The sequence below is a fragment of the Amphiura filiformis genome, chromosome 3, assembly GCF_039555335.1.
Source record: "Amphiura filiformis chromosome 3, Afil_fr2py, whole genome shotgun sequence".
Classification (NCBI taxonomy): domain Eukaryota; kingdom Metazoa; phylum Echinodermata; class Ophiuroidea; order Amphilepidida; family Amphiuridae; genus Amphiura; species Amphiura filiformis.
This window is the reverse complement of record NC_092630.1, coordinates 10,629,554-10,751,862: the sequence shown is the minus strand read 5'-3', so window position 1 is coordinate 10,751,862 and position 122,309 is coordinate 10,629,554. Positions and strand designations below refer to the sequence as shown.

Genomic DNA, 122,309 nt, shown 5'->3' with positions numbered 1-122,309 from the left:
AATAACTCTTCATGTGCCATAGGCCAGGGTGGCTAGTTAGGAGATCCTTATAATATAAGATATATTTAAGATATAAGTTCTTCAGCCCCTTTCTCAACTCTTTTCATCAGGTAATCACTTTATATGTGAATAAAAGCACAACTATAGATTTTAGTGCAATACAAGGATTGACTCGATTTTCAAAATTGCCGATATCGGACTGAATGGATCATATCATGTCACAAATGCATATTTGCCTATGCCAAAAAATTTGCCTACAACCTATGTGTGTAATCTTGGGCTGCATAGTCCAGCAGCTCATTAATGAAAACATACTTAATTGGAAACAAGAACCCCAGACCCAAATGTTTAGGCTCATATAGGGTATGTGCCTTGAGGTCAAAGGTCACAATGTGGTCACTAGAGGTCAATTTGTTGACAGCATACAAAGTGCTTGTTCTGTATGAAATAACAAGTAATGACCATCAAACTTAGTCATCAGAAATTTTAATTATTCACATCATAAGTTCATGTGACATGATCAAGAGGAATGAGTCGGATGTCGCTAATATTGTTTCTGAGATATTGGCAAAAACAGTGTTCAAATTCTTTTGTTTTATATTGTTTTCAGCCAGTGATAAATTGCTCATAACTCGGTAACCAGATATCCGTTAACTGCCAGAAAATGATGTAAAAAAATGAAAATAGCAGACATGCGACTCATTCCTCTTGATCATGTCACATATTGACAAATTCAATTTCACGCATTCCTACACCTCAATGGCAGCCAAAGCTGGGTTCCGTCGGGTATATCCCACCTAAAATATGAAATGATGCGTCCTTGGCAGGGATTTTAAACTGCATTTCATCACCAGTGTTACACATAGACAATAGAATGATGCAAGTTTACAACACATTAAACAATATAACATAAGATTGATTTTTAAGCGGCCAATTGGGCAGTCACAACACTAGTTTGGTATGCCGGGTACCCAGTCATGGCCGACTAAAATCTGACCATTGCTTGGCTCGTTGGATTCGTCTATAGCATACATGCATATTGAAGTCGGAAGGTAATTATTGGGGTATTTGAGGTCATATTATATTCAAATGCATATTAAAATGTGACAAATACTTTTTTGGTCAATTGAATAATTTATGTCAGCATATTTTTTTCCATTCACAAATGTAGAATGAAATATATCACACACCTGGGATCACACAGCACATAGTTTACTAACATAAATTATTCCAAATTTATAATATATTTGTTAAACATATTTAACATCATTCAAAGTGAGTATAGAATTACATCTCACACAAAATTGTGTAATTTGATTTCATTTTAGTCAATTTGCATAGTTACACTATACCATACAGTTCCCAAAGAGTTTAACTAAATCAACCATTTCAAAATTCAAATCCAAACATCCGCCATCGATATTACTTCCGCATTTCGGTGCGTCTATATAATAGTTTGTTTACACTGCAATGGTGTCCTACATTTCAATTTAAGATAATTTTACCAAGTAGTCACTTGGTGCTACTGTGCTTAAACTTGCAATTTGTGACTGGAATCGGACGCAGCGATTATGGAAATTAAATCAGCAGTAGTGATCCATATGTTGTCCTATCTCTGCAATCAATACACCACCCCGGCTATGATACTCCAAGGGCTTGCATGCCGGTCACACATCCTCCGTACATCATGGAGCCAACTTGGCACCTGATATCGAAATTCTGATTGGATTTTGTACAACTTATTCATTTTTTAAAAGAAGGTTATACCGAAATGTAATTCAATATTCACCGACATAAGCTTATATAAATAAAATATTGCCTGACCATTTCAAGTTATCTCCCTAAACTTAGAATCTATTGGTATATTCTTTCTCTATTTACATGATTTACATACCATATATTTTGTGAATTTAATAAGTGTGTGCTCTTTATTTGTTTTTGTATATTTAGTTTACTAAAAATGAGTCAATTGTCTTACAGTAGTTGGTATTTCTTCTTCTTTTGTGCATGTCAGATTTGCTTACTACTGAAGATAATACTTTTAATGCATGTTAAGGAGTTGCTTCCTACTGAAGATAACACTTTTAATGCACATCAAAGAGTTGCTTACTACTGAAGATAATACTTTTAATGCATGTCAAGGAGTTGCTTACTACTGAAGATAACACTTTTAATGCATGTCAAATAGTTGCTTTCTACTGAAGATAACACTTTTAATGCATGTCAAATAGTTGCTTACTACTGAAGATAATACTTTTAATGCATGTCAAATAGTTGCTTACTACTGAAGATAATACTTTTAATGCATGTTAAAGAGTTGCTTTCTACTGAAGATAACACTTTTAATGCATGTCAAAGAGTTGCTTACTACTGAAGATAATACTTTTAATGCATGTCAAATAGTTGCTTACTACTGAAGATAATACTTTTAATGCATGTCAAATAGTTGCTTACTACTGAAGATAATACTTTTAATGCATGTCAAAGAGTTGCTTTCAACTGAAGATAACACTTTTAATGCATGTCAAAGAGTTGCTTACTACTGAAGATAATACTTTTAATGCATGTCAAGGAGTTGCTTTCTACTGAAGATAATACTTTTAATGCATGTCAAGGAGTTGCTTTCTACTGAAGATAACACTTATTATGCATGTCAAAGAGTTGCTTACTACTGAAGATAATACTTTTAATGCATGTCAAAGAGTTGCTTACTACTGAAGATAATACTTTTAATGCACGTCAAAGAGTTGCTTTCTACTGAAGATTTAACACTTTTAATGCATGTCAAGGAGTTGCTTTCTACTGAAGATAACACATTTAATGCATGTCAAAGAGTTGCTTACTACTGAAGATAATACTTTTAATGCATGTCAAAGAGTTGCTTTCTACTGAAGATAACACTTTTAATACATGTCAAATAGTTGCTTTTTACTGAGAACAACACTTTTAATGCTGTCAAAGAGTTGCTTACTACTGAAGATAACACTTTTAATGCATGTCAAGGAGTTGCTTACTACTGAAGATAATACTTTTAATGCATGTCAAAGAGTTGCTTTCTACTGAAGATTTAACACTTTTAATGCATGTCAAGGAGTTGCTTTCTACTGAAGATAACACTTTTAATGCACATCAAAGAGTTGCCTTCTACTGAAGATAACACTTTTAATGCATGTCAAAGAGTTGCTTTCTACTGAAGATTTAACACTTTTAATGCATGTCAAGGAGTTGCTTTCTACTGAAGATAACACTTTTAATGCACATCAAAGAGTTGCCTTCTACTGAAGATAACACTTTTAATGCATGTCAAAGAGTTGCTTTCTACTGAAGATAACACTTTCAATGCATGTCAAAGAGTTGCCTTCTACTGAAGATAACACTTTAAGTGCATGTCAAAGATTTGCTTTCTACTGAAGATAACACTTTAAGTGCACATCAAAGAGTTGCCTTCTACTGAAGATAATACTTTTAATGCATGTCAAAGAGTTGCTTTCTACTGAAGATAACACTTTCAATGCATGTCAAAGAGTTGCCTTCTACTGAAGATAATACTTTTAATGCACATCAAAGAGTTGCTTTCTACTGAAGATTTAACAATTTTAATGCATGTCAAATAGTTGCTTACTACTGAAGATAACACGTTTAATGCATGTCAAAGAGTTGCTTTCTACTGAAGATAACACTTTTAATGCATGTCAAAAAAAAGAGTTGCTTTCTACTGAAGATAACACTTTCAATGCATGTCAAATAGTTGCTTACTACTGAAGATAACACTTTTAATGCATGTCAAGGAGTTGCTTTCTACTGAAGATAATACTTTTAATGTATGTCAAAGAGTTGCTTTCTACTGAAGATAACACTTTTAATGCATGTCAAAGAGTTGCTTTCTACTGAAGACAATACTTTTAATGCATGTCAAAGAGTTGCTTTCTACTGAAGATTTAACACTTTTAATGCAAGTCAAAGAGTTGCTTTCTACTGAAGATAATACTTTTAATGCATGTCAAGGAGTTGCTTTCTACAGAAGATAATACTTTTAATGCATGTCAAAGAGTTGCTTTCTACTGAAGATTTAACACTTTTAATGCATGTCAAAGAGTTGCTTTCTACTGAAGATAACACTTTTAATGCATGTCAAAGAGTTGCTTTCTACTGAAGATAATACTTTTAATGCATGTCAAGGAGTTGCTTTCTACTGAAGATAACACTTTTAATGCATGTCAAGGAGTTGCTTACTACTGAAGATAATACTTTTAATGCATGTCAAAGAGTTGCTTTTTACTGAAGATTTAACACTTTTAATGCATGTCAAGGAGTTGCTTTCTACTGAAGATAACACTTTTAATGCATGTCAAAGAGTTGCCTTCTACTGAAGATAACACTTTTAATGCATGTCAAAGAGTTGCTTTCTACTGAAGATAACACTTTTAATGCATGTCAAATAGTTGCTTTCTACTGAAGATAACACTTTTAATGCATGTCAAAGAGTTGCTTACTACTGAAGATAATACATTTAATGCATGTCAAAGAGTTGCTTTCTACTGAAGATAATACTTTTAATGCATGTCAAAGAGTTGCTTTCTACTGAAGATAACACTTTAAGTGCATGTCAAATAGTTGCTTTCAACTGAAGATAACACTTTTATTGCATGTCAAATAGTTGCTTTCAACTGAAGATAACACTTTTATTGCATGTAAGAGTTGCTTTCTACTGAAGACAACACTTTTAATGCATTTTAATGCTTTCAACTGAAGATAACACCATTATTGCATGTAACACTTTTAATGCATGTCAAAGAGTTGCTTTCTACTGAAGATAACACTTTTAATGCATGTTAAAGAGTTGCTTTCTATTGAAGAGAACACTTTTAATGCATGTTAAAGAGTTGCTTTCTACTGAAGATAACACTTTAAGTGCATGTCAAATAGCTGCTTTCTACTGAAGATAATACTTTTAATGCATGTCAAAGAGTTGCTTACTACTGAAGATAATACTTTTAATACATGTCAAAGAGTTGCTTTCAACTGAAGATAACACTTTTATTGCATGTAAGAGTTGCTTTCTACTGAAGATAACACTTTTAATGCATGTCAAAGAGTTGCTTTCTACTGAAGATAACACTTTAAGTGCACGTCAAAGAGTCGCTTTCTACTGAAGATAACACTTTAAGTGCATGTCAAAGAGTCACTTTCTACTGAAGATAACACTTTAAGTGCATGTCAAATAGTTGGTTTCTACTGAAGATAACACTTTTAATGCATGTCAAGGAGTTGATTTCTACTGAAGATAACACTTTTAATGCATGTCAAATAGTTGGTTTCTACTGAAGATAACACTTTTAATGCATGTCAAATAGTTGCTTTCTACTGACGATAACACTTTTAATGCATGTCAAAGAGTTGCTTTCTACTGAAGATAACACTTTAAGTGCATGTCAAATAGTTGCTTTCTACTGAAGATAACACTTTTAATGCATGTCAAAGAGTTGCTTACTACTGAAGATAACACTTTCAATGCATGTCAAAGAGTTGCTTTCTACTGAAGATAACACTTTTAATACATGTCAAAGAGTTGCTTTCAACTGAAGATAACACTTTTATTGCATGTAAGAGTTGCTTTCTACTGAAGATAACACTTTTAATGCATGTCAAAGAGTTGCTTTCTACTGAAGATAACACTTTAAGTGCACGTCAAAGAGTCCCTTTCTACTGAAGATAACATTTTAAGTGCATGTCAAAGAGTCACTTTCTACTGAAGATAACACTAAGTGCATGTCAAATAGTTGGTTTCTACTGAAGATAACACTTTTAATGCATGTCAAGGAGTTGCTTTCTACTGAAGATAACACTTTTAATGCATGTCAAATAGTTGGTTTCTACTGAAGATAACACTTTTAATGCATGTCAAATAGTTGCTTTCTACTGAAGATAACACTTTTAATGCATGTCAAAGAGTTGCTTACTACTGAAGATAATACATTTAATGCATGTCAAAGAGTTGCTTTCTACTGAAGATAATACTTTTAATGCATGTCAAAGAGTTGCTTTCTACTGAAGATAACACTTTAAGTGCATGTCAAATAGTTGCTTTCAACTGAAGATAACACTTTTATTGCATGTCAAATAGTTGCTTTCAACTGAAGATAACACTTTTATTGCATGTAAGAGTTGCTTTCTACTGAAGACAACACTTTTAATGCATTTTAATGCTTTCAACTGAAGATAACACCATTATTGCATGTAACACTTTTAATGCATGTCAAAGAGTTGCTTTCTACTGAAGATAACACTTTTAATGCATGTTAAAGAGTTGCTTTCTATTGAAGAGAACACTTTTAATGCATGTTAAAGAGTTGCTTTCTACTGAAGATAACACTTTAAGTGCATGTCAAATAGCTGCTTTCTACTGAAGATAATACTTTTAATGCATGTCAAAGAGTTGCTTACTACTGAAGATAATACTTTTAATACATGTCAAAGAGTTGCTTTCAACTGAAGATAACACTTTTATTGCATGTAAGAGTTGCTTTCTACTGAAGATAACACTTTTAATGCATGTCAAAGAGTTGCTTTCTACTGAAGACGTCAAAGAGTCGCTTTCTACTGAAGATAACACTTTAAGTGCATGTCAAAGAGTCACTTTCTACTGAAGATAACACTTTAAGTGCATGTCAAATAGTTGGTTTCTACTGAAGATAACACTTTTAATGCATGTCAAATAGTTGGTTTCTACTGAAGATAACACTTTTAATGCATGTCAAATAGTTGCTTTCTACTGAAGATAACACTTTTAATGCATGTCAAAGAGTTGCTTTCTACTGAAGATAACACTTTAAGTGCATGTCAAATAGTTGCTTTCTACTGAAGATAACACTTTTAATGCATGTCAAAGAGTTGCTTACTACTGAAGATAACACTTTCAATGCATGTCAAAGAGTTGCTTTCTACTGAAGATAACACTTTTAATACATGTCAAAGAGTTGCTTTCAACTGAAGATAACACTTTTATTGCATGTAAGAGTTGCTTTCTACTGAAGATAACACTTTTAATGCATGTCAAAGAGTTGCTTTCTACTGAAGATAACACTTTAAGTGCACGTCAAAGAGTCCCTTTCTACTGAAGATAACATTTTAAGTGCATGTCAAAGAGTCACTTTCTACTGAAGATAACACTAAGTGCATGTCAAATAGTTGGTTTCTACTGAAGATAACACTTTTAATGCATGTCAAGGAGTTGCTTTCTACTGAAGATAACACTTTTAATGCATGTCAAATAGTTGGTTTCTACTGAAGATAACACTTTTAATGCATGTCAAATAGTTGCTTTCTACTGAAGATAACACTTTTAATGCATGTCAAATAGTTGCTTTCTACTGAAGATAACACTTTTAATGCATGTCAAAGAGTTGCTTTCTACTGAAGATAACACTTTTAATGCATGTCAAATAGTTGGTTTCTTCTGAAGATAACACTTTTCTATCTATCTATCTTGCGGACGCATCCGAGAAAGAGTTTACAATTCTTTTCCAGGAATCTCTATCAGCCATCAGATTTGGGAGGTCATTAATTTCTTGATTGACGTCCCTTGCCACACAGTCGATGTAGTTGAATGGTCTTCTTCCTCTACATGTTCGTGGAAGCCTCATACAGATGACATCTGAAATTATTTGGTCTTTCGCACGGTAGCAGTGGCCTGCAAATCTGGTTCGCCGTTGAGCAACGATGGAGGACACCTGTGGAACACCATCATAGATCTCTGCTTTGGTTTTATGTTCACGCCAGGATATATTTGAACCCTCATCAACAGCCGGGTGTAGGTACCAGCAAGACGGTCCTGAAGATCTTTCTTCATTGTCCAGGTCTCACTTCCATATAAGAGGATACTCTCTATGCAGGCTCTAAAGAAGGCAAGCTTGGTATTTCTTGATATGTTGGACTGCCAGATGGTGTGCAGTTTGTTGCAAGCTTTCCATGCTTGAGCTTTGCGAGTCAGAAAGTCTTTCTTGCTGTCGGCAACAAATGAACCAAGATATTTAAAGTCCGACACCTCCTTGAGTTGTGTGCCATCCCGAGAAAGGATTGGAGTTGGGTTCTTATCTCCATTAATACACATATATTCTGTCTTCTTGGAATTGAGAAAGAGGCCAACTTTGGCGGAAGCATCTTCTAAAGATGACAGAAGATCTTGGGCATCTTGTGATAACGTAGCTGTTAAAGCGATGTCGCTCATGTAGTCAAGATCGGTTAAATACTTGTTCTTCTCTCTGCTCGTCTTATTGGGCATGATGTCAATCCCTTTGGACTTGTCAGTGTCTATCGACTGTCTGAGGAGATAGTCTACCACTATCACAAAAAGGTAAGGGGCCAAGGTGTCGCCCTGCAGGATTCCAGCAGTAGAGAGAAACTCTTCAGTTGGTCCATCACCTGTTTGTACAAAACTTGAAGGATTATCATACATTATTGCAATAGCATTCACAATCTCCTGAGGGATCCCATAATTACGAAGAATATGCAGCATGGCCTTCCGGTTAACACTGTCGAAAGCTTTTGAGAAGTCAACAAACACAATATATGCCTGCTTCTTTGAGATTTTAAGCTCTTCTATTATCCTTCTAAGGGCTAGAATCTGTGGTGTGGTTGATCTACCCTTGCGAAAACCATTTTGGTTACGTCTGAGAATAGGATCTAGATGAGGAGAAATCCTGTTGAGCAGCATAGTGTTATACAGCTTGGCAGCAAGTGCTGACAGTGTGATACCTCTATAATTTGATGGTTGTGAAAGATCCCTTTCTTCGGGAGAGGTATAATTGTGGATCTTGACAAGGCTTTTGGCTTATTTCCTTCATGGTTTCATTACAGAAATCAAGCAGTTGCTGATGGAAGAGTGGGTTTTTCCAAACAATGGCTGGTATGTTGTCAGGACCAGGTGTTTTTGACTTGTTGAGCTTGCTCAGACCTTTTTGCAGTTTTTCCATAGTAAATGGACCAGTGTGTATTGGGAGATCGTCAGAGACATTGCTGTTAAAGAACGTATCTTCAAGGTTTACGTCTTGCTCTGGTTTCCCTAGTAAGTTGGAAAAGTGTAGAAACCAGTTGTCACGACGCTCTTCAGATGTATTGCCTTTCACTCTAACCACAGGAGCAGATTTGGTGTCAGTTATCTCCCGGAGGAGTTCCCAAGAAGCTGCATGTTTATATTCATGATGGAGTTTGTCAAGTTCCTCTGTCTTCTTTTGAATAGAGGACTCCAGAGTTTCTGTGTAGGCTTTATCAAGAGTAACTTTGGCCGATTCGAGGAGCTTTTGTGATGCTCGGGTGGATCTAGCATTGTGTTTCATAGATGCACTCTTTAAGACATCTCTTGCCTCAGTGACTTTGTCTGATGCAGCAATGTTGTAGGACTGCTTTGATTTTTTAGGGAGCATCTCCAGTGCAACTTCTTCATTAGCCGCAACTAAGGTATCATAAGTGGTGCTAATATTGGGTTCTTGTAGCTCATCGTGTAGAGAACTGAAGCGGTTATAGACTGCTACCACAAACTGCTCACCCAGGATGGTGTCTCTGGTAACCTTCTTCCAGTCAATACGTTTCATTGGGTCTTTCATGGAAGTTCTGCATTTCCGGTAGCTGATTTGACATTTGCATGAAACAATCCTATGGTCCGAGTTCACACCCTCGAAGGAGCTGTATGCACGTGAATTCTTGATTGAGTTGATCCACTTCTTTCTTACCAGGACAAAGTCTAGTTGAACTAGTTGGCCATTAGGACACCTATGTGTCCATAATCTGTTGATGCGGTTTTGAAACCTTGTGTTTGTGGCTATGAGGTTATGTTCCTGCAGGAAGTCTTTCATGTGGTTGCCATTTCTATTGGTTTCTTTAGCAGGTGTGAAGAGAGCATCCAATGGCCCAAGCTGAGCATTAAAGTCTCCTCCAATTATAAGTAAGTTATGAGCTGGGATGGCATTAACTGTAGAAGAGAGTTCTTGGTAGAAGGAGATAACAGCTTCTTCAGGTTGTTCGTTATGTGGACTGTAGCAGCAGAGAACTGTGGATGTTGGATTGCCCAGCAGAGAAATTTCCATAATCCGTTCATTATGACTAATAATGGACATGCAGGAATTGATGGCTCTTGGTGAGATTAAGAAGCCTACTCCACCAGTGGCAGCATTCCTTTGGTTCTTCCATGCTGAAGAGGTGACTAATCTGTATCCATTCAGATCTTCCTGCAAGAGGGAGTCATTGTGACAAATCCGGTGTTCCTGCAGACATATGATGTCAATGCCATAATGTGCGGCTTCATGAGCAAGTTCTTCTTTTTTGGCTTGTGTGTTGAGAGTTCTGATGTTGAAAGTGCTGATGGTAAATGGTTTTTCCTTTGTACAAATTTGTCTTGACCATCCTTATCTGCATCAGGTTTGGTCCGTCCAGGATGGTATCAACTGGCTTTGAGATCAAACCGTCATTGATGTTAGCATAGTCTAACGGTGACTTAGATGGTCCAGACTTCATAGCAGGGGCTTTAACCCTGGTGCTTAAATGTAAACTCATATTTCTTGTCAATGCCTGAATAAGACAGAGGTCGCCACTCCTTCTGTCATAGAGGATATAAAGGAAAGGTTTCAGCATTTAGTCCAGTTGCCACCCATACTAAATCATATGGGGATACACCTGGTCGCCTGCCGAGGAGATCTGTGTGTATGTACCCCTCAGCTGCATCGGTGAAGTCTCGATTTTCCCAGACTCAGGTGTCTCTACCCTACAGAAGTACCTGAAACAGGTATTCTGTCCTACCATGCAAACGAAGCTGAAGACTAATAACACTTTTAATGCATGTCAAATAGTTGCTTTCTACTGAAGATAACACTTTTAATGCATGTCAAATAGTTGCTTTCTACTGAAGATAACACTTTTAATGCATGTCAAAGAGTTGCTTTCTACTGAAGATAACACTTTTAATACATGTCAAAGAGTTGCTTTCAACTGAAGATAACACTTTTATTGCATGTAAGAGTTGCTTTCTACTGAAGATAACACTTTTAATGCATGTCAAGGAGTTGCTTTCTACTGAAGATAACACTTTTAATGCATGTCAAATAGTTGGTTTCTACTGAAGATAACACTTTTAATGCATGTCAAATAGCTGGTTTCTACTGAAGATAACACTTTTCATGCATGTCAAATAGTTGGTTTCTACTGAAGATAACACTTTTAATGCATGTCAAATAGCTGGTTTCTACTGAAGATAACACTTTTCATGCATGTCAAATAGTTGGTTTCTACTGAAGATAACACTTTTATTGCATGTCAAGGAGTTGCTTTCTACTGAAGATAACACTTTTAATGCATGTCAAAGAGTTGCTTACTACTGAAGATAATACTTTTAATGCACATCAAAGAGTTGCTTTCTACTGAAGATAACACTTTTAATACACATCAAAGAGTTGCCTTCTTTTCTACTGAAGATAACACTTTTAATACACATCAAAGAGTTGCCTTCTTTTCTACTGAAGATAACACTTTTGCATGCATATAAGAATTGCTTTCTACTGAAGATAACACTTTTAATACATGTCAAAGAGTTGATTTCTACTGAAGACAACACTTTTAATGCATTTTTAATTCATGTCAAAGAGTTGCTTTCTACTGAAGATAGCATTTTTTATGCATGTCAAAAGCTGGTTTTCTACTGAGGATAACACTTTTAATGTATGCCTATAATTGATTCTGAAGATAACTTTGTTTTTATGTATGCTAATAAGAATTGCTTTCTACTGATGATAATACTTTTAATACATGCTTATAAGAATTACTTTCTACTGAAGATAACACATTACATTAGATTTTCCATATTCTTTCTTCCTTTTGGTACAAATAAGGTGATTTTTAACAGCAAAATTAAACCGTGGATGTGAAAAAAATGTTTGTACAAAGCTTGCACCATTTTCAACACAAGTACATGCCATATTATCTCATGTGGCCATTTTTGTTTTACACAGAAGCAAAATTCCTCCAACTACTCATTTTATGCTCTAGCCACATATTCCTATTTTAAATGTTGCCTATCACATTGCTTGTAAATCAAACTAGATAACGATCTAGTTTGGATCAATTCGGACATTTATTGATCTAATCAGTACCATCACAAGTGTTATAAATCACATTTCATGATCATATAAATCCTGCACATACTTACACATACTTATAGAAATTAGATTGGGGAGGCTAACATTATTGCATCAGTATAATGTGCAGAGACCACATTACCTCGTAAAATGATTTTCAGAATTATGTTATGAAAACATTTATGAATTAGGTCAGTGACATGGAGAGAATGTGTTAACATTTCTCACACATTTATTGTCGTCTGCTTCACATACTGTCGTATCTCAAAAGGCTGCCTTTTGTGATTTTTTATTATTGTCATTTATTTGTGTCAAAATACACTGTAAAATTCACTTTATGTATTAATTTTGCGGTATTATCAAAATATTACAACTTCATATCCATTCATGGAAGAAAGAAGCATGCTGAAATATAAAATAACAATTTGAAATAAAACAATGATAATAAAAATCACACAAGGCAGCCTGTATGTGATGCAGACGACGATATATTCTGAATAGTTTGACAGAGGCACAAGATGGCTTCCAGATTTGTCTAGTTCTACACATTTTTATCAAAATTTACTCTAATTGATTGAATCACAATTTTTGTCCATGTACACATGATATCAATTTGGTGTCATTCATGTGTGGCAAATGGTTACATACATGTAAATGGCAGCACACTGACATCACACTTTCAAGTATCACAAATTTAATCCTCCCAACTATATTGGGGGAACCTTCAAACAGAGCTAAACAGCACAGAGTTCTTTGAATGTGGGAAAAATAAACCTTGGGTTTATAAAGCCATAATGTGTGATTTGCTCCACAGTGACACCCTCAATTTGTCTTGAATTTCTATTTTTTGTATGATTGCAAATCCCAATGGTGTGCTAAAATACCATGTGAAAGATTAAGCCTGAAGAGCATTAATTACAATAAAATTAATAGTTTTGCCAATTCCCCATTGAGCTTCACAGTTAAGTGGTTTCCTTAAATTCACCACATTTTTCAGCTTAAAATGATCAGAAAACCTCTAATATTGTTGCTAATGTTATGTAATAATTTTTAGCAAAGAATAACTTAATTAAAATTTGACTGGAATCATACATTATGGCTCCTTAATGAGACACTCAGCATGAGCCAACAATAAAGGTTATCCATGTTCTATCTGCTTATCCTATCAGCGACTACCTTGTTAAGGCTTTTCAAAAGAAGTAACTGCATGTGCAACCATGACTGTTTCAAAATAGCCCGCCAAAGTCATGCAAGTAACTCCGAGGTCGTGCATTGAATTGGTTTGAACGAGGAATACTACGGGAGCCAACACCTTTTGTTAGGAGTCACACATGAGTAACATGGATAACCTCTATTCAAATAAATACATTTGTAAGGCACATTCTAGGGGGTGTAAATACAAGTTAGGCCTTCAGTGGATGCTTCACGGACCTGACCATTAGTAAAAATACTTGCATTGAGCAATTCTTCAAAAAGATATTGTAACTATCATAGTCAATATTGCAGGTGAATGAAATGCATTTTGTATAAAAAGCCTCTATCTTTTAATATGAAAATGTTGCATATTGGTCCATTTTGCTATTTGATTTGATTTGATTTGTTCGGGTTTGACAACCCTGGATAACCCAAGAAAGCCTCTATTTGAGGATGGGTTGGGAACAGTCAGGGGTTAACACCCTGCTCTTTTCGAAACTGGCTGCAAAATACATGTACAGGTATGGCTCTCTGCACATGGGATCTTTCCTGTTGGTTGTTGAGTTATGACTATGAGCATTCAAAACAGTAGCACTTTTGGGACACCCAGTGCATTACTAGTAACATGAAAATGGTCCTATCCATGAGGTCACTTCTGACAAGGTTATCAGCATTTTTATACCTTTCTCCCCTTTTTCTTCCCCCTGAAACTGTGTGCCTCTTTCTCCTTATCCCTTCTCTGCATCTCTGTATCTCATCTCTTCTCCCATCTCCCTTAGCCTCCATCCTTGTTCTTTCCTTACCCTTCTAGACCCTTCAGTATAGTCATGAAAAACAAGCCTCTACAGTGTTTTTCTTACCTGGTAAGGCTAGCCGGGGGGATTTATTGATTACCCGCTATTGCCATAAATTCACACAGTCTTATCGCCAATCTCTTAAAAAACAACCACCTTTAGTCTAATCACATTATCCTTGCAGCATTATTAGACTGTGATAAAGACTAAGTATAATAATCAATTGGGGAAAGTGCTTGAGATGTGAACTCAACTCTACCAAATTTTGAATGAACTGGTTGATGAGGTGTGTTGAGGATGGCGAGGCCCTGAGAGGCAGGTTTTCTTGGTTTTTGAAGCATCTCTTGTGTCATCGGTAGATTTGCCCGTTGATGACATTGCTGATCCCCGTCACTTACCAGATCGTTTGGGGACTATAAAAGGTATGCTATACAAAGGCGATGTACCGGATCATTTGGGGACTATAAAAGGTATTCTGCTTATGTGATGCAAGCTGATGTGCTTAAAGGGGCTCGAAAGATTTCACGCAAAGTGAAAAAATATTGCTTTATTTATGAATCAGAGGGCATACCGAGCAGTAATTTGGAAATACATTATGAGTGCAGTGTTAAACTTTTATGTTGGGGAATAAAAGCTTTTGATCACCCATCTTTGCACAGTATTTTTTGTGGGGCCTGAAAGCACATCAGACACACCACATTGCATTCTGAACATGGGGAATGTCCTTCTGATACTACTACTTAAAGGGCATATCTATTGCAATTAAGCAAGTTTAACTCCTTTCGAAGAGAATAATTATTACATTACAAGTTGACACTCATTGCAATTTTTTTATTCGTATTTCTCCTGAAAAAAAGAGAAAGTGTGTTTGTAAAATGCTGCGTCGTACACAAATCTACGGTCCTTCCCTGTTCGAAGCAAAATTGATTTCCATGGCAGGAGACTTGTGACGTCACAGTAAATGACGAGTCATGTTACATACACATGAGCCCTGGATATAAGCTCTTTTGACATTCAGTCATGTGTATAATATATGCGACCTTGTACACGAGAAATCGGGAAGGTTCGAAAAAAAGGCCATTGAAATTGTTTATTTGCATAATAAATACAATATTGATCACTGATACTAGTATACCTGAATAATACTAGTCTCACGCTCAAATTCTAAGCTCAAAATATTTTTTTACTTTTTAGTCCAAATATTTCTCATGATTTTGATATGTACTTCAAGTGTATATATAGCTAAGAGAAAATCATTTGAAAATGTTGACCCTTCGTACTGAAGATATACATGAATTTCCCTGTAGGTCTTTTATGAAAATTCATGTATATCTTCAATACGAAAGGTTAACATTTTCAAATAATGGACGGCTTTTTCTCTTAGCAACATACACTTAAAAAGCACATACAATTAGATTTATAAAGTTTACTGCGAGAAATGTTAAATATAAAAAATATCATCTTTTAACAATTTGCCATAAAATTTGCATTATATCGCAAATTTCAAAATATCAAAATGACTTGATATCAGAAGGCCATACCTCGTATTCAGAATGCAATTTGGTTTGTCTGATGTTCTCTCAGGTCCCACAAAAATACTGTGAAAACATCGCTATCCAAGTCCTTAAGGGGTACTACACCCCTGGCCAATTTTGTGCCTATTTTTGCATTTTTCTTAAAAATGATAGCGCATTGGTGACAAGTAAGATATGTATATTATAGGGGCAAGGACTACAACTACTACACTGAAAATTCAGCAACTCAAGGCAAGTAGTTATTGATTTATTGATCAAATATTGGTTTTCCCTCATTTTTGACTGTAACTCCACAACTGTTGTGTGTGTTGAAATAAAATTTCCAGTGCAGTAGTTGTAGTCCTTGCCCCTATAATATACATATCTTACTAGTCACCAATGCGCTATCATTTTTGAGAAAAATGCAAAAATAGGAACAAAATTGGCCAGGGGTGTAGTACCCCCTTAAGTTAATTACAAAATCAATTTGTACACAAAAGTCACTGAATTAAGCTTAACTATTTCAGATGCTGATAGTATATGTACAAACATGTTATAAACCAGACTTTGACCAAAATTGAGGGCTTTAAGTTTTATGAAATCACACAGAGCTCCTTTAAAGCAATATTATAAGATTTCTGACATAACAAATCGCATGTGCGCTTTTCACTATGAGCCAACCTAATGAGGTAAAATGAGAGAAAATTGCTATTTCATTCCAGCGCTTAGATCGTAAATGTTAATGTGTGTATCAGTAAATCTGATAGCTGATTTAATCTCGGGATACTGTGATTTGATTAAGAATTTCCGATGTTGTCTCAAATACAGCACCTTGGGCCACATTTCTTGCAGAATATATTTTAGTTCATTCAAGTACATTACAATCTTTTAAAAATCAGAATTTTGAAGAAAGTAACAATGAAGGTGTCTTCTTCAGCAAATTTTACAGTATTGCTTAAAAGACAAAATGGGCTATTCCAATTGAAATCCATACACCCCCTGTGGAAGACACAACCTTAATCTTCCATACAGGGAGTGTGAATTTCAAATGGAGTCACCCATTAACGTAATCCTATCTGAAATTCACCCCCCCTGTGCGGAAGATTATGGACATGTCTTCCATAGGGGGTGTGTGTATTTACTTGAATAGCCCAATTCCACTTCACATTTTTTCAGCTTCCGAGATGTAATAATTTTAAGCACATGCTCTGGGCTGAACTCTGATACCTATGATGATATTCCACCACTATGCTTGCTATTCGAGGGGTAGCACTTTTTGTGATCCAGAAAATGCCAGAATTTCACAAATAAAATTGAAGTAATTGAAAAAAAAGTGAATAAAATACAAATACGCAAAAAAAAAAAAAAAAAAGTATCTGTTGTTGTTTTTAATAACTAAATATGTAAAAAGTGAGTTTATTTTGTAATATATCTTTAATAACTTTCTCGGACAAAACATGGTAAAACGGACAAAACACGGAAAGCCTCAAGAAAAAGGAAAAAAACATGGAAAGTGACATATTGACAAAACATAATTTCAAAAGTAGAACATGGAAAACTTATGGCTTTAGGCATCGCGGTTTGCTGAACAGGGTTAGTTCTAGTCAATGCATGAAAATAACATACACAATAAAAGGAGCATTCCTTCTTATCTTATCTCAAAATCAATTTTACCCACAAATGTCTCATGTTGTTAGATTTCATTACTTGAATCACATCACTATGTTCAGTAGCATAGCCAGGGGGGCAAGGAGGCAGGGTGTCCCTGCCTGACAAAAATGAAAGAAAAAAGTGCCCAGGCAGACAATGAAAGAGAAAATTAGGAAGGCAAGGAAAAAGAAAAGGGGCAAATAGCCTGTTTTCCACCAAAATTTGCTCCGCTCATGGGCCAAAATAGTGTAAAATACCAAATTTTTGCACACTAAGTGTGCACATTGACACAATAAAGCCATTTTCACCCCAATCATGGGTCAAAATTGTGTAAAATACAAAATTTTGGTGCACTATGTGCCCACATTGTCCTGATGAAGCCTTTTTCGGAAACTCAAAGACTTTGCATGTACAGTTTCCACTGATAATTCCAGGTCAAAATAATGCAACCCAGAATTCTTTTTCCGTCAGTGCCCCTAATGGTTTTTAGTTTGCCCCCCCCACCCCCAAGGTACATTTTTCTGGTCATTTTAAGCCAAACTAAAGAGGGAAAATTAAGGTAAAGTCACTTACTATCTACTCTCTTAGCCACTTGACTGTGGTGTCCTATGGGGGATTTAAAGTCATAATTATTATCAGGGCCGTTCCTAGGGATTTTGCCGCCCTAGGCAAAGCCTCCCTGCCGCCCCACCAGAGAGCATACCAAAAAGTGTTAACATGGTTAAGGGGTTACCCCTTGAAAACTCATCAGTTTTTCCAGTGACAGAGCTAGGGTTTGAGGCGCCCAGTGCTAAGGATACATAATTCTTGACACAATTGCGAGGAGTGAGCAAAAATGTGTACAAATAGGGCTTACCACTAATTAATTTGGGTTATAATGATTTTTGTCTGCGAAATGCTTGTGAAAATTTAGACTTTCATCACTTGGAGGCAGAATCACTCCTGAATTGATCAAGTCGGCGCCTTAAGGGAGGCGCTGTCATTTTTTCTTCCTTTTCTTTCTCCATTCCTGTTTTTTTTCTTATTGCGCCCTTTTTTGCGCCCCTCTACGTTTGCCGCCCTAGGCGACCGCCTTACCTGGCCTAATGGTCGGAACGGCCCTGATTATTATGACTTTAATTCAAACTTGCTATGTTGTCTTAAAAACACAAATAATTTGGCTGAATCCAATTAGGTGTAAGTTGGGACATGTGTAAACATTACAAATATGTCAAATAAATCAGGTTTGAAAAAACTGACCACACTGATATTAAAAGATACATTATGGCTTTAAAGTCATAACTGAGGTATAATTTCCATAATATTTAATTGTGTTTCTTTACTCAAAATGCTGAAATAAAATACTTGTGTACCGGTACTGTTAAACACAGACTCCATTATTGAGTTTGGGCATATTTAAAGAAAACCCTCAATAAAACATTTTCAAGTAAGTCCAACTGGATGCAAGTAATTCAGACAAGCAAAACAACAATACAAAATACAAGACAAGCAAACAAATGATACCAAAATAACTGCAGGAAAGCTACACAAAAGAATATACAGGCTCAGGAAATATCTTCTAATTCCAGCATCAATTACATTTCAACTAATCTTGTCTTTTTATCATTTAACTTTATCTCTAATCAGAAGCATACTAAATAGCTGGGGTTCCTCCTTTCATCTTCAAGCGACATCTTGTTTAATGAATTACATGTGTAAGGTCAGTTTAACGATAACCTTCAAAAATTAAATGGAACATACAGGGTTACACAATGCACTTGTTTTCAATATTAAAGCAGGGATTTCTTGGGTTTGTACTTTCTTTTTTACTTTTTCATGTCTTTATTTCATTGTCATTTTACTTGTATCTTTCATGTCCTTCCTTTTTCATTGTCTTTCTTTCATTTTGTTTTCTTAAAGCCATAATGTATGATCTTATAATATGAAATTGGTAAATTTTTTTGCATATTTGTAATGTTTACACATGTCCCAACGTGCACCTAAATGGAATCAGCCAATAATTTGGCTGAATCCAATTAGGTGTAAGTTGGGACATGTGTAAACATTACAAATATGTCAAATAAATCAGGTTTGAAAAAACTGACCACACTGATATTAAAAGATACATTATGGCTTTAAAGTCATAACTGAGGTATAATTTCCATAATATTTAATTGTGTTTCTTTACTCAAAATGCTGAAATAAAATACTTGTGTACCGGTACTGTTAAACACAGACTCCATTATTGAGTTTGGGCATATTTAAAGAAAACCCTCAATAAAACATTTTCAAGTAAGTCCAACTGGATGCAAGTAATTCAGACAAGCAAAAACAATACAAAATACAAGACAAGCAAACAAATGATACCAAAATAACTGCAGGAAAGCTACACAAAAGAATATACAGGCTCAGGAAATATCTTCTAATTCCAGCATCAATTACATTTCAACTAATCTTGTCTTTTTATCATTTAACTTTATCTCTAATCAGAAGCATACTAAATAGCTGGGGTTCCTCCTTTCATCTTCAAGCGACATCTTGTTTAATGAATTACATGTGTAAGGTCAGTTTAACGATAACCTTCAAAAATTAAATGGAACATACAGGGTTACACAATGCACTTGTTTTCAATATTAAAGCAGGGATTTCTTGGGTTTGTACTTTCTTTTTTACTTTTTCATGTCTTTATTTCATTGTCATTTTACTTGTATCTTTCATGTCCTTCCTTTTTCATTGTCTTTCTTTCATTTTGTTTTCTTAAAGCCATAATGTATGATCTTATAATATGAAATTGGTAAATTTTTTTTGCATATTTGTAATGTTTACACATGTCCCAACGTGCACCTAAATGGAATCAGCCAAATTTGTTGTCTTTGTAGGTCAACAGAGCAAAGTTCAACATATTATCATAATTTAAAAATGGTGATAATATGTCCTCCCATAGAACTGTGTGTTAAATGGCCAAAATAACCAGTGGGGTTTCTTTCACTTTACCTTGTTATTTCAACCTAAAATGGACAGCAACCCTTCTCGTCAGTTATTACTAATATTATTTCAACATTTTGAATAAAGAACAACAAAATCGAAATTTGACGGAAATCGTACAGTAAGGCTTTAATCATCCATTCACTTTCTTCATCCCATCCCAAACATCAATACAACTTGAGATCCTAAATATCCTGCGATGCAACCAGACCTAATATGAATTTACAGATCCTAAATATCCTGCGATGCAACCAGACCTAATATGAATTTACAGATCCTAAATATCCTGCCATGCAACCAGACCTAATATGAATTTACAGATCCTAAATATCCTGCGATGCAACCAGACCTAATATGAATTTACAGATCCTAAATATCCTGCGATGCAACCAGACCTAATATTAATTTACAGATCCTAAATATCCTGCGATGCAACCAGACCTAATATGAATTTACAGATCCTAAATATCCTGCGATGCAACCAGACCTAATATGAATTTACAGATCCTAAATATCCTGCCATGCAACCAGACCTAATATGAATTTACAGATCCTAAATATCCTGCCATGCAACCAGACCTAATATGAATTTACAGATCCTAAATATCCTGCCATGCAACCAGACCTAATATGAATTTACAGATCCTAAATATCCTGCCATGCAACCAGACCTAATATGAATTTACAGATCCTAAATATCCTGCCATGCAACCAGACCTAATATGAATTTACAGATCCTAAATATCCTGCCATGCAACCAGACCTAATATGAATTTACAGATCCTAAATATCCTGCGATGCAACCAGACCTAATATGAATTTATAGATCCTAAATATCCTGCGATGCAACCAGACCTAATATGAATTTACAGATCCTAAATATCCTGCGATGCAACCAGACCTAATATGAATTTACAGATCCTAAATATCCTGCCATGCAACCAGACCTAATATGAATTTACAGATCCTAAATATCCTGCCATGCAACCAGACCTAATATGAATATACAGATCCTAAATATCCTGCCATGCAACCAGACCTAATATGAATTTACAGATCCTAAATATCCTGCCATGCAACCAGACCTAATATGAATTTACAGATCCTAAATATCCTGCCATCACGGTTGTTTGATGGGATCATTTATTAGTTTTCAAACAAAACATCATGTACAACCAAATTTTAGGCTTAAACACCTAAAAGTTATATCATGCTAACGTATACAGATGCTTTTGAGTCATTCTCAACTTTAATTTCCCCTCATTTACCAAATTATTCACTTTTATAGCATTTTTAAAGCTTTTTCGGATATAAAATGCACCTATTAATGACAAAATTGGTGGCGCTATTTAGTTATTGGAAATTACTCTTTCAAGCTTTTAATACAAATAATTCCTTTTATTGTTTGATAAAATATGTTTATAAAATTTCCTTGTTGCTTGTTTCATCTATTCCAGCTCTTTTAATGGCAGTATTAATGACCTACCCCTTGCAAATAAAGGAATATGATTTAGGATAAATAGCGCCATCTATAGTTTGCATTTAGTTAATAATGAAGCCAATTCTATATACATCAAACAACCGTGCCATGCAACCAGACCTAATATGAATTTACAGATCCTAAATATCCTGCCATGCAACCAGACCTAATATGAATATACAATATCCATACACCCCCTGTGGAAGACATGACCTTAATATTGTAACCAAACTGGTGGTGTAGATTTCAAATGGAGTCACACATTCAGGTAACCTCTATTGGAATAGAGTGAATTCAATAAACCCAAGCGAAACGAGAGTTCCTAAGTAACCGCTATCTGAAACATAAAAACATGCATGATCAGACAACAAGTGTTCAATTTCCCCATAGCTTCCCACGTTGTACACAGTCACACGACAGTCAAATTTGGCGATGTTGGTTTGTTTGCCCTCCAAGTTATAGCATTGAACATTGTATGTGGGTCTCACTGTAATAACATAAAGATCACTGTGATATAATTTCAAGAGGTCACTTTTCCGATTAAGCATGTGAAGGAATTTTATGCATGAGCAATCACATCAATGACGTAGTAATGAATACCCTCTATTCACACACCCTGTGTGAGAGATTAAGGTCATGTCTTCCATAGCGGGTGTATAGATTTCAACTGGAGTAGCAATGGTTGAGAGCAACATTCTACTTTGGTACGGGTTCATTCCATCCAAAACAAGACCTCCGCATTCAGCCACTTCATCAACGGAGGCCAACATTTTCCATCACATGGTTGTTCTTACCCTAGATCCCATGCCATGAACTTGAAGATGTTGATTATGAGATCATAATGGCCTTGTGGTTGAGATACCGAGATCAAACCTTATCAAACACCAGATATTGACTGCTCAGTGTAGAAGGGGGTAAGTGAAATAGCTGCCATGTGTAGATGAGTACAACATACTGTGTGTAAATTGCCAAATGTTCACAGGGCAGCTATTGCACTTACCCACTTCTGGCACTGAGCAGTTGATATCTTTCTTGCCATCTATAGCCTGCATATGGAATGCTGTCCCTGCGCATTCAGCAATGAGGTTAATCGCTATCTTGCCAGCAGCTTCTACAAGATGATAGTTTCTTGTTGTTCATGCCTAGATATAATGCCTTCAATGCCTTGACATAAAATAATAAGCCATAGTTTAGCAGCTTAAGTCTAATTCAGACTCCACACCACAACTCGATGCGATGCTTTTAAAACTGAAATCTGTGCCAGGTTTTACGAGCTCGGCGGTGAAAATTTCGTGAACAATGAGTTGAACTTTGTTCAACTTTCTTGTGATTGGCTGCTGGAAAATCTGGGTCGGCAGAATGACCATAAAAGGAGATGTAGACCCCATATGCTCTAAAACACTGCAGCATCAAGCAATGAAATTAAAATGTACATTTTAATTTCATCGTATGCGATGACGGAGTCTGAATCAGACTTTTAAGCTTATGACCCTGATAAAGATGCATAAATTTGCTGCAGCACAAGGAGGGTTGCAAATGTACCAGTGAACCAACACCTGACACTTCATCTTGTCACCATTTTAATATGAGATATGATATAGCCTAACATCTAGTATTCTGACACAATAGATTGTGTGATGTACCAACAGGTCATTGCAGATATTTACAGCCTGGAATCAGTGAGATTTCCTACAGCAGGCTCAGCCTGGAAAATTGTGGAAATGTGTGCAACTTAATGGTTAAAATATTTTCTTAATCAGGGAGATTCTTAAATTTGGCTATCTTCAAAAGTTGTAAGCTGATTGAAATAATGCCTGGGAGTAACTACTGGCATGGTTGTTTGATGGCATGTAGAAATGTATTCATTTTCAAGCAAAGTTGAACACTGATGGTGCTATTTATGTTAAATCTTGTTTGCATCTTTAGAAGTGGTAGACACTTGTATTATGACATCATTAAAATACATCAGAAAAATGATTAACAAATAGCAACGAAATTTTCTTTAAAAAATTTATCATGAAATGAAAGGAATAACTCATATTATTGGGCTAAATTAAATGTTAAATTAGGTAAATAGCGCCCTCAATTTGAACACAAATATACAATTTAGAAACTAAAAATCACTACAAAAGGAAAATCTATGTTAAAAATAGCTTTAAAATATATGATAGCTGTTGGTAATGTCCCAGTCTAGAATTGAAAATTCTATAATGATTTGTTAGAAAAATGAATTAATGATCACATCAAACAACCGTAAGCTGGGTTTGCATCATTGCACAGCATTTGAAGGGCTAGTAACAAGTAACAATATAAAAATGTTCTCCATTAGACTGTCATATCATGTACTCAGTGCTTTATGAGAAACAATAACACACAATATATAAATAACTCAACAACAGTTTACAGTAATATTCATAATATATTTTATTCCATAATCCTTTTTATAAGAAAAATAAAACAAATGTCAATTCAAACATTCAAATTCAAATCAAATTAAAAAAAATGAAGAAAGAAATCACATAGATGGCCAATTCTTGGTGTCACTCTTCCCTTAATACTTAAAGTAAACGTCATTAAACTGAGGGCACCATAATACGAAAACGACCACCACAACATAGGAGATAGAAAGGTTCACATATCATACATACCCACATACCTACATACATTTAACATCTATATAGCACCTATTATATGTATAATACGGTAAAGGCACTGAACAAAAATTTAAAAAAGTTTCTTTTGAAACAAACTAGATGGGGGCTTCATGGATAGATTAAGTCATATCAAATGTGAAGCATTTTTTTCAAGCTTTCATATTTCGATGACTATAAAAATCAAACAGGAGTCATTTACTCTTGAGAGTTGTTTCTTTGCCCTATGAAACTACTGCTATAATGGGCTATTCCATTTAAAATCAACACCCCTGTAGAAAATTTTGGAAATATCTTAGGAGTATGAATTTCAAATGGAATTAACACATCAGGCAGCTCCATTTTAAAACTCATCCTCCCTTTGTGCAATCTTTATCAGAGGGTGAATGAAATTCAAATGGAGTTGCCCAATGTGCTCATTCCATTTCCCCCTATGGCAGATATTTCCAAAATCTTCCACAGGGGTAGTGTGGATATCAACTGGAATAGCCCAATGATTCTTATACCACATATTTTCTTCATCTGTGGGAGGAGTTGTGAAAAACGATGTAGGTGAAAAATAACAATAGCAGAAAAGACATCGCATTGCAATTTTTATATTCTTCTATCAAACCTTATCCACAGCCATCAAAAATATTCTGAGTTTGAGTTTAGTGACATTTAGATTGGGTTACCTAGACCAAACTTATACAAAGGCTTTAAAGACATGAACGTTACAAAGGCTTTACAGACGTGAATGTTCCATCATTAATGCACCTCCAGAAATGCAGGATCATGTTTACATTGTGAACTTTAATCAAAGCTTATCCAAAGTCAGACAGTGAACCTCCAGGGCACAGGGATACAGCAGTTTGACATTCTAGCCATGAAATTCAAAGTAAGTAAATACTAAACAACCAATATAAGGGGAGATAAAATGGGCTATTGCAGGTGAAATCTGTACACTCCCTATGGAAGACTTGACCTTACTCTCCCACACAGAGGGTGTGAATTTCAAATGGATTCACCCATTCGTTAACCTCATTTGAAATTCACACACTCCCGATGTGGAAGATTAAGGACATATGTTCAATAGAGGGTGTATGGATTTCAACCGGAATAACTCAAATCAACATTAGTTTTCACAAAAGGGCAAAGTTCCAACTTTAAAATAAATTCTGATAATAATAACAGTAAATGTACCGTTCTTGGGCAAGAATTGGCGAAACCTACTAGAGATAACAGTTAAGTTAAGACATCAGTAATGAAAGACATTGGTAATGGAATATGGTTGTGACATTTGAGTATGTGTTAAGTTAATGTTTTGTTTTCGTACTCTACCCACGAGTTGTCCTTTATTCTGTGAGTATGCGCTGTTTTCAAAATAATCAGAGGGCGCTTTTCACAAAATAATCAGCGAGTGTTTGACAGGAGTTAGATGCACCAACTATCATACATGTGCATACATATATTTTTTTCTCATTTTTTGCTATAACCAACGGTTAGAGCCAGAAATTTGCTGTTAATCTATCACTTTATATTCTGTCAATTAGACCTTTATTTTTTAGGAGCTCAATCATTCTGGAGCTCAATCATTCTGGAGCTCCTCGACTTGCTCCAAACTCTTATTTGAGGAGAGTTATTTATTGAGCTTCTTGTTCTTTTGATTTTGATGCCGACTCCTTGTTGAGCTCCTAGACAAGTCCCTGAGTGTAAAAAAGAAAGTTCCATCAAATTCTAAATATGAAGGCCTATGTCAAATACATATTTTTTGATGGTTTTATGAGCAACTTAATTAATTTTTCAGTTTTTTGTTACCATCCCATACTAAACCTTTTATGAGCACCTTTACAAGCAACCATAATACTAGTCTACTGTAGTAGACCAGTTTAATTTATCATTCCCTAAATTAAGCTCTCTGACCTGACCATGGAAAACTCATCATTCCTGTTCTGATTCAACAGCTCAGATATCCATGGGAAAACTGGTCTACTGTATTTCGAATATACAATGAACTATGCACTCTATAGTGGGTATGATGTTACCTCATTAAAAATGCAGTCTTGGCTGTTTATGCACATATCCTGTGGTTTTACCAATTAAGCCGTTTGAATAGCCGTCCAGCGCGTATTATTTGCACAAGGTCCAATGTATACGCTTGACGTCGCGCACATATACGCGATGGTTAAGCTGTCAAAGGAAATCTGAATGACACAGATAGAGCTATACCCCACGTGGGTTGGGTTCAGTGAACACAGTGGGTTGGGCTAATGCATAAACATGAATGCTTGCCTATTTGTTATTGGTTAAGATTTACCACCCACATTGATTTTAACTTCATTAACATTCATCTCAGATTCGAGATGAAAGAGGTTGAGTCTATGTGTTAAGATATGGTGGGTCACACAGGTCATATCCAACTACCGCAGTCCTTTTTTCTCTGGGCAGGGCAGTCACTGGAGATGTGATGTGTTTCGTCATAGATTTTAAATGGTTTCATGCATGGAAACGTATGAATTGTTTATCACAAAAAAAGGAATGCAGCGCAGTCTACCATAATACTGCCTTAAACCATAATCACCATTTCTTAATCCTAATCCTAAACCTATGATCCTGAGTTCATGGATCCTAACCCTAAACCTGATCCCTAAACCCTAATCCTGAGCTCACAGATCTTAACCTTAAACCTGATCCCAAACCTTAATCCTGAGCTCATGGATCCTAACCCTAAACCTGATCCCTAAACCCTAATCCTGAGCTCACGGAGTGGCCAAATATTTGAAAGTCTTGCTGGTTTTTATATCACAAGTAACATCTATCACTATGAATGGTTATTAGGTACACTGTAGGTGTAGCACACAGATAGACCTACCACATGGCATTTTTTTCACACGCTACATGTACTCCAAGACACATTATAGTGTAACCACCCAGTGACCACCCACAACCAGGTGGTGGCCGCATTGCATTCTCTAAATTCAGTAAATTTTCGTGCGTCAACCGTGTAATTGAATGGGATTATTTTGAAATTTTAAAACGCTTGAAATATCACAAACAAATAGGCCTATGTTGATAAATAATATAAATACAAGCTAAAACCGTTGGGGTTCGATAATGAACCCCACAAAACTAACCGACTATATTGGAAAATGCCATACGGCCGGGCAGTTTCACAAGTTGCCGGCTCGATCATGTCATCCGCCGCCTGCCCACAACCCAGTGAACACTTTACTCCGAGCCAAGCTATACACTGAGAACTGCTAAAAAACCCAGTGACCGCTCACCCCGAGAAAAAAGCTCGGGTGAGCGGTCACTAGGTATAGCAGTTCTTGGGGTATAGAGATCTCAGAGTATAGTATCTAAAAAAAGAAAAAAGGGGGCCCCTGTGGTAGGGCTACACCAAAAAAATTCTATATACAGCTAGAACTGGTATATGTATACCAATGCGTGGCCGCAAACATAACAGTCTCGGCTGAAAAATGCATGTAAATGAATAAAAAAGAAAGGTACGGCAAGAATTTTTGCACCACATACATCAAAGTTCACTTTTCAATGTGCGAACTCAGCCGAACTGTAGTTAGAATAACAAAAACGACTCAAGTTGTCTGAAAAATAAAAATGGCGAACAAATTGCCGTACCATTTCCAGAATACTGCATATTTATTCATTGTCAACATGGGGTCATCAGCAGAAATATTTTCCTATTATAAAAAACTAACACTTCTGCTATATGGTATTTCACAATATAACATTAATGGAAAGAATTGCAAATGTTTGTTGTGTTTCGCATCGGACAAGTGACAACAAGCCCCAAATGACGTCATGACGTAAACAACGTACAGATTATTAATAATTATTTAGGTAAACCCAAATATGGAGGTATCAAAAAGTATGCTAATTAGAAGTTCAACGATTCAGAATACGATCCTGGTATCCAAAATTATGTAAATGAGTTGAAGGAGGTCACATGGACATGTACAGTATTTTATGCTTGTTATGCCTGTTATGCTTGGAATATGCAAAAGTAAACAAGCAAGTAAGAAACTATTTATTCATCGAAAAATGGAAATCAGTAATAAACATGTTAAAATGTTGTATTGCTTTGTTTTATACACCAGATTTCTCGAAGCTTGGCTAATGGTCAGGCTTCCTAACCAGCAGGCTAGCCTGGGTCCATTTTATTGATTTATCTTTCTAGATGATGTACGATGAGAAATTGTAATTAATTGGGCTTCAGCCTAGTGGCTTAGGAAGCCTGACCACTCGCCATACTTCGAGAAACCGGCCCTTATATATATATATTAGACTTTATTTCAACACGGAAAGCCCAATTCAACCAAAGTTGTTCTTCCTTGGGGCCGTGCATAAACAAACATACATGTACAAAATAACAAACAATTACAAAAGCTTATTATCTAGGCTTAAACATATTACAATCACAAAATTATTAATTGTCAAAAGCCATTATGATACTCTTATGGTTACTTTTAAGTTATGTTTAATAGGCACATAACTTAAAAGGCACATTAGTCGTGCTAAATGTGTAAATGACATGAGTTAATTTTAATGATGAATTAGTTTACAGGTGTAAAATAATTATGTAAAACGATGTAGTGAAGTTAAAGCTGTGCAGCCATCAGCAACGAAAAATCATTGTGGACCGTACCATTACAACATTCTGGTGGTACCTCGTGAAGCGGTGAAAATTAGAAGTATGCAAGAGTCAAATCCTGATATCAAGTGTTTGTCACTTAAACCTTTACTTCTCATCATCATAGTAATAACCCAAATCATGGCGTGCTTTGTCCATTATCCCAGCCAAAACAATACTCTCATTTTGTGACATAAGCGGCGACTCCTTAGCCCCTGAAAAAAGTTGAACAGAATCATCCTTTATTAATCTGTGACAACGGATTATTCAAGAATGTTGATTCTGTGTCAATGTGTTCCTTCCCAAAAGTGGTCCATCAATAACAACAACAACAATAAATTGGGCCATTCCATTTGAAATCCACACTACCCCTGTGGAAGATTTTGGAAATATCTGCCACAGTGGGAGTATGAATTTCAAATAGAATGAGCACATTGGGCAACTCTATTTGAACATAACATCTGTGAGAGCGACTTTTAGCTATCTTCTCACTTTATAGAGGGCGACATTTCTCTACAGATGTGACTGGTAAGAACACAATATGTACACTACACTAGCTTCCCGAGGAGAACAGCACTCTTGCTCTGTTCGATGCATGCTCCCCGTTAATGGACAACATATGCCGGGCTTTCATGAGCACCGGTTTGGCACCGAACGGAGCTTTGATTCGTAATCGGCCAATCAGATTACTGATCTGTTGTTTGTAGTTATGATTGAATCTGCCAATCAGAACCCCACTTTCTGACATGTTTATGCTGTGTATACCCACCATGGGCGAGAGAGTGACATATTTCTCTGGAAGCTAGTGTAAGTATACTTCATTTAAAGCTAATACTGATTTATTGAAGGTGTTAGGCAATAGAAACAAATTACTTCGATCTTTCGATCGACCATCGGTGCTTGGTCGATCCTTATTATTTATGAAATCATTTAATTTACTATTGTTAATTGTGATAACATAGTAATTTGTACATGCAGTGATATTGGCCAATATAAATTTAGCCTTAATTCTGATTAATTAGTTGATAGTTCATTAATAACAAGCACCGAAGTAGCATCGACGGTTGATCCAAAGATCGAATAAGTTTGTTTCTGGTGCCTTAAGCATATCGAAACTATTGCATTATTAATATTAGTTTGATTGATGACTTGCTGGAGGAAAACAAATGAAAAGAATATGTGACAAAGTGAAAGTGAATAGGTGGAAATGGCTTGGCTATATGTGGTATAACAGATGAATGAAAACAGCAATTGCTTTTATTAAATAGCATACACAGTTTTCAATAGAGAAATGATAATTTGGTGCAGAAATTTCTAATTTTCAGAACTCACAGTTAAAAAACAAATGAAACTGGATGATATAGATCCAAAATGACAAAAAAGTCAACCAAAGTGGACCTGAGACTTCTTGTTTTAACCCTTTGAACCCTGGCCTACCACATAGTCCTGTACATCCAACCCTGAGCTTCCTAATGACCTTGAAAATTGCCTCAGCATTGTGCCCGTCACGCCAAAACAAAAGGTCTCCGACCCCTGAACCCCGTCTCCCAGATAGCCAAAGGATTCCGATGTAAACAAAACATATCGCAATTGATGTTACGTGAGCCGCTTTAGCGACTCTTCGGGTTTTTGACACACCATGGTAGAAGCCTCTATAGTGGCTCGTCGGGACTACGGTACAGGTTACCGTGAGCCACTATGGCGGCTCGTCGGGTTCAAAGGATTAAGGCACTGAACCATAAATACCTCAAAGTGGTCGTGCACCCTTGAGGCTAGAAGAGTTACACTGGGTAGGGGTGTAAACTTTATAATCAGTTTTGGTACATGTAATATTTTAGAAAAAAAATGTCAAGTAACAAGAGAAAACATACCATTTCAAAGCATCAATACCTAAAATGCACATTTTTTGGTTTTAAAGTAGATTTTTCAGATGGCCTACAAATAGTTCATCACACTTTCATGCATTGTCCAGGTCTATATTAGTAGTGTATAACAAATAGCCAGGGGAGCCGGCAAGGAGTACTTACAAACTACTGTGGGCCATAATGAGGATAAACCAAATGAAAGTGATCAAACAAAGTATCAAACAAGTATTGTGGAACATATCATGAGTGTTTAGGTGTGTTAATGATGCTAACATTACAGCAAACCTCCCCACTTAACCCTTTACCTTCTTTGATGTACTTCCCTACAGCAGCAACCTCAGATTGCATCCCTGTTGCATTAGTGTAGATGAAATCACCCTTGATTTCTGGAAGCGGGAACTCATGCACCTCAATAATCTTTTCGGCATCAGAGATTTCTATTCTGGTTGGACACCAGAAAGGGAAACAAACCTGTCATGCAGAGATAAAAAAATAATCTTAATTAAAAACAAACTAAACAGGGGGTCCTAGGGGTGAGGTGTGAGGAGGTGCATCATTGTTGCAAACGAGGACACACACAAGACTTCACATTTTATACTGTGGTTATACCTGCAAGCAAGCAAGTAAGCACTGTCCACAGTTCAAGGAGGATCTGCAGTAGGTCTCAATTGCATATAGGAAGGTCGGTTTGAATCCTATGCCCACACATTCCCTTGCTTTTTTTTTCAAGTTGGGTTATGTGCCGGTCAGGACTTATGTTTATTTGTTGTCTTGTTTAATTGTAACACTTTGGGTTGGTAAACTGTTCTTTCTTTCTTCTCAATTGCATATGCCAATGCATTTTAAAGATACCTCTATTGTGCATTCTTATTCAATAGGTGCATCTTGTAAAGAATTCACATAATTTGATTGGTTTTCTGGTGTATAATATCTCACAATAGTTGATAGTGATATTAGTCAGGGCGCGCGCCGCCACGCAACGGCGGCACGCTTGTAGATCCTCAATGATCGCGCGATAATGCGTTCGCGTATATACACGCGGCGAGAACTAAGAACGCGATTCGGCGGCTTAGATGTTCGTGATGGTTTCGTTCATTTAAAACAACGGGATGTCCTCACAAAAGTAACTTTATTTTTTTCTGAAAAAAGGCAGTTTTCTCGCAAAAATTACATTAAAACTGAATAAGAATGAGAATAAAAGATAGGATTTTGTCTTTTGCCTATCCAATATCGTGTCCACTACTCAAAATATTGGCCAGCCCATCCATTATGACACGATTCGATATTGGATAGGCAAAAGACAAAATCCTATCTTTTATTCTCTAATTGCTGACCATGGTTGGTAGTATATATGATACGGTGTATCATACACACCCAAATCAGGGTCAGATCCAGGAATTTACAATAGGGGCGCCGACTCACCGCTCTGCAAAAATTGGAGGGGGCGCGCGGCAGGTGCGCCCCCTCTAAATCCGCCCCTGCAAATCTACCCTTTTGGCCTCTGTGTTGCTTAAATTTCATTTCCGACATCCTCATTTTTATAGCAACACACAAGATCCAGGATTAATGGCAGAGGTAGGCCTAAATAAGTGTATGTGTCCTAGGGTCCACTTCACTAAACTTTACTAAGTTTCCCAAGTCTCAAAATCGTTCATAACTTACAACAAGTCTTAGGGACGGTACCCTTCGCAAGTAATATGGATTTACTACAGGGACCCTTCATAAAGTTACATCTAATATTGGGTATTCTTAAATTTACCCTGGACCAAATAAAGCACATTAGAAATGTACTTTATCTGTACTTTATGGGTGCTTTAACCCCGGTGGGTTCAGTCTTCACTGACAATGTGTACGCATGATGGTTCCAATTAGGGGTACTTTTCAAGAAATGTCCGCGGAATTTTCGAGGACAAAATTGTTCGCGATTTTTCAAATTAGGGGTGTTTTGGAGCAAAATTGTCCTTGAAATGAAAAATAGGGTGTATTTCTAGGACTTTCGTCCGCGTTTTACCGCTACAGTTTTCGTTATTGTCCTCATTTCCCGTGAAATAGGGAGGAAATTCAAAAGCGTCCTTGAAATGGTAAAAATAGGGGTATTTATTTCGGAAAAATGTCCTCGATTCCTTGTGATAAGGGGTGAAATGAAAATCGTCCTCGAAATGATAAAAATAGGGAGGTATTTGGGGCAAATTTTCCTTGATTTCAAGCATAAAATAGGGGTAAAATTGCTGCAAATGTCCTCGATTCCCCGTGAAATAGGGGTCATTTTCAAATCCTGGAACGGTCATACGTCCTACCTTTAAATACAAACTGAACCCACCGGGGCTTTAACTGTACTTTCTGGGTAATTAGTACATATAAAGTGTACTTTAAATGTGCTTATTTTTCATATCCTGGAAAAACTGTGTACTTTAAAGGCACTTTAAATGTGCTTTATATGACTTTAATTATACTTTATGAATATTTTGATAAATATGGGAAATATTTTGTGCTTTAATTATACTTTATTTGGACTTAGTTTTTTTCCCAGTGTCAGTGAGTATACTTTAATTATGCTTATTTTGGACTTAACCAAATTTTGAACATCAGTGTGTACTTTAAATACACTTTATCAGTACTTTATGTATACTTTACCTGGATTGGTTTTCCCCTGTGGCATTGTCAGCAATGTAAGAGTACTTAAAATGTGCTTTTCAGTGTACTTTAAATGTACTTTAATGTGGTCAACATGGTCATGTGATGTTTACATATACAAGTCACATGACTACATTCTTCTAGATTTGAAAAATACCAACGGCCATCTTGTGCTAAGGTTGTATAATGCAATGGATGTATAAAACTGTTCATATTTATATAAAATGAAGGACTTAATGGACTTACAAATACAGGCTTGATTATAGGAGATAGTTACTGGTAATGTATGCTTGTGAACATAATTGTGTTACCAATACTTTGATAAGCTCCATAAATGTGGTAAGCTTATAATTACAATGTATAAGTTTACTGGTATATGTGTATACTTTAAATATACTTGTTTTGGTATAAAGTATAATTAAAGCACAGTACTTTAAATATGCTTTTTTCAGTATGCTTTAAATGTACTTTTCTAGTTAGTGTGCTTTATTTGTACTTTAAAGGTACTTTATCATCGCTCCAAATGTCGCACATTGAATGTTGTTTAGAAAGCATATTTAAAGCACAGTGCTTTAAATATACTTGTTTTGGTATAAAGTATAATTAAAGCACAGTACTTTAAATATGCTTGTTTGGTATAAAGTACAATTAAAGTACAGTACTTTAAATGTGCTTTTTCAGTATGCTTTAAATGTACTTTTCTGGTCATTGTGCTTTATTTGTACTTTAAAGGTGCTTTATCGTCGTTCCAAATGTCGCACATTGGAATGTTATTTAGAAAGCATATTTAAAGTACAGTGCTGTAAATATACTTGTTTTGGTCCAGGGTAAGAACAGTTACTTGAGTTACAAAGGGTTAAAAATTAAGTGGAATGGATCCCACGTTACCTTAATCTTTTTCTTTTCACCCATGATGAAGGCTTCATTTGGGAAATCACACATGATAGATGAATTGAGCACAGCCATTGCATTATTCGGATACTTTAATACTGTACTGGACATCCCATCAACACCTTGAAAAAAAAATAACATGAAGTTAGTGCAGAGACTTTCTCGTTCTTTACCGAATTTGCAGTGTGTTGTCTTTTAATTTTACATAATTATGTTATCTGCAGTGCACTGAAGCAAGATGAAGCCAAAATACAATACACAAATTGAGCAAAAAATTCACTTGCTGCAAAATTTAGTACTAATGATTTTAAAGTTCATACCAAATACTCTGCACTACAATTGCAACGGACTATTCTAGTTGAAATCCATGCACCCTTTATAGAAGACATGACCTTAATCTCCAACACACAGGATTTGTAGATTTCAAATGGAGTTGACTCCCATTTGATATTCACACTGTGTATGGAAGATTAAGGTCCTGTCTTCTATAGGGGTGTACATGGTGTATGGACCTTATCTGGAATAGTCCCAGATCCACAGCCTCATCCCCCAATTTATCATATTAACCGTAACACCCACAAATCTTACGAGGAAAATCACTGCGCATGTATGCATACCACATGTTGCCATGACGCAATCATCCCAAGTCATATATACACACGAAAGTGAAAACCCCATGACTTGAGGTCGGTGATCTCGTGCTTGGCATGCATGGGGTCCCAGGGTCAATTCCCGGGTACCAAGTGACTTTTTTGTTCATCTTCTATCCTTTTTCATTCCTTCTTTGTCTCTGATAGCAAAAAAGCATGGTCCGTGTTAGAGTTAATATGGAAATTTTGGCATGAGTAGAGAGCTCATATTTTTCTAAGAATCCCCATGAATTTTAGGCCTGAAGTATGTTCCGTTTTATATGTTAACAAAAAAAAGTGATAGCCTCATTCCCCATGGTGAGATAATCACTTTAAAAAGCCAGTTCATTTGATCCAAAAGGAATTTGTTGAACTTTAGTTACCTGTATCTAATAGGTATCCATTCGAAGACACAGATGTTGGTTTTTGTCCACCAAACACCATGCTTGCTAGTTGTATAGCATAGATGCCTTTATCAAGTATGGCTCCACCGGCAGTAGCTGAAATGTGGAAGATCATTATCATATCATTATATTTATGACATAAATCACCAAAATATTCATATAACTTCCGTCTTGGGGAACAAACCAAATTATCGATGACGTCTTATAAATAAAATTAGTTTCGTTTACGGGAAGGGGTAAAAATACTCAATAACGTTTGTACAAAAACGTGATTTTTTAAACAACAAACTTTGCATAACCATTTTTGGAAAACATTAACTAATAAATATATTATTGCAATTATCAACATGTTTCTCATTTGTAGCAGTTGCAAACATTTAACATGTTTAAGAGTGCATAAGCGACAACGTCAGCTTAGCATCACTCAAAACTTTCCCTTGTACATGTATTTCAAAGAAACACTGTATTACAACATTTGCATATATTCCTTGAATTTATCCTTTAGCCACGTACATGATGTAACCGGGAAAAGGTATCCAGTTTTGGAAATAGAAGGAAGCGGAGTATCTGCAAGTGTGGTCCATCCCCCTGTGAGAGTATCCCCTGTGTGACTTTCAACAATTCATCCCGACATAGGCGTAGATCGGGGGATAAATCCCCAATATTTTACCAGGGGGATGATCCATACAATCATCCCCCCAATGTTGACACCTGATAGTGGGTTTCTGACCAAATTAACCTCATATTTGCCCATTTTAGCCCCAAAAGTGATGTTCATGCGCTTTGCGCGCATTTATTCTACTTTTACACCATATTTCATCAGGTTAGCTTTAAAATAGCACAATTTTTTGCGCAATTGTGCCATAAACTTATTCTGTCGCCAACAGGTGCTGGATTGACTATACTTGAAGAATTTTGTCCAACTCCATCCCCCTCAATGTCAAAAAGAAATCTACGCCACTGCATGCAGGTCAGTTCTATATCTATTTAATTTTGTATTTATTTTTGTGTTTTCTTTTATATATAATTTATATTATGTAACAGGAAAGGAAAGCACTCTGTGTTTGGACTTACAAGTCTATTTTTCTTTCCTGAATTACCATTTACTTGCTTGTATGTTGTTTTATATTGTTTGTATTTTGGTAATTCAAATAAATATTATTATTATTATTATAGGTAATACGGAAGGACATAGGGAGGGGAATCTCAAGAGAAGAAAAAATAAAACAAAAATGCTCCATCTGCCAGGAAGAAATCAAGAAGAATTAAAGAAATAAAGAAATTAATTTAAAAAAAAAGAAGAATAAAAGATCCAGGGCCTTTATCAAATGCAATTTACAGCTTTAAAAGTTGCATTGATAACTTTTTATCACAGAGAATGTCCTTGAATATATATACTAAATCCCTACCTACCTTTATTAAGTTTTAAAAATTTGACCCCCAGAACACTACAAACTTTTGTCCTTGTTTCACGGTCATTGGTTCTAGGAACAATAATCTGATCCAATCTGATGGGGATCCAATGACACGTGAGATGTAGCTGACGTTCATAATACATATGACCTTAACCAATAATCAATTTTGTACAAATGATTACTGTAAAGCTTTTTAATTTCGCTATTACTTAATTTCCCTAATTGCCAATGACTACCATTTTTGTGGGCATTTAATTTTGCTAATCCAGCCATTCAATGTAAAACTGTTTTACAGTGTATGTGATAGGAATTTTCAACATGACACCAAAAACTCAAAAATTAAGAATTTAAAACCACAGAAAATTTGAACCCAATAGAATTCATCATATGTAGGCTATATTGTATTTGAATTGATTTTATATCACCTCTGAAATTAGTATTAAACTAAAAAAATAAATTTAAAAAAAATGTCCTAAAAAGGGTCTGATATTGGGGGTTGATATTTATAGCATTTTATTGTGGCTAAAATAGACAAAAATGCCAATAATGACATCTGCTAAATATTCCAGGGCCCTTTAGCAGACACCGGCCACACATAGTTAAATTGTTTGAATGATAGTAACAAGTCCAACCAATCGCCAAATCGTGGATACGTGCCTGATAGGGATGGTTGTTTTGGGACCCCGTTTTTAAGCCCCATAGAAATCTAGACAGCGGGGACCCCTAAGACGGGAACCTCAAAGCAACCATTCCCTCCAAATATAGGCCTACTCATACATATAACATGATGTCTTTTAGAATCCCCTTTTTCCAGACACTAGTTAGGCCTATATACCCGTACTGACGTGAGTATAGTCCCACCTTCGAGTAAAGTCCCACCCCAAAAATTTCAATTGTTTTGTGTTTTTAATATGAAAATTTATACTTTGTTTTCATGTCATACTCTATTAATGATATCAAAATGCATTCAAATTGAGTATAGTCCCACCCCCAATTTTGAAAAATGTTCACCCAAAACGGGTGGGACTATACTCACGTCAATGGCAGATCAAGAAGTTCATTGTAGTTCAATTAGTTATCAAGGTATTTTTAATGTTTTGCTATCAAATTTGAGAAAGTGTAAGAAAAGTAATAAGTCTATACTTTTGTGGAAATGCCAGAACTTTCTTTACCCTCCACAGCATTACTACATTATAGGTAACCCTTTATGCCCATTGTCCAGTTTAATTCCTTACGTTAAAGCCCTGGCAAATTTTCAACATTTCATGATGAGGTTTCTGGCAGGGACGGATGTCATTGATTTTTGGCTTGTTCCCTTAGTGCATAATATAATTGCAACCAATTGTTACAGATTTAGAGATATAGCCTGTGATGATGTATTCCAGGCACAGAATTAGAGAAGGAGAACCAGGACTCGACCGCCATCTTAATACAGGCATGGAGCAAAAAAAATGAGCTTGAGGTATTTGTTGTCGCGGGACATGGATGATGGGCTTGTTTGAGAGGCGCACTTAATGCGACCAGCACGCGAGTACCAAGATGCTTCACATGAGATGCACAATTGCTTTTGTTTGTCTCCGTGCACCGTCAGCAAGGACCCAAATACCCCCAATTTTTTGCCTACTTGAGTGCTTGACCTTTCAAGTGCACTTGTTTTAGCTGCCACTGGGTTATTCCATTTGAAAACAATACTCCCCCTGTGCAAGATTTAGCCAAAGTGTACAAGAGAGGGAGTATGGGTTTTAATAGAATAGGCAAAGGGTAAATCCCAATTCTCAATCCAGTATAGGTAAAGCCATACATACAGGGGGAGTATGGACTTCGGGAATAGCCCAATTTGCACATACCTTTTGTACATACTCTCTCGACATCGAGGGCATAATCACCAAAGTTTGCAATAACTAATTTAACCTCGCCAAGTTGACCAGTTCCTATTATCTCCCGAATCTTCTGGTATGCCGGAAAGAAACGACTCCATACTCCCTGTGTGGACAAGAATCACATTCACATAAATTACAGATTAATATGATCAAATTAAGCATCAACAATTCAACACAGGTGTTCTGTGAGACAGGGCATCAGATGCATGCCTTTCTACTAATAAAGGCTGTCACTGCTTTGATATGCACAACCTTTTTTGTTTTAAATCATGAAATAACTACATATACATTCATTAAACCTTACCTCCATGAAAAATACATTCTGTTTCTTTGCCTCAGCAACAAGACCTTTAGCCTGAGCTTCTGTGAGACACAAGGGTTTTTCACATAGGACATGTTTACCATGCTGTAACATGAGTAAAGCATGCTCATAATGATAGTTGTGAACTACGCCTATATAGGCAATATCTGTATGGAGGAAAAAATAATAAAATAGATTGAATGGTTAAGGACAATATGTACACATGCCAGTTTCTTTTCAATAAGCAAAGAGGTGACATCAGGGCTGTGACACTCGTATTCAAACCCTGTATAAAAATTGAAGTCACTTTACGGCAACTTTAATTGACACATCGGCAGTTTGAGTGACAATTGCTAGGCTTTTTCAGTACACCTAGTAACGTCCTGGTAACGCTCAGGCACCTTAGCCTAAAATTTACATGACGGTTCGCACAACAACGTTAGCGTACTTCTGCCACGGTGGAACAGACTTATCCTATATTCAATTGACAAGTTCGTATTTGATTGACAGTTGCTGGGCATTTTCAGTACACCAAATTTATCCAAGATGACGCACATCGACTGCCAATTTTTCGGACCCTTTCCAGCAAAAATACAGCTTATTTAGCCAGTCTCGTCATAGGGTCATCGAACAGAATATTTTCCTAGCATATTGAGCTAACTCCTCAGCTATTTGGTTTTTCACGATATGATAGTAAATTACTAATGACCTCAAGAATATCGACGTGTAACCCATAACTTACTGACACTGTCTTGAATATTAATCAAGTTTTATCCTAATTGTGAACAAAAAGAAAGACCTTCATATTGCATGAATATTTAATTCACTGAAACATTTAACCTCAATCACTTTATGAAAATAATGCCACCAGTTAAGGGCAAAAATCAGGAAAATGTACATTATTTGGAAGGCATAAAGTGACGACGTTTTAACGTGAAAATTTAACGTTAATATTTCCCAAACCTATTTTTTTTACATATTTGTGAATTTTAAACATACCCCATGGCACCTTATTGGACTCAAATAAATTTGCTGTTTTTATAGAGGATAACGGATGAATTTTTATTTATTTATTTATTTATTATTTATTTATTAATATTAATTAATTAATTAATTAATTAATTATTTTATTTATTTATTTATTTGTTTATTTATTTATCTATGGAATCAACTTCCGGATAAGAAGGCATACAATTGTTAAACAATTTTTATGTCATTTTGATGTTTGCTGTTATCTTGAGTCATATTTGTTTTTGCATGTGTAATGTATTATGTATATTTTATGTTAATTTTCGCATAATGCATGTTGCAGGGCTTCTTGCTTTTCTGATCTCGATTTTTATTGTTGCTTTTATGTTGTGCAATATGTATTGTTTGCTATTTTAGTGGTTTTATAATATATATTTCACAGTTAATTGCATTTTGATCATTCTCGCCTTTTTAGGCTTACGCTGTGCAATATATATATATATATATATTGCTTGTCTTTTTAAACTGGTTTTAATATATTGGTTTTTGTATGTTTTTAAGATTGTAAATTCAAATATTGTTCATATATCTTATTGTATGATTTGTGAAATGTAATTGCAATCGCATTCCAAGGCATTTATTGTTTCCTTGCGCTGTAGCCTATTCACTTGTGAGTGCGTATTGCGGTAACATTTCTCTTATTTATTTTTTGCATAATGCATATTGCATGGCTTCTTGCTTTTGTTCTCGATATTACTGTTGCATTTATGTTGTGCAATATGTATTGTGTGCATTGTTTGCTATTTGCGTGTTTTATAATGTAGGTTAATTGCAGATTGATCAATCGTGCCTTTTTAGGCTTACACTGTGCAATATATATATATTGCTTGTCTTTTCGCCAGCCCATCGGGCTGGTACCTATTTCTGGGATGGTGTTTGTATGCTCAAGAGATTATTTTTTATTGGTATTGGAATGACTTTTGTTTAAAACTTTTGTGGTTGAATTTTTTTATAATATTTTAATTCGATTTGTAAGGAAAAGTAAGTATGTTTTGCCGTTTCAACAAACTAAAACGAGTGAGTATTACCAAAGTTATGTTTGAACTAATTATGACTTTAAAAGTTCTAGGTATAGGCCTAAATGTAACAATAATAGTTAATATATAGCATCATATGGTCAGCAGAAGAAAATCTGACATCACCTATGATGTCATATCAGTGTCCTTGACCGGGGTCCTTACTCCTTGACCACTGAACAGCGTGATATCATGTTGATAACAGATCTATAGAATCAAAATCTTCATCATATCCTCGGATCATATCACAGATTCTCAACAATCTGTGATCATATGGACCATATTGATGTGAAAGTAGTTATCTATCATATCCTGTGTCGTTTTATGGATAAAAATGACTCAAAATGTTATTGATGAAATGGTTGCTATCATAAACATCAGTTTTGTCTTTTCAACGGGAAAAATCCGATGCAAAATAAAGTTTTTAGGGCCTAGCTATAATATGGGCATAATTTATGCATGTATAGGGCCACGCGTTTTGAACTCGCCACCCAAAAATGGTGGTGTTGTTACGCTTTTCCAAATCGAGACTCGTTCAAATTGTTATATCTCTGCTTAAACAAAAGGTATTGAAGTGTGTTTGGTGTCATGTTGTAGCTAAATGTGTGCCCTAAAAGACCTCCAAAGGAGAATTGTTTATCAGCTAAGATAGTGGAGTTAGAGTTGTTTGAGTTCAGAATGACCGAGGTGGGGGATGAGGCGGTGGCGGATGAGGCGGTGGCGGTATGTGCAAAGTCTATGGGAAATAAAGATTTTGTGTGTGCGCGTTGAATCAACTGATCATATCTTTGCATCCATATGGGCTACAGACATGGTTAAGAGCTCTTTTGAAAGATTATTTATTCTGCTAATTGTTTTTAATCATTTTGAACTCTTTATGATTGGTTTAGTCTATGAAATGCAAACTTTTATGTGCAAAACTACCTGTTTTCATATTAAACACTGTAGTAAGCAATGCGGATGTCTTCAAAATCTAAAAGTTGCCCTAAATTTTCAATTACTTATCCTATCATAGTCAAAGTTTACATTTTCTGAGAGGAAATTTGATGAGGAATCTAAATATGGACTTACTTTTTTTGTATGGGCTAGGGGTAAAATGTTTCAGTTCAAAATATGTTGAATTGTAAAAAAATTTGAACATATTTTGGGACACCCTGTATACCGAGATTACCAAACAGCTGTGATTTTTTTTCTTCCAAAATCAGTGGGCTCCCCCTAACCTCTAACCAAATCAATGTTGTTTACTTTCAGTTTATAACTGCAAGTTAGTAATAAGCAATGCATTAAGTGACCCATTTTTATTTGGATTTTTTTATTCCACCCTGTATAACTTCAAGGTCACCCTGTACAATGAGTTGAAATGTGTATATTTAAATTGCTTATGCCTTCAGCTTTCCAAAAATGTATACTTTTGCTAGTTTAGGGTTGATAGTTGTGGAGATATTCTAATTTGAAACTTGATTGGTGTAAAAATTCATAATATTTGTGATGTAACGCTAAGGGTGGCGAGTTCAAAACACGTGGCCATAAACATATTTTGGGACACCCTGTATACCGAGATTACCAAACAGCTGTGATTTTTTTTTCTTCCAAAATCAGTGGGCTCCCCCTAACCTCTAACCAAATCAATGTTGTTTACTTTCAGTTTATAACTGCAAGTTAGTAATAAGCAATGCATTAAGTGACCCATTTTTTATTTGGATTTTTTTATTCCACCCTGTATAACTTCAAGGTCACCCTGTACAATGAGTTGAAATGTGTATATTTAAATTGCTTATGCCTTCAGCTTTCCAAAAATGTATACTTTTGCTAGTTTAGGGTTGATAGTTGTGGAGATATTCTAATTTGAAACTTGATTGGTGTAAAAATTCATAATATTTGTGATGTAACGCTAAGGGTGGCGAGTTCAAAACACGTGGCCATAGGCCTATTGAACAATGTACCCCATTTGACATGCACTTATATAGATAAATAAATTGTCTTACTTTATTAATTTAATAACTTCTTTATTATAAACTAGAGCGGTTCTCGGCTTGCGCGGTTCTCGACGCAAAGCGTCGGCCACAATGCCTCCACCTTGAGGCGTATCATGTTGAATGTACCCAACCAAGTTTCATGCCCATACGACGGTTTTTAGTAATTTGACCTCAGATGACCCCTGTGTGAACCCAGATGACCCCAAAATGTCCATCCAAAAATTTAACTATAAAAATGTTGACTGTATCCACCAAGTTTCATGCCCATACGACAGTTTTAAGTTATTTGACCTCAGATGACCCCGGATGACCCCAAAATGACCTTCCAAAAATTTAACTCTAAATGTTGACTCTACCCACCAAGTTTCATGCCCATACGACAGTTTTAAGTTATTTGACCTCAGATGACCCTGTGTGACCCCAGATGACCCCAAAATGACCTTCAAAAAAATTTGGTTCTAAATGTTTACAGTACCCACCAAGGTTCATGCCCATACGACGGTTTTTGCTAATTTGACCTCAGATGACCCCTAGATGACCTTGGGTGACCTTGACCCACTAACCAAACCTACTGGAATTTGAAGACCGCCAACGACCATCCCTCCACCAAATTGCATCACTGTACACCAAGGTTCATGCCCATACGACGGTTTTTGCTAATTTGACCTCAGATGACCCCTAGATGACCTTGGGTGACCTTGACCCACTAACCAAACCTACTGGAATTTGAAGACCGCTAACGACCATCCCCCACCAAATTGCATCACTGTACATCTTACCAGTTACGAGAAATTGCACCCGCAAGCTCGGACGGACAGATGGACGGACGGATGGACGGATGGACGGATGGACGGATGGACGGACGGACGGACAACCAGGAAACATAATACCTCCGGTGGAGGCATAATAATAAAATGACACATAACTATTTGATTCATAAAATTACATTCAACAAAATGATTGAAGAGAAAACACACAAGGCACAATAGGCAGACTGTTATAGAATGGAGTATGTAAGATGCCATGTCCACAGCTTCGCAGGAGATGCCGACTAGCAATCAACATGATCAGCACATTCAGAAAAACACAGTTTAAGGGTATACTACACCCTGCCCAATTTTGTGCCTATTTTTGCATTTTTCTCAAAAATTATAGCGCATTGGGGACAAGTAAGATATGTATATTATAGGGGCAAGGACTACAACTACTGCACTGGAAATTTTATTTCAGCACGGACAACAGTTGTGGAGTTACAGTCAAAAATGAGGGAAAACCAATATTTGATCAATAAATCAAACTACTTGCTTTGAGTTGCTGAATTTTCAGTACAGTAGTTGCAGTCCTTGCCCCTATAATATACATATCTTACTTGTCACCAATGTGCTATCATTTTTGAGAAAAATGCAAAAATATGCACAAAATTTGCCAGGGGTGTAGTACACCCTTAAGAGTGAACATTGTAGTGAGTAACCAGTCCTTTATAAATGTGCTGGCCACTATCTATTATAATATAGTAGGCTTAAACTATAGGCCTACATTGCGAATTAATTAAGTTATTTTAAAATAAAATGTACATGTAAGTTAACTCAAACCGGCAGTGTATTTGTGAAGTGGTATATCGAAAGCAGTGAAATCGGACATTCCTAAGCGAAGATATTGAGTTCGTAAGTTCTGGTATTACAAAATTGGAAATTGAGATATCGTGGGTAAAAAGCTGAAAAGACAACAACAACAAAACAAAACAAAAACAGACCAGAACAATTTGGAGTAATGAATTAAAAGAGTTGGCGTGAGATTAGGAATTAATGTTTTCTGCTGTTTCAGTGTGCATGTTCTCATCGTTGATGGTTTGGTGGACTGTCATGTAGATGTAAGCGAGATACTAAAAATGCCTTTCACATTGACCAAAACTAATTAAAGACCTCTTCTACATTGAGGCTGGCTTTCCCTTTTAAAGGGAATTTGTATTAAACTTGTTTTAATATATTGTTTTGTATGTTTTAAGATTGTAAATTTAAATATTGTTCATATATCTTGTTGTATGATTTTTGTGAAATGTAATTGCAATCGCATTCCAAGGGTTTTTTGTTTCCGTGCGCTGTGTTTACTTGTGAATGCGTATTGCGGAACATTTCTCTTATTTAATTTTTGCATAATGCATGTTGCATGGCTTCTTGCTTTTCTTGATCTCGAAATTGCTGTTGCATTTATGTTGTGCAATATGTATTGTGTGCATTGTTTGCTATTTGTCGTTTTATCTATATAATAATACTGGTAGTCTGTGACTCTGTGATTCTGTGACTCTGTCTGTCTGTCTGTCTGTCTGTCCGCCTATTTTCTCGGAGACTAGGGGTCGCACGTTCCTCGAACTTGGTGGGTGGGTGCAGCTTGACCCCATACAGAACAAGTTTGTATTGGTCAGTGGGTCAAGGTCACCCAAGGTCATCCAGGGGTCAAATTAGTAAAAATTGTTTTTCTCGGAGACTGGGGTCATACGTTCCTCAAACTTGATGGGTGGGTGCGTCTTCACCGGGACAGAACAAGTTTGTATTGGTTAGTGGGTCAAGGTCACCAGAGGTCATCTAGGGGTCAAATTTGTAAAAACTGTCATATGGGTATGCAACTTGGTGGGTAGGTGCATCTTGACTTAAGACAGAACAAGATTGTATTGGTTAGTGGGTCAAGGTCACCCAGGGGTCATCTAAGGTCAAATTAGTAAAAACTGTCGTATGGGCATGAAATTTGGTGGGTACAGTCAACTTTTAGAGTCAAATTTTTGGACGGTCATTTTGGGGTCATCCGGGGTCACCCAGGGTCATCTGAGGTCAAATTAGTAAAAAAATGTCGTATGGGCATGAAACTTGGTGGGTACAGTCAACTTTTAGAGTCAAATTTTTGGACAGTCATTTTGGGGTCTTCAAGGTCAAATTACTAAAACTGTCGTATGGGCATGAAATTTGGTGGGTACAGTCAACTTTTAGAGTCAAATTTTTGGACGGTCATTTTGGGGTCATCCGGGGTCACCCAGGGGTCATCTGAGGTCAAATTAGTAAAAAAATGTCGTATGGGCATGAAACTTGGTGGGTACAGTCAACTTTTAGAGTCAAATTTTGGACAGTCATTTTGGGGTCTTCAAGGTCAAATTACTAAAACTGTTGTATTGGCATGAAACGTGGTGGGTACAGTCAACATTTAGAGCCAAATTTTGGAAGGTCATTTCGAGGTCAAAAGGGGTCATCTGAGGTCAAATTAGTAAAAACTGTCCTATGGGCATAAAACTCGGTGAGTACAGTCACCATCAGCCAGGTAATCGCGACAGCCGAGAACCGCCAAATACGGGTAACCGCCTAGTAATGTATATTTCACAGTCAATTGCATTTTGTTTGATCTTGCCTTTTTAGGCTCATGCTGTGCAATATCTTGCTTGTCTTTTTCAAACTGGTTTTTAATATTTTGGTTTCCTCAAACTATTTGTATGTTTTAAAATTGTAAATTCAAATATTGTTCTCATATTTTACAAATGTATGTGCTTTTAATGTCATGTTTTGTAAAGCGCCTTGAGTTCTTTTGATGTAATTGCGCTATATAAGAAATAAATATTATTATTAAAATATTATTATTTATTTATTTATTTCATTTATTTATTTCATTTATTTATTTATTTTATTTACCTCATCATTTCGGCTTTAAATGTTATTACGTATATTATTTCATCATCTTTCAAGATTCAAATTTGACAAGAATTTCACATTATGGTGTTAAATGTTGTACATTCCTGTTATAAATAACTATCATGTGGAAGACCAGTAAATTAAGGTGAAACTGTTTCGCTGTTAAGGTGTCTGTCTATTAGAAAATTAATAATAAATGAAATGTAAGTCCTCAACTTTGCACAGGTGCTATCACACAAAGCACACATCACATCGAACATTTTAAACCGAAATGATGAGGTAACCACATCCTAACACAAGCCCCCACCCACACATGCATCATCATGTTACGTCTATATAAACTCTGCAAACTAACTCACAACTCCCCAATAAATGATTTCCCAAAAATGCAGATTAATGCTGTCCGGTCACTCATGTGTGTCCAAATTGCACATCTTGAATTGAGACCAAGACATGCTGTTATTTCAATTGTTATACTGTTCCGGTAGGTTTATTACCTACCATTGCCTACGAGATGCAGTTCTAAGGTGACAGAGGGACAGGTCTGCAATTCGATTCCACAACCATTCATACCTTTCATCTGTTTTATTGTATTATCGTGCGAATTGCTCTGTGGTACCTTACGGGTACCTGAATTTTATTTGAATGAAGATGACTCTGTCATGCTCGACGTCATATTGCATAATTTCTATACAGTATATGCAATAAACCAACCAGAACACTAGTATAACAATTGAAATAATAGGCACATTGGAGGGTAGTTCTAAGATAGGTTAAGAAGTATATAACGTCACAATTCTGTATTATTATTCAAGGTTGTAACGTGTGTCTATTCTGTCATGTACCTGGCAACAGACACGTCCCGGTACAAACAGATGAAATTTGTAAAAAAGCGTGATTATGACAAAAACATTAAACAAGGCGGTTCTCGAACCACGAGTCTCGCCTGCTTTTGCGACCGCCTGCTTTTTCAATTACTTTTGATAGCGGTAAATGAATTTGGCGGTTATCGGCTGGGCACGATTATCTGGCTGATGAATTTGGCTCTAAATGTTGACTGGACCCACCAAGTTTCATGCCTATCCGACAGTTTTTACTAAGTTGACCGTAGATGACCCCTGGTGACCCTGAAATGACCTTCCAAAAATTTGGCTTCAAATGTTGACTGTACCCACCAAGTTTCATGCCCATACGACAGTTTTTACTAATTTGACCTCAGATGACCCCTGGTGACCCCGAAATGAACTTCCAAAATTTGGCTTCAAATGTTGACTGCACCCACCAAGTGTCATGCCCATCCGACAGTTTTTGCTAATGTGACCTCAGGTGACCTCGAAATGACCTTCCAAAATTTGGCTTTAAATGTTGACGGTACCCACCAAGTTTCATGCCCATCCGACAGTTGTTACTAATTTGACCTCAGATGGACCCTGGTGACCTCAAAATGACCTTCCAAAAATTTGGCTTAAAATGTTGACTGTACCCACCAAGTTTCATGCCCATACGACTGTTTTACTAATTCGACCTCAAATGACCCCTGGTGACCTCGAAATGACCTTCCAAAAATTTGGCTTTAAATGTTGACTGGACCCACCAAGTTTCATGCCCAGCCGACAGTTTTTACTAATTTGACCTCAGATGACCCCTGGTGACCTCAAAATGACCTTCTAAAAATTTGGCTTCAAATGTTGACTGTACCCACCAAGTTTCATGCCCATCCAACACTTTTTACTAATTTGACCTCAGATGACCCCTGGTGACCTCGAAATGACCTTCCAAAAATTTGGCTTTAAATGTTGACTGTACCCACCAAGTTTCATGCCCATACGACAGTTTGTACTAATTTGACCTCAGATGACCTCTGGTGACCTTGAAATGACCTTCCAAAAATTTGGCTTTAAATGTTGACTGGACCCACCAAGTTTCATGCCCATACGACAGTTTTTACTAATTTGACCTCAGATGACCTCTGGTGACCTTGAAATGACCTTCCAAAAATTTGGCTTTAAATGTTGACTGGACCCACCAAGTTTCATGGCCATATGACAGTTTTTACTAATTTGACCTCAGATGACCCCTAGATGACCTCAGTGACCTTGACCCACTAACCAATACGAACCGGTTCTGTCTCGGGTCAAGATGTACCCACCCACCAAGTTTGAGGCGTGCGACTCATAGTCTCCGAGAAAATAGGCGGAAAGCAAACTTTAACCAAAACTTTAACCAAATTTGTCACATACACACACACATACACACATACACACATACGCACATACACACATACATACGGAAAAGTGATTATATAGTCTCCTGCCTTATCAGGCGAGACAAAAATGATACTTTAAGGTATTGTTTTTTTAATTTTTGTATGGCAGATCATACATACACATATGTGCTGAGGTCAAAAAGGTAACAATTTTGTTTTTGACCCCTGACTCACCTGTCATTCCAATTAACAACCCCTTAATATTCAACTTACCAACATTAGGATCTTCAGCTATCTTGTCATAACCTTGATATGCTTGTGGTATATCATGTAATTTGGCAAATTCCTTGGCTCTATCAAGATCTCGAGCTGCTACGGCTACTATTTTATGTTCTTCTGGAAGACTTTGTAGGCATGCACCAAAATCGCTACAAACCTTGCCAGCAGATACAAAACCCCATCGTAATGCCATGGTTTACAAGGTCATATACCTGTGTATAAATTAGAGATCACATTTACCATAAAGTTTGTCTAAAAGCTCTTCCGATGTTGAAAATCTAATTTGGAATGCAGTTTTTATGTAATAAAATATATATATTTTTAAATATTTGAATCATTGCAGATAACACTTGCTTCAAAAAACTATTTACCAGACATACCGTAAAAACTTAATAGTTAGGCGACGAAAAAAAGAAACACTGTTCTACGGGCAGACGGACCTTTCAAGTAGGGTCGGTCGGTCATTTTTTTTTTTTTTTTTTTTTTTTGAAATGACCCAAAAAATCACCAAAATCTGTAAATAATTCGCAATTTGAGAAAATACAAAAAACAATTTTGTTCCTGAAATTTCAGAAATTTGGGTCGGCATTCATTTGTACAGGAAAAATGTTTCCCCAATTTCTTCAAAATCTGGGTCGGTCGGGCCGGTAGAACAGGGTTCTCTTTTTCGTCGCCTTAGCTTACTATCGAGCGCTTTTGAAAACATGAAATTGTACCAAAGTCTGGCGCTTTACATAATGTACCAACTGAACTAATGGGGTTGAGAAACACATTTGTAGGTTTACTTGTTCGTATATAACTATGTGTATCAATGATTTGCAGTTGCTCAAAACCTTTGTGGATGAGAGGCTTCATGTTTGCATGCTTTAAAAGCGTTTGATAATAAGCACATGTGACCATGCAGCTCCAACAAAACCCGGAACAAGTCACCAAGTCATGTTTTTGAGTAATAGGCCTTTATATATGACATTCCCATTCAAAAAACAATTGCATGGTATTTTATTGTGGGACTTGAAAGTACATATTAAAATGGGGTTTATTTAATCAATAGTTAAAGGCCCATTCAGTGATTTGCTCATCCAGATGATCGTAAAAATCATCAAAATTCAGATTATGGCACCTTTGTCATTGTCATAGATGTGCTAACACATCCTGCAAGTAGTTCAGCCAAAAGCCATGTAGGCCTATTTATAAAACCAATTAAGGCATTTTACATGAATCTGTAATTTATATACTGATAGTATATCAATTAGCTACATGTATTTGAATGGGACTTCAACTTTGTCAATACTGCTGTTTTCTTCTTTTTTGCCCAATTTTTCATTTCAAAAGTACCAAATTACAATCTGAATGACTTATCCTTGTGAATATTTTTTTTGCATCAAGCCGCCCCTTACAAGTGTTTGTGAACCCCAGGGGGGTACTTAGTACAAATGACCAAACAGGGACGTGCTGCAAATATGGGTAGCATTTTCGGCCTTTTGGTATATCAATGACCCCTTTTCTAAGCCAATCTTGGAATATGACTGGGTCCTTTTTTCAATTTTTTTTCAATTTTCTTGAAAAATAGCCAAATTTTGCTTCAATCTAGCCCAAATTTCCACATTGTTCAAAAAATTTTGGGAAAATTTGTAAAAACTAAGACAATATGGGTTAAATTTGGCCGAAAACTTTGAATTTTGGTATATCGATGGGTCCAAATTTCTTGAAAATTTGGTATATTTATGGGTCCACTTTCAAATTCTCAGCAGCACACCAAAATCAAACTTGAGTACCCCGGGTTGTGAACAGTCCCTAATCACAGACAGTAGAGAGAATCTCTCTTGTCTAGTTAAATGCATTTTGATGGTTAGACCAGGGAAGTGCCAGTTGACTGCATAGTCAGGTAGACTACTGTAATGATTTCATCAAAATAAAAGGCCTATCTTCAATGACTACATACATGTCATACAGTTGCTCTGCTGCATGCCTAAAGCCATAATGTACGCTTTTCAGTAAATTTTGATTTTATTATTCTATACCCAAAATGATGAAATAATATTAGTTATAACTGCCAGAAAGGGTTCTGTCCATTTTAGCTGAAATAAAATCCCTTTAAAAAGGGATGGACCGGGACAGTATTGATTCCATGTGAAGTCATGAGTAATGCTTTTGATATATTATTTTCTTTGATAGTATTTGATGGCAAGAGATGGTCTGAAATTATATTTGGGACATAAAATATAATGTAATTGATGATAAATTAAAGAAATCATTCTGCAAACATATCGGTAATCTTCCTTTAATATTTTGCAAGTTGCGCAATTACCTGCGGTCAGTTGATGTTATTGTTTTGAAATTAGAATATACAATTACAAGTATTGTTCAAGTAATTATCTATGCTATCCTGTATCGTTTTATGGATAAAAGTTTTTAGGTCCTAGCTATAATATGGACATAATTTATAAATGTAGGCCTATAGTATTGAACAATGTACCCATTTGACATGCACTTATAGAAAATAAACAAATTATTGTCTTAATTTATTAATTAAAATAAAATGACACTTCATAAAATTACATTCAACATGATGAAAATGATTGAAGAGAAAACACACAATGTAGATTATTATTAAACGGAGTAGGTAAGATGCCATGTCCATAGCTTCGCAGGAGTTTTGGACTAACAATCAACACAATCAGAAAAATACAGTCTAAAAGTGAAGATTGTATTTGTAGTCATATGGTAGAGTAATCAGTCCTTTATGTGCTTGACACTATCTAGTATACATAGTAAACTATACATTGCGAATTAATATAAAATATAAATGTCCATGTAAGGTGAGTTTATATAGCGAATAAACTAAAAACTGCAATGTATTTCTTAATATTAATAATAGGCATAGGTAAAAAGCAGAAAAGACAAAAAGACGAAACAATTTGGAGTAGGCCTAATGAATGAAACATGCTGTTTCAGTGTGCATGTTCTCATTATTGATGGTTTGGAGGACTGTCATGTAAATGGGATGTAAGCGGGATCCTAAAAATGCCTTTTACGGTGACCCAAACTAATTACAAGACCTCTTCTACATTGAGGCTGGCTTTCCCTTTTAAAGGGAATTTTTAATAGTGCACAGGTGTACAATTCATGCAAAGATAGTTTGTAGTCCGGTGGTATAGTGAAGGAGACTAGACCCTCACTATCTATCAGGTTCACTCACAGTCGCATACTGCTACATTGTATGCTAGCTGCAAGTGAAACCCAGTGGGGGTAGTACATGTAATACTAATAGCATGTCCCGACCTCGACCATGGTGACCTTTGACTATGACAGTCTCTTTAACTTTGGTAACCCCAAGTGAAACTACACATGAAAGAGTACTCAAGGTCACAAGGTGAATGCTGTATAAACCGTCAGAGCGACTGACTTGTAACAATTTAACAACGTTTAATTTCATTCCTAAAAAAATTAAACAACCTGTTAATTTTTCATCATTGTTTCAACACCCAAATTCCCTTCACATACAACTTTAATGTTTACACGTTTAAACATATTATCAAAACAACTTGCTCCAGGTCCACCTGTTTTCTTTACGAATTCTATCTTATACATTTTCTAGAAACAACAATTTTTTATTTCCGACTAATACGTACCGGGTCAGCTCATGCTAGCCCGGTCCAATAACATTAATAACAAGGTAAAGTGAAAGAAACCCCACTGGCTATTTTGGCCATGAGTTCTACAAGGATTTTTAAAAACAAGAATGACCATAAATTGCCCTGTTGATCTACAAACACAACAAATTTGGCAGATTCCATTAAGATGTATATAAGACATTACAAATATTCAAAGAAATCAGGTTTGGAAAAAATAATTAACCAATTTAATAAGATCAAACATTACAGCTTTAACCAAAGATACTCAATACATGTATCTTTGCTTTAACCATGCAAACATTCATTGTTCATGTAAATTACTGGTTTATCAACTTACGTTTGGCACTGCTCGTCTTCAAAATAAGCCAATAAAATGTGTTAAATTTAAAACTGAGTGTGACTGTGGTTGCCAATGACACGCTGAACAAGTTGAAATTTATACCATGTGTGTAGGGCAATTAACTACTAGTACCCATGCAGTACTTTTCCACCCCATGGATATGATGATTGATTAGGCCAATGAAAGTCAATTCCTTGTTTCCCGTTACACAATTTTTCATGATTGTGTAGGTGACCATTTCATTTTTCATTAGGCCAAGTAAAATAAAAAACATGTTTCACGTCCGGGTTTTTGGAAAAAAAAGGAGGAAGCGGGGGCTTTTTATTTTTTATCGCAAAATCGGTGTAAAAACCCATAATTAGAGCCGTTTATAGCGTACACAATAATGCCTGGAAAAAGGAGGAGGCCTCTTTTTATTTGTTTTTCTGAGAGATAGGACCCCTCTAATTATTATAAAATCTTCCAAAAGTGTTTCTTGTATATTAGCAATGCTATAAAAAGCATCTCTACTTCTTAGACATATCTTTTAAAGAGTTATATTAACTGAATTTCAAAAAATAAAAATATAATTGAAGAATTCTCAAAAAAGGAAGCGGGAGGGGGCGTGAAACATGTTTATTTTTTTTATTTGGCCTTATTCATTATTTCATGGACAGAGAAGTGAGTAGGTATTTATTATTAAGTCATTATTAACCATATGCCATGCTCCTACTGCAAAGAAAATCCCTGAAAATCAACAGAAAGAGATTTATGATATATTTAAAACCACAATTTTTTATTGGTATGTTAAAGTTTATAGAAATCAATGTTTTATTCAAAATAATGAAATATTTGGCCAGCAATTGGTTTTGAGCGGAGTAGGGTAACGGGAAACAAGGAATCGACTTTCATTAGCCTTATGGACAATTTAATTATTTGTTCTTCCTCAAGGCATAGACTCTGAAGGTCATTCCTTTTATAAAAACAACAAATTACTCACTGGAACAGCTAAAAAAAAGACTCTAGGTCAAAGAACCTGTAAGGCCAATTAAAAAAATAACATGTATATCGTCCCTTACCTTTCCGATTTTGGGGGATTTTCAAGTATTTTTCTTATTTGCTCCTGTAGCAAATAATGAAAAAGTTGTTTTACCTGCATTACTCCCTATTCCACAAAAATACAGAACTAATATTTTGGGATTAAAAAAATATTATACTGTTTTGCCAAATGAAACATAGCTAAATCCTAATCCTTTAGTTAGTCCTAACTAGCAATAAAAGTCAAATTTTAATATTTGACAATTTTTGGAGATAAGGGCCAAAAACATGCTTTGGTGGAGGGGGGGGGTTGGAAAATATTGGGGAAAAAAAAAAATTTGGGTCCTAAAAAGGGGGGGATAAAAAAAAATCAGTCCTTAATGGGGGGGGATCAAAAATTTGAGGATAAAATTCGGGGTAAAATGTACGAGCAGGCGTGAACATTCAAAAAAATTTGCCCGCTCCGCGCGCATGAATGTTGAATATTCAATTTTGTAATCTCAAGCTACAAATCAACAAAATGTGCGCACTTTACAATTTGGGTGTAACACTATGACTCCAATGAGTAATAACTCCAAACGGTTAAATTTTAGTGAGTTAATGACAATAGGGGTAGATTCCGGGGGGATGGGGGATACCCTCCCCCCCCCAATATTTTAATAGGGGGGATGGTCCACAATCATCCTCCCAATGTTGACGCCTGTATATGGGTTTCTAACCAAAATTAACCCCATATTAGGTCATTTTAAACTAAAAAGTGCAGATTTTTCTCCAACCCCAATGTCAAAAAGAAATCTATGCCACTGTTAATGATGTATATTTTTGGGGTTTTTTTAGGACATGAAGGGGGGATCAAATAAATTTTAGACCACTTTTCCAAACCCCCCCAAAGTATTTATGAACACTCCCTAAGCAACCATTTAATTAAAGTAACACAAAAAAAGTGAATATTAGAGCAACATTTCGGCATATACTCAAAATTTTGAATGCTTAGACTTGTTCCAAGTCTTTGATTTTGCAACTCGATTGTCAGAAAACATGTCGAAAATGCATGTTTTTGGCTCTTTTTTTCAAGAAATTAGTAAAATAGTGAACTTTTTCTTATATCTCCAGTTAGGACTAGATAAATTTTTAGGATTGAACTATGTTTCATTTGGAAGAACTTGATAATATTTTTTTAATCCTTTAATATTAGTGCTGTATTTTTCGGGAATGGGGGTAGGGTGGTGCAATAATTAAGTGTAAAGGGGGGAATCAATTTTTGGGACAGATATTTGGGCACTGTTTCGATATTACACCCTAAAAAGGTGTTGAAATGTGTTAGAAAATGTTCAAAATAAGCAATGTGTAAAGGGGGGGGGTGTCTGGCATGTCAAAAGGGGGAATTTTGATGCATTTTTAAGGTATTTGGTTATGTACCGGAAATACCCCCTTAATGACCTTTGACCCCAAATCTGTGAGGACCCCATAGGCCCCGGCTATAGCCAAGGTCAATGTATAAATCTCATTACTGTACCACGTAATCTGTAGGAGAAGAAGCATTTTTGGTACAAATCACATATTTAGCCAAAATTACTCATGCGTGACGTTTGACCCCCATGTCATATGTAAAGGCTGGGGTAGTAACATATTCATATCGTGTTGCATATCAATGGATAGCTACAATACTCCCCTTTACAATGACACCCCATTTGAAACAATAACATTTTTCACGGCTGAGTACACACCTTGTGAATGTAGTGGGGTCTCAAACAGAATTTGCCAAATTGAGCATTAATCTGTGCAGCAAGCTGCAATCCCATATCTTCACAATCTGGGACCTAATGCAATCCTCCCAGGATGACACCGCTCGCCCCACAGATCCACGGTAGTCGACGACTACCTAAAGAAAATGGGAGTAGAGCCAAACTGGCCTGCCATCAGACTAGACCCGGGGGACAGACCTCAACCCGATTGAACACTTGTCGGGCCAGCTTGATCGTGCTGTATGTGCCAGAGAAGCCCATGTGCAACCACATTGACCTACGACGAATCCTTGTTGAAGAATGGAATGCCATCCCACAGTAACGTGTATCCAGGTCGGTGAGCAGCATGAGGAGAAGGTGCCTGACTATTGTGGCTGCCTGTGGTTTTTCCACCCGCTATTGAGGTTAGTGGCTAGCGTTGTTTGAGCACAGAATAATGGTCAATTTGGCAAATCCTGTTTGAGACCACACTACATTAACAAGGCGTGTACTCAGCCGTGTAAAATGTTATTGTTTCAAATGGGGTGTCATTGTAAAGAGGAGTATTGTAGCTATCCATTGATATGCAACACGAAATGAATATGTCACAAATAATTTGAGATACAGATGCTTGAAAAAACTTTCCAAACTTTTGTTGAGGAGTTTATGATCAACATGGCTGAAAGCACATGGCTACGATGGCTGATTATATGATGTTGACAGAAAGAAAGAAGAAAGAAGAAGAAAGAAGAAAGAACGAGATCAGATTGCGTTCGCCTGCGACCGCGAGCATGCACAGCCAGCAGTGACAAATGAGTTATGACCCGAATCTGTGAGAACCGGAAGTGATCCCTTAATTACCTTTGACCCCATAAAAATATTACATAGTGCTTAGGATGTCATAAGGAATATTCCTGGTGAATTTTCAGCTTAATCGGAACTTATACATGGATTTTGATTTTTTTTAAATTTATGATTGACTTTTTGACCCCCTTAATGACCTTTGACCTCAATTCAAAAAAACCCTTATATACACCCACAAAATGCATTGTTCCAATTTTAATTTAAAAATTCTACTATGTTTAGTTGTTGAGATAAAAATTCTTGAAGTTATTTAGCTAAAAACAGGAAGTGACCCCTTAATGACCTTTTATCCCCAAAATAAAAATACCATGCATACATCAAGTAACACTGATTCATGTATGATGATTATATTACTCTGGTCTGTTTACATTTTGAGGTAAAAATTTTAAAAAAATTTTTGATAATTTTGGTTTTTGACCGGAAGTAACCCTTTAATGACCTTTGACCCCAAAACTGTAGGCATCCTAAAGACCCTAGCTAGTAGCGATGTATGTGTGCTAATGGCGACTCTCTGCTATGTAATTTGTAAAGACAGTGATTTTTTGAATATTTTTTACAAATTTTTCAGACTTTTACCGGAAGTGACCCCTTAATGACCTTTGATCCCAATTCTGTGAACAACTTTTAGACAATGGCTATAGGTGATGCATGTGTGTAAGTGACGTCACGGTGCTATGTAATATGTGGGAGGAGTAGCATTTTTAGTGAAAATCCAAGTTTTGGCCATTGACCGGAAGTGGATGACATTTGACCGGAAGTTAATCATGTGACATCTGTGGCACCACCAAACAGTTCTACTGACCAAGTATGATCAACCTGCCTGAAAGCATGTGGCTACGATGGCCGATTATGATAATGTTGACAGAAGAAGAAAGAAGAAAGAAGAAGAATGAGATCTGACTGCGTTCGCCTGCGACCGCGAGGATGCACAGCCAGCAGTGACAAATGAGTTATGACCCCGATATCTGTGAGAACCGGAAGTGATCCCTTAATTACCTTTGACCCGCAAAAATATTACATAGTGCTTAGGATGTCATAAGGAATATTCCTGGTGAATTTCAGCTTAATCGAACTTATACATGGATTTTGATTTTTTTAAAAATTTTTGATTGACCTTTTGACCCCTTAATAACCTTTGACCTCAATGAAAAAAACCCCTCATGTACACCGACAAAATGCATTGTTCCAATTTTAATTAAAAAATTCTACTTTGTTTAGTTGTTGAGATAAAAATTATTAAAGTTATTTAGCTAAAAACAGGAAGTGACCCCTTAATGACCTTTGACCCCCAAAATAAAAATACCATGCATACATCAGGTAACACTAATTCATGTATGATGATTATATTACTCTGGTCTGTTTACATTTTGAGATAAAATATTTTTAAACTTTTTTTGATAATTTTGATTTTTGACCGGAAGTAACCCCTTAATGACCTTTGACCCCAAAACTGTAGGCATCCTAAAGACCCTAGCTAGTAACAATGCATGTGTGCTAATGGCGACTCTCTGCTATGTAATATGTAAAGACAGTGATTTTTTGAATATTTTTTACAAATTTTTCAGACTTTTACCGGAAGTGACCCCTTAATGACCTTTGATCCCAATTCTGTGAAGGACTTTTAGACACTGGCTATAGGTGATGTATGTGTGCAAGTAACGTCACGATGCTATGTCATATGTGGGAGGAGTAGCATTTTTAGTGAAAATCACGTTTTGGCCACTGACGGAAGTGGATGACATTTGATCGGAAGATGATCATGTGACATCTGTGGCACCACCCAATAGTCCTAGTGACCAACTATGATCAACATGGCTGAAAGCATGTGGCTACAATGGTTGATTTAATGATGTTGACAGAAAGAAGAAGAAAGAAGAAGAAAGAAGAAGAACGCGGTAAAAAGAATGCACAGCGCCGATGGCGGCTGTGCAACTAGACTTAGCTGTGGTCTAGCCCACGAACACAGCCGTGTTGTGACCCCTAATGGCCTTTGGCCCAAAAATATATGAAAACGCCCATAGACATTGGCTAATGTCAATGCAGGTGCATGTGGCACCACTTTGCTATGTTACTTGTGGCAGAAGGGCATTTTGAAGGTTTTTCGTCTCAGACCGGAAGTGACCCTTTAATGACATTTGACCCCAAATAAAAAAATACCACATATGAATTGGGTAACCACAATTCATGTATGAACATACCGTTACTGTCCTATGTTTTTCTTAGCAAATAAAAAAATTTGAAGGTTTTTCGTTTTATACCGGAAGTGACCCCTTAATGACCTTTGACCCCAAATCTGTGAGAACCCCATAGACACCGGGTAATAACAATGCATGTGTGCAAGTGGTGTCACTGTCCTACTTAATTTGTGGGAGAAGAAGCATTTTAAAGGTATTTCGTTTTATACCGAAAGTGGCCCCTTAATGACCTTTGACCCTAAATTAAAAAATACCACATATACAATTTATGTGTGAACATACCGTTACTGTCCTATGTTTTTCTTAGCAAATAAAATTTTTGAAGGTTTTTCGTTTTATACGGAAGTGACCCCTTAATGACCTTTGACCCCAAATCTGTGAGGACCCCATAGACACTGGGTAATAACAATGCAAGTGTGCAAGTGGTGTCACTGTCCTACATAATCTGTGAGAGAAGAAGCATTTTGAGTTGAAATCACGTTTTTGACCCCTATGACCCATGCGTGACCTTTGACCCCACGAGTTTCATATGACATTTAGGGGCATAGTCAGTGATGGTTGTGACCAAGTTAGGTCAAAATCGGTGTAAGCATGTATGTGCTAGAGCAAATGTAGTGGTCGGCAGAAAGAAGAAGAAGAAGAAGAAGAAGAAAGAAAGAACCTGTAAGAAAAAAGACACAGCCGGGACTAACGTCACGGCTGTGTAAAGAAGAAGAAGAACGCTGTAAAAAGAATGCACAGCGCCGATGGCGCCTGTGCAAGAAGAAAGAAACCGCTGAGAAACAGGAGTCCAGCCGTCGCTCGGCTGGACTAAGGAGATGAAGAGGAAAGTTATTTTCCCTGCTCCGGAATTGACCTACAGGACTAGGTTTTGCTGAAGGGGTATTTTCAAATTTTTTGGACTCTTTCAATTGTGATTTTTCCTCTGAAGGGGTCCAAAACATTGTCCATAGGGTATTTTATTTTTATTTTGGAAGACTTTTTTTTAAACAATGTGCGTGTTTTTGGAATACCCGATCTCATCTGTGCACCCAGGGGGATTCCCACTTTGTAGGTGACATGTATGTAGGGCCATTATAAGACCCCCTTTTCAGCATTGCTGTCACCCAATGACCCCATATTTTGTTATGAGCATATGGTCTGTCACCCAAAGACCCCATATTTTTCCTTTCGATCTGTCACCCAAAGACCCTTATTTTTCAATTTGAACAGCAATGAGTCACCTATCACTGACTTGTTTACTTAGCAAGGCCATTTGAAGCCATTTTATAGAACTAGAAATTCAATTTTGAGGCTTCTTTCGGCTCTCATCCAAAGATCCCATTTAAAACAAAAGTCATATTCTCAAGCAATGCCCTCCTCCCAAGTTAGATCCAAACAGTCCGTCTGTCATCACCCAATGACCCCATATTTTGTACATTTTGGTCTCACAGAATGCCAAAAATCTTGCACTCACCCAATGACCCCATATTATTTTACATTCGTTTCTCTGATTAGTTTCAGAAACCGAAAAAGTGTCATTATTTTTCAGCACTTGAAACAACAGTATATCGATCCATCTCGGCTTTCGATGCATGATGAAAAACTAAATAAATCGCACATACCTATATTTATTTTGTGTGCATGGGACAACACATTAACCCGAACTGAGACTGGGAAATGAGCATGGAAGTTGTGCAGAGGACAAGGCTATCCAACGAATATCATCTTCGTAATGAACCCGGGGTAATAAAAAGCAAACTTTGGGTCAGCTATAATAAATGCATGTAAATGCGTCGCGAGTCGTAACTTGTGGGTCTGCCGGCTTAAAGCTGCTGCTCATTTTTTAATTTTGTTTATGAAGAAAATAAAAGGAAGACAACAAAAGCAGAGAATAAATGTGACGTGTCATGTCAAAAGGAGACACTTTTGGGCAGGATCATGAATGGAGAAATAGCCAAAAATCTGTCCGGGATGATTTTTTCACAATTTGGGTTTGTTGCAAATTTGTGATGTTATTAATGTTAGAAATATTGTCTGATAGTTTCAGACCGAAATATAACTGGCATATTGTAATTTTGGAGACATTTTTCAAGGTAATTCCTATTCTCAACATTGTCAATAATATTTTGAAAGGCCGATATCTCAATTTCCAATTTTATAATACCATAACTTACGAACTCAATATCTTCGCTTGGGAATGTCCGATTTCATTGGAAAAAACGGCGTTGTGGATCAAAATATCTCTATATTTCAGATATGTAACAACCTCGAAATTGATAACCTGCCCAAAAGTGTCTCCTTTTGACATGACACGTCACAAATGTACAATATCTATATCTAAATAGAAACACTGATGGCACTATGTATCTTATATCTGCATCTTTACTATTTCTCAATGAAGAGACATTTTCAGCATCAGAACACTTTTTTGAGGAAAGGACCTGTTTGCACAAACAAACTTGCACAGAAAAGAGTGTGTCTCAATTACCTATTACAGGGATACCATCTTAGGGTCTTCACAAATCATATTATAGACTGGTTCTATTTTAGAAAAATCACGTTCCTAGCGGTAAGTTTGCGTAAAAGTTGGCAACCAGCTTATTTTTGACATGTTAATTTGGGTATGCTAAACTCTAATCTATTGTCTGCCAAGCAATATTTTGAGACTGTGACCCTCAAATAGGATCGCATAAGGGGCAAAATTAATTTGATTCCAATAACACTTTCAACTGGCCCATCGATCCAAGACATGTAATGTTTGTGGGTGTACGACCTATCATTAAGAAGTTATGGGGAATAAAAGGTCACAGGTCGATTTGCTCATTGTGTATGGGTCAAGTCAAAGTTGCTCAAATTTTGGTTTAAGTTGTAGCAAATTGTTCACCTAGTTAAGAGGTTTCAGAAAAAGAATAGTTTGCATTATCTGTGATGTCTAGTTAGCATGTTACACAGCAAAGAGTAAAAAAATATGTGAGATTCTATAGGATTCCATGGAATTTGTATTTATCATCTATCTTCTGAACTTGACATCGCAGATAGTAAAAACTATTCTATTCCCGAATCCCTTGAACTTGAGGAACTGTTTGCATCCATTTTTACGAAAATCAAAGCAACACTAATTTTTCACCCCTGTATTGACCTTGGATCTGCTGAGCTTTATAACTTGGTAATTATATGTCTTACGCACAAATATGTTACATTTTTGTGATCCTTAGACCTAAACAAATATTTCAGTTGACATCTTTTAGTGAATTTGGAACATTTTTAGTCTTTTTCCCCTGGATATGAACATGTAGGGGGTTGGGGGTCATTTGGGGGTCACTGTGTTCCAATATAGCTTGGCAGACAAAATATTTGAATTCAGCATACCCGAACTAACCAAAATAATTTGGTTGCCAACTTTTACGTGAACTTGCCGCTTGATACTTAAATAAGCACATATTTCCAAAATAAAACCAGTCTATTATATGAGTAATTAAAGCCATAATGTTTGATTTGCTTCACAGCGATGCCCTCAATTTTACTCGGATTTCTACTTTTTGCATAATTATAATGCTCAGTGGTGTACTAAAATACCACGTAAAAGACTAAACCTGAAATGCTTTAATAACAGTAAAATTTAACTTTTTATATTAAAACCGGGTTGACCCGATTTATCCAGAATTCATCGATCGACAGCTTGCTAACATCTCCCGCGGATGTCAGCTTATGTGTACACACGTCGAGCACGATGCTCTGTGTAGTATTACATGTTACGATCGGCGAGCGTAGTACACGCATTGTAGGCGTTGGAATGAAATTGCAATTTTCTTCGTTATACCTCATTTGTTTGGCTCGAAATTAAAAGGAGATAATGTCATCACTGAAACAGAACATTTAAATAGGTATCTATTCTTTATGCAAATCACACATTATTGCTTTAAGGGGAAGGATTGCAACATCTCCAATACTAATTCTTATTGTTCTCAGAGAGTAGCATTTTTAGGGCTAGTTACAGATGTAAAAAAACTTTGAAATTGAATATTTTTACATTTTTATGTAATTAGTGTTTTATGAGAAACATCATGAATAACACACATATCGACTGCTCAGTGCCAGAAGTGGGCAAGAATAATAGCTGCCATGTGTAGATGAGTACAATATATCATGTGTAAATTGCCAAATGTTCACAGGGCAGCTATTGCACTTATCCACTTCTGACATAGACCCTCCCTCGGGTCCATGGAGAACGACTGGTAATGTAGATTACATAGCATTAAAAATCAACCCAATACATGGACCCTCCCAGTCTGTAAGCAATTTGCCTTCAAGTTCCCACAAAATGCTGGGAGTTCACTTTTACGGATTTGGAGTCACACAATCTTTCTATATACCACATCCATGTTTTCACTACATTAACGTTTGTGTAAGCGACTAAAACAACGATATTGTATCCGACCAATCAACGCAGCTTGGCAGCGCTGGGATATTTGAAAAGGCTTCCCTAGCTAAATAATGTGCAAACATTTGCAAACCGCACGCGATAATATACATAATATGGACAATAGGCCTAAGTCCGAGTCGAGTGGTTGCCTTTTATTATTGCGCGTACCATGGGTCTATCAGACGCGTGCTACTTGAGCTCAATACCTCTCAGTTGTTGACAAGTGTCCCATCCGATTTTGCGTCACATCCCGCGGCATAGCTTTGTGCTACCATATTTGAATTGAAACTGGGGCGGGGCTGTCGTAAGTGACATCGGAAACAACGTGCTGCGTTGAACGAATATTTGGAAGGAAGATCTCTAACAGATTGGACCAGTCTCGGAATCAGCGCTCAATGGACTTTCGCGTTCACTTATAATCTGAGTATATTTCTATATTGCTGCATGGTTGACTGTGTGTGGGTGTAATTAGTGGCGTCGATTTGTGGATGAAGAGGAATGGGTTTTGGCATTGAAGAAAATAAGGGGGGGGGAGGGTTACAGGACTTTTCATATTTTTTTCATAGGGCATTATGTAATTATTTATTGTTACATTATCCAGAGATGGAACCAAACCGAGACTGGGGGCCAGTCTACTTCTGACACTGAGCAGTCGATATATAATACAAGTCAACAACAACTACATTGTATCTAGAGTAATATTCATTATAAATTTTATTCCATAATCCCTTTAGAAGAGTTAATATCAGTCAGCTAGACAGCATAATCAGAAAACAACAATCACAACACCAGAGATGGAAATATATATATATACTATGCATTATACATAGGGGTGTGATTTTCGGGTAATTTTGTGCCCGGGTACCCGGCGCATTTAAAAAAAAAAAAATTCGAAGTTTTTTTCCGGTTTTGTAGTGTCTCTGGACCTAGACCTAAATGCTAGGATCATTCATGGTTGACCTAAAAAAAAAATTAATTTTGCACATTGTTTTGTGTTTTTAATATGAAAATTGATACATAGTTTTCATGTCATACTCTATTAATGATATCAAAATGCATTCAAATTCAATTTTTTTTTTAGGTCTAGGTCCAGAGACACAAAACCGAAAAAAAAACTTTGAAATTGTTTTTATTTTTTTATTTTTTTTAAATTTCGGGTACCCGGGCAGGGAATTTCCTGCCCGGGTAATAGAATTATCGGGCGGGACTCGAATTCCCGGGACTCACTCACACCCTTAATAATACATAATATTATTTATATAGCACCTGTACAGTTAAGGAGGGTGAGATGGCCGAGTGGTTAAGGCGTTGCGCTGCCGGCCGGGAGATACGATCGACAAGGGTTCGAGCCTTGGGCTTGCCCTAAAGGTGAAAATTCTCTTCCCTCCCAAAAGTTCCTATATGGTCAGGAATCCTTCAATTCAGTTCAGTTATTTAATTTCAGAATTTAATTGAAGAATTTCTTCTCGCCCCCATACACTGCTTATCACGTGCAGATATAGGTAGTGTATGTGCTTCAAATCCGTGATTCGGAAGTCACGTAAAGCCGTTGGTCCCGTGTACAGGAAGAGTCAAACCCTGTGCACGTTAAGTGTCAGAGCTATTCGAAAAGAGAAGGGGACCATCCCGGTTCTGATATCTGCAATCAATCCTAGGTTCCAGGATCGTGCATAGATTTAAAAAAAAACTGTGCACGTTAAGCCCGTGCGATAATACTCAATTTGAGGTATGCACGTATATAGGAAGAAGAAGAAGGCGGCGGCACTGGACAAAAATTTAATTTCAAAAAGGTGTCTTTTGACCAGCTTTTTAAGATAAACTAGATGGGGCTTCATGTATAGATAAATGCCGGGAAGATGTTCTACAGACGTAAGCCAATCATAAGCCTCATCACCCAAGTAATAGGTGGGTTTGGGGGATGGTAAATCTTGTGGCAAATCATGAGAAGAGTACTTGATGATCCTCTTTTTTTTTAAAGAAATTGAGGCGAACCCCCAAAATTACGTAAATTTTCACTTTTTGCGGCAATTTTACGCACAATTTGTCAATTTTGCCCTCCCTGAAAATCACTTGCCCCCCCCAAAAAAATTCCTGGTGCCACCACTAGCCAAAGTTAATATAACTAAAATAACATTGTCAAAATCAAAATATGAAAAACTTATGAAATACATTCATAACATTTATTTTGTATTAAAAGAATGTTCTTCAAATGTATTATTTCAGATTTAATGTAAAAAATGAGCTTTTCATGCATTCATGTAAAGGTTTCGTATTTCGATGACTATAAAATAATGAAGTAATTTAAGGGATCTAGAATGAGCGTTTATGGCGTTTAGACAGTATTTTTTGTGGGACATGAGAGCACCTCAGACCTATCGAATTGCATTCTGAATACAAAGCATGTCTTTCTGATATCAAATAATTTTCATTTTTTGAAATTCACAATATAATACAAATTTCATGACAAATTATTAAAATTTGATATTTTTCAAATTTTTGATATAACAGTCCTCGAAATAAATTTTATAAATCTAATGATATATTCTTAAAGTCTATGTAGCTGGGAGGAAAAGCCGACGATCAATTGAAAATTTTGACCTTTTATATTGAAGATATGGATTTTTTTCCCAAAAGACCTAATTGTTTTTGGTGTTTTGGGGAAAAAAATCCATATCTTCAATCTAAAGGTCAAAATTTTCAATTGATCGTCGGCTTTTCATCCCACCTACATACACTTTAAGTATAAATCATCAGATTTATAAAGTTTACTTCAAGTACTGTTAAATATCAAAAATATCAATTTTTAATGATTTGCCATAAAATGTGTATTACATTGCAAATTTCAAAAATCAAAATTATTTGATATCAGAAGAGCATTCTTCGTATTCAGAATGCAATTCGATATGTCGGATGTGCTCTAATGTCCCACAATAAATACTGTCCAAAGGTTCATACCCCACCCCTTATAAGGTATTGTTTTTTTAAATTTTTGTATGGCAGATCATACATACACATGTGCTGAGGTCAAAAAGGTAACAATTTTGTTTTTGACCCCTGACTCACCTGTCATTCTAAACAACCCTTAATATTCAACTTACCAACATTAGGATCTTCAGCTATCAATTTTTAATGATTTGCCATAAAATGTGTATTAAATTGCGAATTTCAAAAAATCCAAATTATTTGATATCAGAATGACATTCTTCGTATTCAGAATGCAATTCGATATGTCTGATGTGCTCTGATGTCCCAAAATAAATACTGTCCAAACGTTCATACCCCAGCCCTTAACCATTTTTACTAAAAAAAAGTTACTTCTTTTATACCCTATTGCTATAATGATTCTTATATACATTTATAACAATTAATGTAAAATAATGAGTTTCTCATGCAGTCTTTTCAAGTTTTCAATGAGTATAAAGTAGTAATTTACTATTTTTACTAAAAGAGTTGCTTCTTTATTGCTAAAATGATTCTTATACTTCTTCAATGGTGGAGGAGTTGCAAAAAATATATAGTGAAAAATAATAACATCCATCTTTGATTAGAACATTAATAACATTTGGAACAGTAATTGTATGTTCTTGGGCAAGAATTGGCGAAACCTACTACATATAACAATTACGTTAGGGATGAAATAAAAACTCGACCAGCGGTTGACCGGCGGTTCTGTCCGGTTTTTTGTTCTAAACATTGGAAACCAGACGAGACCGGCAGTCAACTGCCGGTTGACTTTTGATTTCATCCCTTCTAATGAAAGACAATCATATCCTTATTTTAGTAATAATAGAACACTAGACTTAGCTGTGGTCTAAGACCACGAACACAGCCGTGTTGTGACCCCTTATTGACCTTTGACCCCAAAATATATGAAAGTCCCATAGACATTGGCTAGTGTCAATGTACATTTGCATGTGGCATCACTATGCCATGTTACTTGTGGCAGAAGGGGCATTTTGAAGGTTTTTCGTCTCAGACCGGAAGTGACCCCTTGATGACCTTTGACACGAAATAAAAATACCACATATACACTGGGTAACCACAATTCATATATGAACATACCGTTACTGTCCTTTGTTTTTCTTAGCTAATAAAAATTTTTGAAGGTATTTCGTTTTATATCGGAAGTGACCCCTTAATGACCTTTGACCCCAAATCTGTGTACACCCCATATACACTGGGTAACACCAATGCATGTGTGCAAGTGGTATCACTGTCCCACGTAATTTGTGGAAGAAGATGCATTTTATAAGTATTTCGTTTTATACCGAAGTGACCCTTAATGACCTTTGACCCCAAATTAAAAAATACCACATATACACTGGGCAACCACAATTTATGTGTGCATATACCGTTACTGTCCTAACGTTTTTCTCAGCTAATAAAATTGTTTGAAGTTATTTCGTTTTATACCGGAAGTGACCCCTTAATGACCTTTGACCCCAAATCTGTGTACACCCTATAGACACTAGGTAATTGCAATACATGTGTGCAAGTGGCGTCACTGTCCCACGTAATTTGTGGGAGAAGATGCATTTTAAAGGTTATTTCGTTTTATACCGGAAGTGACCCCTTAATGACCTCTGACCCATATAAAAAAAATATCACATATACATTAGGTAACTGCAAATCAGATGTGAACATTCCGTTACTGCCCTATATTTTGTTTAGCTAATAAAATTTTTTGAAGGTATTTCGTTTTATACCGGAAGTGACCCCTTAATGACCTTTGACCCCAAATCTGTGTACACCATATAGACACTGGATGATAACCATGCATGTGTGCTAGTGGCGCCACTGTCCCACGTAAGTTGTGGGAGAAGATGCATTTTAGTTGAAATCACGTTTTGACCCCTATGACCCCTAAGTGACCTTTGACCCCACAAGTTTCATGTGACATGTAGGGGCATGGTCAATGATCATTGTGACTAAGTTAGGTCAAAATCGATGTAAGCATGTGAGTGCTAGAGCAAATGTAATGGTTGACAGAAGAAGAACTAGACTTAGCTGTGGTCTAAGACCACGAACACAGCCGTGTTGTGGCCCCTTAATGACCTTTGACCCCAAAATATATGAAAACCCCATAGACATTGGCTAATGTCAATGTATGTGTGCACATGGCATCACTTTGCCATGTTATTTGTGGCAGAAGGGGCATTTTGAAGTGTTTTTGTCTCAGACCGGAAATAACCTTTCACGCAAATAAATAAAAAAATACCACGTATACACTGAGTAACATCAATTCATGTGTGAATGTACCGTATCTGTGCTATATTTTTCTTGGCTGATAATTTTTTTGAAGTTATTTCGTTTTATACCGAAGTGACCCCTTAATGACCTTTGACCCCAAATCTGTGTACACCCCATAGACACTGGGTAATAACAATGCATGTGTGCAAGTGGCATCACTGTCCCTCGTAATTTGTGGGAGAAGATGCATTTTAAAGGTATTTCGTTTTATACTGGAAATGACCCCTTAATGACCTTTGACCCCAAATAAAAAAATACCATATATACATTGGGTAAACACAATTCATGTGTGAACATACCATCACTCTCCTATGTATTTCTTAGCTAATAAAATTTTTTGAAGTTATTTCGTTTTTATACCGGAAGTGACCCCTTAATGACCTTTGACCCCAAATCTGTGTACACCCCATAGACACTGGGTAATAACAATGCATGTGTGCAAGTGGCGTCACTGTCCTACAGAATCTGTGGAAGAAGATGCATTTTAAAGGTATTTCGTTTTATACCGGAAGTGACCCCTTAATGAGCTTTGACCCCAAATAAAAAAAAATACCACATATACATTGGGTGAATGCAGATCATATGTGAACATACAGTTACTGTGCTATGTTTTATTTAGCTAATAAAAAATTTTGAAGGTTTTTCGTTTTATACCGGAAGTGACCCCTTAATGACCTTTGACCATAAATCTGTGTGCACCACATAGACACTGGGTAATAACAAAGCATGTGTGCAAGTGGGGTCGCTGTCCTACGTAAGTTGTAGGAGAAGATGCATTTTTAGTTGAAATCACGTTTTGTGACCCCTCGTGACCTTTGACCCCTTGAGTTTCATATGACATGTAGGGCATGGTCAATGATCATTGTGACCAAGTTAGGTCAAAATCGATGTAAGCATGTGAGTGCTAGAGCAAATGTAATGGTTGACAGAAGAAGAAGAAGATCCTGTAAAAAAAAGACACAGCCGTGACTAACGTCACGGCTGTGTAACTATAGATACTCTACCCACAAACTGTGCTTTATTCCATGAGTATGCACCATTCTCAGAATAATCAGGGGGCGCTATTCACAAAATAATCAGAGGGTGTATGACAGGTGTGGCGTCAGATCCTAAAGTTGCACCAACCAATCTATCCACCTATTATACAGGTACATACATTTTTATATATAACTATATATATATATATATATATATATATAATTAACTAATATTTTACATTTTTATATACAGGGTGTATCAAAATGATTGGTACCAAGACTTCTCGCTTTTTGCTTTAATTTTTTTACTACTTTTGGTGCCAGTTTAGGGTTAATTGTTTAAATATTTGTAATTATAGTAGTTCTATCTTCTCTAAGAATTTTCGATCATAAAGATATCACATTCTATTCAGAAGTTACATGATTCTAAAGGAAAGTAGGTGTCTTTACACAGCCGTGACGTTAGTCACGGCTGTGTCTTTTTTCTTACAGGTTCTTCTTTCTTTCTTTCTTCTTCTTCTGTCAACCATTACATTTGCTCTAGCACTCACATGCTTACATCGATTTTGACCTAACTTAGTCACAATGATCATTGACCATGCCCCTACATGTCACATGAAACTCAAGGGGTCAAAGGTCACGTGAGGGGTCACAGGGGTCAAAACGTGATTTCAACTAAAATGCATCTTCTCCCACAACTTACGAGGACAGCGACCCCACTTGCACTTGCACACATGCATTGTTATTACCCAGTGTCTATGTGGTGTACACAGATTTGGGGTCAAAGGTCCTTAAGGGGTCACTTCCGGTATAAAACGAAAAACCTTCAATTTATTTTATTCGCTAAGTAAAACATAGCAGAGTAACGGTATGTTCACATATGATCAGCAGTCACCCAATGTATATGTGGTATTTTTTTATTTGGGGTCAAAGCTCATTAAGGGGTCACTTCGTATAAAAGAAATACCTTTAAAATGCATCTTCTTCCACAAATTATGTGGGACAGAGACGCCACTTGCACACATGCATTGTTATTACCCAGTGTCTATGGGGTGTACACGGATTCGGGGTGAAAGGTCATTAAGGGGTCGATTCCTGTATAAAATAAACTACCTTCGCACTTTTTGTATTAGCTAAGTAAAACATAGGGCAGTAACGGTATGTTCACACATGATCTGCAGTCACCCAATGTATATGTGGTATTTTTTTTATTTGGGGTCAAATCTCATTAAGGGGTCACTTCCGGTATAAAACGAAATACATTTAAAATGCATCTTCTTCCACAGATTCTGTAGGACAGTGACGCCACTTGCACACATGCATTGTTATTACCCAGTGCATATGGGGTCAAATGTCATTAAGGGGTCACCTCCGGTTTAAAACGAAAAACCTTCAAAAAATTTTATTTGCTAAGAAAAACGTAGGACAGTAACGGTATGTTCACACATGAATTGTGGTTATCCAGTTTATATGTGGTATTATTTTATTTGGGGTCAAAGGTCATTAAGGGGTCACTTCGTATAAAACGAAATATCTTTAAAATGCTTCTTCTTCCACAAATTACATAGGACAGTGACGCCACTTGCACACATGCATTGTTATAACTCAGTGTCTATATGGTGTACACACGTTTGGGGTCAAAGGTCAGTAAGGGTCACTTCCGTATAAAACGATATACCTTCAAAATGCCCCTTCTGCCACAAAAAGCATAGCAAAATGATGCCGCGTGTGACACGTGCATTGACATTAGCCAATGTCTACGGGGTTTTCATATATTTTGGGTTTAAATGTGATTAAGGGGTCACAACACGGCTGTGTTCGTGGTCTTAGACCACAGCTAAGTCTAGTTACACTTTTCATCGTAACGCTGGATCAGTAGCGCACCATTTTCAAAGCTCTATTTTACTGCAAATACCTTGTGAGGATGATATGTTGAAAATCATGGTAATGTTTAATATTTTCCTTCATTCATAATATATATTGATGTAATAATCAATATTTATTGTTTGAGAGTAATATCATTGACTTGGATAATTTAGGTGGGGTGAAAGAAGTTTGTGTATCAACACCATCCAGGGCGGTAATTTAAATTGTATTTTTGAGATTACTAAGTAGATGGTGTGGCAGAATGGCTATAGACTGTAGACAGTGTAGGTTAGTTTAGACCTGGTAAAAGTTATTGGAATGCCTCCACAGTATTCCACACTTCAGTGTGCATTCATAGTTAAGAATCACTGAACGACACGAAGCTATGGAGAAGTGCAAAGAAGATTTAGGAGACAGTTTCTAAGAGCAAGGCGTATCCCATGCAAACATGCTATAACTTGCCATGCTTCAAAATTTGATATGGGCAGTTACAGAATGGACCCATCCCAGTTATTAAGTTCTTTCAAGATAGGGCTTCACCTCACACTGCCAGAGTCGTAAGGCATGTAAGGCAGGGACTTCAGAAATTATCTTTCTAAAAGCATGTGTAAAGCAATTTTATGTTATGTATACTGAGGTGGGCTATTGAAGAGTATGTATGCAATAAATGGTTCAAGCAGTGAACCTATTCATCTTGAGTTGTGTAAGTAAAACCATGATTACGTCGATGCAGATGCATCAACCTATCAACTTCAGATTAATAGATCAATAAGTTAATATATGCCCCTTTCTATATATATTACAAAAACTATATTAATTAGCAATTTTATATTTTTGATATATTTTTGAAAATGTCACATAGCCCGGTACCAATCATTTTGATACACCCTGTATATTATTTGTTTTTGTTTTTTTGCTGGCTTCAATGATAAGAGGCACAAATTAGCTGCTTTAATAGATTTATTTATCTATCTTTATATATTATGGTTTTATGAGCACCTTTGTCATTGCCACCCCAACCATTATACTAACTTACCCTGAACCGTAATCTATTAATCCTCACCCTATACTAACCCTAGTCCTAACACGAACCTAATCCCTAACCCTAATCCTGAGCACATGGAGTAGCGGCAGTTATTTGAAAGTCTTGCTGGTTTTAATATAAAAAGTAGCATCTATACGGAATGGAACTAGTTTGGTATTTAGACACACAGAAAAAAAGGACTCGATTTATGTAGCACAATTACATATTGATCATTGGGCTTTGCAGAAGTTGCAGACTACTGTCAACCTTATAAGCCATTTATAGAATCAATCTGGAATGCAGCTCTATACAGGTACAGAACCCTAATCAGCCTTCATAACATAACCATCGCAGCCAGGATCAGCTCCAGTTTTGTACGGGTTGACTTGGGCAATTAGCAGTAAGTTCCTTACCCAGGGGAATTTCAAGCTAGCTCAATTTTTTCATAAGAACAGTAATAGACATTGTGGGGCTTGAACTTATACAGTCAAACGCCTTACCAATTGAGACAACTTGAGTACTGTTGTATTACAAATTCCTTATTAATTATATAAACTTATATTACATTAAATATTAAAAGAAGTAATTGTACTTTATATTTGGAACATGCTTATGTAAGCAAGCAAGAAACTACTTATTCATAGAAAAATAGAAAATCAGTAATAAACATTTTAATGTTGTATTGCTTTGTTTTGTAAACTATAAATGTTAATAGGCACATAACTTGCATGTAAAAGGCAGTGTTTGAGCTAACTTATATCTACAGGAATGTCATAGGGAAATAAGTGACATGAGTTTATTTTAACAATGAATTAATTTACTGGTGTAAAACATGTAAAACAATTTAGTGAAATTTAGGAATGATATAAACAGTGCAGCCAGCACCAATGAAAATCATTGTGGACCATTATACTGTGTCTAGGTTTTACAATCACTCAGGTACACCACCCATGAGCTGTGCTTTATTCTATGTATACATCACTTCAGAGGGTGTCAGAGAGGGTGGTGTACCTTGCACACAGTTTGTATGTCACACAAGATATACCAAGAATAACATGCATTTCTTGGAACATTGGCTGTGCTGAAAAATATATGAAGTTAATTCAATAGACATTGCAGTAAGTGTCTGTACGTACTAAGGCTGAACCAATAATTGTATTGGATATCGGATTGGCCCAATATAAATAATGCATCATCGGTCAAATATTTGATTGATTAAAAAAATCTTTCTTTTTTTTTACAATTTTTTTGTTTATAGAATTTTGGAGTCCTTGGTCCTTAAGCCACTTGCTCGAATCATTTGTGGTTGATTAATTTGTAACAAAAAATTGTAAAAAAATGACAATTTTGTGACAACAATGGGCAAATTATAATTTGTGTTCACTTCGTAGTCTATAAAAAATTATAAAATCCATACAAAACCAGAGTATTGTACATATTTTTAAAATATCGGATCGGATCGGATGATCATCTGATATTAAAATATCAAGATTTTTATCGGATCGCTGGACAAAAGTCATTTCGGTTCAACTCTAGTACATACACAAACCTCAAACATTAACTACAATGTTAAATGTTGTTCTTATTAGGTCACTTTCAGTCATGTCGCTCAAAGGTATCTTTGCATGCACCTATATTTTTCTAGATTTTCCGATTGAGCAGATTACTGATAGTACCTTGAATAAAAGTGTACCTTTTTTGTGTAGTTACAAAATTCTTGTGGTACCTCGTAAAGTGGTGAAAAAATTCATGTTTAAAACCAATAAATGATGTGTGCGAGACAGAGTAGACCCCGTTGTCATTATGTTTGTCGCTCATACCGTTACTTCTTCTCATCGTCAAAGTAATAACCCAAATCATGGCGTGCCTTATCCATTATACCAGCTATAACAATACTCTCATTTTGTGACATAAGTGGCGACTCCTTAGCCCCTGAAAAAAGTTGAACAGAACCATCCTTTAATCATTTTGTGACTGTCGATTATATACTATTCTTAGTCAGTGGGAGTGGTCTAGTTCATAGACACATAATCTGATTGGACAATCGCATGATTTCAGATGCCGTCTATCAGGTCGTAGACGACCCTACGTCATCATGACTATTGATAACATGTAACACACTTGTAGAGGTGCACATATGTATCGCGTTGTATGCGTAGACTAGTGCGGTATAACTCGCACGCACTAGCAGTGCGCGCAACAGAATACGTGAAGTTGTAAACAAGTTTCGTTCATTTTATAATAAGGATCGAGTTTTTATGACAGTAAACTTAGTTTTTGCTTAAAAAAATAGTTTACACTTATCAAAATAATATTTAACTGACTAAGAATGAGAATAAGCGATAGGAATTTTTGTTTTACTATCCTCTACCTATGATAGGCGACAGGCAGGACCAATATTTTTATCGCAGTGGATGCGCCGGCATCCACTACTCAAAATATTGGTACCTGCTTGTCGTCTATCACACGGTAGAGGATAGTAAAAACAAAAATTCTTATCGTTTATTCTTTAAATGTTGTGTATGTGTCAAAGCGTTCCTTTCCTAAAAGTGGTGCAGTAATAACAACAAAATATCTGTGAGATATCTGAAGAGGGCGACATTTCTATGGTTCTACAGATATGACTTATAATTGGTAAGCACACGATATTGGTAAGCACACTACACTAGTATGGCACTCTCTGGCTGATTGATGCACACACCCTGTTAATGAGCGTAATGATATATGCCGGGCCATCATGAGTACCACTCTGCATCAAGTGGAGCTTTGAAACGTAATCAGCTAATCTGATTACACTAGTCTTTTTGTTGTTGTTATGTTATGATTGAATCAGCCAATGAGAACCCCACTTCCGTGCTTATGCTGTGTACACTCAAAAAAGAGAGTGACTTTTTTTCTCTGGAAGCTGGTGTAAGTATGCTTTATTTAAAGATAATACAGTTAATGAAGGTGCTAAGCATATCAAAAACTATTATATCATTAATATTAGTTTAATTCATGACATATACGCTGGTGAAGTAATGTAATAATCGGATTAACTACCATAGCAATAGGTGAAAACAATTTTTGAATATACCGCGCTGCACTGGTACATTCACACCTCATCACCTGTGTATGACTGCAACCTGCTTGCAGTGCAGTATATTCAAAATTGTGTTCACCTATTGCTATGGTAGTTAATGCGATTTATTACGTCACTTCGCCAGCGTATACTTAGGGAAGACAAAAGGATAAGTAACAAAGTGAAACGGAAGAGGTGGAAATGGATTGGCCATGTGTAATAGATTAAATACTACTAATTGCATATTCAATTGACAAATTCTATGCAGTAAGATTTTTTCCTTTCCAGAACTTTCCCAGTTAAAAGCCAACAAGACCCATTAAACTATACAATTTAGATCCAAAATGACCAAAATGTCACCCCAAGTTGACCTGAAACATTCCTTGCCTAAGCCACTGAACCACAAAAATATGGCAGTGAGAGCACTGAGCAGGGACGCAAACTAAAAAAAAAATGTTGCCATGCGGATGAATTTGGTAATATTCCAGTAAAAATGTCAAATAACAAAAGAAAACATATACCATTTCAAAGCGTCAATCCCTAAAATGCACATTTTTGGCTATCAATTTTAAAGCAGCTTTTTCAGGCGGCCTACAAACAAATAGTTCATCTTTTTTACGCCCAGGCTATTAGCAGTGTATAGCCAATAGCCAGAAACAAGAGGGAGACTTAGCAATCTCTTTTCTTCGTGCAATTTTGATATTTAAAATGCTCCTTCACTATAATTATGTGCATCTAATGTAATCCCAGCTGGCATGGGTATTTAAATGTATTTTTACATAGTGTTTTATTAAGTATGTTGTATACATGTGCAATTCTATCTTATTATCTGTATTTCATTTTAATGTATATGTTTAAAAGATTTTGATGTATTTTGTTTGACCCCTGGGCACCCCTGAAAAACAGTGCTTGCACTGATGGGGTTTCCCCAGGCAAAATAAGAACTAATAAAATAAAATAAAATAAATAAACCATATTGATGATAAACAAACTGAAAGTGATGGGCAGAATTTATATGACACAAATTCACTTAGTGTGGAACAAATCATGAGTGTTAAAGATGCTAACATTATAGTAGGAATTCCAATTGATTGAATGCAGCTTTCAACAGCTGTACTGCGATCATTGCATACTTCTAACTGCAACGCGAACGCACAATCTTGGATACAATGCTAACCAAACACGAGTGCGTTGGCATGGTTGGATTCACTTTCGCGTTACTCATGCACAGTCGCACAAGCTGTGATCATTCTATTGGAATTCCTACTACTATAAAGGAAACCTGCCCACTTAGCCCTTTACCTTCTTTGATGTAGTTCCCTACAGCAATAGCCTCGTATTGCATCCCTGCTTGATTGGTGTAGTTGAAATCCCAATTGATGTCTGGTAGAGGGAACTCATGCACCTCAACAATCTTGTCATTAGCTTCAGAGATTTCTATCTTGGTTGGACACCAGAAAGGAAAACAAATCTATCATGCAAAGGGATAAAAAAATTATTGACATTTGACAAACAGACTAAACAAGCAAATAAAACACTTTAATCGTTTATACTAGGGATAACCATCAAAATTTCATGTTGACCCTATTGCTACAAAAGATTGTTTTCTGAGTAGAACTAATCAACAGAAGTATTTTGGTGGTTAAATGGTCAAAATCGGTCAAAACTTGTCGAATTATGAATTATCAAAGTTTCCCATTCTGACCGGTCATTGGAACGAAATAAAATGACAAGGTCCAAAAATAGCAGTTGGGAGCAAAATTGGCATAAGCATATATTTACCTTTATATATTTCTTTATTTTAACATATTTGCAAACATGAAACAAGCATATTGTGAAAGTATCAAAGGGTTTCTTATGAAATGGCACTTAACTAGTCACTGGCATAACTAATTTTTTCAAACCAAGGCTTTGAAATCATGCATTTAAAAGAAAAAAAAAAAAAATCATCCAAGATAGCCGATATGGCACAAAATCAAAATTGCACTAAGTAGGTGAACTTTTTTCACAACCAAGAATTTCAATGTTATTGGGTTTAATATGACCAATTAGTAGGTGTATGTAAACAAAATCTTAAGTTTTGAAGGTCATTGACTCATTCACAACAATAGAGATTATCCTCATCATGCTCATGTGTATTCCTGTAGTATTCCTCATTCAAACCAAAGTAGCACTCAATACATTATGAGTATCTTTGTTCAAACCAATTCAATGCTTGACCTCGGAGTTACCTGCATGACTATCGCGGGCTATTTTGAAACAGTTATGGTTGCACATTCAGGTACTTCTTTTGAAAGTCCTAAACAAGGTATAGCCAGCAGCAAGTTGTAGATGTTATAGGCCTAAATATAAGAAAACGTTTAGGGTTAAGATCAGGTGAACAATACATCGAATGAGCACGAAACTTCACATTTATGTTCAGAAAGGTGTCTTCTTAACATGATTTGAAAGGAATATAAAAATTCCAAAGGGAAGCTGGTGATTTAATTTGTAACTCGAGATCTACTTGTTCAATTTTTTAACCTTTTTACAGAGGGTATGATAGAGGTATTACTGGCAACTCTGCCAAATTACAGCTCAGTAGGCCACGTTTTTCACCTGATCTTACTGATTTGAATATTTTGTGCCATTCTTGAGCAGTGCTAAACTCAGCCACTGGCAATTAAAGCGCACTGTGGCGATGGACCAATTTTGACTCGCACTTACAGAAAAACAAAATAAGTTATGTTGCTGTAATTTGCAAGATAGTTACAAAATATAATTGGCAGTAACTTCCCCAAATTTTACAGAAAAATATTGAAAAATAAAAGAATGAGATCAATTTAGAAATGTATGTGCAAGCAGTGCACAGTTGAGCTCCCTGCATGTCTATGGGAGTGTTCTAATCAAGTTGATGGTTCATTGGTCATCCCTATTTATACTGCATTCTCCTTCGATGGGAGTGATCTAGTTCGTAGACACATAATCTGATTGGACAATTGCATGATTTTGGGTGTCGCTCTATCAGATCGTAAATGCGACTCTACTCAATGCTCAAAGTATTGATAACACGTAACACGCTTGAGAGAAGCGCATATGCAGCATGCTATATCGTGAGACCTAGTGAGTAATAATCGACACGCTTGCAGTGCACGCGCAACTGAAGATGAGTAGGTGTAATCAGGTTGCCTCCATTTTGATATAAAGTTTTTATGACAGTAAAATAGTTTATAGTTCTTGAAAGAATATTCATCTGACTATGAATGAGAATAAATGATCATACCATGCCATCACTCAAAATATTGGACCTACATGTACTTGTTGTCTATCTCATGGTAGAGGATATTAAAAACAAAAATTCCTATTGTTTATTCTCAAACTATGTCACACCCACAAACCCTCTGCACACTTTAAATATTGTCGCAGTCAGTAGCCCCAAATCCATCAACGATTCACTCCCAGCTATAAATCATACACACTAGATTAATTACAATAAACCTTTGCAGAGAGTGTTAATTTTTTATGTCAAGCAAACCTACACATTAACAGCTGAAATCTAGGAGATAACGCTGACGATGACAAAACTTTGGCCACGCACAAGTGACCTGGTGAAGGGGGTCGCCGTATATAGCGAGTTGGGGCAAGTTTACAAGACAGTCAAGTGTAGCCAACAATCAGGCTTATTATCCTGATCAGAACCAACTGTAACAAAATGAAGTCTTTTATCATGGATCCTCTGCCCCACCCTTTACCAGATGAGTCACAGGGAAAGCGGATAAATCTTTTTTTTTTTTGCCTGCTGGGAATTGAACCCAAGACCTCGCACCAAAGGCAAAGACCTTAACCAGTGTGCATAAATGAGTCACCAATTCAAATAACCCATTTGAAATTCACACTCCATGTGTGCAAGATTAAGGTCATGTCTTCAATAGGGAGTGTACAGACTTCCAAGTGGAAAAGCTCTTTACAAGCTGGCTCAATTTTTCCACAACGCTACCGGGGCTGCAAACTTGGATCATTTTGTACCATTTTCTAGGTACCTTCCGAATGAGTTTAATTGACTGGTGTCTTTTCATGGAAGAGGGCTCATTTTGATAGCAAGACACAAGGTCCACGACTCCCTACACAGACAGGTAGGGTACATGGGTGTATGTGTCCTAATTACCTTAATCTTTTTCTTTTCTCCCATGATGTAGGCTTCATTTGGGAAATCACACGAGATAGATGAATTGAGCACAGCCATTGCATTATTCGGATACTTTAATACTGTACTGGATATCCCATCAACACCTTGATAAAGAAAAAAATAATAACATGAAGTGAGTGTAGGAAATAAATAATTTCATTAAAGAGCCATCTACGTAAATACCAATCAAACAAAATATTAAGCTATTCAGCCTCTTGATCTAATACCAACACTGGACTCTGAGACTCTTTTTTTGTGTGTTTTTCGGGTACTTTGACCCGGGTAAAGGACGGGTGGGAACTCGGATATCTGGGAATTGGTGAGAGCCTTAAAGGCTTAATGTCCTTTATATATCCAGCAGCTGGTGTTTTACTGTGCATCACAATTTCCCGAGTATTACTCACAGGCTTATTTGGTACAGTCCTCAATGTCAGATACAAAACACAATATGCGACACAATATTTTTACCTTTATCTCAGTTTCAAATTTGCCGCCTTTGGCCTTCATGGACCAGATTGTGTCGCATATTGTGTTTTGTATCTCGCATTGAGGACTGTACTAATGAAGCCTGCGAGTAATACTCAAGAAATTGAGTCCCCTCAAAAATTGTGATACCTGGTACAAAAACCAGCTGCTAATGGGGATGTTCAAATTTGTTCATATGTGACACGATCTGCTCCATGGGGGCCAAAGGAGGCATTCCCATTAGGGCAGTTCATCTGATTAACCAGGAATTTGTCTTTCACTCATATGACCCTTACCTGTATCTAATAGGTATCCACTGGAAGTCACAGATATCGGTTTTTGTCCACCAAAAACCATGCTTGCTAGTTGTATAGCATAGATGCCTTTATCAAGTATGGCTCCACCGGCAGTATCTGAAATATGTGATTCATGAAGTGTATGTATTTATGTTCATATGCAAAATCATTGTCAAATTATACTTTTCATTCAAGATTCAGAAATTGTTAACTTAATCAAGCAGTGTGTTGTTGTTGTGCATTCGTGTGAGAACTGGGAAAAGGTGTATTTGGCCATGAGTCATTACGATATGTGCCACTGATAATTCATTATACCAATTTTTCAAGAAATTAGGACCCATCAATGCACCAAAAAATCAAAATTTCGGCCAAATTTAATGACGATTCCCCAAATTTTTGGAAATGTGTAGAAAATTTTAGCTACAGTGAGGCCAGGCTGGGAAATAAGAAGCGCCAGACCAGGGGCTACTTGGTAAAAAAAATAGCCCCTGGTTCAGAGGGTTTTACAGAGAACCAGGGGCTATATTCAATAAACCAGGGGCAATTCAATGGATGGGAAAATTTGTTGTGTACATTTTGATACCTCACTCAAACTGTGAGGCAAAAATTTGGCTTTTCCCTAAAAAAAAAAGCGACAATATTATCAACCAATTTACACATACCTTTTTTACATACCCTCTCAACATCGAGGAAACAATCACCAAAGTTAGCAATAACTATCTTAATCGGACCGAGTTGACCACTTCCTACTATCTCCCGAATCTTCTGGTATACCGGAAAGAAACGACTCCATACTCCCTGGATAAAGAAGCACATTCACATATAAATTGCTGATTAAATACTGGGGACTCTTGTCATAAATGTGAGAAGACAACTTTCTAAACAGGTACAGAAATCTGTCCGAGTTGACCACTTCCTACTATCTCCGAATCTTCTGGTATACCGGAAAGAAACGACTCCATACTCCCTGGATAAAGAAGCACATTCACATATAAATTGCTGATAAAATACTGGGGACTCTTGTCATAAATGTGAGAAGACAACTTTCTAAACAGGTACAGAAATCTGGAAGTGTATGAAGAATGCTTCAAGCAAAGAGAGAGCAAGCCTGTAATGTTCATTGGAGAGAGTCTCACATTTATATCCTATGAATTACACATTATAGGGGGGGGAAAAAATTTGAAATAGGATACTATTTTAATAAACAATTTAGGTCATAATTGAAAGAAAAAAACAAATTTTTGTCCTTTTTGACTTATTTTTAAAAGGAAGAAAAAAAATTCTAAAATTTGAAAAAGTAGTAACTATAATAGTCCATATATCTACCTCCAGTCAGCGGCACAAGCTCAGCAAGTTCACAAGTTCAGCGTGTTCACAAGTTCAGCGTGTTCACAAGTTCAGCGTGTGCTGCATTGGCTTAGTGTTGTTTCTGATACATATGCGCCACTTTGTTCGCGCACATAAAAGTAATGCTAAGCTAACATAAAACATGCTGAACTTCAAAGCTGGTGCCACTGGAAGTAGATATATCATGATATAGGCTATATAGCTTAGAATGTTACAGTATGTTGTTATGATGGATAAAAAAATATCATGCAAGGATCATGCAGGGTGCATGTTACTGGATGGGCGTGTACATGTACCTATGAAAATGAAAGTATATGGCGTTTTTTTATTAATTTCTCCATTTTCATGGTTTCATACACATGTCTTTATTCTATATCTTTTACCAGAATGGGTGGTCACATATGCATTGCCAATTTTCAAGTAGTGCTTTCCAGTATACCCATCTAATGTATGTGTGTGGCTTTTCCTGCTGCACCCATCAACACAGATTCGTTCTGTGTACCAGGGCATAATGCCTGTCACTAATTCTGCCAATTGCTTTGATTTAAATTTTGATTAGCACAACTTTTTGGTTTATTTATAAAGCACCTCAAAATAAGGCCTAAACTAGAATTTTGCTGTTCTCGCTTGGCGCAGTTCTCGGCAGAAAGCGTCGGCCGCATAATGCCTCCACCTTGACGGCCATCATTTTCACTTGACCCCAAAAAGACCTTCACATTATTTGCCTCACTAAGGTGGCCATTCCCATCAAATTTCATGAACCTGCAGCAGTCTATGGTGATTTGACCCCAGACGACCCCGAATGACCCTAAAATGACCTTGACATTTTTGCCTTGTTCCAGTAGTCGTCCCCACACAATTTCATGAACCTGCGACAATCTATGGCGATTTAACCTCGGATGACCCCAAAATGACCTTGACATTTTTTTCTTCCTACAGTAGTCGTTCCCACAAAATTTCATGAACCTGCAATAATATATGGCGATTTGACCCCGGATGACCCCAAATTTTGCGCTGAAAAGCAAATCAGGTCAAGAACCTCTGCCTGTGCTACTCTCCGCCAAGTTTCATCACTGTAACTCGTACAGATCTCCAGATAATCTGTGCACAAGGTTATTTTGCTTGATATGCATACATTAGGTACTTAATTACCATTTTGCGACGAAAACCTGCTAAAATTTGGAGACCACCAATTGCCACCCCTCCACCAAATTGCATCACTATTCGCACTACCAGTTCCGAGAAATTGCACTCGCAAGCTCGGACGGACAGACAGATGGACGGACAACCAGGAAACATAATACCTCAGGTGGAGGCATAAAAATTGTTTGATTGGTGTAACCCGACTCACCCTAAAAAGTAGGTCCGATCCAGACTTTTTTTTTGACATAAAAAAAATTAATTAAATTAAAAAAAAAAGAAGAAAACAGTTCCAATTCATTTATAATTTATAGTTTTAAAAGTAAAAAAAATCCCTACCTATCTATTTTTTGTGTGTGTAAAGCCAATCAAACAATTTTTTAGGCCTAATGGTATAATCATCAATTCTTACCTCCATGAAAAACACATTCCTTTTCCTTGCCTCGGCAATAATATCTTTAGCCTGAGCCTCTGTGAGACACAAGGGTTTTTCACATAGGACATGTTTACCATGCTGTAACATGAGTAAAGCATGCTCATAATGATAGTTGTGAACTGATCCTATGTAGGCAATATCTGTGTAAATAAGACAAAAAAAATAGTATGAACTATCATGGTTAAGTAAGGGCGATATGAACACTTAGTCACCTACCAGTCTCTTTTCAGTGATACATGGTGTATTTTAATTACACAATATCTTTAACCCCAATGCCCTAAGTGCTTTTTGGTGACTGGAAAGGAAAGAAGGAAAGAATAAAGAGAGAATATGAACAAATCGAGACTCCTCACAACACAAGTAATAGATTGGCAACCAGTAGCCCTGGGTGTTTTGCTGGCCTGGGCAATGAAACTGTGCATACATGTATCACCTAGCGTGATTGCATCATTGTATACTGTGGGATGCATGCATGCAGTTTTGTAGTACCTGGGAAGTGTTAGGGAACCTAAAACAAGATACAGATTAAACTGTATCTATAACTGGCAAGGAGTTTTTTGAGGTGGGGTAGTTGCAACCCCCTCAGGATTTTCATTAGAAATGTCCAATATGTCTATGATTTTGGTACAAATGGCTATGTATGGTACAAGTCTCACTCTTAATTCCATTGCTACAAGTCCACACAAAGTGTCCCAAAATTGCTCTCAAAAACTGGAAGTTACAATGCCGACTGGGCTTTTTACAATATATATGGCCTTATAATAAGGCCATATATATTGTATATAAGGCCCTTATTACACTCAGGAAATTATTTTTGTTACTTTTAATAATTAATTTTGAGATGTTATTGAGATTTGTTATGTTAATTGTCACATGTTATGTGCTTATAATTGTTTAATTCATAGTATACAGTAGCTGGCCTTAATTTTGTACCATATACTATGTTTTTATTTTGAGGTTTGCCGAGTGGGGGAGGGGAGCACTACATGTACATCTTTTGGCAACAGTGCTTTCCTGTGTTTTTCAGACTGCTCCCTGGCAGCTCAGCAGGCCACTTTCTACTTTTGATGTTTGAAGATAAAATTCATATTCAACCTACCCACGTTTGGATCTTCAGCAATCTTGTTGTAACCTTGATACGCTTGTGGTACATCATGGATTTTGGCAAATTCCTTGGCTCTATCAAGATTTCGGGCTGCTACGGCTACCACTTTATGATCTTCTGGAAGACTTCTTAGACATGCAGCAAAATCACTGCATATCTTGCCAGCAGATACAAAACCCCATCGCAGTGCCATGGTTTACAAGGTCTGAGCTTATACCTGTGTAGATATTAAAAAGCAGAGATACATACATGTATGTACAGATCAACTTAATAATTCAAGTAAATTCCATACTTACTGGTTGTCTTCAAGGAGTGACCGAGCATACTTTGTATGATGTTGCTTCTATTTGTAGCAACCACTTCATATACCATAAGGACAACCACTGCTCATGCATAAATCCCATGTGATGCAATGTCGCAATCACTCAAAGTGCTATATGCTCACAGAATCGCTTCAATTTTGGAAAAACCATCACTCTACCATGGAATTTAATTGTCAGCTTGTCACTATATTTAACGATAAATCAAATAAGAACTTCCACTCTGCAGACTTAGAAACTTGTTTGATTCCACTGACCACTGACAATTTGCGATCCAATACACAAATCATCAACTATTTGGTGCATTATTTTTACACTATTTAAATCATTGCTTTAAACAGAAAAAAGGGCTACTGACGCTTCGCAAGACTTGAGACTCGCAATTTAATACTAAAGCATGTATGGATCAATGTTGAAGTCGGCATGGAGTCTTAATGTCCGATCGACCTGACTGTGTGGGCTTTTTAGGCATGTGATGTGCCTACTCAATTACGTGCAATTGAACTTTTTCTCTCCTCCTTTTCTCTTCTCTTTTTCTCCTTTTTTCCCCTTTCTCTACTCTTCCCTCCTTTTCTCTTCTTTCCCCTTCTTCTTCTCTTTGCTAAAAAGTGGGGTAGGGGAGCAAATGCCCCCTGCCCCCCGCTGCACATGTTTGGCTGAGTAATGGTACATGAACACGGTCTTTTGTGCCTAGATGTAAATTAGTCATTGTGTATAAAGCTGTGTTTATACCCATGGGTTACTCATCATCAGACTAGTAGGGATTTTACGTTTTCAATATTACATTCGCATGAACGGTCATTTTTTTGTGGGCTCGCTAGGATTCTAGCGAGTAGATTTCTTGCAATATTTGGCTTATTTACCATCCAATTTATATCCTACAATGTACCTGTATATCTTTAGCATATCCATTGCGGTAAAAAAAAGCGGTCAAAAAGTTTTTTGAGGTTTCTGATCGTCACGATGAAACACTTTTTAAGGACACAATTTTCTCCGTTTTCCCAGCCATTTTGTTTACTCGTTGTTAACGACGTAACTGATTAGTCTCGACCCCAGAGTGCAATGTGGCTGTATTGCGAACATGACTTGAAGACAGAAACCGGCTGTAAAAGAGGTGGGTCATCTCGCGAGATCTTGTGACTTGCATTGTTTCATCTCGGAACACGCTCGTCAGACGTAGGGGGGTTGATGGCTCGGAAATTAGAATCAGAAATTCCAAGTTTAATTTACTTGGATACATTGAATAGGATAACTATGATTTGGAGATCAGATATTTTATGAGTACCAGTTTTATATAAATTGACTAAATTGCACAAAAAATTGTTGCAACGTTTGAGCTGCGCAAAACGTTAAGTGTATAAATCCCATTGACACACAAAATGGCATAAGCCAGTCTCTGTGTACAAACGGCGTACACGAGACTGGCAAGCAAGTCTACATCAGACTGAATCATTGTCGTTTACAACCAGGGTATAATTTAGTGTTGGCCATTTGTATAGCAAAAACAGATATTGATGAAAATTTGTATAGCTGTTGTATTCTTTTGTATGCAAATGGAAATACAATTGCATAGCATTTTGCCAAGATTGAGTAGTAAACTGCTATGCGATACCAACTAAATTATGCCCTGTTTACAACTGCACAAGTTATGTGTGTAATTTTAGAGAAAGTTGACCAACAGAGGGTGTCAATATAGGCCTACGTGTCACTTTTGATAAACAGCGAATCATGTGCATGCTCAGCATGCAAATACGACGGCGATTTTGTATGTACACTGATTTTGTATGTACACTGATCATGCGTGCGATTCAGGTTTCTGCAAAAGCGATTCAGTATAAATGCATCTTTAGAAATGACCGTGATTGTGTGTTCTCAAGTGGGTTTTTCATGATGTTTATTACTAGTGTAGTGACCTGACACACATTTGTATTGGTTCGATACTGGATCGTTCAAGCATGCTCAACAAATTTGTCAATGTAAGTGCCTCTGGCCCTAGTAGAAGTATTCTGAGTAAGGCCTAACACTTGTGCTGAGCGCCAAATTGGTCACTTACCGCTCACTGTTCAAAATGTGACATCTACACCAATTACAGTCCCCGAAATGGTCTACTTTTTAGCCGACCTCAATTCCGAAACATTTAGTGATAGTTAAAAATGCGATCCCCAACCCTTTGGTTACCTTTGGACGAATTTGTAGAAATCTCTGTGGAGTCTCCGTGTCTGAAATTCCCGGTACAAACATTAAAATGTCGCATTTCTCAGTCCGGTGATGAATACTATATCCGCGATCGCTGTTTACTCAGCAGCCATTCACACATGGATGCATATCTCTGACCCCTGTAAGGTCAAACACGTGGGGTTGATTCCAACCAATCCGATCCACCGATTGTGACCACGTGGTCTGTTTCATGAATATTTAATAAGCAGCTTGATACCGACGTCATATCTGAAGTGACCAGGAGACAGCGGGTACCATTTTGGTCAACTGAACTCGACTCATGCATTCTTTTGGTTGACATAAATCGAACAAAATTTTCAATAACGGGTAATAGCAGAATTTCATTTTTTTATTTTAAATGAAGTTACTTGTAGTTTTGAGGAATGACAAAGTTGTTTTTGGAAACTTAGATGTTCGTTTCAACTGATGATGTAGGATCGCAAGGTGAGTGAATTCGTGAAGAGATTTCCTTGTTTGAGTGATAGTAGGATACGGGACGTAGGCTAATGACTTGCTCTGACGTCTCAATTCACACGGAATTATTCGTACCTGCTTACCAGACAGCACTACGCAAGCGTATTGCTGTATGGATTATAGTAGAAGTATAAACGGATACTATGGCCAGAGTTCTAGCATTTGTCGGCTAGGGCATGAGCTAGCCCTAGAACTCTGGCCATAGTATCCGTTTTTACTTCTACTAGGGCCAGAGGCACTTACATTGAAAAATTTGTTGGAGATGCTCGAACGATCCAGTACAAAAAATGACAGCATTTCAATGCTTGATCGAGGTCACTAATTAACATGATAAAACCCACTTGAGAACACACACTCGCCGGTCATTTCTAAAGATGCATTTATACTCAATCGCTTTTGGAGAAACCTGAATCGCACGCATGGTCAGTGTACTAAATCGCCGTCGTATTTGCCTGCTGAGCATGCGCATGATTCGCTGTTTTTCAAAAGCGACACGTAGGCCTATATTGACACTCTCTGTCGGTCAACGTTCTCTAAAATTGCACACATAACTTGTGTAGTTAGCGACAATGATTCAGTCTGGGTATAAACACAGCTTTACACAATGACTAATTTACATAGGCACAAAAGACCGTGTTCATGTACCGTTACTCAGCCAAACATGGCAGAGTAGGTCCCGGATCTTCTGTACATGTTCCTATCTCCTCAACGTTATACCTTTCCAACAAGGAAAGAGATACGAAAGGCGAACGTCTAGCATGAGCAGACATAGACCTTAAGGTACTAATTTCGAGGAGCATAACAAACACCAAACTGGTGGCGTATGTATGACCTTTGACATGCATGCATTCTTTTGTCGAGAGTTGACATGGTCTTTCAATTTGTGCCGAGTGTCCTTGGCAGACTTGACTATGCTTCAGTGGTCATGAAAGGATTCAATAGATACATGTAACCTCTGCCTCACTAATCGCCAGCTATTGTCTGAAATTGCTCCTCGGAAGATATATCATAACAACTCAGTCCTCAAATGATAGTCATATAACGACCAAAGATAAATGACTGACTATCATTGAGGACTGAGTTCCGCAGATCTAGGGCATGAGGGCTAACATGCCAGAGGGGGAGATGGCAGAGTGGTTAAGGCGTTGCGCTGCCGGCCGGGAGATACGATCGACGAGGGTTCGAGCCTTGGGCTTGCCTTGGGTGAAAATTCTCTTCCCTCCCAAAAAGTTCCTATATGGTCGGGAATCTTTTAAGTTCAATTCAGTTCAGTAATTTAATTTAAGAATTTAATTTAAGAATTTCTTCTCGCTCCCATACACTGCTTAGCACGTGCAGATATAGGCAGTGTGTGTGCTTCGTCCCGTGTACAGGAAGAGTCAAACCCTGTGCACGTTAAGGAGGCTGTGTACTCTCAGACATGCATGTAGTAAAAGTGCAATAACTTTGTAATTATTCGCACAAGACATATAAAAGTATACATTTTTATGAAGGCAAGACATCAATAAATCTTAATATAAATACAGATTTGGGGTAAAAACAACAATTATGAAGAAAATCACAAAAAAGTGAGTTTTTGGCAATATTTGTTAGGTACATCATAACAAAAAACACTCTTTCCAAAATATTTTATTTTGTTTTAGCTCAATCTTGAGGCTCCATTCCAAAAACGTTTTTTTTTATTTTTTGATATTGGCCTTATTTTTGAGATATTGACCATATAAGGCATCAAATTGAACTTTTTAAATTCACAAACGCCTATTTGCACAAAATGTTTCCTAAAATCATAAATAGACCAAAATATAAAAAAATGAGAAAACCGTTTCTTGAGTCGATCATGCTTTTTACGATGATCATATTTGCTTACCTATAGATGCTGTATTTATTGAGTTATCGTGTACCTAAATCGTCATTTTACAGAGAAAATGAACATTGAAATAATGGCCATTGAAGTTTAAAGTGGTCACATTTTGCACTTTCATCGAATCTCACAGGAGAATGCGGCAGTTTTCGTTTTTGTACCTTATATTAAGTGAATATCGGGTAAATCCACAGCCCCTTGAGAAGTTTGAGCAAAATCCATTCATAACTTGATATTTAAATTGGGGGAAAGAACTTGAAAAAACCCACATTTTATCAGCTAAAACGGAGCCATTTGACCACTAGGTTTTTGTGAAATCAGTGCTTCCGTTGTGTTTCCATAAGATCGCGCCGCATGCATGCAGATAAGCGTCGGCGTATGCGTAAGCGTATTTGTGCGTTAACAAATTTGCGCGATACGCAACGCGATGCGTTGTTGCGTGCGTGTACCCTTGCTGGTTCAACAAAGATTTTCTTTCCTTTTCAATTTCAAACACGAGTGGAATAGTGAAATAAAATCCTTAAAATATTGCAGTTGGAGTTTACAAATCTGGATTTTCATTCCTTGTAAAAAACATAACAAAGTACAAACATATAAAAAAACCTCAATTTTGCGAAAGAAACAATGTCTAGAGTACACAGCTGCCTTAAGTGTCAGAACTATTCGAAAAGAGAAGGGGGACCATCCCCGGTTCTGATATCTGCAATCAATCCTAGGTTCCAGGATCGTGCATAGGTAAAATACTATGCACGTAAAGCCCGTGCGACAATTTGAGGTATGCACGTAAGGAAGGAAGCATCATAGCATGCTGACTGAGCATGCTGCATGAGTACATGAGTAAGCTTAAAATTAAGAACACACGTGCGGTCGGTAAAGCCAACTTTCGCTTCAGTATTTTGCAGAACCTGGCATTTACTTACGTTTGCGGTGCTTGTCTCCAAAATAAGCCAAGAAAATGAGCAAAAGGGCAGTATTATTGTTCTGAAAATGTATCCCGCATCCCGGGAAAAATGTGGACATCGCTGGGTTCGTCCGGAAGTTCCAATCAAAAAACAAAAACAACAAGAACTGTCTTTAAAAAGGCCAACGCCACTGACCTGCACTGACGTCAGTGTTCGGATATCATAGCCCCCCCCCCCCGGTAGGCCTCCCTACAACAAGTCATAGGCCCTACCTAGATTTTTTTTCTCAATTTGAATTTCATCTTTGATACAAGACTGATACACACCCAAATAAAAAAAAATCAACGTAGACAGGGTTCGTTTTGCCTGTTTTTGCCGCCGCAATAGTTTTGGCCTGGTTTAAACCGGCAAAAATGACCAAAATTCGCAAAAAAACTCGCATATAGTCACTCAAATATTTAAAGGTAACACCGAAACCTCACAAAAATTAACACAAAACTTTTAATGAATCATTCAACATATTTTTTTGTGTCATCATGTCCTTAAAATGAAAAAGTTTGATAAATGACACATTTTGGTTAAATGCATTTTTATGAGCAATGAAAACGCATGCCTTTAATTTCTTAATATAATTACAAAACCTGGCCTTGTTCAGAAAATTATTTTTGAAAATGAATAATTTAGTGTTTTGAGATGAAAAAAACCGAACTATAAATCACTTTGTTAGTTTTTGCCATCTTTGCCGGCAAAAACTGGCAAAAACTGTTTTTGCCAAGCGGTTAAAACCGCGGTTAAAAACACGGTTTTTTTTCACCTGCGGCAAACCTGCAAACCCTGCGTAGGCCTATAGACGAATCCAATGGCAGCCGGCATAGCCGCGACGGGGACCCAGCTATCGCACCTCAAAATGTGAAATGATGCGGCCTTGGAGGGTGTTTTAAACCTGATATTCGTCTCAGTTTTAAACTGCATTCTATCACCCGTGTTAGGCCTACACGTCAGTAGACAAAAGAATTATGACAGTTTACAACACAAAAGAACTTAATCTAACATTTTTAATTTTAAGCGGGTTTAATCCACCCCTGAGACGAATATACCTAGGTATATCATTACTCGTTGACTGCCGATAAAACGCCCAATAAAGACTTAGTCACCGGACCGCGCCGGCCAGTTAAAGTACATGCCCTATCACACCACTCCACACCATACATAAATTCTCCCAGTCACATTTCCCAAATATGAAATTAAAAAAAGTCAAATTTTAATTTACTTCTTCTAAAGTTTGGCAGAGGCGGGGTTCGAACTCACGGCGCAACGCTCAGTACTCTATGAGCCTAGCGCCTTAGACCACTAGGCCACTTGCAGTGTTGCCAAAACTTTTCAGCGTCAAGGCGCGGCGCATTGACTCGCCAGGCCGCGGTAAAGGATTCTCAAGTAGCCCAATTTTTAAGCTTCCAAAAAGCGCCCAATACCGGATATTTGGGCGGATTTACCCAAATTTAGAACCCAAAACACCCAATTGGGCGGAAAAGCACTTGACTTTGAAACTTCCGGTACTTACAGGGAAGTTACTGACCGATCAATAAATGGTCACAAAACCCATTGTAATTTCAATTTGGAGCTTCAAAGACTCAAAACCTTTATAAATCGGCTAAATTGAAAGGAAAATACATCAAATTAGCGCCGCGGCCTGAGACTGGTAAAAGTAGCCCAATTTTAGACAAGTAGCGGCATGCTTTTTTGAGTAGCGGCAAGTGATCGCCAAGTAGCCCAATTGTGCGCCTAAGGCGCGGCGTTGGCATCACTGGCCACTTGTCTTCTTGTTATTCAGCTGAAACTTATTTAAAAATATAATCGCAACTTCAACATAGGCCTACCACGTGACAAGCAAAGGCAGAAAACGTATTATATTTTGGAATTTTATCTGCTTAAAACATTAATGTGTATTATAATAGAGCTACCATTATTTATATTGTTGAATTCTCAAGCGCATAGAGACAATTAATACGAGCGTCCTATGATACATACACAATACATAAAATCGATTTTGATCTTCGGCATTACTCGGTGACCTCCGATAAAACGCCCAATAACGCCGGTCAGTTAAAAAATGCTTAAGTACATGCCCTATTGAGATAAGCAATCCTTTTGTGATATGTCCATTCATCCATATAATAATAGCAATCAGATTTTTGGATGGATGTTTTACACAGTGATTGGAGAAGAAGCTATGTAAATAATCAAAAGTACATGTCTACAAATTGACAAGGACAACTCCTTTTGTCAAAATTGTTTTCACCTATTTCTCAGTATGTTAATTAATCCGATTAATTACGTAATTTCGCCAGCGTATGATATATCAGTACTAATATGTAGGCCCAAGGAGGTTAGATATAGAAAGAAGAGGAAATAGATTACGTATCGCATAGGGGAGGAAGAAAAAAGGAAGGAGGGGGGGGGGGAAGGAGAGAGAGGGAGAGGGAGACCGATGGAGTCACAGGGCTCTAAATTACATAGGCGTAGATCGGGGGGGGGGGGGAAAAAATGCCACAATATTTTGCCAGGGGATGGTCAATATAATCACCCCCAATATTGACGCCTGTGTATTGGTTTGTGTCGAAATTAACCTCATATTTGGCCATTTTATAGCCACAGAATGCCATTTTAGCGCTTTGCGCGAATTTATTCCACTTTTGTCCCATATTTCACCAGTTTAGTTTCAATAGGCCTATGCTAAAATTTTCGCGCGCATTTGTACCATAAGGTTCACTGTACTGGGTACTTAAAAAAATCCTAACCTAACCTAAAACATAACTTTAACCCTTAGATTGGAGCTCTACTAGAAGTAAAAATATAGATAGTGAACGAATTTAGTATTTCTATATCTATGTGAGAATGATACAATAGAGGCCCTGCATGAAATTATTGATTGGCTCCAAACAAAGGTTTTCAACCGGTGTCCTTCACCGTAGTTATAGCGGAGTGCAGTCCATTCAATCAAATGTTGTCATCAACCTATTTGATCGTAGTGCAGGATTATGTGTGTGAGACGAACTGTCACGGTAGATTGCAATCATGCTTTTGTTGAATGCATTTGAGTAGTCCGCCATATTTACGGGATGATACGTCGCATGCAAGGCCTCTATGAGCGTGTTTATAGTGAGCCAGATTATCCGGTATTTAGAGTATAAGTACATCTTATACGGTATTGGTCGCCACTATAAACAGACCAATAGCGCTATTTGCCGCACATATTATACGGAACTGATATCCTTCGATATCGATGGATATTGCAGTATATGCATTCCGTATACGGCCACTATAAACAGACAGGGATTAACGATACCGTTATTCAAGGAAGTGGAACAGGGTTGTATAACTCTCCCAGCTCAAATTTATCACTGTAATAACACATCACCTACAAATATGGTACAGTACTGTAGCAATAATATTAAAAAATAGGCCGGTATCGTTGCGACGGCAAACTATTTGAAACTGTGAAAATATTTGTGCCTCCCACATTGCATTGCGGTGACCTCGAACACGCAGAGTTCAACCACCTCGGATTCAGAATAGCGCTATTGGTTGCCACTATAAACAGCCGAGATAACGGATAAGTCACATTCCATCCTAATCCCATATGCGTATAAGGATACCGTCACGGGGGTGACACTAAATTCACGGTTATTCTATTACGCACGCAAACCTATGACAAATCCCGCTGGTTTGCTTGGTAGAAAATGAGTCCAGTTATCGATCGGTTATGGATATTAGCATGTTCGACCCCTTGATTATGTTAATTACGGTTGACAAATAAAGCCGCCATTCAGTTTGCGAACTTTGTCTGTTCAATGCGAGTACCAAGCTTGAAAGTGCGCCCCCTCTGAGAGCTGAGACCACTGACCTCCACTGACCTCGTTTGTTTTTGTTTCCTCGTGTGATGATAAATATCATTCAATCTATAGTTATCGGACGTACACGTTGTATTACCGCCCTAAGCAGTTTGTTTTTAAAAACAAGTAAATAATCATTACTCGCCGTTCTATTTGATCTTGTGCATTTCCCAAATCACGTAATAAATTGAAACGCCCTCAATTGAGCTGAGGCCACTGATTATGTAATCACCCGAGTGTTTTGAATTTTGATTTATACACTACAGCGTGTGAGCCGGTTAGTAATATTAATGAAGTGACACACTGATGCACGGCGTTTATAGCACTTGTACATGTCACTTGCTGAATTATACGTATAGGCCTACTCATAGTATTTAAAATCTATGGCCTACTAGAAGAGTTTAGGTCTATCAAAAAATGATTGAATGATTTTGGAGATTATCCCCGGAGATTATCAAGGGCTGTGTAATAATTCTGAGCCGGAGGAGAAGGGGGCTTTTTTTGCACATAGGCCCTATTCATGGTAGGCCTACGCCTATTAAATAAAACGCTCTAAAAGGCTTAGGATATTAACAGTACGTTACCGGGGGTAAAATTTCCGAATGGCCCGCCAAATATCGTTCCCCCCTCTCAGCCTGCCAAAAATCGCTTGCAACCCCCTCTCGATCCGCCAAAAATTCTTAGCCCCCCCCCCCTCTTGCACATGCCAATGATTTGCGGGTATCATGCGGTATGGCTTATTATGTTGCGAGCGCGGCGAGCAGGAAAATTTGCATATTAAAGCGTTTCCGTACTGTTTTTCGAAGCCTTTTAGAGCGTTTTATTTAAAACGCACCCCATGGATGTGTGCCAAAAATCGCTTTCCCCCTCTCGGCTGGCCAAAAATTGCTTGTCCCCCTTGCGGCTCGCCAAAAATTCTTGCCCCCCCAATTTTACCCTCCCCAGGGATCATAACTATTGCACAGCGGCCTAATGATTTCAAAAGAGAAATAGGCCTACAGCAATTTTATGAAAACAAAACAAATATACAGATAGATAGCCGTAAACGAAATGGGACATCTATTGCATTGATTTTTCTTGCACAACTTTTATTTATTCATCTAATAATTAATTACCGGTAGTTAATTAATGAATGAATGTATGAATTAATTACTTAATAAATAAATAAATTAATTAATTAATAAATTAATAAATTAATAAATTAATAAATTAATAAATTAATAAATTAATAAATTAATTAATTAATTAATTGATTATTTAATGAACAAATGAATGAATGAATTAATTAATTAATTAATTAATTAATTAATTAATTAATTTATTTATTTATTTATTTATTTATTTATTTGCTTGTTTATTTATTTATTTAATTTAGGCCTATTGAAGTAACTCAGCTCTTAAACATTTCACGTACTCACTTGCAACGGCTCAACGAATTAATTGATACATCAATTCTTCAAGTTATCAATCAATCAAACAATAACAATATTAATAATTATATAATAGTCAATTTCGATCAATAGACTTATCAAACCATCAAACAATGAAACAATGAACTGATCGACCAATCAAGTTGTCGATCAATTTTAATTTTATGACTTGTGATGACGTGAGACTAAATGATTGACAGATTGACTGATTGATATGTTGATGTATGGGTTGATTGATTGATGAATTGATTGATTGATTGATTGATTGATGATTGATTGTTGGAATAAAGTGTGAAGGTATAACAGGTATATGAATGAATGCAAGAGTAATTGAGAGGAGGGAGTTGATTGGTTGATTGATTTACTGACCATATATTATTTCACACAATATTATTTTGTAAGATGGATGATTACTGAATCTGTCATTATGGTAAAATATCCAGTGGTGACGGTAGATTTCTTGGCATTGGTGGATGAATTAATTTTTCTGAAATAAATGCGAGCAATAAATTGCCATTTTGAAATTAAAGTGAAACAGGTGTCAAGAGAAATCAGAAAATCATCATTATATCAATGTGTTTTTCATTATTAGACACATTAACATAATGCACTTTTGATAATACATTAAACAAACTTTCAAAAGTTATGCAAATCGGATAAAAAAATTTAAAAACAACGTTTTTTTTAATTTTCAAACGCGTTTTTTAAACATTTCATTTTTCACCATATTTCGACCTGAAATAAAATGTAGCTCCAAAAGTATACCCACCATAAAAGGCCTTAAACTTTGCATATAATTTGTCTTTAGACTATTTTCTACTGCATGCACCTACAATCAAATTAATCTTTCTGGGACAATTATAAAAATATTTGGTCAAATTTACAAAATTTTAATAATTTAAATAATATTGTTCATGATATAATGAGATTAATTTTAAGTGAGTGAGTGATGAAGTGAGTATAAATGTTAGTGATTAAATAATAAATTAATTAATTAATTAATTAATTAATTAATTAAGTAAGTAAGTAAGTAATTAATAATAAATAAATTATAAATTATAGTACACACAAGTTATTGTAATATATTTTTTTCCAATAGAGGCATAACATTCTGTTTCAAAATATTTATTTAAATTTATTTGATTATTTTCTAACTTAAATATTTTCTTTAGAGCAAAGACAAATATTTTCCCTTTTCTCTAGTAGAGCTGTCTCCAATTTGAGCCCAAAATAAAACTCTGCTTCTTTTATTATTGATTTAATTTCACGATTTATTCCATTGAGCAATATCAAGGATTAAAATCACACGTCTCACATCAGATAGTTACTTGGCTTAGTGGTTGTACGCTGTGCCTTTCAACCGAGAGGTACCGAGATCGATTCCCGCCCCCGCCTACTATTGTGTTCACCACTGGAAAGAATGAAGCTTATTTGACTTTACAACACTAAATTATTCATGGCTTACCCTACCTGGTGGTGTAAAGTGCTACTGGTAAACATGAATATGAATTTATAACACAATGGCTAATTTAAATAAGAATGCGGCCTCATGCTAATTAGGGAGTGCCTCTTCCTATCAATTATTCCATGATACCGTATAAATACCGTACACCACTATAAACACGCTCTATATGACATGATGAACATAGTCATTGATGCATCAGTTTTAAAATAGACTAAGCGGTTACCCATATTTGGCGGTTCTCGTCTGGGCGCGATTACCAGGCTGATGGTGACATGCCCATATGACAATTTTTACTAATTTGACCTCAGATGACCCCAGGGTGACATTGGATGACCCCAAAATGACCTAAACTTATAACTCTAAATGTTGACTGTACCTACCAAGTTTCATGCCCATATATGAGCTTTTACTAATTTGACCTCAGATGACCCGTGGTGACCTTGGATGACCCCAAAATGACCTTCAAAAAATGCTGCTTTAAATGTTGACTGTACCTACCAAGTTTCATGCCCATACGACACTTTTTAGTAATTTGACCTTAGATGACCCCTGGGAGGGGACCCCGTGGTCGGATGACTTAACGAACATAGACATCTTCTTGCCAGGACAGAACTACACCCACCCACCGAGTTTGAGCCCCGTAGGACCTAGTTTCATGCCCATATGACAGTTTTTAGTCATTTGACCTCAAATGACCCCTGGGAGGGAGCCCCGGGGTCGGGCGACTTAACGAACATAAACATCTTCTTGCCAGGACAGAACTACACCCACCCACCGAGTTTGAGCCCCGTAGGACCTAGTTTCATGCCCATATGACAGTTTGTAGTCATTTGACCTCAAATGACCCCTGGGAGGGGGCCCCGGGGTCGGATGACTTAACGAACATAAACATCTTCTTGCCAGGACAGAACGTCACCCACCCACCGAGTTTGAGTCCCGTACGACCTAGTTTCATCCCCATATGACAGTTTTTAGTCATTTGACCTCAAATGACCCCTGGGAGGGGGCCCCGGGGTCGGATGACTTAACGAACATAAACTTCTTCTTGCCAGGACAGAGCTACACCCACCCACCGAGTTTGAGCCCCGTACGACCTACGACGGCCTCACATTAGCAGTCACAGACAAAACCTAAATCTACAGAATATATCCAAATACTCGTCGATACTCGAAAGAGCTCAAAATAAATAACTTAGAAAATTTTCTTGATGTCCTTTAACATGTTTTCATAGTTAACCATCGTTAGCCATGGATATCTATCATGAGAACTGACCGGTGACTAAGTCCGATTTATTGGGACGTTTATCGGCAGTCAACGAGTAATGTTGACTATATTCGTCTCAGATCAAGGGCGGATCCAGGACTGCTTACCCCCGGGGTGCTTAAAAAACCGTAAATGTAAAAAATGTGCGCGAAGTGGGCATCGCGTCGCGCTTGCGCGACGCAGGGGGGTGTCTGAGGGGGGATGTGCCCCCTCAGAAGTAAGAAACTTTTGCAAAATGAAGACCTATCAAATTGAAGCGATTTGGTGGACCATTTTGTCACTATTAGTGTGTAAAATTTTAGTTTGAAAAAAACAAAAATTTGTGAAATGACGGGGCGTGAGCCTTTTCGTGGACAAGTTTTTCCTATAGTTGTTGTAGGCCTATGAATTGTTTTAAACATAAATTGGCAAATGTTGAAAGCAGATGCTAAAATGGCTACTTGTTTATGCACTACGCAGGGGGTGTCTGATATCGCCCCCCCTCAGAAGTAAGAAACTTTTGCAAAATGAAGACCTAATTGAAGCGATTTCATGGACCATTTTGTCACTTAGTGTGTACAATTTTAGTTTGAAAAAGCTGACAATTTGTGAAATAACGGGGAGTGAGCCTTTTCGTGGACAAGTTTTCCCTATAATTGTTGTATGCCTATGAATTGTTTTCATGGACAAGTTTTAGGCCTATCAATTGTTTTAAACATAAATTGGCAAATGCAAATGTTGAAAGCAGATGCTAAAATGGCTACTTGTTTATGGACTATGCAGGGGGGTGTCTGAGGGGGTGTGCCCCCTCAGAGGTAAGAAACTTTTGCAAAATGACCTAATTGAAGCGATTTGGTGGACCATTTTGTCACTATTAGTGTGTAAAATTTTAGTATGAAAAAGCCGAAAATTTGTGAAATAACGGGGAGTGAGCCTTTTCGTGGACAAGTTTTCCCTATAATTGTTGTATGCCTATGAATTGTTTTAAACATAAATTGGCAAATGTTGAAAGCAGAAGCTAAAATGGCTACTTGTTTATGCACTACACGGGGGGGGTCAGAAGTAAGAAACTTTTGCAAAATGAAGACCTAATTGAAGCGATTTGGTGGACCTATAAGTGTGTAAAATTTTAGTTTGAAAAAAAAAAAAAAAAACCGAAAATTTATGAAATGACGACCCGTCCATGAAGCTGAAGCCTTTCGTGGACAAGTTTTTCCCTATTATTGTCATCTAGTGACTTAGGCCCTGCATATCGGCGGGCCTGTAGTAATTTTCACAAGCTTTTGGTATACGAGGACCCGCCTTCAAGCAATGCCTAAAATAATTGCAGACCTATATTATAGGGCCTAGTTCCGATCGACCCGACTGTGTGGTTTTTTAGGCATGGACCTATACTCAATTACGTGCAATTTAACCCTTTCTCTCCTCCTTTTCCTCCTTTTTTAAAATCTCTTTTCCCCCTTTCTCTTTTCTTCTTTCATTTCCTTGTTTTTTTGTAGGAGGAGGGCCCGCTCCCCCTAAACCGCGCCTTTTGTAAAGTTAGGGGTCTAGGGTGTTGGAAGGGGGCAGCGTCCCCTTGCCTAGGGAAATTTTGCATTTCTGAACTCAATTCGCGCGACTTGGTGGATACTTTTTCCTTCTTTTCTTTCTTTCTTTCTCTCTTTCTTCCTCCCTTTCTTTTCTCTCTCTCTCTCTCATTTTTTTTTTTGCGATTCATACCCCGGGGTGCTGCAGCCACCAAAGCACCCCCCCTGGCTCCGCGCTTGTCTCAGATCCACCCAATGTGGCACTCACAACACCTGTTTGGTGCATGTGGGGACCCGATAATGGCCGACCAAGGATTCGTCTATAGATCCCTGTACTAGTCGGATACAATCATGTTTGGGGGCATGTTTGAATATTGTAGGAAAGTGCTGGCAATTTGTTTTCTGTGAAATAGGCCTAAAGGAGCTCGGGTGGGAACATAGGTACGAAGATACGGTACTATGGGAAAAACCATGCAATTTAGGCCTATTCAAATCATATCCTGAAAACTGAATTTAGCCTATACTCCTATTTAGTCCTATGTCGTAAGCAAAAACAGAATTAGGCCTATGTGTGCCTGCACGTTGGCTGGACGCACTTTTCCCCAAGCGATCCGATGTATACGCTTTTGGCTATTGGCCTATTTGCACGAAGTGCACAAAATATAATTCACATTTTTTAAAGTTTTCACATGAAAATAAACAATTTTGGATCGGCTATGAAAACTGCCGAGCAAGGTGGGTCTTAAGGGCTGGGGTATGAACGTTTGGACAGTATTTATTTTGGGACATTAGAGCACATCAGACATATCGAATTGCATTCTGAATACGAAGAATGTCATTCTGATATCAAATAATTTTGAATTTTTGAAATTCGCAATTTAATACACATTTTATGGCAAATCATTAAAATTGATATTTTTGATATTTAACAGTACTTGAAGTAAACTTTATAAATCTGATGATTTATATGTATTTAGGTGGGATGAAAAGCCGACGATCAATTGAAAATTTTGACCTTTGATATTGAAGATATGAATAATAAAACAAAAAACACCAAAAAAAATTAGGTCTTTTTGGGAAAAAAATCCATATCTTCAATATGAAAGGTCAAAATTTTCAATTGACCGTCGGCTTTTCCTCCCTGCTACATACACTTTAAGAATATATCATTAGATTTATATAATTTACTTCGAGGACTGTATTATATCAAAAATTTGAAAATTATCAAATTTTTATAATTTGTCATAAAATGTGTATTATATTGTGATTTTCAAAAATGAAAATTATTTGATATCAGAAAGACATGCTTCGTATTCAGAATGCAATTCGATAGGTCTGGGGTGCTCTCAGGTCCCACAAAAATACTGTCGAAACCCAATAAACGCTCATTTTAGATCCCTTAAACTCGGAACTCTCGCTTGAAAGGCAAAGCTGTCAACCACCGTCCAATGTTACAAAAACGCGAATTTTTAACTATTATAACCAGGCCCGTACGCGGGGGGGGGGGGGTGGGGGGGTGCGACTGCACCTCCCCAAATTTGCAAAAGTATACAAAAAGTCCCAAAATTGCAGAATTTGCGAGCGTATAGGTTTTTTATGCTTTTTTGGTCAACAAAAAATGTCAAAATTTTGGGAAGAAAGTCCACTTTTCACAAAATCGCACCCCCTTGGGAAAAAAAGTCCACTTTTTCAAAATCAGCACCCCCCCAAAAAAAAATCCTGCGTACGGGCCTGATAGGGTATATTGTTGATCCATTTATTATCCTTTTCTGATGCATTGTGGGATAGAAAAGGGGGCAAATTAGCGATCGATTTGCCCCCTTTTCTATCCCACAATGCACCAGAAAAGGATAATCCATGGATCAGCAATATACCCTATTATAACATATCGCAGCCACATGCGAATAAAAATTCCTTTAAAAAGGAACAGGGCGAGCAAATGAGGAAGTGTGGAGGTAAAGGTGTAGTTATTTTATTGTTTGAACTGTTTCTATAAATCGCATTGATCATAATAGAGAGCTTGCGAAATGACGTTACTTTAATTTTAACTTTAACGTCTAGAGGATTATAGAGGATTATGTATTCAAAACCAAGGTGGTTTTGAATACATAATCCTCTATAATCCTCTAGACGTTAAAGTTAAAGTTAAAGTAACGTCATTTCGCAAGCTCTCTAATGAGTATGTTTTTACGTACCTCAAATGACAAGGACTACGGTATTTAGCCCATGATCTTGCAATGAGACTGTACTCAGTGTATGGACAGTGTAGCCTATTTGTCTAATCATTTTGACTATTTAATTCTGACCATTGTGATTAAAACAGGCTTTCAGATTGATGAGCTATTCTTTTGTGATAAGACCGGGCACGTATAATTAAAATACACTGGATAATTCATGACAGCCTATTTACTGGCAAAAGGTGGGGCCAGATAAATCTTAGTTGATTCTTGAACACAATTTAAGGGGTTGTTTTGAATGACAGGTGATTCAGGGGTCAAAAACAAAATTGTTACCTTTTTGACCTCAGCACATGTGTATGTATTATGTGCCATACAAAAATTAACAAAACAATACCTTAAAGTATCATTTTTTAATGTTTTTGCGATAAACAGTATCTTTTACCATGTTTACAAGCTACAACTATTTGTACCGTGGGCGTGTCTGTTGCCAGGTCATTAACAGACGGTCAGACCTTGAATAATAAATTTTGTGGCTTTACATAATGCATTGCTTTAAGCAATTATAGTAGCCTTGGCCCAAGGCTTTGGTTCTATAAGTCACATGTGGGAAAGCATACAATATAGGCCTATTCAACAATTGCTTTATACGCCCCCCCAGTGGCGTAGCTGGGATTTTTCCAGGGGGGGGCAAGCCTGTATGGGGCGGGGCCCAAATCCACCAAACGAAAATGGGGGGGTAGGTGCGAGTGGTGCGACGCACCCCATCGAAAAGAAAGTGTACTTTCAAAGAAAAGTACACTTTTAAATGATCAAAGAAAAAAACAAAAACAAAGGTAAATACGTTTAAATTTGGCAATACAGTGGCCCAAGAGAGAAAATGGTCAACCGGGTTATTACTGAGAAAAATTTGCATTTTTATTACTAATTTGGTCTTAATAGAAATGAATTTTGGCCATAATTGTTGCTAATTTCCTAATTTAGCAATGTTACCATTTCGGTCCAAAACATGGTGTTTTGGGGAATATACCTTAGGCTATTTTAGGGGCTGGACCCGGTACCCATCTGGTCTAATCGTAAATCCGGCCCCAAGTTTGAAATAGCTCATGAGCGTTTATTGCGTTTCGACAGTATTTTTGTGGGACATGAGAGCACCTCAGACCTATCGAATTGCATTCTGAATACGAAGCATGTCTTTCTGATATCAAATAATTTTCATTTTTTTTAAAATCACAATATAATACAAATTTTATGACAAATTATAAAAATTTGATATTTTTCAAATTTTGATATATAACAGTCCTCGAAGTAAATTATATAAATCTAATGATATATTCTTAAAGTGTATGTAGCAGGAGGAAAAGCCGACGGTCAATTGAAAATTTTGACCTTTCATATTGAAGATATGGATTTTTTTCCCAAAAAGACCTAATTTTTTTGGTGTTTTGGGAAAAAAAAATCCATATCTTCAATACGAAAGGTCAAAATTTTCAATTGGTCGTCGGCTTTTCATCCCACCTACATACACTTTTAAGTATAAATCATCAGATTTATAAAGTTTACTTCAAGTACTGTTAAATATCAAAATATCAATTTTAATGATTTGCCATAAAATGTGTATTAAATTGCGAATTTCAAAAATCAAAATTATTTGATATCAGAATGACATTCTTCGTATTCAGAATGCAATTCGATATGTCTGATGTGCTCTAATGTCCCACAATAAATACTGTCCAAACGTTCATACCCCAGCCCTTAATCGACCAATTTTGTGTCGATACTGAACATTTTCGGTTGGGGCATGCTACAAGAAACATGTCGGACACAGCCTTCTTGACCACCTTTTTCGACTTTTCTTTTTGGGTTGACCATTTTATTGTTTTAGTCAATATACTGTTCCTATAGGTGCTTTTGTGCAATTAGCATTTCAAAAGATTTATATTTCTTTGTCTTCAAGAAGTCATTACAAGTATATTGTCGAGTATATTGATAATAATCGTATGGCCCTACATATCGTAGGCCTATGGATTCCCTCTTTCTCTTTCCCTTCTCTTCCCCATCTTTTTCCTCTCTCTCCACCCTTTCTCTTTTTCCCCCGCACTAGGGGGGGGGTGGGGGCCCCAAATAGACAATTTTGCCAGGCTTATTGACAATAATCGTATGGTATTGCATATCGTATGGATTTCCCATCTCTTTCCTCCTCCTCTCCCTATCTCCCCCTCTCTTTTCCCCTTCTCTCCCTCTCTTTTTTCCTCTCTCCCTCCTTTTCCTTTTTTTTTTCCTTCGCTAGGGGCGGGGCCCAAATAGCGCTAGGGGGCGCAGGGTCTGAGGGGGCGGGGGCCCAAATACGCACTTTTTGCCAGGGGGGGGCAGTTGCCCCCTGCCCCCCGGCAGCTACGCCACTGCTCCCCCCCCCCCCGTTGTGTTGTCTCATATCCCTGGTCAAATCCAGCTTGCAATAAATATAAATGTGCTGATATTAACTCATTTTCCATACTGTTAGATTACATACATGTAGGACCAAAAATTGTGTACTCGCAAGAAACTGACCAAATCATAGATCCAAACTCAATATCCTACAATTCGTCGGTCGCAACACATAGTGGCGTAGAGTGATTTTTCAAACTTTCCGTTTCACATAGTGGCGTACAGGTTTAGAGCTAGCTATTATCTTATAATAGTTATTTATATTTAATATTAAAGATACAGTGTAATAGTTTGAACCTTAAACTTCAATTTCATATGGAATATGACCACTAAGAGATAATAATGGACGAGTATCGACGCAGTTACTAGTAGCATATCCTTCAAAAACGTTTTGCTCGGAGACGTATGTTGTCTTTCACGTACGCCACTATGTGTTGTGACCGACGAATTGGTCTTAGATTACATGCATGTAGAGTGTGACACCAAAATAGTGTCCTCGTAAATTATACCTTTTATGTCTTGTTTGGAAGATTTTGAAGTTAATAATTTTGGTATATAGGCCTACATGAATTTAATTTTGAATTTTTGATGATTCATTGACACTACTTCATAAAGTACCATGTTAACTGTAAAGTAGGGCCTATGTTAAATGCAAAATAATAGGCCTATGATATCTTGATAATGATAATGATAATATGTCGTACACCTCTTATAACTTAGTAATTTAGGCATAGGCCTATACAGCCTACATGAATTTTCTCTGAAAATTAATTTTACTGTTCTAACCATGTCAAAAGACTTGGTCAAGTCTAAAGCAACAGAGGGTATACAATATCACTCATGTCAACCTCATGCATCATCGATATAAAAATTTTGACATCGTATAAGGTACCACCACGGGCAATTCGAATGATAATACAGATAAAAACAGGTGATAGGTATGAATGGTAGTTAGTGGTTTTGGAATCGAACTACACACCTGTGCCTTGAGAAATTTGTTATGTTTTTCTTTATATCTTTATTACATATCTTACTTGTCGCCAATGTGCTATAATTTTTGAGAAAAATGCAAAAATAGGCACAAAATTGGCCAGGGGTGTAGTACCCCCTTAACGTCTTTGCTACATAGCTTGTTGTTAATACATCGAAAATGTGACTAGAGATTTACAATTTGATGACATTCAAAATATTGAAGAATTTCAACAAATTACAGAACTTTCATTTGTTGACATACTAGCAATATTGTTAACAATATTGAAAATCATGTTCATAAGCGTAACATCCTCTATACATATATTTATTAATGTTCATAAACGTATAACAATTTGATACATCTATGTCTTAATGCTCATAAACGTAACATCCTCGATACATCTATTTATTAAATATTAATTGGGGTGTTTCGGGAGATGGTGTAAAGTAATTGTTTGACAGAATATGGGCTTTCCATTAGTTTACACTATGGTGCTCATAATGCAGTGAATTAGCCTAAAATGGCGGATTTAAGGCGGCTGAATTTGATTTTTGTGGGGGTAAAATTCCTGAATTTGAGCAACATTATTTTGATATTATCAAATTTATTGAGGTTTGAACAAGGTTTGCTGAACCTAAATACCAATAAGTGTTCGTCAGAACTGAAATGCACTTGCAATCTACCAGTTTTGAAAGTGGGAGCTTTACAAAATATAGGCTCTGAAAAGTGGTACGCACTCAGAAAGTTTGAATGGTTCTGGGGCCAAATGTTATAAACTTACTGTACACAAAGAAACAGCATGAGCTCATTGGCCATCCAAGAATCCGCGCAGTTACTTTGTACCGTAAGTTTATAACATTTGACCTCAGGGGGACCATTCAAACTTTTTAGTACGTACGTACCACTTTTAAAAGCCATATTTTAAGCTCCTCCAATGTTCAAAATATTGATACATTGAAAGTGTATTTTAGATGTGATGAATGCCAATTGCTAACGAAGTTTAAGAAATATCACCTCAAACCCCTATAAATTTGATAATAACAGAACAATGTTGCATAAAGTCAGAAATTGTGTCCCCACAAAGCCGAAATTCAGCCTCCTTAATCCGCCATTTTAGGCAAATTCGCTAAATTGTGAGCACCATAATGTAAACTCGTGAAAAACACATTTTCTATCAAACAATTATTTTACACCATCTCCCGACACATCCCAATTAATATTTAGCCCGTGCGGTTTATGCAGACACCTTCCAGACCAGTCTTAGAATTTTGCGACAAAATATTCCATACTAAATATCAAGTCTGTATGTTAACATGTTTTAATGTCAACAACACCCCTCACTTAACAGACATTAATTCTCAATCGGCAGGATCCATAAGTGCTAAAGTAAATATATTTTCTCTTATCGCCTGCCGAAGTTTCCCCATTTAAGGGGTGGGGTATGAACGTTTGGACAGTATTTATTGTGGGACATTAGAGCACATCAGACATGTTGAATTGCATTCTGAATACGAAGAATGTCCTTTTGATATAAAATAATTTTGATTTTTGAAATTCGCAAATGATGATTTTTACTTAAAGTGTATGTAGGTGGGATGAAAAAGCCGACGATCAATTGAAAATTTTGACCTTTCGTATTGAAGATATGGATCTTTTTCCCAAAGCACCAAAAAAAAATAGGTCATTTTGGGAAAAAATCCATATCTTCAATATGAAAGGTCAAAATTTGATCGGCTTTTTCCTCCCAGCTACATACACTTTAAGAATATGTCATTAGATTTGTAAAATACTTCGAGGACTGTTATATATCAAAAATATGAAAAATATCAAATTTTAATAATTTGTCATAAAATTTGTATTACATCGTGATTTTCAAAAAATGAAAATTATTTGATATCAGAAAGACATTCTTCGTATTAGGAATGCAATTCGATATGTCTGATGTGCTCTCATGTCCCACAAAAAATACTATTGAAACGCTCATTCCAGATCCCTTAAGTACTCTCTTTAATTTACTCAAGGTTGTGTTTGTATAAATGAATTCAGTTATATAAACACAGCCTCGTGAAAAGGACATGTTGACATAAATTAATTGACTGTGTGGTTATAGTATCATTAACATATTCTATACGCTATAGCAGAACAACAAGCACATACAGGCAAGTATTTTGCGAGTATCAATAAATCTATAATGAGGCTATTAATGTAGCCCAACTGTACGTACAATCTGGCAATACCGCTAAATCTTAAAGAAATGAAAATATCTGTTGCAATTTTCGGATTTGCATAAAAGTAATTCTAGTTCATCCAAGTTGTAAAACAATTTTTCTTTTAATACAAACACATTCCTTGGTAAGACAACTTTATAGCACTGTTTGAATATCAACATGAAGTAGTAATGACAAATTTAAATGTACACTATCGCCTCTGTAGTTTCCTGATTACATAGACAGCACGATTATTTTATTTTTATTCTGCAACGCTGTGAGGAAATAAGTAGGCCAAAACCCATCGCAATAAGGTCGAGAAACGCTTCACGTTTCTCGCCCAAAAAGAGCAAAAACAAAAACAAAAAACACACACACAAAAAAAAACACACACACTATCTTGGCCAGCCACCAATCCCCCTGAAATAAATCTTAAAAGTCGTTCATACCGCCCTCGGTGGTTTATCCATTCGCCTACCAAATGCAAAACATTATGCTGCAATCATTAAAACAAGCCAACTTCTGATAACTGACTGCATTAGATATTTTCAACGCAACGGATAATTGATATATCAGTATAAGCAAGACACAATAATGTCTTAATTTTGAAAATGGATATAAATGACATGAAATAGCTACCTGAAAGTAAGTAGTCTATCTTAATTATATAAGCCAGTAGTGGAGCCAGGATTTTAGTATGAGGGGGTAAAGCCAAATTTTCGTCCCCACTTGTCAAGTTGATGTCCCATTTTTAGTTATTTTAAGGTCACTTTACTCTTTGCCGTCCCCGTGTTATCCCTGAAAATTTTCTATTTGCCCGGCGCCCCAGCTTCCCCTTGAAAAAAGTTTTATATCTCGGAAAAAGGCCTACTCGCAATCATGAAGGCGCTAAATCTGACAATAGCAACAATAGTACAAAGGAGCACAAGTTAATGTGAAAGCGTGATTCTTGCCATAAGAGCACAGAATAGCCAGAGTAGCATAATGTAACGCGAATATGAGTAGGTAAATAGCAATAGTGGCACAAAGGAGCATAAGTTAATGTGAAAGTGTGATTCTTCTGACCAGTGGCGTACCGTGGCCGCCCCAACCCCCGGGGGGCTGAAGAAGAAACAATTTTGCCGCCCCTTCCTTAACAGCCCGAAAAGGTTGACCCAATTTTTTTTCACGGTCGTTTGAAAAAGTGAAGAGCAAAAAAAAAAAAAAAAAAAAAAAAAAAAAAAAGGATTTTAGGCGCTAGCGTCCTAAAAGCAACCTTTTTTCAAAATTTTTTATGCTTTTTCAATTCTTTGCGCCCTTTTTTCTTTGCTAATTCGTTTTGCCGCCCCTTCGTTTTTGCCGCCCCTGTTTTTGCCGCCCCTTCTTCTTCCGCCGCCCCTTCGTTTTTGCCGCCCCCTACTTTGACCCCGGGGGGGCTGGCGCCCCCAAAGGTCCCCCCAAATACGCGCATGCTGACAGTAGCAACAATAGCACAAAGGAGCACAAGTTAATGTGAAAGTGCGAATCTTGCCATAAGAGCACAGAATAGCCAGAATAGCATAATATAACGCGAATATGATGAGTAGTAGGTAATCGCCCCGCACTACAACGTTCACGCGGTACCTATGCACTGAATAGACCCTAGATGTCAAAGAACAGGGATATAGACCTGGATCGTAATTCTATAGAATACTCATATCATACTGATCACTCGCACCTGGAAGATTAGTATCTTTGAAAAGATTCAATATGTGACCCATTCTGACAAAACCAAGAACAAGTCGCATTTTGGTCATTTCATGATTTGAATTAAAATGTAAGCACTAGACAATAAGCTTTAAAATGACACCAAAATTATGTAAATAGCATCAATACTTTTCAAGATATGGATAATTTTGTAAATGATACCTTGATATTTTTGCCAAATCACTATTCTAGTAATGGGCCAATTAGTTTCCTGCCTTACACAGGATTGAATAGGGATTATCATAGTTCAACTGTCATTTATTGATTAAATAAATCTCTTTTTAATAAGTACTTTCAAGGATTTGAAAGGCCACCTCTTCTTCCGGGTTTTGTTGGAGCTGGTCACATATATGATTGCAGACATATACAGGTAGGTGATAAGTGCAACTTGCTTGAAGTGCAGGGTGATATATTCAAAAAATGTATTCATATATTACTATGGTGGTTAATCCTGTTACATCATCACTTCTACGGCGAATACTAATTACTAACTACATTATTTTAGCCTTTCCCATCTCCCTTTACAGTCTGCCGGTTGTGAAGGCCTTAATCCCTGTTGTTACCAATATTCATATTTTAAACTTGAATCACGACTTTTAATCATCGCAATCGGCCACACGGCGAATGAGATGCAAGCGAATATGCTCCGTACACAAACCTCTTCAATTCGGCACAGAAAGAGTGGCGAAAACAGAACACACAAATCACTTTTTCTTGAATTGTGCCCTTCCAGATTTCAAATTTAGGTTGAGACAAGTTTGTGAGAAATGCAGAGAAAATTACAGGACGAGATTTTATTGCGCATGAAACAGAAGCATGTTTTACCATCGCTATGGAAACCTCAGCCCAAATCATCGATCCCAATGGGCTACTCGGAGGTGCACCCTATACGTTTTGTACACAAAGCATGTTCAATTTGGCACAGAAACTGTGGCGAAACCGTGACAAGGGTTTAAAAAAATCTTTTAATTTAATTATAAACCTCCAGATTTCAGATTTAGGTTGAGATATGTTTTGTAGAAAATTGCAGGACGACACATATTTGTGAGTGAAAGAGAAGCACTTTCTACCATCACTATGGAAAATCTAGACCCAGTAGCAGTCAAGTTAGCTCAATCGATAAGGCGTTCGACTGTGGTGCGAGAGGTTGTGGGTTCGAACCCTGGCGGTGCCTAGTACGCTCACGTGGAAAGAAAATTGAGTTAGCTTGAAATTCCCCTGGACAAGGAACTCACTGCTAATTTGTCTCGTTGTAACCCGTACGAAACTCGGGGAGCTGAACCTGGTTGCGATGGTTATTTGTGGAATGTCTAGGGTGTGCGCTCTTGAAGCAGCAAAGTCCCTGATTTGTTGTTTAATGGTTTGTGGAATGATGTGGGCCGTAGTGGTCAGCGACAACCTGTAAAGTGTGCTGAGGCTTGTGGATCAACGTGTAGGCGTTGTGCTTGTGCGTGCGCACTATAAATCACTGCGCTTTTCTTTTCTTTTTTTTTAGTAAAATTCAAACTCACGAAGGGGAGTTGTGCTACACTTGTTAACTGGGTCTGGTAACGTTCACAAAAAGTGTACAAATATTGAAAACGTGTGGCATTGTTGTCTTTCTGAAGTCTTGTGAGTTATTACAAAGATTTCTTTGAGTTATTTTTCAAAAATACACATATATTCTTAAAAGTGATAGACACAGAGCAGTAAATTTATCTCCCGTTTTATTCACGTGGCGTGAACCACCGATTAATTGCACTTCGTAAGTAATTTACTACAGGGACCCTTCGTAAAATTACGTCTAGTATTGGGTTATCGTAATCTTTACGAACGATTACTTGAGTTATGAAGGATTAAAAGTTTAGTGAAATGGACCCCTGAGTAGTTTACTGGAAAAAGAATAAAATGACAATGAGAAAAACATGGAAATTATCAACTCTTAAATGAAAACCGGTTTCAATATTGATAAAATTCATAAAGCAAATCGCTAATATTGCTAATAAATGTAATAAAAAATATGAATAATAAGATAGCAAAGTCTGATTTTGTTATAAAACAAATCGCAATCATTCTAAATGATTTTACGCTAAGCTTAATTGCACCCCAAGTTATAACTTTTAAAAACTCTTGAAAAAACATTGAACGTCATACTGTACTTACACTTTTGAGACCCAGTAAATTAATGTAAACATCCTTTTACAGTGTGTTTCCCGGAAGAGCCCCCAATTTTGTTACGAGTCGGAAAGACTCATGGTCAAAATCACCTTTTACCCGAATTCATTCTAGTGCACAACAAAACACAATGTTTGTTTGAGTTAACACAAATTAGAAACGTCAATGAAAAGTAAACATAATTTTTATTACAATAACTAAAATACACTGATTTACAAGATTGTACCCAAAGTTATGACCAATCAAACTAGTGGGGATTTTGCTTGTTGGTATGTTTTTGTTAACCTCTAGTTGCAATTTCTGCTGTTGGTACTTTTTAGTATTATTGGTACTTGGTTATTAAACCTAAAGATGGTGATTATTATAATAAATTATTAGCAGACCGACCTTTTCATGTCTTGTATTTTGTATTTTGCAGCTCTTAAATCATGTGGCTATCCTACGTAAATAGCAAATTCAGCCTTGTAGCAATGCTACTGATGAGTGTCGTAAAAGGTAAGCAGCACGTGATGACCCTTTCTTAGTGATTTAATCTATAAAATAGACCGTTGATAAAAACCGAATTTATTTCGATCACTTTTGCAGAAAACCTTGTTCTTGCTTTTGCAGAAAAGCGATTGAGTATAAATTCAGCTTAATAACGGGAGTAATTTTACACTATATAGATAAGCAATATCAGAAAGTAATAATAAAACTATCCATGGGTATTGGTATAAAGAAATACCTATTTATTAAAAACAGGTTTTACATAACAATGTTTTAGCAATGAAGCACGTATTATACTCGTACATATACCATCGTTACCATGGAGACTTGGCCATCATTTTCTTTTAAGTATTCGGCTGGCTCGTGATCTATGAAAACCCCTCTTTAATAAATGTCTGTCATGAGAAAGAACAATAACCCAGCAAACAGAAAACATTTTCGACACCATTCGCAAAAGGTTAGAAAAAGTTGCAGAAAACGTATAATTTAATGTTGGGTTATATAAAGGGTATAAAACGTTTTTTGATAACTTACTCCAAATATTCTAAGGGTTGGCAAACTGATATTTGGCAAAAAATGTTTGCGAAAAATCTTTTACAATAACATTTTGAAAACATTTAAAAAATATTTTTCCAGTGTGTTTTCATACAAAACGTTTTAAAACGTTTCCATGATCTTTATATAACCCTACTTTAATGTTATTAAAACGTTTTTACCAAAACCAAGAATCCAAAATATAACCTGTTAAAAACGTTTTAAAAACGTTGTGTGTTCGCTGAGAAGTTGCAGACCTCTTCCTTCATCTAAATCCTCTTACCTCAAAAGACATAAGCCCGGGGGCTCTCAACTTTAGAAATGACGGGTATGTGCCTACCAGCGTCGCGAAGTAGGAGCCTATCGGTACCGTGGCGTGAACATTGGTGTTTAAAAATAGGGTCATTGGGTGAAAAAGTTTTTTTTAAAGGTGTCATTGCATTGGGTATAACATTTTGAAACAAGGGGGTCATTTTGGTATAAAATTTAACTGGGCTCATCGGATAGAAGATATTGGAAAAAGATGAAACAAGGGGGTCATTTTGGTATAAAATTTAACTGGGCTCATCGGATAGAAGATATTGGAAAAAGAGAATTTGAAAGTTCCCGCACTGATTTTGACTTTTTTTTGTTGTATTTTGATGATACAATTCTAGAAAAAAAATCAACGAAATCTGGCGAATGACTCATTTTCAGTCCAGATTGACATCCAACATTATACAAATATTAACTGTCTATGAGTGTGATGGTCGAAATATAATCACGAGGTGAAAGATGGATTGTTCCATTCCACGAGCCGGAACGGCGAGTGGAATGGAACAATACATCTTTCACCGAGTGATTATATTTCGACCATTACACGAATTTAAGACAGTTAATATTTGTTTTATATCACTCATGCATAAATTCTATTACTAAAATACTATTTAAGGTAGGAAATACATTTTTTCATCAACATAACACCATGTTTTGCCGTGATATACTTCACATTTAGGGGTCCACCCCATAACTAAATCGGCGAGTCCAAGAGTCAGCGCACGGCTTGGCGCAGGCGCACTACGGCAGAGCACATGATGGTAAAGACTATCACACGGAGAGGGTGATAGTAAAAATGATAAATGGTAATCAACGAATGAACTGTCTAGAATTTATGTATGAGTGATATAAATTCAAATTGCATGAAAACAGAGGCTTACAAAACAGAATAAGCAAACTATGATGCTAATTTATTTGACACCATCGGATGATGTATTTGCTTATTCGCGCGCAAACTGGAAGAAAAGCTCACATAATTATGTACTGGAAACTTATCTTACCGATTCCCCCATTTATATTTGTCTGTATGTCACTTAGTTAAAATGGTTGAGAGCTACGTTTGCATGCTTCAAAAAAGACCAGACCCTTCAAGAGATGGCGCCTTGAGATGGTCTCTACCATATGCACAAATATGCCTTTGTCAAGGTGTGGTTGCACCTAAAGTCATGTCAACTTGTCCAAAGGTGAATACTGGTGATCTGAGGTTTGTGGATGATCCACTGCCACTTACTATGCGACACAACTGGAGGAAAGATATACTTGATGCACTTTTAGACCGCACTACATATTGCAGTATCCGTGGTAAGAAACACTTCATGTTAACTGATGAATCTGACTCTTGATCTGATGTTTCTGGTGATGATGATGATGATGATGATGATGATGATGATGATGATGATGATGATGATGATATAATAATTATAGTATTGATGATGTTAATAATGATTATGCTTGATGATAATGTTGATGATGACAACGAGATGGCGATGATGACAACAACGCCAATGGTGATGATGATGCGTCTCATTCATGATTAAAATATTTTTGATAAATGCTTATTTGCAGCTGTCTCAGAAGTTGCAGACGATGTCACATCACATACATCAGACGACTCGTCATCAAATCCTTCGACAGGTAAGTACCCTGGACGATGATGGCAGCCCCGACGAATTATCCAGCGTAGATTCTACGACTGCAGCCATGTTAGATCCTTGTACGGTTGATTCGCCTACTAAAACACTGTAACATAAACGCTTTAAAATGTTTTTTTTTCTTTGAAGATATTAGTTTCACACCAACATCTTTGTAAACACATCTTCTTCTTGCACATGAAAACAAAGAGATAGTTAGACCTCGGGTGCTTTTTAAACAGACATTCCTTGTTTCTTCATCAACTTCAGCCGATCCTTTCATTTGGCAGGGGATACAAGAGGGAAGGCAGTCCTCGATGTCCTGTGTGAGAAGAGTCACTTGTTCTGTATGCAGTTGACCGGTCTATATCCATTGTTCTAGACAATGGAACGCGGTTCAACTGTCAGTCAACCGGCGGTCGAGTTTTGAAGCCGTCCCTAACCGGGAATCAATGATGAGATTGATTCATCCATGGGTCAGCCTTCCAAGGAGCTCGTGTTGTATGCAGTGATATGTGGGCCTGTAGCTCCCTCTCGGCTTGGGAGGACAATAACTGCAGAACTTAGATTAATTACCTTTCCGTAGAATGTGACAAGAAATTGCAGATCCTCAGTGACAGTTTCGCCGCGTTTTATGTGGAGTTCCGGATGGATGCTATCCGGCTCTGAGGCCTTGCCTGCTTTCAATTTTTTCCTCTGTTATCTCGTCTATGGTCATTATAAACAAAAATGATGCCGACGGTGATGATGATCTTTGCGCATGCGTCTCATTCATCATTTGATTAAAATATTTTTGATAAATGCTTATTTGCAGCTGTCTCAGAAGTTCCAGACGATGTCACATCACATACATCAGACGACTCGTCATCAAATCCTTCGACAGGTAAGTACCCTGGACGATGATGGCAGCCCCGACGAGTTATCCAGCGTAGATTCTACGACTGCTAAATGCTATTACTGTTGATTTGCCTACTATTGGTAAAACAATGTAACATAAAAGCTTAAAAATGTTTGTTTTTTTCTTTTCATTTTTTCCTTTGAAGATATTAGTTTCACACCAACATCTTTGTAAACACATCTTCTTGTTGCACATGAAAACAAAGAGATAGTTAGACCTCGGGTGCTTTTTGAACAGACATTCCCTTGTTTCTTCATTCGGTCCGATCCTTCCATTTGGCAGGGGGTAAAGAGGGAGGCAGTCCTCGATGTCCTGTGTGAGAAGAGTCACTTGTTTTGTATGCAGTTGACCGGTCTATTTATATTGTTCTAGACAATGGAACGCGGTTCAACCGTCAGTCAACCAGTGGTCAAAATATTTTTGATAAATGCTTATTTGCAGCTGTCTCAGGAGTACCAGAGGATGTCACATCACAAACATCTGATGACTCGTCAACAATTAATCCGAAGACGATCAAAGATGTCGTAAGTACCCTGGACGATGGTAGCACCCACGAGTCATCCAGCGTAGATTCTATGACTTCAGCCATGTTACAGCATAGTACTGTTGATTCGCCTGCTATAGGTAAAACACTGTAATATAGAAGCTTAAAATATTTGTTTTTTTCTTTGAAGATTTTGGTTTCACACCAACATCTTTGTAAACATAATCTTCCTCTTGTTGCGTGCGAACCCGAAAACCAAAAGATGTTAGACATCGGATTGCTTTTGTTCTATTTGGCAGGCGGTAAAGAGGATACTCGGAGACAGCAGGATCAACCGTCTGATGATCTGCTCCGGCTACATTAACAGCCTGGACTATCGGACAGACCATCTGCACATGTTGGCCTTGAAACGTCCGACTTCAACCCCTGCACTGTGCTTGATCATGTTGATGAGGGAGGTGAAAACCGGAACATCTTTTTGTTGGGTCTGGGTCGTCGATATACCCGCGTAAGACAGTTGTGAGTCATTCTTCAAGCCATCTCTTAGTTGTCCAATGAAAATTGGTCTCAGTGGACAGGACGGATGAGATGAATTTCTTATTGCAGAGGCAAAAGGGTATCTGGATTTTAGGCGAGCTCTGGTCTCTGCTGATGACATGGAGCTATGGTTTGGCTCCGGCTTGACGGACTAGCTGCTAGTGATATAGTTGCAGCTTGCCTTCTGAAATTTGTTCCAGGCAACCAGTATAATAATAGCGGGTGTTTGCGCAAGGAGATATGTGAAGCTCTACCCCTATAGACGTAGTAGGTTGGAAATCCATCCGTCTGTTGTTGACATAAACATCTACCATCCGCTTCTCTCTTGTTAAGGTGGAATGCTGTTGATACTGACTGACTTTCCTTCGTTCAGCTTTTTCGGCGCCACTGTCTTAAGTACTGTGCCAAGTGCTCATATCATGGAGGAGCCCTTGATCACTAGTGGTCATGTTATCTGCATAATGAGGCCATGGATGTAAACATTGAAAAGCAGTGGAGCTAAGATAGATCTTTGGAAGGTTTAGTCGTCGGACTCTCCCCATATACTTTATTTTATGTCTTTGCTCATATATTTTTCAGTGAAGGCGTTCCTTATGGATTCAGTCTCGGTCAGAGAAGACAGAGAACCCGGTTATTCTTCCCTTAACATTGACCTTCAGGAGATCGAGAACTGGGCCATCTCATGGAAGGTGCTATTTGATGTTATGCAAGACAAGTATTGTCAAATCGGAGAGATGGTCCTTGTAGCCATCCCAATCTGCCCTTCTTTGGAACAACTATATTGAAGAAACTGACGGCGTTGCCTTAGTAATAGTATATTAGTATTATATTACTGTAAGTAAATACCTTAGCTGTAGTGGACACCCGTGGTCACTTAAATGACAAAAAAACAAAAACAAAATAAAACATGAACAGTAAGCCAGCGTATTGGACTGGTTCGCCGAGCTGTCCAAAGGGTATGTGATCAGTCATGGTCTGGTCCGCTCTAAAGTTGAATGTGCAAGCACAGATTGCATGGTTTGGCGCAATACCCATCTCACTTTCACAGCTTGATTTAATCAAGAGTGATTCACTACTACCATTGGCACTCTGCCACGTTGTACGTCTGCGCTATCGCAAAACATTGGGAGTTTCCAATGGATTTCATCGCATGTTTATCGATCACAAAGGACCAGATCTCTTATCGTCGTATCTTCAAACCAAGATATTCTAGCGGGAGGTAAATAGCTAATCATGGCGCCAACCCGTCAGCGTCAACTGCATGCTGTCAATGCCTATAGCATGTATAGATGAGCCATGACATAAACAGGTTGTTAAGGATGATGTGTAAATAATGTAATAAATAAATAAATAAATAAATAAATAAATAAATAAATAAATAAATAAATAAATAAATAAATAAATAAATAAATAAATAAATAAATAAATAAATAATTATAATTTAATGGTATAAGCGATAAGCGATATTAAAATATGTGATGACCGTTTTAACCAATTACCATGATTACCGCGTTTCTATATAATATCTTGATATTCTAGCTTGCAACGATCCTCTGGGAATGGAAAATCGCGATATACCAGATGGTAATATTCAAGCGTCATCGTCTCTGTACCCAGCCAAGGCCGGAAGACTGAATGGTGCCAGCAGATGGGGTACACACAGGTCTGATGCCGCCATACCTCCTTGGATTCAAGCTGATATTGGTAATGTAACAAACAGGGGCTCGTAAATCAGAGAGGTTGATATGGGTATGTGGAAGACTTTTCCCTTGGATTTTTCGGATGAAATCGGATGGAAAAAATGCTCCATCGCAATAATCTGACTGGATACAACAGTAGTCTTTACCAGTCAAGTTAGCTCAATCGATATTATTGTTCGACTATGGTGCAAAAGGTTGCGGGTTCGACCCAAGCGGTACGGTGGCTAGTACGCACACGTGGAAATATTGAGTTTGAAATTCCCCTCGACAAGAAACTTACAGCTAACTATTAACTGTCTCGTTGTAACCCGTACAAAACCCCGGTACGGAACTCGGGGAGCTGATCCCGGCTGCGAAGGTCCATTGTTGCTAGGTGCGCTCCTAAGTTTGCCAAGTCCATGTGTTTTTGTTTAACATGTTTAATGGTTTATGAAATGATGTGGGGCCGTCGTGGTTAGCGGCAACCTGTAAAATGTGCTGAGGCTTGTACGTGGATCAACGTCTAGGCAATATGTCTTTGCCCCTTGCGTTTTTTGTTGTCAAATTAGGTCATATTTAGATATCCGTGTACACACACTCATCATAAATAATATTGTCTTCTTAACTTTTGTTACTTCTATCCGTCTCGCAATTAATTATAAGTTATCAATAATAATATATTAATTGCTAATTTTAAAGGTTACGCGACCGATGTATTCGGAGTCATTACACAAGGTAGTGGTGACGTTGTAGCACAACTTTGGACGACGTCGTTTAAGGTGTCAACCTTCTTGAGTACCTTATTGAATGACGAGATGTTCATTACAGATCAACATGGAGCCGCAGTGGTGAGTAGACCTGATGTTTGTAGCGTATCTCCCATACTGTTTAGGTAGGCGTATAATACACTCAGTGGTGCTAGCAATAAGCCGATTGCCGTATGGAGACTTCTGAATTAAGATGGAACCAGAATGGTTCATTGTTTTACCTTGAGTATATAGTGACGTAGTTGCGTACTTGGCTTACGTCACGCGTCGCGGTTGAATCTCGCGCTAACCTAAAAGAACTTTTTTTGTGACGTAACTTAAATCAATATTATTAGATATCAGTAGGGACAGGCGATTTACGCGGAAAAAATAGCAAATTGCGCGGAATTGCGCGGAACTCTTTTTTCAGTGCAAATCATGTATCCCTGCCCATAGGAAAAAAAATAGCCAATTGCCGGGAATTGCGCGGAAAAAAGTTCCGCGCAAATCGCCTGTCCCTGCATATCAACAACACATGAGTTCCCCACAAGAACGTAATGTGAAAACATCAAACACGCGAGTACAAGGGTGGTTTGTTCGCTTCCGTCAACCGCGTAATCATCATCGGTCGGCTGCGAAGCAGTCGGTCACAAGATTCCTCTAATAATTGATTTCTTCAACATCCAAAATCAGACCATCTTTGCATGAGGTTGGTGTAATAACCTCTGATTTTCCAATGTTGATGAGTTGGCCGGGCCGACTTCCTCAGCTGCTTCACTGTGAGTGGGCTTCTTTTCTTGCTGCCAGATAACAGGTCAATGTCATCTGCAAAGTCAAGGTCATTCAAAACCATAGGCGTAGATCCCGGGGATGGGAGGGGGAATAAATCCCCCCAATATGTTGCCAGGGGGGTGGTCCATACAATCATTCCCCCCCCCCCAATGTTGACGCCTGTATATGGGTTTCTTACCTTATTAGCCTCATATTTGGCCATCTTAGCCCCCAAAATGTCAATTTTTGCGAGCTTCGCGCGAATATATTCCACTTTTGCACCATATTTCAACAGTTTAGCTTCAATATGGCAAAATTCGCGCGCATTTGTGCAATAAACGTATTCTGTCGCCAAAAGGTGCTGGATTCCCTATACTTCAAGGATTTTTTTCCAACCCCATCCCCCCAATGTCAAAAAGAAATCTACGCCACTGTTCAAAACTTTGGCAGGCTCCCTCCTAGATCTTCTTGGGTGAGTGACAAAGCAATGTCCTTCTTCAGCTTCTTCAGCAGGAAGTCAATGATGACAAAGAGAAATGGGGTCAGTACATCTCCCTGAAGTATTCCTGTGGTGAACTAATTCCTCAGTCAGAAGGCCGTCTACAAACACTGAACTCCTGGAGTTGTGGTTGTAAAGCACATTGCCTTCACGATCTCTGGAATGCCATAAAGCCTCCAGCATACTTTCCTGCCGCTTGCCGCTGCGACAAGCGGCAGGGCGTTTCAACCAATGACAAGCCTTTATTGTGTCCGTTTGTCTGCAATGCGCGTGCGCCACGCCGCTCAGCGGCAAGCGGCAGGGTAGTATGAAACCAGCATTATGTCTCAAAATAGCGAACATCATATCAATGCATGGAGTCGAAGGCTTTATGAAAGTCAATGAATGTTACAAATAGGGGTAACTGCTGGTTCCTGACTCCTTCCATTATTCTTCTCAAGATGTGGATTTGATCTGTACAGCCTCTTCCTTTTCGAAAACCAATCTGGTTTTGTCTCAGGGTTGGGTCAACAACTGGTCTGATTCTATTTAATAGAATAATCTATCATACACCTTGGCAGCGATGGACATCAGATTAATACCTTGATAGTTTGTCAGTGAGGAGGTCCCCTTTCTTTGGAAATGGGATAATGATGTTAGTATTACATTGTCTAGTTGCATCATATTTGGCAAATACCTGCATGCAGATTTTATGAATGGTCTCTTGTTGAATGAATTCACCACCATTCTGCAGGATATCTGCCGTGATGTCACACCCAGGTGCTTTCCCAAGTTTCAGGGTCTTGATGGCTTCTACCGTTACCGCGTAATGACACTGACGTATGGTCGGGCGTATGGTATCATTTCTCACAAACTCTGCAGGCATAATGGAATGCCCCGAGCACTTAGTAGTTTATGACAGGATTTGCATAGATTTAATCGAGAGGTTAGCTGCGGTATTTAACAAAAAAAAGAAGTTGGCCCAACTAGAAAATCAGCATAAAACATATTATATAGATTAGCCATGGGTCACACAAAATTGAACATGCAAGTCATCATTTATATTTGAGATAATTATAACAACGATATACCAACCTGTTTAAAATGTTGACTTGGATTATATTTTTTCTTTTGTCATTAGATATTTCCAGGCAACGTCGACATAAGCAGCGAGGTGATCGCCACTTTCCCTGAGCCCGTCGATGCTCGTATCGTGCGCATCACTTGTCTGGATGGGTCGAGTAGCGTCTACGCAAGTTTGAGATTCGAAATATTAGGATGCAAGAACTAGGCACATCAGTTTCACTACCATTGAATTATGATGGGCAGGTTTGCCGATTCGCGTGTTTAATTATCCACTTTTCTCCACAAATGAAATACGCACGAAAAATGACTTAAAAGCTGTGCGACATGTAGTTAGTTTTAAAATTATGAAACACAGTACCAAAACAGATGATTATTGGAATAAAACAATATTTTTAAGTTCAAGTAGTATTTACAGTAGAATTCATAATTGCCTTTTGCTTTTGATTTTATCGTTTGTCCAAACATGAGATATGAAATCAAGGGAGTGTTCAGAAATACTTGGGGCGATAAAAACATTGGGGACCAAAACTGTTTTGGACCGTAAAAGAGGGGGGTGGGGGGCACAAACAAACAAAACAAGTTTTACTGAGAACCACCCTTCTCTTTACTCTTCACAATTATTTTGACTATTATTAAAAGAAATGATGTTCAGTACTCATTGTGAACAATCTTGTCCCGGAACATCCCCTTTTAAATGGATTTTTTGTATAGTTAACGAGACTAGATTTTCAAAAGGACATGTCACATGATGTATTAAATGGGTAATAAATAACATCACCACTTTCAAATCTTTGAACAAGTTCATAGGAATGTTGATTTTAACCTGAGACGAAAAATATTCGTCTCAAATTTTAACTGTAAATTTTGTTCGTTATGAACAATTCCATATAAAAACGAAGGTGATTTACTCACGTTTTAGTAACGTTTCACCACTACCCGTACCAGTGGTTTCATCAGACTGGCAACTCATCACATCTAACCCTTTTATGGACAAGAGGAAGCACCGTAAAGGGCGTGATGAGTTGGTCAAAGATGTTGTCCTCGAAGCGTTGTCCACGAAGCGTTGACCACGTGCGATTGCCCGGATTGGTCAATTAAGAAAGTCAAACAAGACAGATACAAGACAAAACTTTCCCCAAAGCGAAAAGATGACAGTGAAAAGCA

General features: G+C 37.1%; 3 protein-coding genes across 8 annotated transcripts; 1 reads left to right on the top strand and 2 right to left on the bottom strand.

Annotated features, from left to right (window-relative positions):
• Positions 1 to 24,117: 24,117 nt before the first annotated feature.
• On the bottom strand, positions 24,118 to 90,439 carry LOC140148018 (trans-1,2-dihydrobenzene-1,2-diol dehydrogenase-like). Of its 2 annotated transcripts, XR_011858434.1 has the most exons (9): positions 90,300 to 90,439; positions 84,502 to 84,724; positions 83,379 to 83,542; positions 81,142 to 81,277; positions 80,480 to 80,596; positions 79,698 to 79,822; positions 76,856 to 77,024; positions 72,468 to 74,424; positions 24,118 to 26,194 (listed from the first exon to the last, which is right to left on the bottom strand). XR_011858434.1 is itself a non-coding variant. In XM_072169845.1 (8 exons), exons 2-8 carry the CDS (start codon positions 84,698 to 84,700, stop codon positions 74,315 to 74,317), a joined length of 1,020 nt encoding a protein of 339 aa, XP_072025946.1. In that variant the 5' UTR covers positions 84,701 to 84,724; positions 90,300 to 90,439; the 3' UTR covers positions 72,366 to 74,314. The 2 variants fall into 2 exon arrangements, 1 of the variants encoding a protein (XP_072025946.1); XM_072169845.1 differs by lacking the exon at positions 24,118 to 26,194 and having other exon boundaries at positions 72,366 to 74,424.
• LOC140148019 (trans-1,2-dihydrobenzene-1,2-diol dehydrogenase-like) lies at positions 28,849 to 53,315 on the bottom strand. 3 transcript variants are annotated; one of them, XM_072169846.1, is made up of 8 exons: positions 53,168 to 53,315; positions 49,190 to 49,407; positions 39,022 to 39,185; positions 38,685 to 38,820; positions 35,402 to 35,518; positions 34,387 to 34,511; positions 31,170 to 31,335; positions 28,849 to 29,214 (listed from the first exon to the last, which is right to left on the bottom strand). In XM_072169846.1, exons 2-8 carry the CDS (start codon positions 49,386 to 49,388, stop codon positions 29,108 to 29,110), a joined length of 1,014 nt encoding a protein of 337 aa, XP_072025947.1. In that variant the 5' UTR covers positions 49,389 to 49,407; positions 53,168 to 53,315; the 3' UTR covers positions 28,849 to 29,107. The 3 variants fall into 3 exon arrangements, with proteins under 3 accessions (XP_072025947.1, XP_072025949.1, XP_072025948.1); XM_072169848.1 differs by lacking the exon at positions 53,168 to 53,315 and adding an exon at positions 52,452 to 52,473; XM_072169847.1 differs by lacking the exon at positions 53,168 to 53,315 and adding an exon at positions 52,395 to 52,459.
• Positions 90,440 to 111,913: 21,474 nt separating the features above from the next.
• LOC140147618 (uncharacterized) lies at positions 111,914 to 121,678 on the top strand. Of its 3 annotated transcripts, XM_072169393.1 has the most exons (8): positions 111,914 to 111,995; positions 113,874 to 114,137; positions 114,402 to 114,470; positions 115,281 to 115,349; positions 115,806 to 115,988; positions 117,925 to 118,089; positions 118,764 to 118,912; positions 121,201 to 121,678. In XM_072169393.1, exons 1-8 carry the CDS (start codon positions 111,929 to 111,931, stop codon positions 121,348 to 121,350), a joined length of 1,116 nt encoding a protein of 371 aa, XP_072025494.1. In that variant the 5' UTR covers positions 111,914 to 111,928; the 3' UTR covers positions 121,351 to 121,678. The 3 variants fall into 3 exon arrangements, with proteins under 3 accessions (XP_072025494.1, XP_072025495.1, XP_072025496.1); XM_072169394.1 differs by lacking the exon at positions 114,402 to 114,470; XM_072169395.1 differs by lacking the exon at positions 115,806 to 115,988.
• The last annotated feature ends 631 nt before the right edge of the window (positions 121,679 to 122,309 follow it).

Coding starts and splice junctions, on each gene's coding strand:
- LOC140148019 (XM_072169846.1), bottom strand. CDS start 49,388: ATGGCATTACGATGGGGTTTTGTATCTGCTGGCAAGGTTTGTAGCGAT. Junction 38,821..39,021: donor AGAATGTATTTTTCATGGAG/GTAAGGTTTAAT, acceptor TTGTCCACACAG/GGAGTATGGAGTCGTTTCTT. Junction 31,336..34,386: donor GTGAAAAGAAAAAGATTAAG/GTAACGTGGGAT, acceptor TCTGCATGACAG/GTTTGTTTCCCTTTCTGGTG.
- LOC140148018 (XM_072169845.1), bottom strand. CDS start 84,700: ATGGCACTGCGATGGGGTTTTGTATCTGCTGGCAAGATATGCAGTGAT. Junction 80,597..81,141: donor TGAGAGGGTATGTAAAAAAG/GTATGTGTAAAT, acceptor CACATATTTCAG/ATACTGCCGGTGGAGCCATA. Junction 77,025..79,697: donor GAGAAAAGAAAAAGATTAAG/GTAATTAGGACA, acceptor TTTGCATGATAG/ATTTGTTTTCCTTTCTGGTG.
- LOC140147618 (XM_072169393.1), top strand. CDS start 111,929: ATGTGGCTATCCTACGTAAATAGCAAATTCAGCCTTGTAGCAATGCTA. Junction 114,138..114,401: donor TACATATTGCAGTATCCGTG/GTAAGAAACACT, acceptor GCTTATTTGCAG/CTGTCTCAGAAGTTGCAGAC. Junction 115,350..115,805: donor GTCATCAAATCCTTCGACAG/GTAAGTACCCTG, acceptor GCTTATTTGCAG/CTGTCTCAGGAGTACCAGAG.